Raw genomic sequence first — 144,179 nt, forward strand, 5'->3', positions numbered from 1 at the left:
CAAGACCACAAACAATATTTCACCTTTCCCAACATGGTTTTGTTAACAAGAGACAAGTAAAAATTTTAATGAAATTTTATAACTCAAAGCCACTGACTGTCATTTGTGGAATTTTGAATCCATTGCAAACTACAAGATGAATCTCAAGTAGGAAAGAAGCCAGCGTCATGTGTTAGGTTATCATCTTTTTATAAACCTCTTCTTAATCCGATTGAATCACAGCGGATATACTGTTGACATTCTGATTTTTTCTTAATTAAATGCTAGATAATCAATCTGAGTATATCTTAAGCTGAATTTTGAGGTGAAAAATTAGATACTGTCTAAAAACTACAAATAACAATCAGTGGCTTTAATTAAAAAAAAAAAAATAACAGGCCTCGACTAGGGACCTTTAAACACTTATAAGCACAAAGTTAAATGGCTTTCTACAGAATCCCAGAACTACAAATAAAAGAAATTTATCTAGCACTGATTCGACACAGGAATGTTTCTTTCTATCTACAATCTAATAAAATTATATATATTTTTTCACAAACTAAAAGGCATTTTAAATAAGTCAAAGTTTGGCAAGCTTACCTTTTATTGTCTTTTTTTGGAATAATGGGCCTTTAACATTTTGACAAATTTACTTAAATTTAAGAAATTTACAAACCACATCTACGACATCAAGAGGTAGAGTGATATAAGCAATGAATAACATTATTAAAATCTAACAAAGAACACTTATTTTAAGAAAAAAATTAAAAAATTAATTATTTTTTATTTACTGCCTAGCTACCGTTACAAAAATAATTATTTGAATTTTCAATATCAGACATTTTGTTTTGTGCATTTTTAATTCCAGGAAAAGTCACAGATTTTCATAGAGTAAGCCTACATATTGATAAAAATGCGTTCATTCTACAAACTGTGTTGATATATAGTCTCTTTACTTTGTCTGAAATTTCAAATCAGAATATTGAATCATTTGGAATTGATGGTTGGGTTCTTTTAACTGTGGGCAAATATGCCCTTAATACAATTGTCGATAATTCTCAGTTGGAAATAAAGCTTTTGAAAACTCTTGGATATTCAAGACATCAAGCAGACTTCGCATTAATATCATAGCCATACTCATATAACGAAAATGCAAGTGGTAACTAATAATGTGTATATATATTTGTATATCATGGTGATAACAGTTATACAGTGAATTACTAATGTTATCTATATTCATCACTTTCAAGATATAAAAAAAACAATGGTTGGACCTCTTTGATTTTAGTAAAAAGAAAGAACCTTGTCGATTAAATTAAATCTGATTTGTTTTATGAAATGGGTGTCTAGTTATTTTTCATATTTAACTGTATCAATCTTGCCCCCAATCTGATTAAAATACAGATCTATATTTCGTTTTTTATACTTTCAATGGCTGACACTACATGAAGATCTGACCAGTTTTACTGAATGGTCGCGTCAGGGATCATACAAGTGGCTTTTGACCCTATGACGTTAGGCATTGATTAATCAATCAGCGTTGACGTTTCTAGTGGTTTACCCACAGTTCCGTGCATGGCACGCCAAGAAGTCGCTGTAACAGATAGTTTCATTGGCTAATACCGCACGCCATCCAGAACGCATGTTATATAACAACTCTTCCAGATCCTAGTGTAGTACAGACAAATAAAACGAAACTTTGAACTATAAAAAAACGAAATGAAATAGGATCTGTGTCTTGCCCCATCACTAATGAAAATAACATTTCAATACTTTATTTTTACATAAATCAAAGAGTTTTAATTTGATACTATATTTGAACCCAAATCAAAGATCTTTAATTCTTATAAATAATATTAGTCTAAAGTGAACAATATAAGCCTTAAAAGAACAATATAAACCTTCAGAGAACAATATAAGTCTTCAGGGAACAATATAGGCCTTTAAAGAACAATATTAGCCTTAAGAGCTAATATAAGTCTTACATAACATACTAATAATAATCTACTAAAAAGTAACTTTATATAGCTCCCTAATTTCTCCCTGAATCAACATCGATTTATGTCATCAGTCCTTTTTCCCCTTGCAGAAGTGAAATAACAGGTTTTCTAAATCAAAATTTTTACAAACAATTTAACAATTATATAAATTTTAAAATTTTCACATTCATTTACTTTAGATTTTTTTCTTATTAAAATGTAAATTTTCTAAATGAATCAACATCAATTAACAACGTGTTTAATAGTTTTTAAAACAAATCTAAGGGTGTGTTTGATTGGTCAGTATCCAGATCTAAGGTTGCATTTGATTTGTCAGTATCTGAATGTATGGTTTTAATGGATGAGTTAGCATCTGGATACAAGGTTGCATTTGATTGGTCAGTATTCAAATGTGGATTAGTTTATTTATATTCAATAATATGTGCTTTACAGTTTTAGTATATCTCGCCTTTGAGTTCAGCTTCATAGAATATATATTCTTACAAACCTCTATACTATATCTACCATAGCAACTATTGATGTAGGTGGCTATTCCCTGTATCAACTTTCTGTAAAGTCATTAGGGTTTGATAATATTGAGGTAATCTTAACCTCCAATAACCACATGCTTCGAATTTCATGTGCACAAGGTATGCAGTGGTTGATACTTGCCGATAAGGCACCCAAATTAAGAAATGGATTTCCAATATAACCAGAAATAAAATTACCAGTAAAGAATGAATCCGGATTCACCACAATCAAACACACCCCTAATCAATTTAAACTTTTTGTCAACTAATTTTTTAACATATTAAAACAATTTGAAACAACAAGAGTTCTATTTTATTGATAACAAATTTGGATTTATTAATCGTGTAAATATAATTTTTTTAATTAAAAACAAAAAGTTAAAAACTACAAGACGAAAACAAAACAGAAAAAAAAAAATTTCCACAGAACTACAAAAATAAAATTCTTAAATATTTTAAAATTCTAATAATATGTATGTCTCACTTGAATATAAATTTTCCATTACTTTTAGTTATTATGTTAAAATGAACGATTGAAAATAACTAATTATAAAGATGAATTAAAATAATATATATATTTTTACATAGCACAAATATGCATGAGACAATGTAACAGAGTTTCTGATTGGTTTCTTCGTGTTATATATCCCACCGACACATTAGATTTTTTTTTTTTTTTTAAAACTATTATTTGAAATTCAATAAAAATAATGTTCAATTTTATATTTTATTTTTCTCTAATTATATAAAATTTTTAAACTTTTTACAACATTTAAAAATCAACTAATCAGAATACAGCATAAATCGAAGTAAGCAACCAATCAGAGCTCTGTGATTATGTGACTGACAGGGAAAATGCAATATATTAAAAAAAACAATCTGATATATTCAGAATAATATGTTATGTGAAAAAACACAATTAAAGATGGTGACCACATGTAAACCTCTCCCTGATTGGCTGGTTATTATAACCTCTGACCTGAATATATAATTTTATGTAGCCTCCATTTAGATTTAATAGGAATAGACCAATCCTATCTTGTGTAATAATGTTGTTATATGGTTGTAGTCTAACAGAAAGACTTTATTGTTAACCCAGTTTGGGATGTCGGAAATAGAGTTTAACTGGGCATTTTTTAGTACAGAGTTAATGATAGATGAATTTTCCATATGCAAATGACCTCCCCATACAGGTTAACAATAAACTCTCCTAATATTCTAGTCATATTCAGAAAATAAATTTTTTATGGAGCGATTTCTTCTATATTTCTAATCTTTTTGCAAGTAGAATGACTGAAAACATTAAATTATGAGATAAATTCTGGAAAGCGGACATATTGCAGCATTTCCCCCCCCATTTAACATCACACTCAACATATACAATATGAAATACAACGCACATCCGCAATCAAATTAATCCCTATATAAGGCACAGAAACGCAAATCTGATACTGGTGAGGTTAATATATAGAGATAGACAGAGAGATGAAGGGATAACATGAAAGATAGAAAGAACAAATAAAAGGATGAATAACATGATTGTAAATATGGTAGAAACGACCTTGACCCGCTTTGTAATATGAGATCATATCTCCAAATTTACAACAACATAACTTTATGTCAAATATTTTCTTCCAATTCCTTGGTGATAACAATACCCAAAACGAAATATAACAGCCTATTTCTCATTTCGAAATTTGAATTGTTTAAAAGTTTCTGATCTTATTTGTGAGATTTTGAATACCGGTACCTCGAAAACTTTACAAAGATATGAAAATTTCTTAACATTTTGCATCCACTTCAGGCAAAATATAGAATATAGTTCACACAAGTCAGTGTCGCCTATGAATTTTGCTGAAATTTTTTAATGAGCCTCTTTTTCATCTGAATGAATTCAAGCTTGGAGATTATGTACCGTTGACATTTTCAATTGAATGATAAATAATCCTTTAGCCCACGGGTAGATCCAGATTGGAGGTTTTGGTAGCTCCGAGCTACATAAAAAATTGTAAAACAACACTTTTTACGGTCGTGTGCTTTATCATTTATCATCGTATTAATTCATAATATAAATTGATATCTAACTGGGTGTTGGATTCCTCTCTTTAAAAAGCTCAGTGTGTATATGTATAAACACCAAAATGATGATAGAGACCATACATTGTCTCAGCTACCAAACCTGCAAAATTTCCTGGATCCGCCCTTTTAGCCGCATAAAATTTGATACTTTCTGAAAGAATAATCATGTTCAATTCAATGCAGACATTTGATGCATTTTCTCATCTCTAACAAATTTTCCATTATCAAAGCATTGGCTTTGAGCAAGAAATGATCAAAAATGCAGACATGTTATATAAATAGATTCTGTTACTAAGGTTACCGGTACATAAGAAGATAATATTTGACATAAAGTTTCATAATAAAAGTAAAAGTGGAAAATTTTACTCAAGCCTTCATAGAACAAATACATTTGAACAAATTCCTAAAATATCAAAAGCAAAAAGGAATAGTTAAGCAATTTATTTGACCCAAATTTGATTTTTTTATTGGGTTTCTCTGAAGCTACTTTCTTATTGATTTTTGAAAATAGTCCAATTTTTTCTTTCAAGTTCATGGAAAATTTATTAAATTTAGTCTTGAGTAACTTGATCCATCTTTTGGGCAAAACTCAATTACACATTGACTGGTTCAACTTGGTTAGATGTCAAGATTATTTTAAAACAGAGTTACCTCCCTTCAGCCATAGCAACCATGTTTCATAACACATTCTTATTACAGATTGAAAATGCAACAGTTTCAATTCAAATACATTCAAAACAAGTTTAGATTCTCCAAGGCAACATGTTCAGATTCTCAGTGGCAACTGACAAGGCAACCAATCAATGTGCAGTTGACTAAATGCTGAGGTAACCATAGTGTGTAATATCCAATCGTTGATTGTTTAACAAACAATTGAATTATTAAATATTTACATCTTTTAAAACAAACAAAAATATACCATACTATATATATATATGTTTACAGCAAACAAACACAAAATTTAAAGGGAAACTGTAATCATTTGAAAGCTTTTCATTTCAATTATCCATTTCATAATAAAGATTTTCTTTTGAGCCAATCTATGGGAAGCTATCTATATACGTTGTTAAAAAGTTTTAGCTATCAAAAACAAAATTATTTAAACATTTAAAATAAAAATCAATTTCAAGAAATATCGGTTATAATAACAATATTAATAATATTTGAGTGATAGTGGACTCTGGAGTGAATCAAAACAAGCAACCACATTAACATGTCATTAGCTTATATACATACATACACAATATAACTGTGGGTAAAAAGTGTCCGTCAACGTTACTAATAAAACTATATATATATAATATACTCTAAAAAAACAACGTAACCAATCAACGCATCTCCTTTTTCATATATTATCACCAAGACGACCATATGCATATTTCTTATGTTGACCCGATTTAACATGACTAAAAAATACAGAAACACATAAAATCACTTAACAATTAACAAGAGCTACACTCTAGAGCAACACAAGTTACACCCTAAAGCATCACCAGCTATACTCTAGAGCAATACAAGTTACACCCTAAAGCAACACCAGCTATAATCTAGAGCAACACCGGTTACACTCTAGAGCAACACAAGCAGCATAAGTTACACTGTACAGTAGCATAATTACACTCTAGAGCAACCTAAGTTATACTCTATAGCAACAAAAGCGATACTCCAAAGAAACAACAGTTGAATTCTAGAGTTATAAATTAGAACAAGAGTCACACACTATAGTCTAAAATTTTAACATTGTAGCAACTCAGTTTTCACTAGCGCATGATAAATACTGTTCTGCAGATATTATTTGTTGCTCTAGAATCACTCAGTGTCACTCTTGAACCACATAGCCCCACAATTGAGTCACTCAGTGTTGGTCCTTTGTATAACCAGGTTTTAATAGCCTTTGCTTATATGCTACCATCATACATGCACATACACCATGACAGTCTAAGTGTAAGTGTGTACATGTTGTTCTAGAATCACTCTGTGCTGCTCTAGAGTCACCAAGTATTGGTCTTGAGTCACCCAGCGTTGGTCTAGTGTATCTGTAAATAATCCCATGACAATCTAAGTGTGGGTGTAAAGTGCATACAGTAAAAGTAATCATAGATTTATATTATTCAAAGATACCCGGATTCTCATTTAAACACTTTTACTTAAAGACATCAAAAATACCTGATTCTTCTGATTGTTAAAGGGCATAAGTCCTGAATAGATGGCAAGACATACAAAGGAAATTAAGCTTTATTTCACAAAAATCACATCTTGTGATAAATTGACAATGTGACTTTGTAAATTTGGTTTATTAGATAATACACTGCATCCTCCTTGCAGGTGTCACCATCTATCACAGGGTTACCTCCCTTCTAACAATAAAGATTAAGAGAACAACGACAGTTACAACCATACCAGTAAAAATATCTGATTCGTTACTTTAAATGTTCAGCTAGATGAAGAGAGAAATACATTCGGTCTTGGCAATCTTCTCCACACTGAGGACACATGAACGGGTGAGCAGCGTCCTTAGCGTGTAACTTCTGATGGATACGATACATCGCATACTCTGCAAAGAAACTACAGCAATGACTACAGCGGAACATCTTGCCGGAGGACAAAAGACTGGATAACGTTTCATTCATCAAAGTCTCTGTTCCGGACGACAGCGACGGACTAGTAGCCACCGAGCCACTACTCTCGAAGCTTGATGGACTCAGCATCCTTAGATCATACGAGGCATCAAGCAGACCTTTAGCATCGGCCTGACAGCAAGACTTGACCTGAACTCCCATATTGCGACAACCTGGTTTCACGTCTGAAGGACTGTCCGATTTACGACTGATTTCGTCCGATTCAGCATCAGCTTTTTGAATATTGTTATCTTCCATCTGATTGGCCAATAGTTTGATTTTTGAGGTAAGATGAGGGCTGTGTACAGTTAGATTCAGGGCGTCCGACTGTACGAGTGGTGTGGTCGTATTGTAGCCGGCGTACTGCAGTAGCGAGGTAGTTGAGTAGGGCGGGTATAAACCATGAGGTAGAGAGCCATAACTTGCGTAGAGAGCGTTAGCAGCATTAGAGGCAGCAGCCATAGAGGCTAGGTCATAGTTATGGGAACTGTCAGGTAGCATGATAGAGGATTCTGATCCACCAGGTCGCGTGCTGGAGACGTCCGGAGATGCCCCACCAACTTTTGGTCGGCCTGCTGATGGTGATTGGTCTAAAGATCCAGCTGATTTTCCTTGTTTCTGGGTGAAAAAATCCCAAACACTGTCGGTAACAATACCATGTCTTCTCGCATGTCGGCGTAGAGTTGAACCTCGAGTAAATTTAGCTCCGCAGATGTGACATTGGTATGGTTTTATTCCAGCATGGAGCTTCATATGTGACTTCATATTGTTTTTGTAGCCAAACCGTTTCTTGCACAGAGGGCATTCAAATGGTTTCTGATCAGCGTGCATGCGCTCATGGTATCGAAGGAAAGATTTTGGGATGTCCTTTTCACATAAACGACACCATTCTTTATCTTTGGACTTTGAGGTAGCTTCTGCTTCGAGAATTGGGGCATCTGTGACTCCATTTGTTTCTTCGTCATTGTTGTCTGAGGACATGGAGCCTTCGTTGGAGTCGAGGTCGTCATCGTTTTTCTCTCCAGGATTTGTGTTGAGGTAGTTAAGAGAATCTTTTTCTGCTTTCGGTAGATCGTGACTAAGTAGATGGTCTTTCAAACTCTGTAGATCGAACAAGGTTTTACCGCAATAGCGACATAAACATGCTCCGTCCACATGTTTACGTCTCATGTGAATACGTACGCTGTACTTCCTAGTGAAGGTCAGTCCACAGATAGCACAGACATAGGGCTTCTCTCCAATATGAACTCGCTCATGGGTGATTCTCATGGAGACCTTTGCGAAGCGCTCCCCACAGAATCGACAAGCATAAGGTTTATAATTAGTATGGAGCTGTTCATGAGCTTCTAATTCTTCAATGTTGTCAAATAGTTGACCACACAATCCACACTGTTTGTCTGATATATTTTTCTTGGGAGTTATCTCCCCTAATTCATTGTCTTCTTTATAACCCTGAGTTATCCCTGAGAACTCGTCATCATCCCCATTTCCCACAACTGACTCTCTCATTTCCGTTTTCCTCTTGCGCTCTCCTAGCTCTCGATTGGTTGGAAATTGGTCCTGACCCGTGTCTGTTAATATGCCGTCATGTGGAGAGCCATCTTTTTCTGTGCCGGCAGCATATATCGTCCCTGAGTGACTGTATGAGGCAGAACGTACGGCCTGTAATCCCGACATCTGTTCATACTTTGCGTGAAACACGTCTTTTGAGGTATTTATTATATGGTCCGCGGAGGTTTTCAACGTTTCCCCGTCAACCTGAGAATCACCTTCATCGCCTACTGGTGATGGTGAACTTCGACCCCTAGAGGCCAACGATTCTGGTGAAGGGATGTTGGCCGGGGAGAACATTGGTCTCGCGACATTCTCCATGTCTGACATCAAGCGACTCGAGGGTCGATCCAAATTGTGGTCCCGTATATCCCTGCCGTCTGTTCTGTCCTTACGTTCCTGAGGTTCTATCTTCATGCCAGTTAAAGCATGATTACGATTTTGGTCCAAGCCAGCTGAGGTAGAGTAGAGAGACGAAGGAAAAGCCCCATAATAGGAGGTCTGTGGGGCCACCGACACCACTGGAAATGAGGTATTTGATGAAAAAGTTTTGACTTCGTTTTTGCGTTGGTCTTCAGTAGTAGCAGTATTATTTAACAGACTGCCTGCAGCGCGTAATAGAGGGCAGCGTTTCTCATGATAACGTCGTGTTGTAGATCTAGTGAATACTTTACCGCAGTAACTACACATACGGGATTTACGTGGAAACCCGTTTGATACATAATTATATAGTTCACTATTATAGTTATATGAGGGCATGGGAACCCCACTTATGCCGTACGGAAATTCCTGCATTCTAGAATATGCCAACTCTGCGACTGTCTTTGGACTTTCCTGAATCCTGGAATACGGCGATGATAGTGCGGGGGAGGTAGCTTTTGAACTCTCAGCGAGATCGTAATTATATTCACTTGTTTTTCCGTCATCACTCTTTGGAGAGACTGTAGTGAAACTGGGCATCATGCGCTGTGAGGGGAGGTAACTCTTGTTTGGTCCACTCATGTTGAAATAGATTTAAAAGGTGTCTTGTTTCCTGAGATAGATGGCGTTGTGCCGTCGAACTGGCCAGTTTTTACTGTATGTACCAGCCTGAAAAATACAAAATAAAACAATTATAAGAAAGTGCTCAGATATTGGTAAAGACAAAAATTGAAAAAAATAAAACAAAACGACAATAAAAGCCATACATAGAACACAAAGTATGAGGTCATCACAGCCATCTTGGAACAATGATGCATCAAAGCCTGTTAATAGATGAACAATTGTTCAAGGAACAAGCATGACAATTTTCATGACGATTGTACTTGAATTGGTGGAGCACTTGTTACCCAGCTCCTGGTCCAAAAACCAGTAAAGCCTCATTGAAAAGGGGGGATTGGAAGACCGAATGGTTAGCACGTGCGCGCTGTATCATAAAGCCTGTCATTGAGTCAACTGGCGTGGTTTCGAATCCCCGGTTGTATGTGACAAGGAGTAGGGTCGCCTGTCCAACCTCGTGGGTTTTCTTTGGGTCCTCCGGTTTCCTCCCACTGCTATAGACCCCTACGCGCAAGCGAATTATTGAAATAAAATTAAACCATATGTTAGTCCTGAAATGACCTAGTTTGTGTCGAGTGGACGTTAAACCCCATCTCTCTCTCTCTCTCTCTCTCATTGAAAAGTCACTCATTAATAAGCAGAAATTGTATTCCTTAAACTTGTTCCCTGCTTCTAGTCCAATTACTAGAATTTGAAGCAATTTGCACGTATGTTTCCTTAGGTGATATTCTACTGGTTTTTTTCAACGTTTCTCCTCACTTCTAAAGCGAACTATTGACAGAAGAAGAAAATATACCATGTTTTAATCCTCAAAAACAAATGGTTATTTCATGTGGACATTAAACCTTAGTTTTTCTCTCTCCTCAGCCCAGTCTTTCATCCATTCATGCATTCATTCATTATTGTTTGGATTGGATGGAGCCACAGTGCGTATATGAAAATGAGTAAGACCCTGGCTCGCTAGCCTGGAGGTCGTGGATTCGCTCCCGGTGGTGACCAAAAAAGTACAGGCGTGGCTTCCCCTTGTCAATGGTATAGGTCAGCTGCTAGTCGTGTGGATGGGAGAAAAAATGTGCATATAAAAGATCCCTTGGAAGTTGGAATTTGATACATGTACGAGAGTAGGCATGTATGACTATCAAGGCATTTGATTGGATATCGCCAATGGTATTATTTTGATGTCTACTTGAACAATTATCAAAAAATATATAAATATTAGAAAAAAATTATTAGCATGAAAGTTCTAATTACATCTAGGCCTATTTGTTTCCACTTACTTATTTTTTGAAAATTTAATTTATTCATTTTAAAAATTAAATGATAGAATTGTATTGGTGGATGGGCCCCCTTTGTCTCCTGGCAAGCAATATTTTCAGACTCAGTCCGCCATTGTGTAGGATTCTCATTTCATTTCAGTGGACATTAAAGCATCTAGATTTCTCTCTTTACATTGATGTATTAATGCATCAATCCAAACAAACAGGACCAAAATCACTATAGACAATAACAAGACATTCATCGGTGAAGTGTCAAAAGGGTGTATCTAAGAATTTCTAAAGAATTAAGAAATAGAACCTTTTGCATTTCAAAATTTCCACAAATCAAGATACAACATTTGGACACATGATACCCAGAACCGTTCTGATAGACGTAGAGATACACAGCTTAAAGTAGCTAAGTCTCTAACTCAATATCATTCAAAATCTTTAACATTGAAAACACGATTTATTTGTCAAATTAAATCAACATTCATATTGTGATCTTACCGGAAAAAGATGGGCTTTTGATATCCAATATTTAAGACAAAATAAACATTTTACCATTGGTACACGAATCGTGTACCATAATGCGCTTCAGCCCCAGTTGTATAAAGAGACTCGAAGGACGAGGCTAGACACATTGCACCAAATCAAACGGCGTATGTAGACTGGAATAACCAGACGCTAGAAATTTGCACTCGCTTGAGACTGCTGGCTTATTTCGCCGAACATAACTGATTTGAAATTGGAGTAAAAATGGAAACCATTGAACGTAAATCAGTTTATATACATTCATATTACAGTATTTTATGCGTTGCGACCCACTTTTGTCAATTTCTAGGTCCTAAATGTTAGCGATTTAGCGCCTTTAAGTGGGGGACAGACGAGCGTATTTTTCGCCCGATCGCGGCGATTTTTAAAATCGCTCCAAAAATACGCCCATGTGCCCCTTTAGGGCGACGACGATTCTGCTCGGCGAATCAATCGCTCGTATCTAGCATGTTAGATATTTTCGGCCGAATATTTTTCGCTGGCGATTAAATTCGCTTGTGTGCCCGTGTCCAGCGTATATTGTCGGGCGATTCATTTTTATAAGCCAATCATCGAGATCGTTGATATCACATGATCTCAAAATGGCTGCCATTTTGTACAAGTCACGTGATCGACAAGTCATGTGATCGACATAATTACTCACAGAGTGGCGTACGCTCTTGAGACGATCGCTGGCTGTGCCAGTTCGTTATCGGCCGTAAAAAAATCGCTGGCGAATTTCAATAGCCTCGATTGGGCGGAAAAATACGCTCGTCTGTCCATAGCATTAGACAGAAATTGGGAGGTTTTAAAAATGCAAAAAAAGTGTATTTGACTAATTTCCGGAGATACACCCTTTTGACACTTCACCAAGGAATTGTTTTGGGGGAGACAATCTGTTCCATTAATCATTTTTAATTATATTATGCCTTTTGTCAGTGCATAATAATATTGATATAATCTTATAAATAAATATTCCATCACATGAAAATAGTATTCTTTCATATTATGACAGAAAGAAAATGCCCAATATCCAAATAAAATTTTAACAGTTTACAGTTTATTGGCCTCATTCTGAGAAACTGGCTCAATATGCTTTGACCCCTTGATTGAAAATGAGCTATACCATGACCTATAAAGCCCTGCATTCCATTACAGTGCAGGCTTGTGTGCCGAAAATAGCCAGGAGTTTTATGTTGTAGGGTGGTGTACAACTCATGTTGTACATTATTATATCTACCACTCTACCTCTTGTATACTGACCAGGCAATATAAGATATACCAACTAGATATACTCTGACCTATTTAATATATCACAAAACAAATAGATCTTCAACAGTTTATTATACAAATTGCACATATTCTTCTTCTATTGATTGAAAATATATTATTACTTTTTGTTAAAATTTGTACTGGTACTTTCAGTATAAAGAACCTCTTATGTATGTAGGCCTATATTATTTTCATTTTGTGTGATGGCCTATTCGTCTATACACCTGCACAAACATATTGATTAAAATTATATTTATTAACTTTTGTTAAAACTCTTACTGGTAAATGTTTTTTCTCAGGTTAAATAATTTATTAGTTTCGTAACAGTGCATGTAGGCAAATATTATTTATATGTTTTGCGCTGGCCTATTTGTATATAAAAGCTGCACAAAATTATTGATTTGAAATTGTATTGATCATTTACTTTGGTTAAAAATCTCTTAGTTTTGTAGGCCTATATTATTCATATTTTTTATGTTGGCCTATTTGATTACACAAATTGCAAAAAAATACTGATTATAAATTAAATATCAATTAATTTTTACTAAAATCATAAAAAGTGGTACTCCGGGTAAAAAAGGCGGGTTTTTTTTTTGTAACAGTGCATTTTAGTGACTTTTAGGTCATTTATATTCTTTGAAGCGTGAAATTTAAAAAATCACTTACTGATCTACATGTGAAAGAAGAAGGAGCCACACTGGCTCAGTGAGTAAAGCACCGGCTCGCTAACCAGTAAGTCTGGGGTTCGCTCCCTGTGTTGGCAGAGAAAGTTCCTCAGAATTTCCTGCATGGTTTCCCCTTGTAAATGGTGCAGGAGGGAGGGTTGACAAGTACAGTGTCTAGTCATTCGGATAGAATGATAACCGGGGACTCTGCGGGGACGTAAAAGAAACCATTATAGTTAGAATTCATAATAAGAATAGGCTGTGTGCCATTTCCCTCATAGCACCTTGTATGATGTATGCCCATTTTCATTAGCTCGGTATATTTCATTTCATTGAAAGAAGAAAAATTTGCATATTTGATTGCTAACTGAACCTAACATTTTACCAGTTATGGCTACTTCCCAGAAGAATGAATGAAAACATTTGTTTGTTACACTGACCTATTTGTGTGCCAAAAATGTTAAAATATACACAGAAACTTGTAATATATTTTGAACAGAAGTTTACATGAATCACCACTTTCTAATTCACATTTCAATTTTACACTGGCCTAAATTTTATGTACCAGATATTGGCCACTACAAATAGTACACCCCTAGTAACTATAAATATTTTATTGATTTACACAACATTGATAACATTTTTAAACTGTTATGTGTGAAATAAAATGAAATGGGGTTTACAATTCACATCCTTATTTTTTGCACCAACTGGAATAATGAATACTGACATATACAGTATGCTATACGTATGAGGGAAATTTAGCTGCTTTTCCGCTTCAAATTCAAGGGGGGAGCAACAGTGAATAGGTGGGTAAGACGCTGGCTCAGTAGCCTGGAGGTTGGGTGTTCAATCCCTGCATTGGCAGAGAAAGTTCATCAAGTTTTTCCGATGTGGTTTTCCCTTGTCAGCGGTGCAGAACGGAGGGGCTGACAAGAACGAAAAACCAAGGTCCCGTGTATATACTGGCATGCACGTAAAAGATCCCTTGGCAGTTGGAATTTGATATAAGAGTAGGCCATAGTCCCGCTGCCCGGGAAGAATTTCCTTCACAGTACATTGTATGGCACACTCTCAATTTTCATTCCATCTGAATGACTAGCGACTGTTCCTTTTCAGGCCCGCTGACAAGGGGAAAGCTTATTGAAAAAAACATCAAAAAATTTATGTCCAGTTTAATTGATTGGAATTCAGAATTGCCTAACAATGTAAATACTATGAACCCTACCACCCACCCACACAAGAAACCCTGACCTAATTTTTGTACTTGTATCAATTCACTGTTTAAATCATGTCCACTAGAGGAAATGTTGTCAGTATTTTAAATGTGTATTTCCTACAGAGAGTCTTACATCAGTGTGTGTCCTTGTTATCCTCCGTGTCGTGGAGCATGTACTGTTAGACTGGGTGGAGTTGTAACATCAAACACTCGGATCTAATTAGTACAGTTGTTAGGTCATTTAATATATACACCTATATATACATGTATATATATATAATATATATACAGGAGACAGAGACTTATAGCCCGTTCAGATGCTTAAACATACATTATGCAAGAGCTAAATCTACCTATTGCAGGTCTTTCTTTAGGCCTGAAATGTTATCTAAATTATAAATTAGACATTAATTATCTTATCCAGACCAGGTTCTGATTTCCTGTTCGACTTCAATTCATAATTTAATCATTAAATGGATAATCGAGACTATGTTTTTTATCGTCCAGACTTTAGTAATGATGATCAAGGCTAGTCCAAAAATGTGATCGCTAAAATCTCAGTTCAAGGTTGATCAATTTGACAGCAAATTCTCTTGACATTATCTAGTTTTTAACTAATATAGTGAGAACTGCCAGCTCTTTATCTAATCTCCCATAATGTATCTTTAAGTTGAACTGGTTTTAAAAAAAACGGGGATCGTTAAACCAGTCTAATTTTGTCGTCTGAACATAAATGTGGGGCAATTAAACCAGTTTAAAAACCCCAGCTCACAGCCTGTCTTCGAGAAGGCTTTTCATTTTAAACTAGTTCATTTTGGCCGCCTGAACAGGTTGGCTTAAAAACTCCGACTCCAGCTCGCTTTTGACATGCGCAGTACCAGTACGCAGTAAGTTACATTCCTAAGAATTCTGTGGCACCATGCAGTGCCAGTGTTATCGAAAGCTTGCAAGAACCGAATAAATAGTATGAAGTTATCCATGCATAGTTAACTCTAACCTCCGACCGAAGAGGTCAGAATAGTTAAACTGGTTTGGCTTATAGTAGGTGTGAACGCAACACATGCTGTCTTAAAAACCCTGACGATTTTGAACCGGTTTAAAAGAAAGAGACTGATGAAATGAATGATAAAATTCATGCATTGAATGAATAATTTATTGCATAAATAATTGCATAAATGAGTTATTTGATGAATGAATAAATTTTTATATAAATGAATGAATGAACAAAAAAAGACTTTTGTATAAATGAATAAATAATTTTTGTATGAATGAAGGAATGAATGAATAATTGTATGAATGAAGTATATTTTGTGTGAATGAATGTTTTGTATGAATAGAGGGGTAAATATTGGATGAATATAGTATTGTGTTAAACTATGATTCTTTCCTCTGAGAAACGGGGTTGGATGGCCAAATGATTAGCATGTGCGCGCTGTATCATAAGGTCTGTCTTTGAGTTAACTGGCATGGTTTCGAATCCCCATTTGTACATGACAAGGGTCTAGGGTTGCCTGACCAACTTCATGGGTTTTCTCCAGGTTCTCCGGTTTCCTCCCACTACTAAAGACCCCTACGCGCAAGCGAATTGTTGAAATAAAATTGAACCATGTGTTAGTCCCGAAATATGCTAAACCCCATTTCTCTCTCCCTCTCGCTCTCTGTGTCTGTCTCTCTCTCTCTGTCTCTTTCTCTCTCAGAATAAGTTAAAATGTTTTGGCCTTAGTCATATAGTACATATATACTGATTGTGAAACTAATTAAACAGAAATACTTGAGGCATTGAATTTAACAATATTATATTACACTTTATTAGTAATGTATTTTAAATGAAATGACTGAACTTTGAAATATAATTTGTCCAAATACTGTTAGGCCTACACTTTATTAGTAATGTATGTTAACTGAAATTGCTTGAGACACTAAATTTAAAAATATAATTTGATCCAAATACTAATACACTTTATTGGTAATGTATACTTTAACTGAATTGACTTGAAACACTGAATTTAAAAATAAAATATCAACAAAATATGAGTACATACATGTTATCTTATAATTGAAGAGTCCAGGGGAAGAACAATCTAAGTCACATTTTTGTCTTTTCCCATAAACAGACTTTTGGAAGAGAATGTTTGACATGAACATAACAATGAGTGGGTTTAATTACAACTTCAACATGATCTTTAATACGAATCATAATTAGCAGTACAACAAGTGACTTCCACTTTTCAGCCAAATTAAGGTCAAATAAAGGGTACAATGGACGTATTTGTCCGGGAGGCCATTTCAGAAGGGCCTTGGTTCGATGTGACTCGTTTTTACCTGAAATTGATTGTTCCACAGAAAGCTTATACAATTTGCTACCAGATGGCGCCATAAAATGGGATTCGTTAAAAAAGTGACTTAGATCGTTCTTCCTCGGGGCTCTTCAATTGTATGATCGACTTTTGTTTAAACCACAAACTCTGTTATGTTGTCCAGGGTGGATGTAATGATACAAGAAACATTATCTTCTATAGTAATGTGTTCTAATAACAATATCATCAGGATTTTCTGGCATGGTTTCCCCATGTCACTGGTGCAGGATGGAGGGCCTGACAAGGACAGATGTCTCGTCATTCGGATGGGACAGAAATATGTTATGTCCTGTGTACACATTGGCGTGCTCATAAAAAGTTGGAATTCGGGCAAATTTTCTCTCATAGTACACTGTATGGCGTATGCCCGTCTTCTTTAGCCCAGTCAGAACAGAACAGTAAGATATTAAACCCCATTTCATTTCATTTTCTAATAACAATAAATATGCTCTCCTCCCTAAATGACAACCCTTGGTAATATACTCCAATCATAATGACCTCATCCCAACCAAAGAAATGCCAACCCTTCGTATTGTACTCCATTCACAATGACCAAAAAAGATCACAAAAATGACTACCCATAGCAATGTACTCTTTCTTGAATGTTGAATGACACAAACTACACCCCCCCCCCCCCACCAAATGACCCTGCTTTATTAGTAATGTACACTAATCAAAATGACAATATGACCACCCTTAGTATTGCTCCTCCCCCCAACACCTTTCTCATTACCACTACCTTTGATAAAATATTGTAATCACAATGACCCCCACCCCCACCAATACCCCTTCAAACAATACGTGACTACTTGTACTCTTAACAAAATGACCACCAAAGAAACCCAATCAAACGATTCTCTTTTTAATGTGGTCTAATCGCAGAGACCAAAATAAATATTACTATTGTTAGTAATACACAATGAACCAAAAATAAATACATATTTTTAAATATTACACTTTTATTATGTTTCATCTGAGATCATTAGGGATCCTTAAAAATCTGTCTGTTTGAAAATGAGCTTTCCTTAATGAGAAAAAGAAAACACTTATGTCATAGCACTGTCGCTGTTTTTGTGGAACGACCCCGGAATGTAACATTAAGGAAATATATATATATATATACATATATACATTAGAAGAAGTGTTTCTGCTAGACATCTCCAAATTCTAATAATTCCATCACCGTGGAAACGCAGTAGACAGACGGTTGTCAATTTTTTTTTATAGGAGAAAGAAAATAAAAAATAGGAAAATATCACCTTAATGCTGTCTGCCTGTGTTCTGATTAAAATGTCGCCTGTTTTAACTCATTGCCACCTTTTATTGATGTCTCTAGACGGAAAAATTGGCAAAAAATTTCCACAAATAAAATTAAATGAAATAAAATGTCCATTTGACGTCTCGACAACACCAAACAGATTCCGCGTACTTCAGATTAAACTGCCAAGCTCTCAAAATGAGTGTTTTTTATTTACGTCCTATTATCAAACAGAGCTCATTTTAAAACAAAATCACATAAAATCAAAAATAATATTCAAGCGTCTGAATAAACTAATTTTGAATTCTGAAAACAATAACTTAAAGGAACTAGAGAGAGAAGCAGAGATAGAGAAGGAGAGAGAGAGAGAAGCAGAGAGAGAGAGAGATGGATGTCCACTCAACACAAACTAAATTATTTTGGGACTAACATAGGGGTCTTTATCAGTGAGTGGGAACCAGAGAAAACCACACCACTTGACTCAATGACACACCTTATGGTCTACAGTGTACACATTACATCATTCATCCACTCAACCCCACTTAAAGGAACTAAAATGGTTGATTTCTGAGCATTCTCTCCATCTGCAGGCCACAAATTTATATAAAAACAGATATCTGCTTCTTAAAACATTTCGTTCATTCTTTCAGTTGTTACTTTTTTCATTTATTCATTTGTCTATTTTGTTTCAGTTTCCTTAAATTATGTTCATTCATTTATTGATATTAACTTTGTTCCTATTTAATTCATCCATATAACATCTCCAATCTATCCATTCATTCATACATATGAGAATCTTCTGTCTATCATATATCAATTTATTATAGGCTACTGTCTTATTTTCACCCTTGGGCCATTAATAATGATAGAAGCTTATTAGACAAATGATGACCTCTTGACCTGTCTGAACCTTGACCCCTGACCTATACTACTGACCCATATATATCAATATATTATACTAAAACCCAATAAAACAGCAATAATTATCCATTCTTTCATATAGATTTTTTTGTAGCCCTTAAATCAAGGTATTTAAAGGATCTGATCGCATTGCTTACATACGATTTTGTCCAGGCAGAATGGTGCCTTTTACTCATTGTATACACCCATTTCCACTAAATAGGAAATATCTTTTATCTACATATACTTCAAATACCTTTATTTATTTTTTAATACTACAAAAAATGTTCTAGAATATAATTTGCAGAAGAAAAAAAAAGTTAATACTGCAAGCTTATTAAGCCACACCGATGTCATCTCTCTCAGTGATATTAGCGGTCTGGCAAATATTTACTGCTGATCAGTATAAGCTGCTCTACTTACGGTAATTTGAAAAATAAAAGTTTATGTCATCTGTTTTATATATTTACAATATCTGAATGGAACAGAACTATTTTTGGACTAATTTTAAACATACATTTAGCAAGAGCTCAATCTGCCTATTGCAGGTCTGTCTTTAGGCCTTAAATGTTACCTAAATTATTAATTAGACATTAATTAACTTATCCAGACCATAATCAACTCTCGATGCCATTGTTAGTCTGCGATATTTAGTGAATTTGAATACATTTTGTGATGGATAATTTAATGTAAAAATGGATAATCAAGATTTTGTTTATTATCGTACCAACCTTAGTAATGACGATCGAGGCTAGCCTAAAGTTGAATCGCTAATATTTCGGCTCAGAGTGAAGCAATTTGACTGAAATTTTTAGCATATTCTGTTTTTAGTATCTATATTTTAACTATTTTAGCGAGATCTGTGGGCTCTTATATCTAATCTTACTTAATGGCCCTTTAATTGTTTTTAGAGATTCAACATTCACAATGTTTAGTTTGCTAGTTTGCAGTGAAAATTCCCATGAACTAGGTCAAGGAAGAGAAAATAATTTTAAGTAAATAAACTTTGACATGACCCATGTACAGAATATAGTTTTAATCAACATCAATTTTAAGTAGATTTTTGTAACATTTATTAATTCCTCGTCTAGCCGACAGGATTATCCCCCTTTGGGTTTTACTCATCTCCCGATCCATTATTCCAACTAATCCAGACATTATCTTAAAATCACGGACAGAGTCTCGAGACAAAACTTTCAAAAACAAATATTCTCAGTTTGTTTTATAGTTTAATATATCAGAATTAAAAATTTGGTTCCGATGTCATGATGGCTTCAAGTCACTAGCCGATTAATAGACTTATTAATCCAGTCGTAAACCGTCTATAGTTTGCTGTAATTGGGCGAGGTTTCTTATTTATAATGTGATTTATTTTACAATAGATAGTTATTATACTAATGAAATGAAAAGACACACAATCAACAAGACACACAGAACTTGATTCATTTTGGAAATACAATATGGTAAATTTTATTTCAATAATTGTGCGCAGGTTTCTTTTATAGTAGAGGGGGGAGGGGATGGCCGAATGGTTAGCATGTGCACGCTGTTTCATAAAGTCTGTCATTTAGTCAACTGGCAGGGTTTCGATTCCCCAGTTGTACGTGACAAGGAGTAGGGTCACCTGTCCAACCTCATGGATTTTCTCCAGTTCCTCGGTTTCCTCCCACTGCTAAAGACCTCTACGCGCAAGCAAATTATTTAAATAAAATGTGTTAGTCCCGAAATGACCTAGTATCATTTGAGTGGATGATCATTCCCATTACTTTCTTTCTTTTATAGCAGTTGGGGAAAACAGAGGACCCAAAGAAATGGTTTCATGCAAGTGCTTTAGATCCCAGTCAAGTGGCCTGGTTTCGATTTCCTGCTGGTACACGACAAGGAGTAGGGTTGACTGTTCAACATTGCAGGTTTTGTCAGGATCCTCAGGACAACTTCCACAGCTCAACGCTCCTTTGTGCAAGCAAATTATTGAAATAAAATTGAACCAGATGACCAAGTTTGTGTCCAGTGGACATTAAACCCCTTTTCTCTCTCCTCCATTCCATTTCTTCAGTTTTTCTACATCAACTGACAGTGATCCCTTTAACATGCCATCATTGATTTTTCCACCTTTTACAAACATTTTTTGATTGTGAAAATATTATTGCCAATACGTCCATTACATTTACGTGCACCACATGCTTGCTGCCAAGTTAACATTTGGTTGCAGAAGTCGTCCCGACCATCTGTCACGGACCAATCAATTACCAGCGTACAACTGTTGCAATACATTGACATATAGGCTATATACACAATAATGGCCGCATATTGAAATATCGATTGTTTAATATTTTACAACTTTGAAATGCAATGAAATGAAACCAGGTCATACTAAAAGGGTGAATGCAGTAGTGCTGGCACGATATGTCACTGAATCGATGAATCACGATTTATCTTCTCACGGTTCGCGTATTGAATCATGGGACACTGAAACGATGTTTGGCAATTCTTTTTTTTTTTTTGTCACTTCAGTAAGTAACCTGTTACTCGTAATTATTCTCGCCACACATTATCCATAGGTCCTTATTTTGATGCACATCAATATTGTGATATAAAACAGTTTTATTTCTTTTCGACATTGGCAGGACTTAAATATCAATTATTCATTTATTCTGTTGTTTTCTTGGTACATAATGACCTGATTATGAATCATGGTGCGAATTGTATCGTATCGCGACTGCAGTGGCAATATCCAGCACCACCATGCAGTACATGTTCAATGACAGCGGCCTACTCTTCATCAAAATTCCAACAGTCAAGGTCCTTTTACATGGATATCAATGTGAACACAGGACCTTGGTTTTCCGTCCCATCTGAACAACTAGACACTGTTCTCTCATCGCACACTGCATGGCGTATGCCCATCTTTATTAGCCCAGTTAGCGTAGAACAGTAGGACATTAAACCCCATTTAATTTAATTTCCTAATCTTTCCTTCACCTTTATTGTGTCTGTTCACAAATGAACAAATGAAATGAAATGGGGTTTAACATCCTACTTTTCTGCATTAATTTTTTTTTTGCATCAACCGAGCTAAAATCACATTCTAAGAGAAATTTTTCTTGGATAGCAAATGAATTCCAACTGCTAAGTGTCCACGAGAGCTCAGCTTTTCGTACCACATTGTATCCTATTTTTTGTACACTATCTTCAAAATACTGTTTAAAAAACTATTATTAAATGCCACTAAAACAATAAATTTCCATATTTGGATAAAGTCTAGATTTGTGACCTATAATAGCATTTGAAATAGAAATAATTTATTTTGTATATAGTATTTAAAGTATTAATTATTCTGTAACAAAATTTGTGCAATATATGATTATATTTTCTTGAGTGCAAAATCTTTTTGAAATGGTGCCTATTTGCAATTTAATTCAATTGATTCCTGTTACATGGAAAAATAAATTCCAATCAAGCTGAAGTCACTGATATTTCTCAAAACAATTATTTTTAATTCAAACCGGCATCAAATTCCAGTCACCATACTGTAATCCAATCAATTTGACTGCTTGACATTAAAACCCAATATGTACATATACATGTATAGCAATAGCAGAAACACTGACCTTATATGGGCATTGAGTAACACAACTATGTCTTCCACAGACAAAATAATTATAACTTAAATATAATCAAAACAAAAAGATTTTCATAAAAGTTCCACAGACAAAATAATTATAACTTAAATGTAATCAAAACAAAAAGATTTTCATAAAAGTTACAGTACTGGCATATATTCTTCTTGCAGAAATTAAATGAAATGGAGATTAAAATCCTACTTTTCTGCACCAACTGGGCTAATGAAGACAGTGTGCTATGATTGCAATTTTGCCTGGGACAGCCTACTTTTTCATCAAATTTCAACTGTTATGTCAAGTCAAAAGGTACACTTGGCGTCGGTTTTTCTTGCCATCCAAATTGCAAGACACTGTTCCTTGCAAAGCCCTCCATCCGGCACCACTGCCAAAGGGAAACCATGTTGGAATTTTCTTAGCCAACATCAAGATGGAAAGTGGGATCTCCCGGTTAGTGAATTTCTTGGCTCCCCTTATTTCTACTAAACATTTTACACACTATTTGTATTTTTTATTCCAAATAAACATGTGAGATACTATTTGCAATTTTTATTCCTAATAAACATATTAATACTATTTGCAATTTTTATTCCTAATAAACATATTAATACTATTTGTAGATTTTATTCCAAATAAACATATTAATACTATTTGTAGATTTTATTCAAAATAAAAATATTACATAATATTTGTAGCTTTTATTTCAAATAAAAATATTACATACTATTTGTAGTTTTTATTCCAGTGCATTGGACACACATTTAATAAACATTCTAAATACTCTTTGTAGTTTTAGGGCACACATTTTTGATGATATTTTTAATTTGAAGGATTTTGAAAAGAAATGAAAAGGGGTTTAACATCCTACTTTTTTATACTGACTGGGCTAATAAAGACAGTGAATGATTTTGAGTTGATTGTAAACTGCAGTGATGTAAAAGTTGAAGCAGCCAAAATTTCTTTTGATTGATATGTATGTAAATATATCATTGTATTAAATAATTAGTTGCTTTCGAATTTAGTTTTTTTAATGGTTGTTTCTAATTTTTCTTTTAGCGACAAAATTTTTGGGTCATATAATCGTATTGGATGCATGCCAGGAGATTATTAAACATTGCTAGTTACATTTTGTTTATCGTAAGTAAATGTTAAATAATCAATCTAAGTTTCTTATTAACGTGGATTAAGTTGTGAACAATAAGGATCACGTTCTGAATAATGAAAATGCTGATCAGTGGCTTACCTTTGTGAATTGCTCTTAAATGAAAACTTAATTATAATAGTTTTTAATTTTGTAAATTCCTTAAATGAAAATTTATAATTTCTGTTTAACTTTGTGAATTCCTTTTAAATGAAAATTTGAATTAAAAAATTTTGTTTTAACTTTTTGAATTTGAATTAAACAAATTTTTTTAACTTTTTGAATTTCTCTTAGATGAAAATTTGAATTTCTCTAAAATAAAATCTAGAACTAGATATAATATATTTTTTTTATTTACTTATGTGAGTGTTTCAAATAAACAAATCAAATTGTATTCCATAACTAATTTCTCATAAAAACAAATTGTTTTTAAAAAAAAAGACTTCTAAAAAAAACCAAAAAAAAAATCACATCCAGTATTTACAAAGATATGATTAAATGAAAATTTCACAGACCGCATAATCCAAGCAAGCACCAGAAATAATCTTTTATAATCTGATTGAATCCAAGCTTACAGATTTCTACCGTTAATATTTTGATTTCATTTTCTCAATCAAAAGTTAAAGATACATTAGGGGAGATTAGATAACGAGTTGGCAGTTCTCACTATAATAGTTAAAAACTAGATAATGTAAAGGCAATTTGCTGAAAATTTCAGTCAAATTGATCCACTATGAACCGAAATGAGAAATAAGCGATCTAAAGTTTCGCATAGCCTCGGCCATCATTACTAAAGTCAGTACGACAGAAATCATTGTCTCGATTATCCATTTAATCTTTAAATCAAGAAGAAAAGTTATGCAGCAAATCGGATCATAATCCAACAATTATCGCAGGCTAGCGTTGACATCGAAAGTTGATTATGGTCTGGATACATTAATTAATGTGTAATTAATAGTTTATATAACATTTCAGGCCTAAAGAAAGACCTACAATAGGCAGATTTAGCTCTTGCATAATGTATGTTTAAATAATCAATCTGAGTACATTTTAGTATATACACATGTATTAAAGTGTGAAAAAAAAGATATTGTCCGAATTGTCCAAAATATGCCTAATTCCCATCTACGACTTTAATGTCCGACAAAGAAGGTGCAAATTTTAAACGTTAAATGGGTGTTAACAGTTGATAAGAAAATTAGTCAAAAATTTGTATAATGGCAAGTATTCAGTCAAAATATTTCCCCTTTTGAAGTCACATCGAGGATATATTTATGACCCAGACTTGTTAAGTTGTAAAGCAAGACACTTAGAATTATTTGCTTAACATTGAAAACTTTTAAATTTTATTTGTATGAATGTTTATATTAAATTTGAAAATATGTCTGATATATTTGTGGCAGCTTTGAGAGTCAAAATTATTTCTGAACTATTCAAAAGATTTATATTCTATTTGCAATGTTGTCTGATATTTTTTGATTAATTAATTTTTAAAATTTAAAACCTTTAAAAAGTTCAAATTTAAATACTACGGTATTCATTTGAAATAATCTTGACAATGCACGCACAGTGTGACAGGTTTCACAGTGGCAAACCTGTGTCACATATATATAGTGGAACATAATACAAATCTGTGGCACATCGCAAACATGAAGTTACTTTCAAAATGCATGGAACAAAGCATATTCTATACTAGAATACTATTTACTTTTTAGCTATGTTTGGAAAATTTATGACCCAATGTAGACAAAAGTGAAGTTCCTTTAACGAAGCTTGAAGCATACTTTATTTTAAAATATTATCCAATCCTAAAGAAGTCGCAAAATAAAACCAAAACTAATAGTTTGCTGTGAGGAATCTGGGATGGTTACTCGCATGACTATGTAGATTTAAAATTTTATTTACATTTTGGCTATGTTCAGAAAAAATATTTTTGTCAACAGAAGAAATGCAATGATATCCATTAATTGAGTAGCAGACGTGTAGAGATATGTAGACACAATATCGTAGGCTAACTATGAGCCTAGCATCCACAAAAGGCCATTTCAACAAAATAATTTTTCGAAATTTCCTATACATATGGTTAATTTTTGTTTTTTGAACATCACAGGAATTAAATTAAAGTATAACAGTCTCCATTTTTTTTACGCTTGTATAAAAAAAAGGTCTTTTTAACAAAATAATTTCAGAAATTCCCAAATATGGTTAATTTGTATTTTCAAATCATAGGAATTTAATCAATTTTTAGTTAGAAGTAACAGTCTCCATTTTTTGCCGCCATTGTAAACAAAAGGCCGTAGTTTAACAAAATAATTTTCAAAACTATCAAATATGACTATTTTTTTTTAAAATCATATAAATTTGAGCAATTTTTGCATAGAAATGTAAGTCTCCATATGTTTGCCGTCACTGTAAACGACTCCGCAAATAATCAGAAATGCACTCACCTTATAAGGGCATGTCCAACTAGACAATATTGTCACTAAATAAAGTAAGTACCGAATACAAGTGTATGTGAACTCTTCGAGGAGACAGACAGATAATATTGTCTATAGACCCTTTTACTGCCATAAAAAACTGTTATATATATTTTCACATATTCATACACATGCTTAAAAATAATCCCGCTAGCAGACGACATATTTTCTACATAAATTTATCAAAATCTTGACGGCTATTCTGAGAAACACTTCATAATGCGACGACGGAATTGTCCAGTCGCCTTCAAATCATTTTATATACTAGTAATTTTGTCCGTCTGAATCAGAAGGTCGCAGGCTCATTTTTTTTTCTACTATAAATTAAAGCATTGATTTTTACTTTGCAGACGAGGAACTGTATGCAGTTATAAAATATCTATTTTGTCTACTGGAGATAAGATTCGGATCTAGACGGCTCAACCTTCAGCTATGCCGTCTGCCAAACATGTAGGTTCTTTTTCAAACGTATTAATCATTCTGTTTGCCTTTAAATTAATTGAAAGACAAATATAAAGGACATCTTTTTTAGAACATATAATACCACTTTCATGCAGTTCAAACATATTAAAAAAAAAACATTGTGAAATTTTTTTTTCTCGTGTCTCCTTCTGTTGGTCATATCTCATTCTTTTGGAGACCAGAATTCATTTAAAAACAGATACGAAGGAAATTTAAAACTTGATACCACTTTTAAGTTTGATGACGTTCTAAAATATATTTTCACTATTCAAAATAAAAATTGTGCCATGTTTTGTCGAGAATTAATTGAACAATAATGTTTTTGAGAACAGTGGATACCAAGTATTCCAGAAGTTTGAGGAAGTTTCGAGACATATTTTCTCTGTCTAAACTAAAAATTGTGAAATGTTTTGTTCCATCATTTTTCAGATGTATTATAATCATGTGTTTTGTTTAAAAATTTGAACAAGAAAAAAATAGTAAGGAACATCAAATTTTTCTAGAACACCAGATACCACTTATTGGAGTTTTAAAATATATCCTCCATTTAAAATAAAAATGAGAGGTTTCGTCCCATGTCTTTCTCTGAGATCAAGACCAAGATGAATCCCCGGGTGGACTGGTTATTTTCTGACACATTAATCACAAACTAATTGAAAATATAATTTGTATTCTCTATTCTATACCATTTCCTCAGCACCAAAAAGGACGGATGATGTATAATGTCATTTATGACTATAGAAAGAAGGAAGATGGAGTATGAGTTAAGTTATATTTATGTAAAGTCTCTGAAAATCATCTGAGGGATTTGTAATCCCTTGTTAACTACAATATTGTGACAGATGAATCTCTATAGCAGGGGCGGATCCAGAAATTTTTGCAGGAGCTGGTTTGCCAGGTTCCTGTTAACGTTCACCCCCCAACCCACACCTCCCCTCCCATCCTTGCTATAGGAAATATCAGTCCAAAGATGGTTCAAATCTATTCAGTATTCAATTTACACAAATATTAAGAAATAAAGATTTGTCAACAATCGGCATCAATTTTATTGCAGATGGTACATGTTATAGCCTGTGCCACCTATCAATATTGCTAAAATCTTTGGATGGGCTACCTTGTAGTCTGATTGAATCCTAGTCCAGAGTTTATATACTGTTGATATTTTACTTTTGTTTTCTAAATTAAATACATGTTAAATACTCAATCTGACAACCTAAATACATTTTAACATGGGTTTTAACTTTGTCATGATAAATTTGAGGTTGTCAAAAACAATGTATTTGATGATAAGTGATTTTAATCATGAAATTTGATTCAGTTTTAAGTATGTACATGTATTGTCTATTCTAGATCAAAATTTTGAAAGCTTTCCTCAGATGAAAATTATAACTTTTTTTTGTTTTTTTTTGTTTTTCAAAGAAGCTATATTGCTATTTGGGACCTACAAATTGACACAAATGGATCGCAACGTATATAATAATATAATATAAATGTAAATAAACTGATTTACAGTCAATCGTTTCCGTATTTACTCTAATTTCAAAGCAGTTATGTTCGGCGAAATACACCAGAAGTCTAAATCCAATGGCAATCTCTAGCTTCTGGTTATTCCAGTCTACACCGATAGTATTTATTGCGCATGTTCTCCAGATAAGATTAAGAATATGGGGTCACTGTTTGACATGAATTGTTGAATATGTTTAACCTTGTTCTTCGAGTCGCTTGTTACAATTTGCGCTAAGACACATTTTGGTACACGATTCGTGTACCAATCGTAAAATGTTTATTTTGTCTTAAATATTGGATATCAAAAGCCCATCTTTTTCCGGTAAGATCACAACACCAATGTTGATTAAAATTAACAAATAATTTGTGTTTTCAATGTCGAATGTTTTGGATGATATTGAGTTAGAGACTTAGCTACTTTTATATATTAATTATTTCTTTTGTCTGGAATAAAAGACGCTCACTTATTAACCATGAAGTCCCATGTTTGATCACAGTGTATGCCAGGAAAGTTCCTTAAGATTTTTCAGCATGGTTTCTGATTAACTGTTGTGCGGGCTGGTGGCCCTGGGAAGGAACAGTATCTGGTTGTTATAGGATTTGACATGTAGAAAAACTATTGACAGTTGAAATTCGATGAAAAAAGTATATGGAAATTTTTTTGGTGTATGGCTGTCTTCAGGACTAGGATGTTAATCTCCATTTCAATTGAATTAAGTGAAAAAAAATTGTTTAGGATTACATCTTGCTGGAGGGAACCAGATTATAAAACTTAATCAATTAATTAATTTGATGTAAGAATTAGTTGGCCAGCCATTACAGATTAGCCTAAAGCCTAATCAATATCAACTCTAAAATAATATTTGAGTCATTGTTTAATCTTTTACTCCATGTAAGGTATGGCTCAAGTTTTTTAGACAAATATTTTAACCAATATCTCCACATGTGGAGGGAGGAAGAAATGATGTTTAATATCCACAAACTAGAGGTCATTTCGGGACTAACATAGAATTATTGAGAAATAAACAATAGGAATTATTCAGAAATATTAGAAGTACTGAAGCTAAAAATGTTAATATTTCTAAATTAAAGATGCATGGGATGGGCTTGTCAAGGTAATAAATGTTTAAATAATAAATTTATATAACATTTGAAGCCGGAAAACAAAGACCCACATTGTCTGGCAGATTTAGCTCTTACATAATGCATCTTTAATATCCATATTCATCAATTAGGTTGAAGCATTAATTTCAACGGTTTTTATGGTTGACAGTTTAATGCATTTACCAATACTTAACTTTAATCTGCAGACAATGTGATTATTTAGCATTAGTATTTTTTATTTTATTTTTTAAATTAAATGTGAAATAATGCAAATCATTATCAGATACTGAAATATGATGCAATTTTCAATATGTATTATCATATCAAGATCAAAATTCTGAAAGCTTTCCTCATGAAAAATGTAGATTATATTTTTAATATATTAATCATTGTTTTTGTCCTGTGTTCGATCCTGGTATTAATTTTGAACCGTTTTATGGTATACAGTTTAATTAATACCTTCAATCTAGACACAATCTGATTATTTATAATTATTACTCCAAAAATATAAATCTTTAATTCTATAGACTTTAAAATGATTTATCTAATGCAAAGTACTTTTTTAATGCAAAGTCCATTTTATGATTTCATTTTCAAACGACAACTTTGTACCAATGAAAAAATCTTCGATTTCATAGACTTAAAAATGATTTATCTAATGCAACCTATTTTTTTCTACAGCCATTTTACAATTTCAATTTGCAGATGATAACATAATTACGAAAAAAAAAAATCTTCAATTTATGAGGTTAAAAAAGTAGTGACTTTATTCTGTTGCTTGAGCAGACGGCTTGAAAATAAATGATGAATATAGAGGGATGAGAATTGCTGGGATTAGCAGCGTAAACACGAATTACACTGTCTGCTCCTATTGACAGCAGATCTATTTCTTCTTCGCTGCACGCAGTAACAGTCTCGCAGAAAATAGTCTCGCAGCAGAAAAGCTTATTGATTTTTTTAGATTGCACAGACGTATTGATCAAGCCAGTATAGCGTTCATTGATCCAATTTCCACTCGACCATCAACTCCAAGACTCGAAAGCTCGACTTGTTTTTTTTTTTTTCTCCCGGAATTGAAGTGAAAATAGCTATGTCTGGTCACTGTGCTCTGAGCGCGAAACATAATCAAAATGGCATTAGATTTTTTCTTGTTCGTCTGCTATTTTGCGACATTAATCAGCGCTTCATGCAGCCATTATAATACCGTCTGCGACTCCACTCAACGGTCGTATCTCAGTAAATACCTTGCTAAATTAGATATTTTTGTTTCTTCTCGGATAGCCAACGAGACCACGTTAAAGAAGTCTAATACTTTCGTTAACACAAGTCTAACAGGCTAATAAAAACGATATTTATTCAGAAAAAAAATCTTTCGCGAGTGCCTGTGAATTGAATTTTTTGCCTAATTTCATGCGTCTGGACCGATGTAGACTAGATCAAATTGGAAGTTAACATCTTTTAGAGCTTCATGCGTCTGGGTGTTTTATTGAAAAATGGCCGATGGCCCGATGCGGAACATTTTGTAATTTTTTTTCTAAAGATCGGTCTAGAGAGGACAGACGCATTAATTCCTGTTTTGATGACATCAATTTACGATTCCCCAGACAGACGGATAAAATACCACACGTCACTTGATCAGACATCGTTTGGTACTTTATGTTAAAACACTTAACGTGACATTACTTACACAATGTAGGTCATTTCAAGCTGATATTTGAATATAAATGTATAAACAATAAAAAAAAATTAAATGGCAGACTGATCGAAGGAAAAAAATATAATACTTTCGCCACTATGAGAGAGAGTGTGAGAATTTGAAAGAGAGATGTCGCAAAAGTGAGAGAGATACCGCAAAAGAGATAGAGAACAAGAAAGAGAGAGAGCAAGAAAGAGAGACTCTATAGCTAGTTTTTGAATGGCAAAAATCAGGCACTCTTGGTGTGTCATGTTAATGGTCATGAACATCTTGCTGTTCGGAAAAAATTTCCCCTCATTGTTCTGTTGTGACTCTTCTCAAATAAAGTACAGTTTGGGGGGATTTATTAAAAAAAAAACTGTGAACGAAATGTGAAATTTACAATCAATGAATCCTGCAGTCGAGTGTCTGAGTTAGGTCGAAATTATTTGAACAGAGATAAAAATTGAAATATAATCATGTCACATGACCAAAATAAAACACAACAAACATGGTCTCATGACACACCATAGTCAATAAATCATTAACCATTTATGACACAACACAACCTCTCTCCTAATATAGTAATCAAAAAACACTCTCTGATCATAACAAAAATCACACTCTCCTAACAGTAATATAAAAAACTTTTCAAATCATAAGAAAATAAAATCCCACTCTCCTAATATACTGATAAAAAACTCTCTGGTCATAACAAAATAAACTCCCACTTTCATAATATAGGGATACAAAAAAATATTTCTGATCATAACAAAACAAAATCCCACTCCCTGATCATAACAGAATAAAACCCCACTCTAATAGACCTGTCACAGACAATGTCAGGCACAGATTCAAGCTTTGTCAGGCACAACATCTCTGGTGCCTGTCATTTTGTCCGGCACTGATTTGTCTTTTTTATTGATATAATTAATACATATCCGGCACGAAGTTGAAAATGTCAGGTACTATTTCATTAGTGCCTGACATTTCGTCAGGTACATCTAAAACCGTCATTTCCAGGCCTGTATTTAGTAATGAAAAAATTAAACATTTATCAAAAACAGATATTCTACATTAAAGAAACAAACAACTCCAACAGTTATACCAAAAAAAAAATAAAACCCTCTCTGGTCGAATACTTGAGGCTTAGATTATAAAGTCTGTTATTTCATAAAGTTGGCATATTGGAATATCCATTATTTAATATTTTAGAAATTTGAAATGAATTAGGTTTTAATGTCCTACTCTTCTACACCAACCAGCTAATGAGAGAGAGAGAGAGAGAGAGATGGGGTTTAACTTCCACTCGACACAAACTAGATCATTTCGGGACTAACATGGTTTAATTTTGGTTTAAATTTATTTCAATAATTTGCTTGCACGGAGGGGTCTTCAGCAGTGGGAGGAAACTGGAGAAAACCCACGAGGTTGGACAGGCAACCATACTCCTTGTCCCGTTTTCAAATGGGGAATGGAAACCAGGCCAGCTGACTCAGTGACAGGCCTTATGATACAACGCGCATGCGCTAACCATTTGTCCATCCAACCCCACCAACCAGGCTATAATGAAGATGGTCATGCGGTTTGTTATGTTTCCTGTTTCTGCCTATCGAATTCTAATTTCCGAGTGTTCTTTTATATGCTCTATAATGTGTAGGCTACACAGGGTCTCTGTTCTGAACCAAGGGGAGAACAGGTTGGAAAATCCTGTCCAAAACTGGAACTGCTCCAGGGTCAGTGAGCCAGCACCAGCATGACTCCCTATTTTTGAAAAGGAAAATAGAGATGATAGGGGGTGGTAAGACACAACAGATCTCCAATCGTTGATCATTACCAGTGGCAATCTAATTACATCTAATTACTGTCAGGAGCTATGCTTCATTTATTATTTAATATTTGGCATTTCAAACCAACTATTTTGTGCTTGTGCTTGTTAAGATTGTCTTCCAGGGCAGAGAGCACAAAAATAGATTTTGTTTTGTTTTGTAATACTTTGGATAGCCTCCCCTACATGAAGATCTGACTAGTTGAAGTGGGAGGTCATGTTTGGAGTTCAATGAGTAAATAAAATGAAATGGGGTTTAACATCCTACTGTTCTGCTCCGACTGGGCTAATGAAGAGGGACGTATGCCATAAAGTGTGCTATGAGGGAAATTTTGCCAAGACAGTGGCGCTAAGGCCTATTTTTATATCAAATTCAAACTGCCTAGGGATCTTTCATGTGTACACCAAACACAGGACCTCATTTTTCCGTCCCATCCACCTGTCCTTGTCAAGCCCTCGATCCGTCCTGCAGCTCAACGAATAAGACACTGGCTTGCTAACCAGGTGGTCTGAGGATCTTTCCCGGTGTTGGCCATATATGCTGACAAGAAACAGTGTATAGTCATTTGGAAGGGATAAGAAATCAAGGTCCTGTGTATACATTGGCATCCACATAAAAGAAACATTGCCAGCTCGAATTCGAAATAATGTATCTTTAATGTCTCGCACTCGACTATTAAACTACACACATGTACCAGTAGATATAGATCACTTGCAAACTTATAACCCATTAAGATAAACAGAGTTAATTATATGCAGAGGTAAAAGTGCTTTAATGTACGGATATTGCTAATCAATACCAGAAGTGAACACGTGCAATACATACATACATAGATCAATAGATCACTTGCAAGTTTTACTTATTAAAAATCACAATAATATATGGCTTAGCAGATTTGTCTCAAAATGAAATGGGGTTTAACGTCCTACTGTTCTTCTCCGACTGGGCTAATGAAGACGGGCATAAGCCATACAGTGTGCTATGAGGGAAATTTGCCTGGACTCTTATATCGAATTCCAACTGTTAAGGGATCTTTTACATGCACGCCAATGTGTACACAAGACCTTGGTTTTTCGTACCACCCTAACGACTAGACAGCTGTCCTTGTCAGGACCTCCAACCTGCACAAGTGACCAGTGAACAACACGCTAGAAAAGATTTGTCTCAAGTTTAAACAAAGATCCCAACAGTGGCATATAAATTAAAAGAGTTGTATTTATCACATTGTTGTATACAAGTATACTATATAAGTATAATGTATGGAATATATTAATATGTAGGATTGAAGTGTGGTATATTATAGAGAGAGAGAGAGAGAGAGAGAGAGAGAGAAATGGGGTTTAACGTCCACTCGACACAAACTAGGTCATTTCGGGACTAACATATGGTTTAATTTTATTTCCATAATTCGCTGGCGCGTAGGGGTCTTTAGCAGTGAGAGGAAACCGGAGGACCCGTAGAAAACCCACGAGAGAGAGAGAGAGAGAGAGAGAGAGAGAGAGAGAGAGAGGGAGGGAGGAAGGAAACCAGAGGACCCTGTAGAAAACCCACAAGGTTGGACAGGCAACCCTACTCCTTGCAGAGGCCTGGCAAGGGACAACGGATAGGATGAAAAATCAAGGTCCCATGTACTCATTGGTATACACGTAAAAGATCCCTTGGCAGTTCAAGTTGCCACTGTCCGGGCAAAATTTCCCTCATAGCACACTGTATGACGTATGCCTGACTCCGTCAGCCAAATCGGATCAGAACAGTAGGACGTTAAACCCTATTTCATTTCATTTCTCTGTGCTAGGGAGAAAAATATCTTCATTATGAATTCTAACAATTTATTTCTTTATTTGGTCAGTTAATTTTAGCCCCAGTTTCATATTTGACATTGAGATAAAGAAAGATAAAGACTGGTTTGCCACGTTTACATCTTGGTCAGAGGAATGACACGATAAGTTAAAGTGGTAGACCCAGATTTGACAGAATCCTGTAAATAAATTATATTTTTCAATTGTATGAGTAACTTGATAATCATGACAACCAGTATAAAGACATGGTTATCCAGCCTGAAATACGGGAACTAAATGAAAGTTTACTTTAAATAGTTGCACTGCAAGAATCTTTTATACACGTTGAGGTGCACGTAAAAGAACCCTTGGCAGTTAGAAACTGATGTAAGAGTAGGTCGTATGGCCAGTGTCGGGGCAAAATTTCCCTCCTAAAACACTGCATGGCTTATGCCTGTCTTCATTAGCCGAGTTGGAGCAGAACAGTAGGATGTTAAACCCCATTTTATTTTATTTCTGTCTCTGACATTCGGTCACTTAAATATAACTGGGACCGCTCCTTTAAGGTGTACGACATGTACTTAATAACTGATCATACAGATCTGTCATTTATTTGTCGTCTGGTGGTCAAAAATATCTGATCCGCTTGATAGACTGACCTATATGTCACATGACTACATGACATCGGCTATTGTCACAAATCTTCCTGTCATTTTTATCTCAAATCATTTACTTTTACTTTATGTAAAATGAACAACACTTAGTCCTTTGGATGGAACAAAAAACAAAGTCCTGTCTACACCTTGTCATGCATGTAAAAGAATGTAAATGCTGCCTGGGCAAAATTTCCCACATAGCACATTGCCTGGTTGGGGCACAGAAGTAGGATGCTGTTTTAACAAATCTGTTGAACTTTTGTGTTCAATATCTGAAATGAAACGGGGGTTGAATGTCCTACTGTTCTGCTTCTACTGGGCTAATGAAGACAGGCAAATGCCATGCAAATTTATTTAGAATTTCAGCTGTCAAGGGTTCTTTTACGTGCACTCCAATCTGTATATGAGACCTCGGTTTTTCGTCCCATCCAAATGACTATCCTTGCCAGACTCTCCATCCTACATCACTGACAAGACGGAACCACACTGGAAAATCCGGATTAAATTTCTCTGTCAGGGATCGAACTTGGAACCTCCAGGTTAGAAAGCCAATGTCCAAAGTGACTCTTGTTCAGTAACAATCTGATTAAAATACAGATCTATATTTTGTTTCGTATTATTATACTTTCGATGGCCTACACTACATAGTAGGAGTTCACGTCAAGGGTCAAGTGGGCGGCTTTTGACCCTATGACATTTCTAGGGGTTTATCCACAGTTCTGTGTAGAGCACGCCAAGAACTCGCCATGTAGCAGACCGTTTCATTTCTAAATTCCTCACATCAACTAGAACATGTGTTATATAACAACTCTTCCAGATCCTAGTGTACTTAGGACAAGTAAAACAAAATTTTGAACTATAAAACACGAAATGAAATATGATCTGTGTTTTAATGAGATTGGTTCAGTATATCAATATTTTATTTTAACATGTTAATTTTCATAATCAACTTTTCAAACTATTTCCAATCTTATGGAGAGAGAGAGAGAGAGAGAGAGAGAGAGAGAGAGAGAGGGGGTTTAATGTCTTGGTCATTTCAGGACTAACACATGGTTCAATTTTATTTCCATAATTCGCTTGTGTGTAGGGGTCTTTAGCAGTGGGAGGAAACCGGAGGACCCAGAGAAAACCCACAAGGTTGGACAGGCGAACCTACTCCTTGTCACGTACAACCGGGGAATCAAAACCACACCAGTTGACTCAATGACAGACCTTATGGTACAGTGCGCACATGCTAACCATTCGGCCATTCAACCCCCCTCCAATCTTATGGGAACATATGACACAACATACTGTCATGTGTTGTCAAGTACATAATTATTATCTGCATCGATGGTATATTTTATCTTAATCTTTGAAAACTTGTCCAAGCAAGACATGACACTGAACAAGTTTTAAAATTAGGTCGAAGGTGATAAAATATACCATGTGTAGGTTACACATGTCAATTAACATATCCTTGTGGGTGTAAAGGGTATCTCATTGCTGCTTCTATTATATAAGTGGATATATATCGTAGGGTTAACAGATCATCATAGAAGAAACCAGGACATTTGTTATTACGATCAGGCAAAAGTAAAGTTGGCCCAAGGTGTGAATTTACTAGGGAGGTAAATGACCTGAACCATCCCTACACCCACCCATGAACATGCCCATTGAGCCCATTTTCCTTCCACTCAATTTTCCAGGTGAGCATGTACTTACCTTCCCCCTACCCACTTTTCTAGAATTTAGGAGGGGGTAAATGACCCTCACCAGCCCCACCCATTTTTCTAGATAAACAAGGCTATTGACCTCACCTTCCTCCCACCCAATCGTCCAGGTGTACTACCTTTCCTCTGCCCACTTTTCTAGAATTTATCAGGGGGTAAATGACCCTCCCCCCACCCATTTTTTTTTAGATGAACCTGACAATTGACCCCACCTTCCTCCCACCCAATTTTCCTGGTGAGCATGTACCTACCTTCCCTGCACTACTTTTCTAGAATTTACTAGCGAGGGGTTAAATGACCCTCACCCCACCCCCATGACAACTGACCCCATGACAATTGACCCCACCTTCCTCCCAACCCAATTTTCCTGGTGAGCATGTACCTACCTTCCCTGCACTACTTTTCTAGAATTTACTAGCAAGGGGTTAAATGACCCTCACCCCACCCCCATGACAATTGACCCCACCTTCCTCCCAACCCAATTTTCCAGGAGAGAATGTACCTACCTTTCTTCCACACACTTTTCTAGAAGAACATGCACTTCTATCCTTCAAATCCACATTTCAGAATGATGTGCAGTGTATAATTAGATTTCTTATATAGGATGTGCATTATGTTAATGTAAGATTTATATAAGATATTTTGACCTACATATTGTTAAACATCACCTAGATATTGGACGCACGTGTCAAAATAATTCATTTTACTCTAGGAAACTTATTTCTTTTGACATTTTTATATCTAATATTTGACATCTTGCAAATATAAATTTAATGGGGATCGTTAAACCAGTTTAACTTTGTTGTCTGAATGCAAATGTTGGGCAAATAAACCAGTTTAAAAACCTCAGCTCACAGGCTGTCTTTGAGAAGGCTTTTTATTTTAAACTAATTCATCTTGGCCATCTGAACAGATTGGCTTAAAAACCCTGGTTCCAGCTTGCTTTGGACATGCACAGTACACAGTAAGATATATTCCTGGGAATATGGCAGCTTCATGCCATGCCAGTGTTATCGAAAGCATGCGAGATCAGAATAAAATATATGAAGCTACCCATGCATGATTAACTCTAACCTCCGACCGAAGAGGTTATGATAGTTAAACTGATTTGGCTTATAGTAGGCGTGAATGCAACACGACCCTGACTTAAAGTAGCTTAGTCTCTAACTCAGTATCAATGTATCATCCAAAATTTTCGACATTGAAAACACGAATTATTTGTCAATTTAAATCAACATTGATGTTGTGATCTTACCGGTAAAAGATGGGCTTCTGATATCCAATATTTAAGACAAAATAAACATTTTGCCATTGGTACACGAATCGTGTACCATAATACGTTTCAGCGCCATTTGTAACAATGGATTCGATAAACGAGGCTAGACATATTCCACGAGTCATGTCAAACGGTGACGCTATATTCTTATCTGGAGAGCATGCGCAATAAATACTATCGGTGTAGACTGTGATAACCAGACCCTAGAGATTGCCATTCGATTGAGACTTCTGACTATTTCGCGGAACATAACTTATTTGAAATTATAAACGGAAACAATTGAATGTAAATCAGTTTAAATACATTCATATTACATTATTTTATGCGTTGCGACCCATTTGTGTCAATTTCTAGGTTTAAAATATTAGCGATTTAGCTCCTTTAAAAACCCTGGCAATTTTGAATTGGTTTCAAAATAAGTGTCTGAACTGTATTTGTCATTTTGACATGTTATATTTCACATATTCAAAATCCTTTCACACCTTGTAATTATTAATGCACATGCAATATATTTAATTAATTATAGTCTTTTCTAAAACTTATCATTTTAATTGCAATATTTGACACATTTAAAATCTTTTCACACCTTGTAAAAATAAATAAATGCAAATATTAGTTATATTTTCCTCATTTTCTCACTTTTTGTCATTTTGATTGCAATTTTGACACATTTTAAATCTTTTCACACCTTGTAAAAATAATAAATGCTAATATTAGTTATATTTTCCTTATTTTCTCACTTTTTTGTCATTTTGATTGCAATTTTGACACATTTAAAATCTTTTCACACCTCTCAAAAATAAAAATAATAAATGCTAATATTAGTTATATTTTCCTTATTTTCTCACTTTTTTGTCATTTTGATTGCAATTTTGACACATTTAAAATCTTTTCACACCTCTCAAAAATAAATTAATGAACATATATACACTTATGTGGCATTTTGATATTTGACACACCTTTCAAAAATAAATTAATGCAAAACATTTTTTTAGATATTCTATATGTCTTCTCTAAATCTAATTTGTCATATTTAAATGTAATTTCTGAACATAGAAATATGCAAATGATAAAAATTTGGCATTTTTACAAGCTATATGTCTCTATGCCACGGATGGTTGCTAAGCGAGTAAGACACTCACTCACTAGCCTCGAGGTCGCAGGTTCGCTCCTGGTGTTGGCTGAGAAAGTTCATCAGAATTTTCCAGCGTGGTTCCCCCTTGTCAATGGCAGTTGGCAGTTGATATAAGTGTAGACTGTAATGCCGCTGCCTGGGCAAAATTTCCTTCATAGCACACTGTATGGCGTATGCCCATCTTCATTAGCCCAGTCGGAGCAGAACAGTAGGACGTTAAACTCCATTTCATTTCTATGCAGAACCGCATATAACATCGCCCTAACAGCTCACTGCATGGCGTATGCACGTCTTCATAATTCTAGGTGCTCATTAAAGAACCCTTGACAGTTGGAATTTGATATGGACGTCTTCATTAGTCTGGTTGGTGCAGAAAAGTAGGACGTTACACTCACCCCACCCATTTCATTTCATTTTATATTCCTGGTTGGAGCAGAAAAGTAAGACATTAAATCCCTCAAAGTTTCAAATTGACAAATAGAAATATCAACATGCTTACTCTTTGCAGAACAACTGATGTCACTTTTAATGGGTTTGGGAATTTCACATGGTTACTAAGTTTTTTATTTGTAAAATTAATAGAGTCATTATCTATTGAAACTGTCACTTGTGATAAATATCTACCCTATTTATATCTATTGGGTTACGTTTCACTGCAGGGTAAATTATTTTAAAATTTCACTTATTTTCAGTCAAGGTTGGCTGGATTCTGCTTTAGAAGAGGACTTTGTAAAATATTTAGTTTGGAATTTACCTAGCATTGGGGGTCAAACAAAATGGAATACATAGGTTTTCTGTGAATGACCAATATTATTAGCAGATATTTTTAAGTTCACTGAAATAATTTTTTTTAAAAATAAATTATTTATAGAATAGAATTAGTTAATATCAGTGGAATTATTGTCAGTTTCGAATCAGTGAAAAAGAAACAGAGAAATAAAATATGGTTTAGTGTCGACTCGACACAAACTGTGGCATTTTGTGACTAACATATTGTTCAGTTTTATTTCAATAATTCACTTCCTCAGTTAGATCCCAGAGAAAACTCATAAGATTAGACAGGCATCCCTACTTGTCAAGTACAAGCAGGTAATCAAAACCAGGCCACTTGACTTGATGACAGACCTTATGATCTAAAGCATATGCTTTAAACTATTGAGGGGATCACGTGGCTAAGTGGCTAAGACACTGGCTCGCTAGCCTGGAGGCCGGGTGTTCGATCCCTGCATTGGCCGAGAAAGTTCATTCAGATTTTCCGGCGTGGTTTCGCCTTGTCAGTGATGCAGGATGGAGGGCCTGACAAGGACAGCTGTCTAGTCGTTCGGATGGACGAAATACCGAGGTCCTGTGTACACAATGGTGTGCACGTAAAAGATCCCTTGGCAGTTGGAATTCGATATAAGAGTAGGCCGTAGCACCGCTGCCCGGGCAAAATTTCCCTCATAGCACACTGTATGGCGTATGGCCATCTTCATTAGCCCAGATTAGGAGCAGAACAGTAGGACGTTAAACACCATTTCATTTCATTTCATTTTAAACTATTGAGCCCATCCTAATTCGCTGAAAGACAGTTTCATTTTAAACAAAATTATTGACAGAACAGAATTGGTCAAATGGAATGAAATTGTTGTCGTGAGTTAAATTAGTGAAATGTCTTGTTGTTGTTGATTGGATGGGTGTTTATTGTATTGTATTGTTTTATTGGCCGCGTCACAATAACGTGTTGTTGTATTTAAACCACGATTGTCATTAATTGTTGCACCAGGAAATAACCCAATCTAAAAACAACAGCTTCAGATCTCCGCTAAAGACCAGGAATGTGTGAAATTAACGCTGCCGTCTGATGTATTTCAACAAAATACTTGTAACGTAAACACTGGTCAAGGGAGAGGTGTTGGTTGCTCAAACATCGGGGTCCATTCTACACCCCGGTTCTCACACTTAGCTGGCCACTGTCCACTCTCAGTCAGACCTAAACAAACACTGTCCAGGGTGGGGGTCCTAAAAGACTCCTCTCCCATGTCAACACACCCTGGCGTGTAAAACAATAACAAGACCCCGGTCAGCAATATAAACAACCTGTGAAACCTAGCTGACAAATTTACAAATGTTTGTGAAATAAATACTAGCATTTTATTCTTGGCGAAACATAACACCATCTTTTAAGTCATTTTAGTTGGGACTTCTGGTCTTTTGTGATCAAGTGCGGGGGTTGGATGGCCGAATGGTTAGTGTGTGCACGCTATATCATAAGGTCTGTCATTGAGTCAACTGGCGTGGTTTTGATTCCCCAGTTGTACGTGACAAGGAGTAGGGTCGCCTGTCCAACCTCGTGGTTTTTCTCCGGGTCCTCCGGTTTCCTCCAGCTACCAAAGACCCTTACGTGCAAGTGAATTATTGAAATAAAATTAAACCATATGTTAGTCCCAAAAAATGACCTAGTTAAACCCCATTTCTCTCTCTCACTTGTGACAGAAAAAATAAACTCATTGCAACAGATAAATTTTTCACGCAACTCATTGACAATAAATTTGCAAATCTTTTGCAGCTTTCGAACACAAACACATTGAATCACTGGTACTTTTTTGACTATTCAGGAACTAACCTAATATTTAGTTTTAATTCGACCCAGGGTTGCAGTGGACGAGCAGCAGAAGTTTTCATTCCAGGTTCCAACTTGTCTAGGACATTGTATGTAGGGCTGAGAAGATTTGAGAGAGAGAGAGAGAGAGAGAGAGAGAGAGAGAGATCCACTGGACACATTTCGGGAGTAACATATGGTTCTTTAGCTGTCCAAGGAAACCGAGGACCCGGAGAAAGCACACATGGTTGGACAGGCGACCCTATGAATACATGTATCTAAATATTAATCATAGGCCTTCGCTTCCCCTAAGCATGTGAAAACCAGTTTATATTTCAGCAAATAGCCAGGGTAGAATTAGGATTTTTCCCAGATATATTTGAGGTTTTTCGTTCAAATGGAGAGTTAAAAGGGGAAATAAACATAAAAACTTGACATAAACATATAAGTTGATTTAATAAATAGTTATTTAGAGGAACGAGGCTAGACATATTGCAGCAAACCAGACGGCGTATGTAGACTGGAATAACCAGATGCTAGGAATTTGCACTCGTTTGAGACTGCTGGCTTATTTCACGGAACATAACTGATTTGAAATTAGAGTAAAAACGGAAACGATTGAATGTAAATCAGTTTATATACATTCATATTACAGTATTATATAAGTTGCGACCCACTTGTGTCAATTTCTAGGTCCCAAATATTAGCGATTTAGCTCCTTTAAAAGTACATAAATTGTATTTTAAAATTTCTTTAACTATAAATAATCAACTCAGCTCAAGCACTTAACAAAGCTGTTACAGTATTCAAGAATGGGGGGGGGGGGGGTCACTGATACTTTTGTCCTGGGGCACCACATAGGCTTGTGAGGGAAGGGTATTTTAGTCTTCAAATTATATAAGCATTGTGTCGACTTTTAGCCCTATTATTTAAGTTGCTCTATGTCACTTTAAACATGTTAATTAGCAATAAAAAAGATCAAATCGTTGAAGCATAAAGTTTGACTAACTGTGGGTGTATTGAAGCGTGAATGTGTATAGTGTGACTCACATCATAAAAGATAAATAAAAATAATCTATTTATATTGTATGGTCCATTTAACAAAACAAAAAACCTAATGATTATATCATTCAATAATATATAGTACTGTAGTAATGGCTTCTTCTATTAGACAATTGAAAGAGGGAGAGTGACAGAGAGGAGAAAATGTGAGTGGCCAGGGGACAGGAGGGCAGGGAGAGGTGTCCAGACAGAGGAAGGAGGGGGGTAGAGGGGAGAAAGTGGGAAGACAGGGTGTGGGAGGACAGGGAGAGAGAGATAGAGAAAGTGGGTTTAGAGAGGGAGACCCAGATGATCCCACTCATTGTTTCCCAATAGTCAGGTAGAGATGGACCTCAGCAGTCCTGCAACATAGAAGCCTCATCTCTACCAACAGGTAAGAATGTACATTCTCCCCACCCACCCCTCCAGCTCACCCTTTTACAATGTAGCAAAATCCTGAGGAGTGTTCTTAATCAATACTGGGATCAAACCCAGTAGCTCCAATTCATACATTTATAAATGATATCATATGTTGGGCTGAGAAGATAAGTGTGTCTAGTGACTAGTCATTCGGATGAGGCAACAAAACTTGCGAAATATTAGGGGACACATCAAAGAATTCTTGGTAATTGAAGAGAAAAATAGGTTAAAATGCAACTGCTCCCATAGCATTGTACACGTTATTTCTAGTATTGAATTGAAAAAATCGTATGTTAGTCTTCAAATGATCTAAGGTGTCGATCTTCAACCACATCATTTCAAACTATATTGTGGCAACAGCCTGAAATTATGTCAAGATTGACTAACATGTGATCTGACTGATAATACAAGTCAATTCTTAAAAAAACGCTTCAACAATTTCAATTAAATTATAAAATGAGGTATGTAAGGAATTTTATGGTATTGTAGTTGTTGATGTGTACAAGTTAAAACTTGTTTATTGTAAAAGTACATGCAGGTAAACCACAACCAAAACAACAGGTAAAGTTTGATCTAGATAGGGGGTTACACCTATGCAACTTGTTATCCGAATGTCTACTTTTTAGTGAGATTTAACACCGTCAGGTCTAAATATTAAAGCCAACTGCAGATTTCATCAAGGTTGCGAGATGTAAATAGAGTTGGGCACGTGATCGTTGACAAGATTGTGGGTTAGGATTAATATTAGGGCTAAGTCTAGGGTAAGGCTGTTAGGGTTAGCACTAGCCCTGTTTACATCCTGTGACTTTTGACCAAAGCTGCAGTTGGCCTTAATATTTAGACCTAACTGGTATTAACACCTTACTTTTGTGCACCAACCAGGCTGTTATCCGCACGTGTTAAAAATAAAAACTTCACGAAAAAATAAATGATTTACTGAAAACCTGTCAGTTAAGACAAATGACCCTTATTTAGTGATCTTTTGACAGCCAGGGGACAAACTGGAGAACTCATAGAAAATCCACAAATAGGCATCCAAGGATCAAAAACACAACAATTTCACCAATCCACACCTCTGCCTAAATGAAATTAGCCATTCTAACTACATGGTATATTGCTGTTATTTTGAGGAAAAAAGACCCAATTAAACAGAGCTAGTTTTATTTGGTTTCAAAATTCACTTTAACTGTAACCAAAATAAACATGATATTGTATAAAGAATCATAACAAAGAGATCAATGTATGTACATGTCGTCCTTTTACAATTGTTAATTGATGCGCAACCAGAGAACTAACAAACAACTAGAATCAATGATCCATGACTACATGTGGGTTGTACTAATTTAAGTATTGAGTTAAGCTAATTAAGCTAGAAACAAGACTGGTCTTCTATTAAAGATAAGTCAGAGCAGACCAGTAGGACGTTAAACCCCATTTCATTTCATGTCGTTTCTATTAATATAAAGATGCCTATGTATGATTAAGAAAAAGAGCCGACTGTTCCTGCCGTAAATAGGCCTACATGTAGTTTAACAACGCTTGCCATTGGGCCATACCTCTCACCCCTCCTTCTGCAATTCAACTTCTTTATTACGAGAGACAGCTTACTCTTAGGCATAGCCTGTTCCCCTATCTAAATTTAGATTTACTGAATAAAAATATTGTTTACAAAAAAAAAATCTTTTATTTAAATATTTGACCAACCATGTGTCTATCAATTAATATAATCAACTTAATGCAAGGTGTTCCAATAAGAATATATAGCCTAGTTTTCTCAAATTTTTAAAGAATATACTGTACTTTATCAAATTTACTGATATTTAGGCTTATACGGTAATTATAATATTAACAAGTGATTAAGGGGCATAACTCTGATAGCATTTACCGGAAATCGTTGAAAATCAATAGGCCACTTCATCTTGTGAAAAGCAACGATAGTGTGTATAAAATTCAATCAATCTTATAACAACTTTAGCATTTAGAGTGTCTGCAATCGATTGTGTTTGATGGATGAATCAATGGATGGACAGATGACAGTGGTGACGACAATATACAACCACAATGTAGGTTTTTGTCTCATATCCTGAATAGACCATCAAACAAAATAGCTTTGAAACATTTTACATCAAAACAGCTGTCAGACGTGTGAATTCAAGATGGCCGCCAGTGTCGTCTGCTGGGTGGTTTATTTGTTGTCTGGTCAAGTGGTCAACATTTTGGCAAAGTTTGAACCAGACGCGGAAAGGTGATCGGAAAACAAACAGGACCATGTCAACGTTATTATACCCACGATGCACAGAGTCAACATGCGGCCTTTTCACAAGATGACAGGTAGTGGACCATCGCTTTTAACTCTTTGACATACCTCCGTTAAAAACAAACATGGCTACAACCAGATAAAAGAGAGGACGAAATATTTGAATGACCAGTTTTGATGTTTATGTAAATAATTTGGGTTGCTAACCAAACGACCTGACTGATGTTGTTTTAAGGCAATTAAAATGGCTGAACATTCCTCAAAGTCAAAAGTACAAGTCACTGCAAGTTCTGTACTGCATAAAACATGTTGTTTAAAGTAGCGATATGGTTTTTAATTTATCATAAAAACCAACTATGTAAAGTCTTTGCATTGAGTTACAACACCCTGTACATGTATATATTATGTTTATCTACATAACAAACTTAATAAATCTTACTAACCGCCACATGTTTCAAAACTACTTTTTAAGTCACAACAAGTTCTGTAGTCCTACTACAGTTGTTTAAAGTACATACATATAGCACTATCGTTATCAATTTTAAAAAAAAACCAAAAAAAACATGTCATGTCTTTGTATAAGCTTATAAAAATGTTATCAATTTATGAAAACCTCTGAATGGAGTTCAAACATACTATACTGTGGTCATCCAACAACTTATTGAATGTTAAAAGCCTCCACATTTCTCAAATACAATCTTTGGAAACTCTTATTTCTTAAATTAGTTGGCAACTTAAATAACATTTATATATTGAGATTACACAATGGACATTAGTAAAGAGATCTGCAATTACCGGACTGTTAGATTTTCGTCATTTATATACAAAGTTTCAAATAAAGTCCTACAACATTCAATAAGTACATTTCCCCATCTAACCAAGCCTAATTAGACCCAGGAAATCCTACAATACCCTCTCTCATCTAATCAGACCCAATTAGACCCAGGAAAACAGAATTAATGGATTCTATTCACACCCTGTAATAATATCCCTTAAAATCCTTTTGTTAATAAAACTTTAAAACCCTTAAAATCCTTTTGTTACCAACCCTTTAAATCCTTAAAATCTCTTCCCTTCAATTTTTCCAATCCCCTCCAAAAATTATCCCTTAAATTGTCCTTAAACAACACATTCAAATTCCACTTCCTCCCCAGAACTGTTACTCTCTCTACCCAGCATCTGTCTGGCTACACTCACTTCCCCCTTATCCTTAAATAACCCCATTCATATAATAACACCTTTCTGCTCAATACATCACTTGGAAGTCACTGGACCTTAACCCCTTATCAACGACCCCTGACCCCTAAAATGGCAGTTTGATACCCTATACATCATTAAACACAGAACCTGGCTTTTACCAGCCTAATGTTAATCTATCTGCTCATTATTATCTCACTTTCAATCTAACCCCTAAATCTGACCCCAATTGACCCCTAATATTGATGTGTTTGCCAGAGAAGAGGATAATTGATGGACCATTAATTTAAACAGAAAAATCTTCTGGGGGTGGGCTTGAGAGTCGGAGGGGTAGGGATTTTTTTTAACTAAATAGTCGACACCACTTTAATGATTTCACTAAATCTTAAACTACTCTACGAAAAATACAAAAGCACTTAATATGAGTTCAGTAGTTATAAATTGCTAATTTGAAGTTGAGAACTCTTGCAAATTTTCACCTGCAGGATAAAATCTGGGACTTTACCTTTAACCCAAAAAATATTTTCATCAACTTAAGCTTCTAGCTAAATTGATAATCATATATATAGTTGCCCATATAAATGATTAATTCAAGGTCAATGGCGCATGCAAATTTTCACCCCTAACAAAATCTCAGACTTTAACTTTAAAAATAATTTAATTCCTTCAACTTAAGCTTCCAGCTAACAACATTGACTTTAGAAGCCTGTATATGGTAAATAGAAATTAAAACAATATATTATTAATGAATAGAAAAGGAATTTAAGCAAGCTTGTGTGGGGTCGTTAATTGTTCTATCTACTAGCTGTTCTAGAACATAATGACATTCTATAGAAAGAGATTTGAATGTTCCAAGCGTTCTGGCTTTGATCTGCTGTTTTGTTTTACTGAAACCAATATAAATAAATTAACCAGAGTTCAACTAGCCCAAGGCTGTCAAATATTCTGAAAGAAACTCTTGAAATTAAATCAATACTTCTCGAGTTCTGTGTATCTCTATTACAATAGCGTAGATCTAGGCTCTGCAAAGCGCGAGAGGGAATGTGGGGAGTAAAAGGAAAGTAAGGGGAGGGGGAGGCGGGAGGGGGAGAAGCATGTTATTGTCCTCGCATCAATAATTCTTGAATTCCATGATTCACTGGGGAAGGGGTTGGGTGACGGTTAAGGGGAAGGGGGAGGGGGAGGAGGGGTTTATTGTCCTTGCTAATTCTTGAATTCCATAACTCGCTGATAAAAGTACATGTATACTAGCTGTAGGCATGTGTTCTCCAGAGATTGAGAGGTAGAGATATTAGGAAAAGGACAGAGGGGAAGATAAAGGTGGCAGAGGAGGAGGGGTATCATGCACTCATCTAACTACAGAATTTCGAGGCATATTGTTATCACATTTTTCATTTCAATACTTTGGGTACAAACTTAGCACTGGAAGGAAACGGTGGTATCCATAGAAACCCTAAAAAATTGGACTGGGATTGAACCCTCACATAGAACATGTTGAACCTAACGCTACATTTTTTTTTTCAATATCAAACCGTGGCCATTGATTGTCAAGAAGTCTGTTCAAGAAATTTCTATTAATTGACCAGAAGACATTCTTTACAGGGCGTAGGTGCAGCAATAAATAACCTCTAAATAGAAATGACCATCTTCTTTTCTCCATTCATAAATAAATGGCTGTTTGTACTGGTGTGTGCTAAACATGGGGCTGAGCATGCTTAGAAAATCTAATAACACTTTTCAGTTATTGTTGTAATAACAATTCTGTGTTTGACTTAGAAGATCTGTAACATGGCTAGGAATTCATTAACTTCTATCCACAGAATTCTCCAAGGAAGGAGAGAAAATAGTCTTCAAGGGGGAAAAGTTTCTAGTCCTTCTGATGGGATGATAAATCAAAACCCCATAAAAGACCTCAAATGGTTGTTGAAATTCAAAAAAAGAGGCGGGAGATGTCATTTTCCTCAGACAACTCTTCTTCCTGGCATTTGAATAATGAATCTGGGTTTTATAATTGCGTTTCAGCTTCAAGTAAAGTGCACCGGAAATGCCTTTGGATATATTCTTCTGTTTATTATTCTTTATGACATTTTAGAGACACAGAAGACAAAATAGCCTTCAAGCCAAATTGATTTGCTTACGAAAAAAAAATCCTTGGCAGTTGGAATTTAACAAAGAATAAGTGGAAAAGCTGCTATCCAGGCAAAATTTTCCTCATACCTCACTGCATAGCAAATAGTGGTCTTCATTAGTCTGGTTGGTGTAGAACAGAAGGGCGTTAACTCTATTTCATTTCATTGCATTGCACCTCTATTGTTTACATGATCTGACATTTTGGAGACCAAAAAGCCTTTAAGCAAAATGCCCTTGGAAACAAAAAAGCTTTTTATTTTTTTTTTGCTTCCATCCTCCCCACCAATTATATATGATAAATGACCACTGGCCAGTCAGTTAGTTATGTGTAGATTATTTATTTATAACGTAAAGCCGATAGCAGAATGCACCAAGCAGTTGCTGGTCTAAAAAACATTTTTCTTCCTGAAGCTGCACCCTGGAGACCAGTCTCGTTCTTACATTTCATAAATCAGATCAAGTCTATGACCTTGTTATCATTATGCCAGGTTCTGTGTTCAATCCTGGTGTTGACCGAGAAAACACATCTGGATTTTTTGGTGTGGTTCACCCTGGACAGAGTGTCGGTGTGGTTCACCCTGGACAGAGTGCTTAGCAGGGAACAACGTACACATTGGCGTGAATGTAAAAGAACCCTTTCAGACAGTTTTATCTCTATCGCTACACGTGTAATGCAATGTAGACAAATTTTTCCCAGACAGCGGCATCATACGCATGTCAATGTGTTCATGGATGAACCTTTGTTTTTTGAATGAATAGGCACATATACAACTTTATAATATATACTTAACTTTGTTAGTTTTCTTTCTTATTGTAGCTGTTTACTATAAAAGTATTGTAAGGAAAAATAAATAAAAAGAAACAAGGTTGCGCCCTGCGCCCTCCCCCCACCCGGCTTTCAAAATTCTTTTATCCTCTCCTGGGGTGCCGGTGTCTCTGATCCTGAGCACCCTTTGTTACACCATTGCCACCCTCTACTGTCACTGATGTGACTAAGCTAATCATCATTAAGACAGACGTTGATATTTTATTTCTATTGGCCTATAGAGACAATGAGTAATAGAAATGCCTGTAGCATACTGCACTATTTAGTATAGAGTGGTATACAGTGACTATATAGTAACTGACTATATCAACTACTAGCCTTCTTCTATATAGTCAATAGGCGAAGACCTGCATGCCACGCCTACAATACTTAGGCTAATCCTAATAATTATTTGGTTTCATCGTGGTCTTAAAAGTGCATGCATTCCCATATGCAAGTCTGGTAATCCAGCAGTCACATCTGCAGCCACTGCATTTACTTTATCTGCCGTGGTCCTCGGGGGTCATAGATCACATGATTTTAAAAGGCAACCCTTGAAAACAAACACAAAATCAGGAGATATTCGAAATATGTCACTGTTTTCAATTCAGAGTACTTGAAGTACATTACAGCAAGTAATATCTTCCAGGATATAAGTAATACATGTATTTCCTTGATAAACTATAAACATGCCCAGTTACGTGAACTAAATGCCACTTAAAGAATATAATATTTCCATGTAGTCAATAATATAATATTTGTGTATTTTTGTAAAAGGCTGCCATGAAAATGTCTAATTTCTATAAAATTTACATCAGCTGACAAAAACAAAAAAAATCTCATACTTTCATAAATGACCCACAGTGTAAGCCATTTAACCATATTCCTCTCTCTCTCTCTCTCTCTCTCTCTCTCTCCCCCCCCACCCCCCCGTAATGTTAAAGCCTTTTACTCATTTTAAGCATTCGCATACTATTTACACAAAATAGGAAATAATTTTTATCCAAACATACTTCCAACATCTTTATTTTTTTCTAAATAATTTAATTTACAGAGGAAAAAAAGTTAATATTGCGAGCTAATTAACTTGAACTAATGTCATCCCTTTCAGTGATAGTTGCCGCCAAGTGAATATTTACTGCTGATCAGTTCGCATAATCTTATCTTATTTTCCCATCCTTAATTTTGACCCTGTCCAAAATATAGTGCTGGTTAATGTCCTGACCTATAATTCAGAAACAAATTATTACTAACTGTGGCCTTACAGAACCAACTTGTACACTACACAGAAACATGTTTTATAAGTGTACATAACATAGATGTAGTTCACCAAGCGTGACCAGCTATAAAACCATGCTTGAAGTGATGTGCAACCAAGCATGTCCGTGTTACAACTACAGGGATAAGTTGTGTTGTAAGGAGGGGAGGGGGGATTATCTCGTCAAATAAAACAGGTGTTAGAATCACCTCAGGCTCCTCCTAGCTTTAAACTCCTGGAAACATTGGATGGTAATTTCACACTTATATACACACAAAACATTTTAAATCTTTTTGATATTGTTTTATTTTTCAATTTCCATTTATGTCCACCATGGTTCTTTCACACTTAAACACACTCTCTCCGCTTCCCTTTCTCTCTCTATCAAATATCAAATACAACAATCCTAAAAACTTATTTATATTGCCGTTAAATACACTTTTCTTTCTCATTATAAATTTTCTTTAAGTCCTCTTCCTACAGCTATAAGCAAAGACCCTTACCCACAAACAACAAAATATCGAAATTAAATTGTACCATATGTTAGTCCTGAAATGACCTACTGCTAAAGACCACTACATGTATATGCAAGCGAATTATTGAAATAAATTTGAACCATATGTTAGTCTCGAAATGAGTGGATGTTAAAGCTCATCTCTCTCTCTATCTAGTCATTCGGATGAGACCAAAAAACGAGGTCCCGTGTACACATTGGCGTGCATGTAAAAGATCCCTTGACAGTTGGAATTCGATATAAGAGTAGGTCGTAGGGACGTTGTCCGGGCAAAATTTCCCTCACACACTGTATGGCATATGCCCATCTTCATTAGCCAAGTTGGGAGCAGAACAGTAGGACGTTAAACACCATTTCATTTCATTTCATTTTAAACTATTGAGCCCATCCTAATTCACTGAAAGACAGTTTCATTTTAAACAAAATTATTGACAGAACAGAATTGGTCATTTCATCTCTCTCTCTCTCTCTCTCTCTCTCTCTCTCAGTAAATTCACAACATGAAAAAAATACAACTACTTGTAATAGATTTGTTTGTTAACTTGTTTCGTCATCAATCATGTTATAAAAAAGGAGCCTCTTGTTATTTAGTTGTCATCTAATTCCCTTGAGAGTGAAGTTCATTCTACATAAAAACCATGTTCAATAATCAGCCATTAAAACACAATTTTCCCTCAAAAAAACACAAAAAACTTGAGTAATTTGTTATAAAATCAAAGTATTTGGATAATTACTCTTCTGTAAAGCCAGTGATAGTTATTTGAGAGATTTTAACGATATAAAGCTGCTTGAACACAACATATTATCGTTGAATAAACCAAAGAAAAAAATTTACACTATTCTACAACCTAAAATAATTACTGTTCCTGAAAACTTCAAATGACTTTAACCTCCTAGCATTAGCACAGATTAAAACCACGGAAAAAATTTACATTTTTCTGCAAACAAAAAGAATCCATGTTTCTGAAAAATGCAAATGACTCTAAAGTACATGCTTTAGCGTGGATTAAAACTGCAGAAAAATTTACACTTTTCTGCAAACAAAACTAATCACGGTTTCTGAAAAATGCAAATGACTTTTATCCTCTTTGCTTAAACTGGCATTATGCAAGAGCTATATCTGCCTATTGCAGGTCTTTCTTTGGGCATGAAATGTTATCTAAATGATTAATTAGACATTAATTAACTTATCCACTTAACTTAATCAACTCTCAATGCCATCCTTATATGCGATATTTAGTGGATTTGAATCCATTTTGTGATGGATAATAAAATGTAATAATGGATAATCGAGACTTTGTTTATTATCATATAAATGTTAGTATATTCTGTTTTCATTATCTATTTTTTAACTATTATAACGAGAACTGTCAGCTTTTTATCTAATCTTACCTAATGCCCCTTCAAGTATGGTGCAGAAAAGTAGTCATTAAACCCATTTCATTTCATCTAACAAACAAACAAACCCAAAACTAGCAATGTAAATAGCAGAATTTACACTTTTCTGCAACCAAAAATAATCGCTGTTTATTCATTTATTTGTGAGGATTACACAGAGTGTGATATAACCCCATCGGCCTAGTTTTTATATCCCTTTTAAAATTAACACCTTATTGATACACTGCATTTATAAGGTGTTATAGGTCTTGTACATACATCTATATATACACTAGGGGTCAACACATACCCTAGGGGTCAACTCCTTAACATCCCTATTACTACTCACAATACACTCGTTAAAGGGTATTTACAACAAGACAATTAAAGGGTACTTTACACCTTTTGTGAGATTGTAAAGACCCAATTCAGATGTTACGCAATAGCCGATTGGTGGTTGCAGTGTTAAAGCAACTGCTGTAATTAAATAGCAAGTGAAAGATTTAACATTTTTACAATTCCATAATGGTTCGATTGAAGAGTAGTTAAACATGTTTTAATAGATTTATTTGACTCATTCTAGCACTTTCTAGGATTCTGTTGGACCAGGGATAAGGAAATCATTTTCGTGTTATAGCTTAACGAAACATTAGAATTTTTGACATGAAGGGTGAGAGAAAGAATAAATAGAGTTTAACATTCACTCAACACAAACTAGGTAGCCTAATTTTGGGACTAACATATGGTTCAATTTTGTTTCAATAATTCACTTGAGGGTAGAGGCCTTTGGCAGTGGGAACAAACCGGAGGAACCACATAAAATCCACAAATTTGGACAGACGACCCTACTCCTTGTTACGTTCAAGCAGGGAATTGAAACCACACGACTTGACTCAATGACAGACCTCGAGATCCAACCCGCATCCCTTTACCATTCTGCCACTCACCCACCCCCTCTAAAATCATTCAATACCATTCAGTATTTACAAAGGATATAGTTAACACAATCAGTCTTTTGATGAGCCTCATATGTCTAGTTAAGTGCAAATATTTTTCTCATAGATTAGACAATGACCTTTTAATTTTAGTTCTGCAATCTTTATTGTCTCATCAAAAGACTATCGATATAAGCATTTGATAAACACAACTTTCTTATCTGAGTTCATAAAAAACATACATTAATAACAAAATAACAATTCTTATACTTTTTATACATTATGTAATCAAGGTATGTTGGGGTTTTTTTCACAAGAAAAATATCTGTGAATTGACAATAAAATCAAGGACAGTTTGTTTTATAAAAAAAATAGTTCCTTATAAATTGAAACAGATAAACTGTGAGACTTGACATTTCAGGACTAATATGAGTGAACATTAATTAATCCGTGTTTTTCTCAAATCTAATCATATGTCAATATTCATATCAGAAAGTTTGAGTAAATATATGCTTTAGTGAGGCTTTAGTTTTCTAACAATTGTGAGTATAGAGAGAGAGGGAGAGAAATTGGGTATAACATCCACTCAACTAGGCCACTTTGGGACTAACATATGGTTCAATTTTATTTTAATAATTTGCATGCGCGTAGGGGTCTTTAGCAGTGGGAGGAAACCAGAGGACCCAGAGAAAACCCACGAGGCTGGACAGGCGACCTTACTCCTTGGCAAGTACAATCAGGGAATCGAAACCACGCCAGTTGACTCAATGACAGACCTTATGATACAGCGTGTACTTGTTAACCATTTGGCCATCCAACCCCCCCAATTGCGAGTATAATCAATAATCAAAATATAAATAAATAAATGAATGAATGAATGAATGAATGAATGAATGAATGAATGAATGAATGAATGAAATGGTGTTTAATGGCAGTTCAGCCCCAACTGGTCTATTTTGTTATATTTCGTATCAAAATCTAATTGCATATATGCAATAATTATTTATAATTTGCATATATATGACAATATGCATAATTAGTGATAAAAATCCATTAATTATCATAAATGAAACTTGAATAATAAAGGAGATTTTGCTAATTATTTAAATTATTCAAACCTATGATTTTCTTTAATTAATAAATATTATAATATGTAGTGATTTTTTGCATACTTTATCCTAACTACAAGAACGTAGCTAAAAACATTGAGATAGAGGGTTGAGAGATGAGGTTTCATACCTAACTTTATCCAAACTGGAATATTTTAAGGGACTGTGATACTTTATTGTATTTGCAATATTAAAATTTAATATCAAATAACTGAAAACAGATTAACGTGAAAGAATATAACATTCGCTAAAAAGGATGTGCTCAAAATAATAAAATTGTTAAAAATAATGAGTGTCTTCTGCCTTACTTTATTATTATGCGCCATTTCTTATTTTTCATATTTAATTATTGTATACGATTGAATAACTTAATATGGTGAATATCAATTTCCTGCTGTAATCAAACCCCAAATTAACATTTTTTTTAAGGATTTGAGGACTGCAATATATGCAGGTTTTTATAATATTAGAAAAAAAATTTCAAAATATTTTCATATTCAACTATGAAATATATGAATTGAAGAAATTAAAGAATATGATGAATATCAAATTTCAGATGAGAAAACCCCTGAAATAACATTATTTTGAGGATTTTGGGATAGGAAAATATCCAAGTTCTGGTAATATGACAACATTATGCAAAATATTTTTATATTTGGTTATAATATATTCATGCATTTAATGAATATATTATAACCAAATATCATGAACACCAATTTCTAGCTGTTCAAATTACAAGGAGCTGTGAAGATTTTAAGGGATTTCCAGATCAGGATATATTCCAGTTCTTGTAACATTAAGAAAGAATTTAAAACATTTTCATAATTGGCTATACCTACATGTACTATCCATTTAATAAAAAAACAATAGAAGAAATATGAATTTAAAGCCGTTAAATTCCGTAAAATAACGTGAGTTCAAGATTTTAAGGGATATGGAGACCAGGAATTAGGCAGGTTCTTGGAATATTGAAAAAAATATTTTTTAAAAATATTTGCATATTTGGCTATACGTGTACCTACTATCCATTTCATAAAAAAACAATATGATAAATATATAATTCTAGCCATCAAAGTCCCTAAAATAACGTGATTTCAAGAAGTTGTGAAGATTTGGATGTAATATTAAATAACACTACTACCTGCTGAAAGACGAACATGTCGCTTGAAAGACCACGAAATACAATCCACATGTTTTTATGCTAAGTTTCCGTCTATCGTTTAAAAATAAGGGGCTGATCCCTGATGGCCCTGGATTATTAACCCCACGACCCCTGTTCACCTTAGTGAAGGGATTATTTCATGGTTGAGCGGCGGTGAGTTGTATTGAGGACGCTGTATATATGCAACATGATCTATGCCCGGTATTGTTGGCTACATAATAACATGATTTCCATCGCGCAGGTTGTATTGTCATCCTCGAGCATGTGGTCAATTTTTTATTGAATTCTCCGGCCCCGAGCTCCCCATATTTCACGCTCTATATCCTCCCCCCTACACTCCACTAGCAGACGCACATAAATAAAGCCTCCCTGAATGACAGAAGACGCTTGTTTGTGTCAGTCATCATCACCACCTATTATCTTTAAGCATCAGCTTGTATCAACATTTTCATGACATTTTTATCTAATATTATTCATGGGTTTTTTCTTAATGTGTGACCATCTCCCGCTCATTGTTGTAGGCCATTTTTCAAAACTTTCTTGATATTTTTAAATGTATAAGCAGCGCTGGCTCCATGTTGCAGGCCTCTTTTTAAAATCTCATATCAATTTTTTCTTGATATTTTTAATGTGTGAACAGCTCTGACTCAATATTGCAGGGCTCTTTTCGGAGTAAATTTTATATCCAAATTTTCATGACAATTTTTTTTCTAATATACATTAAAATAGTATATATTTCTTAACTTTACATTTAAATAGAGTATATTTCTTAACTTTACATTTAAATAGAATATATTTTGTAACTTTACATTTAAATAGAATATATTTTGTAACTTTACATTTAAATAGAATATATTTTGTAACTTTACATTCAAATAGAGTATATTTCAAAAGTTTTGAAACACATAGATACATGTATGTAAAAATCTATCTGTAAAACATAGCAAAAAATAAGGAAAATAATACTATATTATATTTTGGATGTCTAATTAATAAAACTCACAAAATTAGGTCCATTCCATTTCAAATTTCAAATTCTCATCATGAATTCCAAAATCGAGGAGTGACTTCAAAAAATGGTCCGTTTTCAACAAATGCAAGAGAAACATTCTGTTAAAAAAACATGTAAGAAAAGCAAAAGCCGAGGGTTTCTTTTAACTAAATATTTTAATTGGATATAAATCAATCTAGTCTGGACTGCTGTACCTCAAAAACACTTCTCGAATATCAATCGGCCACGCTTTTCTGCAGGTTCAGAGATTCTGTAGAATTAACTGACCGCAGAAAATGGCAGACAGGAATATTGATGTGCCAAAACCTCATCTTCTGGTTTCCCAGACTTTATGGTTAAGTACATACCAAGCATAAAACAGACATTTTTCACAGATTATAGAATTTTTTTTACATATTTTGCTTGCAAAAAGGTACTAAAGCATCTTGAAGTCTGAACATTTATCATTTAACTCCCATTTTGAACATTTTCTGCACATTTGGCTCGACAGAGGTGTCAGAGACATCTTAAATGTCTCAATGAAATTTGACACCTAATGCATGCAGTGTTAAGTTTTTATACTTCAATTAATTATTATTTCGGAAATATGAGAATTTATTTTTATTGGTTACGAAAAAAAAAAAAGATGTTTAAAAATATGAAAGGAGAATATGATAACTTCCTGTAATACTGATTTTCATGATGTCCAAATATATATATATTGATACTCTTAAGGCCACAGAAATATATATTTCTGTTCTTCAAGAATACCTTTTGCTTCTGTTATTTTACTTTCAGGGGGTGGGGGGGGGCGATCTAAAAATAAAAAAGAATATTAAGTCACTCATCTGGAAAGGTTTAGGTTCAAAATTTCAACATTTGAAGTGACTATCCATTTATCTAGATTGGATTAGATATGATGAAATACTGAGGCCAACTATACATGTAAAAGAACCACTGTCCTGGCAAAACAAAGGGCATGCCTGTCTTCATTAGCCCAGTTGATGCAGGAAAGCAGGATGTTAAAAATTAAATTGCTTTAGCCTAAATGCCATTCCACTGGTCATCTTAATGGAACTGGTTAAAAAAATATATTAGAATAGTTTGAAGTCTTCACCTTCTGGTAACCAAATCTTGACCTGTATCCATTTCAACATTTGGACATTTTAGCTACAAAATTCTACTCAAGAGAAAATATCTAGAATTGTTTGTTCCAGTTGAAAAAAGACAGGAAGTTGATTATTTAAAAGTGTTGTTGCCAGATTTAAACAAATAGATCAATCCTTATATTCAAGTATTTAGTCTATTTAAACATGCATTAAGCCAGATCTAAATCTTTCTTTAAGCTTTAATTAACTGATCCGGGCCATAATCAACTCCTGATACCATCGTTAGCTTGCGATCATTAGTAGATTTGAATACATTTTGTGATGGATAATGTAACGCAAAAATGGATAATCAAGGCTTTGTTAATTACAGGACCAATGTTAGTGATGATGATTGAGGCTAGCCGAAAATTGAATCATTAATATCTTGGTTCAGAGTGAAGCAATTTGACTGAAATTTTCAGCATTTTCTGTTTTCATTATCTGTTTTTTAACTATTAAATAGCTAGAACTGTCAGCTCTTTATCTAATATTAATTTGTCATTAAACTGTTTGTAGTTTGACAAGATTGTTTATTGTTTTTTGACCACGGTACTGGTATATATGAGTCTTAGCCTCACTTTTCCATTTTTAAATTAAATCATTAAATGATTGAACCTTTCTAATCTAGTTAAAATCTCAAGAGTTGGCTATAGTTTTGACATGTTAATAAATGTCTAAATAATAATGTATATAACATTCAAGGCCTACAATAGGCAAATTTAGCTCTTGAATAATGTAGGCCCTATCCTTAAGAAATTGTAAGAGATTGCGCTCCTGTACTTGTGTACTGTCTATTGTTTCCCTCTACTGTAAAACAAACATCATTTTGGAAGCCAACCAATATAAGAATAAGAGTTTTAAACCTTGTATTTGAAAAATGTGGAGGTTTCAAAAATTCAATAGGAATATAGATGGTTACAATAATATTATTTACAAATATTGGACCTGGACCGGGTTGGTTTTCAAAAGGGAGTATTCAGTGTCTCTTTTGCTTATATTCTGATCCAAGATGTGTTAACATCCATTGGTTAACTTATATACACTGTAGGGAAAAAATGTTTTACTGCAGACATGATATATTTCTCACTAAAGACCCGAAGAGATATGATAAAGAGAAGGCGTGAATGATGCAGTCCGTGGATAATTTCCTTATAGCAAACATTGTCACACTGATCCGCAGTGAATATTCGCTAGGCCGCAACAATCACTGATAAGGATGACATCGATGCGACTTAATGAGCCACAAATATTATCTTTTTTCCTCCGACAAATTAAATTCTAAAACACTTTTTTTTATGTATTAGAAAAATAAATAAAGACCTTTGAAGTATTTGTACATGTAGGTAAAAATTATTTCCTATTTTAGTGTAAATGGGTATTAAAATGAGTAAAAGGCGCCATTCTGCTTGAATCTGTAACATCTTATGTAAACAATGCACATGCCATTGAGCCAATGATTGACGCGGTGTGATATGATGTCATTTGTTAAAGGCAGTCATCTTTTACAGAGATATTAGAAGATTTTCGTAATACTCTGTAAAACATTGGCCACGTTGATGCAGGTAAGTAGTACATGTACATGTAAGATATTAAATCATTAGACAACTATTGTTTAAGGTGCAAACTGCCTTGAGGAATTTTTTTTTTATGAATTAAAAGGGAAATCAGAGCACTGACTTCAAACCTATTTCTAATTGTTCAGGTTATTTGATAAATAAAAATGTTTTGTTTAAAATTTTAACGATTTAAACTATAAAACAGCTAAGTATTTTTTATTATTTCTAATTACTTCCTCTTCTCTCATTTAAAGCGGCATTAGGTAAGATTAGATAAAGTGCTGACAGTTCTCACTATAACAGTTAAAACACAGATAATGAAAGGAGAATATGCTGAAAATTTCAGCCAAATTACTTGACTCTGAGCCTAGATATCGGCTATACAATTATAGCCTAGCCTCGATTGTCATTACTACCATTGGTTCGATAATAAAGTAAGTCTCGGTTATCCATTTTTAAGGGAACCGCATAGACCACAAAACGTATTTGAATCTACTTATAACGCAGCCATCTGTTGACATCGGGAAGTTGATTATGATCTTGGTAAGTTAATTAATGTCTAATTAATAATCTATATAACATTTCAGGCCTAAAGAAAGAAATGCAATAGATAGATTTAGCTCTTGCTCAATGCTTGTTTCAGACAAAGAATTTTAATAGGTGTATCTGAATAACAAAAATTCAATTTGACATGGCCTTAACATTGTCATTGTGGCTGATTTTATTTTTAATACAATGTGTTATGCTTCTTAATCTATTTCTCCAGACAAAAAAAAACATCTTAAAAATATTGAACAGAACTAGCCAATGGCAAATCATTTCCTCCCATTACAGTTTATATACAACTTCACACTCCCCTGGAAATAAACACATGAAATTAACGCACCAATTTTCACGATTTTTTTTTTTAATAAAACAGAAAGAATAGAAAACACTGATGACATTAAATCTGTGATTCAGCGACTAATCATAGGGCATTTTATTTAAAAAACACTTTTATACTTTTATACATTGTCTGGACATATTTGTTCAGCTCAAAGAAGAAGACTTTTTTCATAATGAAAACAGGATAATAGTCCTCTGGGCTTTGTACAACTTTTTGTTGTCTTCATTAGTGATTTAACATCGACAGTAGTCTCTCGAGCAATTTTTTAAAAATTCTCTGTGCAGACTTAGATACTATACTATTAGTTTTTTTTTTTAAAAAAAAAAGAACCACATTACAACTTCTACTAATTGGGGGGTTTATCCACGTTTGACTATTATGAAATCGTAAACATTAAATCCATTTTTGTTACAAGATTCCATCAGTGATTTAAGTATCTGCTGCTGTTGGGTTTTTTTAATTCTCCATTTAAATATTTTCAAACATAATTTATTTAAATGTGATAATATTTTTAAACATGATTTATTTAAATGTGTTAATATTTTTTAGCAGAACATATTTAATTGTGATCATATTTTTAAATATATTTTTTTTAAATGTGATAATATTTTTGTGTATTCAAATGTGATAATATTTCTAAACGTAACATCAAATGTGATAATATTTTTAAATATAATTAATCTATTCAAACGTGATAATGTTTTTCAAACATAATTTATTCAAATGTGATAATAATAAACAACTTATAATATGGCAGGTTAACTTTAATAATGGTCCTATCTTGTGAGGCGATCTTTCCTGTAAGTGTATGCAATAATTTATATAGGATTATCAGCCACATCTTAAAGGGGTCTAATTTCAGAGGTTTTGTCCGAAAGCTGAGTGGAAGTCAAGCATGCGGTGTTTAAAATACTTGATGATTTTCCCATGGGTCAGTTGTATTAAAAGATGTTTTTGTAAATCATGATGGACAGCTTGACGCACTGTAGCCAGGCATGTAAATGAAGGTTATTTTAAAAGCAGGTGTTTTTTTTATTTTATTTTAGGTTATTTTAATGTATAAGGCTGATGTTTTACAAAAGATGACTAGGTATTGTGTTGTATATACTTGTACATACATGTATATATAAATATATATAATAGATTAATATACATGTATATATATATATGAGAGAGAGAGAGAGAGAGAGAGAGAGAGAGAGAGAGAGAGAGAGATCATATTTCAATTATTCACTGGATTTGATATACATTTGTCATTTTTTGTTTGAAATGTCAATATGTATTGTGTGTCTTGTCCCTTGGTTTGTCTTGTGTATTTGTTTGTGTGGTGTGGTCCTCCTTCACTTAAACTATTAGGTGACATTTCAGAGTATTCTCTCAATCTTAACAAGCTGTCAGAATACCATTCCAAACATGGCTTAAATATATCATGTGTTATAATTTCACTCTAACCAGTTAATAAATGCCACTAAAAAATTACACATTAAATATAATGGAAAAATATAATGAATGCAACTCTAAATAAATGTTTCTGTAACTACATTTAATATCAAATATGATCTTATATCTGCCCTTTTTTATTTAACATGGAGATTTAGAAAATTTATAATATGCATAAAGGTGCATACATTAACCATTTTATTAATAACTGAGAAACTATAAGAAAACACATTATAAAAATGCTGAGGTGCTTAATAGTTACTGTTGACATGTACACCAAATAAATGTGCTTTAGAATTTGTTTTAATGTGCATAAAATTGAAATTATACAGAAAAAGACATGAATCTATTTTTTTCATTGAATCATCAAGAAAATACTTTTTAGGCTGAGCAGAGGTGCATTTCTTTTTTAAAATAGAACAAACATTAGTGTTAATACAGACACCAAATAAAATTAATTAGGTTAAATATGCATACATTAATTTTTTTATTATTAACTGGAATGTCAAAGAAATACTTTATTAAAGCAGACATGTTTTTCATTGAAAACAGACCAACTATTAACGTTATATTAAAAAAATTTCTTAATATATATAAAGTTGCAATTAGTCAAGATCATCAAAAATATATACATGAATCATTTCTTTTTAAAAGAAATACTTTATCGGAAAGCAGAGATGCTTTTCTTACTTAAACACTACAACCGTTACCGTTAACACGGACACTGAATAACGCCTATAGAATAAATTATCAGACGCTGAATAAAAATGCGACTTGGACAGGTCACTATTGTTCAACTGGACGCCATGAATAATATAAAAAGAACTACCTGCATATTTTTATAATATTATAGTATATCTTGTTACGGGCCAGCGATTTTCTTCTCTATCACATGTTTCTGGTTGAATGAGTATGTTAGATGAATGGTTGAGGGAAAATTACATATAATTTACATAAAATTATTTATAACTTCCCTCCTTTACATCTTTCAACAGATCACTCATATAATTTTTATAGTTTTATTTCAGGCCTCTTGTATAACTTTTTGAATCCCAAGAAGAATCTGAGGAATTTTCCGGTCCAGTCTCCAACTTGTCATGGGTCGTGCCTAGTAAAATGTTGCCTATAGTTGTTTAGAAAATTCAGGTACACCAGTATAGTACTAAGCCTGCACATGAGAGAGAGAGAGAGAGATATGGTTTAAGCTCATGTCATGTTAGTCCTGTTAGTCTCTCTCTCCCTCTGGGTTCCTCCAGCCATTGCCAGTAATAATTTGCCTAGTTGTTCGGATGGGATGAAAAACTGAGGTACACTAGTATGGTAATAAGCATGCACATGAGAGAGAGAGAGAGAGAGAGAGAGAGAGAGGGGGGATTAACCTTCACTTAACACAAACTAGGACATTCCAAGTCCCCCCTTCTCCCGCTCTCTCCCTCCCTCTCTCTCTCTCCCTCCAGATATTACAAGTTATAGTTAGAATGAAATCTATTCATCCAAGATAAACAAATTGGTAGTAGAAGTCGGCCTTACAATATCATTACATTATAAAAGTATTATTCTGTTACAGACAAAACTTCGTTTATGTCGCTATATAAAAAAATATCCATAATAATGAATTCTAATTGCCGGTTATTGTCAGACATAATGTTTGATTGGTCAGGAATATGAGACAAATATGAATCCCTTGACGAGTCAGAAATTGAATTTTGTTGTCGTAATGTGAAACGTGACATGTTGAACAGTGACAACCACTAGATGAAAAAAGCCACCATTTTTCATAGTTTTTATGAATAAAGGTAGAAAAAGTCGTAAAGAATGACAGTTGTGTACAGATGTAACAGATTTCAAGATGTATGACTGAGCAGGCGCCACAGAGTACTTTTCTGTTATTGTGTCTCACAAAAATAAAATAATTTAATCATATTTCTGTGTTTTTATGGATAATAGGAGAAAAGGATGTACAGGATGACAAGTTGCTTACAGAGGTACCTGACTTCAAGATGGCTGACTTAACAGACACCAGGCCCCAAGTTCATAAAGCGTTCTCAGACTTAAGTTAAGAATTTACTTAACTTTCAATCACTGTTTATGAGAAATATTTTTAATCCAAAAACACAAAACTTTGCACATAGTTTCTTATTGATGTATTTCATACATTAAAACAACCAACGTTTTATAAAGGGCTATATTTTAGTTAAAATAAGGCAAATTATTTTGAGTAAATTCTCAACTTAAGTCTGAGAATTCTTTGTGAACTTCGGGCCAGAGTACATTTATATCATGTATTTTTAATAGGCCTCAGAAAAAACACATTTCTGGCTGTTTGTTATGTCATATACGTTTATTGTACTTAGCAAAAGATAAATTTGTCTGCGCAATGCATGAAGGCCGCCATGATTTATAGTTTCCTCCCACTGCTAAAAGAAGCCTACGCGCAAGTGAATAAAATTGAACCATATGTTAGTCCCGAAATTACCTAGTTTGTGTCGAGTGGACGTTAAACCCCATTTCTCCCAGTCAATTTTTACATGTACCAAGTCATGAAAGGTTAATATGTTTTACGATTGAATAAATCTATGTACACCGCCAGAACTTAGCAAATTTACCCCCTGTAAAGGTGAAAATTATCCTCTAGGTGTAAATTATCTTAAGTTGGGAACATTGGCTGGGTGAAATTATTTTGACTCCTGGGTGTAAATTTCCCGTAAGATGGGAACCCTTGCTATAGGAAATGAAATGGGTTAAATGTCTCCCTGTTCTACACCAACTTGGGTAATGAAGACGGCCCTTGCTCGACTTCACCATTGACCATTGGCTTTATATAGCTGTTAGTATGGAGTACAGTTGTATTGAAATGTACACCCTATATATGCTGCTCTAGCAGTTATTGATGTATATACAAACTGTTTTCTCACATGCTGTAAACAGGTCAAGTGGGCGGGGCTTATTAAAAGCAGGTGCCAGTATTTAGGTCAGGTCAAAGGTTAGTAGCAGATGTAAAAAATGTTTCTAGGACACTTGTGTTGTTTTCTTATCTTTTCACATAAAAAAACACCCAAGAATTTCACACCAAGTGGGCAGCGGGCAGTAGATTTTCATGAAGCGGCCATCTTTAGAAAAACATATGGTGCTTGGACAGTTTCCCACGGCGACACAGCTTTACTGGTGATAATTATGGTGGTTCTCATGAAGAAGATTTTCTACATATTATTATTTAAGACTTGGTCAGGAGCAGATGTATAGTTAGCCCCGAGGACTGGACATGTATTTTTTTTTTAAATATTTTCTCATGTGGGTTGCTTTATTATTACCTGTCTGATCAGGGTGAATACTCTGTGAACAGGTGGTGTTGTCAATGGTGATATAATTACATGTAGATATAAAATAATTAAACAATGGAACAATACATTTAATATGTAAGAAATAAAGATTTTAATTATAAAATAGTTCTTAAAGACGACGTAAGATCAAAAATCTAAATTACATGTATGTATAGCCCATGGTTACTATATCAACTTTACAGCAACTTCTCACCAATCTGATTAAAATTAAGTCGGCTGTTAACGTTTAAGTGTCCGACACGCCAAAACGCTTTTGAATTTTTCAATTACGACCTTAATCCGGTTGATTGGCTTTTGACGTCACTGGCACTACACATAGGATATACATTATCTATACAATATCTCACCGTCTGTACAATATAGCACTATCAATACACACGGCAAGTTGACAAGCGTTTGTTGACGGTCCAATTACCACGTGACTGGCCTAATCATAATCACCGAATTATCGTCTTTCATTTGTGATTGGAATATTTTAGAGTGAATTTCAAATGCCGTATCATGCCGTAGATCCATTTAAGCTGCCTTTGTTTAAATAGGCCACGTGTCAAATAAAGATGACTCAAGAAATTAGCACATTTACCGGTAATTTAGATAACCCTGTAGTACTTGATATACCAAACGTACAGAAATACAAATGGCGCCAGTCATTTGTCGATATATTCATTATTAGCTATATATAATAATAATAACAACCATTTCTATACATAAACAACAACTTTTATCGTAACTCAATTTGAAATTTACAGTGAATATGGAATTTTCCGATGGCTATGCATAACATGTACAATAGATTGCCCTCATTTCTCAGCCAATCAACGCTGGGAATCTTATTACCATTTACGGTTACATGTACTACGGGTGTAAATTGCACGGGATCATACGTGGAGTTCCTGGTTCCTGGTGAGTGATTAAACTGTCAATGCAATTGTAAAATACTTTTATTAAAAAGAAGATAAACGATTGTTGTTTAAACGCCAATCAACAAATAATACGAGGCTACTTGATTACAAAAACACTGGTAAGCTATAATTATTGGGTAAATAATAATTATAAACAACTGATGAGTAAAACTTAATGGTTTTATACAATTAATGTGTGGGTGTACGATTCTACCATTAGTTCGTTCATGAGGTATTATGCACACCTTCCACTTAGAGTGATGTCTTTGATCTGGTCGGCGTAAAAAAAGATAATTACCTAATCAACATTTCGTAATCCAACTAACACTCACTGCTAACACCGACGTGTAAATTAATTTATAACCCATGCCTGTATAACTTTTATAGTCGGATTGATTAATTAATGACAAATATTAACGACACTACACTTTATGTGGAAAAGCGAAGTGCTCGCAGTAAAAAACACATAGTGTTCGTGTTCGTCCAATAAGTTCCATATTGTAAAAAATTATTTAAGAGTTCAAGACTTCAAAGTTTAAAAGTTGTAGGCAATCTAAATTGGATCTTAAATTAAAATGAATTACAAAACGAATTATTCCGTAGTCAATTGTTTTATTTAATTAAGAACTAAGGGAGATTAAGGAATCAGTCAGGCGTTAATGAGTACACACGCCGGCTGTATATAGGTAATTAAGGAATAAACATTCCGAATATGCATTCGGTCACTGTGACGTCACTGGCGTCTGAGGGGATTAAGAGTGTTTTCGATAATTGGCAAAGTCGTTTTCACGGGAGGTCCATTTTTACGACTTTGAGTGAAGATAACTGAATTAATTTCAATCAGATTGGTGTGAACTTGCCGTAAAGTTGATATAGTAACCATTGGCTACACATATCCAAAAGTTCCCAAACCCATCTTATGTGCACTTTTAAGATATGCTGGTTAGAGATAAATGTCGCCAAATGTCGAGAGAAAGAGAGAGAGAGAGAGAGATGGGGTTTAACGTCCAACCACACAAACTAGGTAATTTCGGGACTAAAATATGGTTCAATTTTATTTCCATAATTTGCTTGCGCGTAGGGGTCTTTAGCAATGGGAGGAAATCGGAGGACCCGGAGTAAACCCACGAGGTAGGACAGGCGACCCTACTCCTTGTCACGTACAACCGGAAAATCAAAACCACGCCAGTTGACTCAATGACAGACTTTACGATACAGCGCGCACATGCTAACCATTCAGTCATCCAACCCCCCTTACGGACATTAACATCATTATCTGATTTGTAGCAGCTTATGCCATGCTAATTAAGATATACATGTACTCAAATTGATTATTTAACATTTGGTTATGAAAGCAAAATAAATATACCAATGGTTGATAATCTCTCGGCTTGGATTCAATCAGAATGAAAAGAGGCCCATTAAAAAAAGATCGTGAGTCATTAATCGGCTTTTCATTAAACAAATCCTTCAATTTATAAATTCTAACAATTTAAAGGGTGTATGGCTCTATTTTTTAGAACCTTGAAAAGCCGAACAGGTAAAAGACTGTGAGTCATTAATCAGCTTTTCATTAAACAAATCCTTCAATTTAAAAATTCTAACAATTTAAAGTGTGTATAGCTTTATTTTTTTTAACCTTGAAATAGACGAAAATGGTTCTAAAAGCACATATTAATGAATGTATGAATGTAAGTAAAGTGATTTACATGTATATTCAATTTTTGAAAAAATATATTTTAACATCTAATCAATTATGTTCGGTCAAATACATGAACAGTTCAAATTGAACGGCAGTCGTTTATGCCTGCTTAGTCCATTCTACACATATTTTAATTTATTATTTTCTCGTTTGTGAATCAGCCTTTACTAATTACTTCTACACTGTGTTTTGTTTGTTCATTACAAAATGGCACCCAAAATCATAGGGTACACGGCATGTGTACTGATTACAAAATGTTAATTGTGTCTTAAAAATTGGATATTAGGATCCTACAGTTTCACAGAAAGATAACAACATCAATATTCATTGAAATTGATCAATATTGAATTCTTATTGGTGTTTTTAATTTTGAATATTATAGAAAATATCGAGTTAGAGCCTTAGCTCCTTTAAGCACAAGTGCATTCAATATTCATGAATAATTCCTCTTGTTTGTCTCTATGACATCACTTATTAGCAATCGGGCAAATAAGTGCTGGGTTATTGAGGAAGGAATTTGATTTAAATGCATCTGAATAGCACGAGTTTAACCCTATAACAGTAAGGATTTAATTAGTGCATGCCAAGCCTTCTGCACTTTCAACACACACCGTTTGCACTTCAAACAAACACATAACACGCACATCAATAAATCAATACATTAATGTAGATCAAAATTCCATTAAAAAGGGAATTTGTCATTAGAGCATAGCTTTGAAACTAATTTCATCCAAATAATATAAATAATATTGATATGAAATGAAATGAGGCTTAATGTCCTACTGTTTTGCTCCGACTGGGTTACATAACTAATACAGAGAGAGAATAAACCTTAATCTTTAAGTGGCATTTAGCGATCGGGAAACACATTAACAGAATACAATTTCTATGAGAAAACAATCACTGGTTTTATTCTAAAAGCATGGCGTTTAGACAAGTATCCTCTTGGCGTTATCAAGCACAATGAAAAAAAGAAATGGGGTTTAACGTTCACTAGGTCATTTCAGGACTAACTGATGTAACAATTTTATTTCAATAATTTGCTTGTGCGTAGGGGTCTTTCTTTAGCCGTGGAAGGAAACCCGAGACAGCCAGAGAAAACCAATGAGGTTATTCAGGTGACCCTACACAAACTCAATACAGGAAGTCTGTGAATGTCCATAAAAGTACATGTAAACTGGTCAAGTTAGGTGTTGGAATAAAGCTCAAATTTTTATGTTCAGATATACATGTAGTCGGTTATAGCTACACTTTTTTAGTTAGACCCTTGGAAATGATATGAAATTTAAGAAAATAAATTTTGAAATTTTACGCAACTTTGTTTTATCAATGCTTACAATGACTTCTAGTACAGAATACAAAAACAATTTTTTAAAAATATTTTTTTTTACCTGTTCAGTCATTGAATACTGTACATATATACACATGTTGCTCTTGCAAAAAATCTATTCCAACATTGTGTGTGACGTGTATCATGTTTCATATTGTTGTTGTATCATAAAGTCTGTCATTGAGTCAACTGGCGTGGTTTCGAATCCCCGGTTGTACATGACAAGGAGTAGGGTCGCCTGTCCAACCTCGTGGGTTTTCTCCAGGTCCTCCGGTTTCCTCCCACTGTTAAAGACCCCTACACGCAAGTGAATTATTGAAATAAAATCAAAAACCATGTTAGTCCCGAAATGACCTAGTTTGTGTCGAGTGGACGTTAAACCCCATTTCTCTCTCTCTCTCCCCCCCTAGATCACATGAACAAATGAAAATTACATGTATTTAACAAAATAATTTATCTTACTTTGTATTCCTAGATGAAGCTAAAAATTATTTAACAAATATAACTGTGTTAATTCCTTTTTGATGAAGATCTGATATCAATATACATTGTATTTGAAGAATCTATGTAAATAAATTCTGAAATAATATGTACTATCTTTTTGTATACAAGGATGGTTGTTTTTCTTTCTGACCTAATAAACAATGCAGGAGCCCAGCCTCTTTAATCTTGTTTAAAGCAGTTGCACTCTGCCTTCACCTTAAAACACAAACAGGTTTTATATGATTACTGCGTACTTTTTATTCTATTAAATATTTCAAGAATTCTTACATAACATAATAAATTGGGTTTAAAGTCCATTCAACAATACTGTTAGCTCATACCTGGTTTTATATGCTTTTAGATAAACTGTATTTAGGTGTGGGGAGAAGGGGCTTGGGGGTTGAGAGAGAGAGAAAGAGAGAGAGAGAGAGAGAGAGATTTTGATTTGTTATGGTTGATGCATATTCTGTATATTCATGTAATTTTGTCTGAGAGAGAGGGATAGAGAGAGAGAGTTTAACTTCCACTCGACACAAACTAGACACAAACTAGGTCATTTCGGGAGAAAGAGAGAGTTTAAGTTCACTCCAAAAATCCCTGCTGTCCTCTGTCCTTGCAACACGAACTTGTTATTTCGTTCCATCTGTCTGTATCAGTATTGTGCTTGAAAACGACAAGAGAATCATTGTTAAAACATAGCTTTAATTAAATATAGTAATTGTTATCCATAAAACTGTTGTGTTTATTTTATATAATTTGCTTTATGTAAGGAGAGAGAAAGATAGAGATGTGGGAGTAGAGGGGTGAGGTGGAGGGAGGGAAGAGCGAGAAATCGTAAACTCATGAGAAGTGGTATCAGGTGTTATTATTTAATTTTGTATCTTTGATTAGAGTCTCAAAGGGATTGATATTGTTTAATTTTAACAGAATGTTTCATTTTATTTGTTTTTATCGCTTAATTTAAGTTTTATAAAAACCTGTGCGCACATGTAAAAACATCCAACTAGCAGACGCCAAAATAAATCACAAACAATTAAATCACATCTGCACCTGATGTCATCATTTTATTGATCTGGGCGGGAAATAATGAGTAACAGACGACAACCTGCTGCTGAAATTCTTGCAACTCGTCAATTTTCATTAATTATTGAAAAGTCGTTTTCACTGACATAAGAAATGGCATTTCCAGGACAAGTTTCATGACACAGATTTATGCTTTAATGTCAGGATAAATGAAAAGTGCTTTTACCAAGTAAAAATATAATTTGGTGTCAGACACATTTATTCCCCTATGAAGTGACAAATTAGCATCGTTTCCATTAAAGGATGTCAATTCCAAACTGTGTTTCAAACTGGAATTTTTAAAATGGGTCAGCAGAAGGGTGGGGAGGGGGGATAGTGATATAAGTGGGGGATAGCACATCAGACTGTTCCCCCAAATTCTCTCACCTTACATATCAATTCGAGAACATGATTTCATTTTCATACCACATGAAAGACAAGAATTAAGGGAGGATGGGTGGGGGGGATACATCCTCAGTATCCCCAGTGGTAGCTTCTGTTCTACTCCATTAGGGGGGTTGGATGGCTGAATAGTTAGCATGTGTGTGCTGTATCATAAAGTCTGTCATTGAGTCGACTGGCGTGGTTTCAAATCCCTGGTTGTACGTGACAAAGGAGTAGGGTCGCCTGTCCAACCTCGTGGGTTTTCTCCGGGTCCTCCCGTTTCCTCCCACTGATAAAGACCTCTATGCGCAAGCGAATTATTGAAATAAAATTAAAAACCATATGTTAGTCCCGAAATGACCTATTTTGTGTCGAGTGGACATTAAACCTCATTTCTCTCTCTCTCTCTACTCCACTAACCCCTAGGTTTATTCACACAGGAAAAACCCATGGAACTATCTTGTTCAACACTGAAACCACCTGGTTACTGAGTCAGTGCCTTAATCACTGAGCCACCATGGTCTCACTTTAAAAAAAAGCAAAGTGTACCTGTACTTGAAGCCCTATGGAGGTCGACAGGGAGAAGATGTAAGAATTGATTAACGAAGAAGAACAAGCAAGTATTTTATACATCGTAAATTAATTAACAGTAACTCGTTAACCATCTCAACTCTTCTGGTGCACATTTATTGATTACATCGTCCAGTCTTCTATCTTCGAATCTATCTCTTTATTGTCTGTGTAGATAAGCTTATCCAGATGATTAAGAACAATAAAATTTATAATTAGTCACTAAATGGGAGTGTGCATTCATTGTTTCAGTCCATCATTTTATTTATTAAATTGTCCAGTCTTTTATCTTTAAATATATTTCTCTGATATTAATCAAGATAAGATTATCCAGGTGATTCAAAACAATAAAATTTATAATTAGTAGATAAAAGAAGGGCGCTTAAATCCTTTAGTTCATTTTATTTCTTCAATTGTCCAGTCTTTTGTTACCTTCAAATATATTTCTCTAATAGTAATCAAGTTTATCCAGTGAAATATTGATTAAAAGGATGTGCATGATAATACATGTATATTTGGTTAGGCGGATTGTGGTTTACTCCTCCAAATTTTGTTGAAAAATCTGTGTTGCAATTGTGGTGCATATCTGGACCCAAATATAACTTCCATTATTTATTGTGTGTTGACTGATCCCCTAGGGCCCCCCCAACTGTATCATCCCACTGAAGGGATGTGCATTCTTTAGATGTTTTTGAGCTATATTGTAATTAAATTAAATGCATGTGGTCATTCATCCAAATCCTTCCATCTAATTGATTGCAACCTACATCTACACTGGTTAATCTTTTATATTTAGACCGGGTTGTCCAGGTTACTGAGAATGAACAAATTTAGTTGTGGAAATAAACGGAATATAATGTCTTGTCAACCCCAAACTTCTGTCATTTTGCGACTAGCATCCATTTATAGTAATCTTTTTTTGGTCATGTGTGCAATTTTGCCTGGATAGCAGCATTTCTACCCATTCCTTATCAAATTCCAATAGCCAAGTTTCGGTCACACCTGAACGATTAGCCAAGACTTTCCTTACCAACAGGATATGAAATATCCAGATTAAAACCTGGACCATTCTGATTGAGACAACTGCCACCCCCCCTTCCCAACCTTCCTCTAATTAGATGTAGCTGGTATATATTTAACGTGAACTCACAGACTAAGAGGTCCCAGATTTGATCCCAATGGAAGTTCTTCAGGAATTTATACTCTTGTCGGAAATGTTGCTGTCCAGACAAAATTGGGGGGTTGGATGGCCGAATGGTTAGCATGCGCGTGCTGTATCATACGGTCTGTCATTGAGTCAGCTGGCGGGGTTTCGATTCCCCGGTTGTACGTGACAAGGAGTAGGGTCGTCTGTCCAACCTCATGGGTTTTCTCCGGGTCCTCTGGTTTCCTCCCACTGCTAAAGACGCGCAAGTAGATGATTGAAATAAAATTGAACCATGTGTTAGTCCTGAAATGACCTAGTTTGTGTCGAGTGGACGTTAATTTTGATTTCATTTGCTACTAAAGCCTTTGATAGCAGCGCCCAAATGCATATAGTAGTTGTTTTTACTCTCATAGGGAAGCAAGTCAGAACGGCTAACTGACCGTTTAACCCTATTTCATTTTCATTTTAATTTCATTTGCTGGTCAAGTCTTCAAGAGCAGCGTCCACATCTTTTTATAACCAGCTCATGTATTTTACTCTCACCAATCAATTAAAACACGGGGGAAGAAGCAAGTCAGAACGGCCAACTGACCGTCTGCTCACTGTACATACAATATTGATTTTACTTCCAGTGTCGAGCCTGCACTCCTCTTAATTCATCACAACCCAGACAAAAAAATTATCTTTTATCTCAAAAAAATCAATATGAAAGCGGTCTCGCAGCAAAAATATTCAACAGGCAGAAGTCATTGCACGGACAGTTATAATCTGCATGCGTGTCCAGCCTATATTGAGAGGTTTTGTTCTGTCCATTACAATAATAGTGTATCCAGTCTTTCATGATTTTTGTTTTAACCAGATTGAACTAAATAAGACAATATTATTATTATTATTAAGAGTTACAGAGTGCATCTTCCTCCATATGCCCACATGTACTTTATATTGAAAATTAGCTCACAAAATATTTTTTTATTAGCTCACAAAATAAATAAATGAGACTCGAAAATTACAGTTATATTGAAAATTAGCTCACAAAATAAATAAATGAAACTTGAAAATTACAGTTATATACTGAAAATGAGAATTTACTCACAAAATATTTCAATTAGCTCACCAAATAAATAAATGAGACTCGAAAATGACAGTTATATTGACAAGTAGCTCACAAAATAAATAAATGAAACACAAATATTAGTGGTCTTTTGAAAATTAGCTCACAAAATAAATTAGCTAAACATTAAAATATGTACACATACGTGTACATGTACTAAATTAAAATACATAAATGAACATATAACAAAATTAGGTAAACAGGAATGTACGTTGTACGTCATAGTATTAGTTACATGTAGAAACGGCATGAAACATATCTTTTGAGTTTCTAAATATTTATTTTCAATGGAATCACAATTTCTCTTTCTAAATCATAATTTAGTTCCCAAATTTTTGACTTTCTATCCAAAAAATGACCGTATTATTTTTTCTCCAACGCTCAAAGGTAGGGTTGTGCCACACAGAACAAAAAATCTCTGAACATTTTGATATTTATATCCCCATAATATTCATTTATCTAACAATCCTTTCTATAGTTTCACCCATTTATCAGGATAAAATAAACGGTCATGTAATTAATAAGTTATAGACTTTTAAAATGCAATAAAAGTACACTAAAATCAAGTATGCAGTTGCAGCTACCAACAAGTCCATATTTTAATGCTAAATGTGGCAACTTATCAAAAATTTATGAAATTTGCTGTTTTTAGTTGCTATGTTTACATCAGTAATATTCGATCACTTTTTTTTCAGAAAATCTAAATATTTCGACCATTTTTTATGATTTAAATGTCATAATTTTCACATACTAATTCAAAGGTATTTGAATACAGAATTTAAATTTATAAATAAACGTTTTTTGAACTGAAACATGAATGTACATGTCCGATCAGAGAAATGAAATTAAATGGGGTCTGAGCCCTAGACCCTGGCCCACTAACTTGTTTGTGGTGCAGGACAGAAATGAAATGAAATAGGGTTTAACATCCTACTTTTCTGATCATAAATTCTGTCATTGAGTCAACTGGCGTGGTTTCGATTCCCGGTTGTATGTGACAAGGAGTAGGGTCGCATGTCGAACCCTGTGGGTTTTCTTAAGGTCCTCCGGTTTCCTCCCACTGCTAAAGACCCCTACGCGCAAGCGAATTATGGAAATAAAATTGAACCATGTGTTGGTCCCAAAATTACCTAGTTTGTGTCGAGTGGACGTTAAACCCTATTTCTCTCTCTCCCTACTTTTTTGCTCTGACTGGGCTAATGAGAGCAATTTTGCCCAGACAGCAACGCTACGACCTACTCTTATTTCAAATTCCATCAAGGGTTCTTTTATAGGCACACCAATATGTACACAGGACCTCGGTTTTTCGTCACAACCAAACGACTATACGTTGTCGCTTGACAGGTCCCTCCTTCCTACACAAAGGACAAGAGGAAACCATGCCAGAAAGTCCTCATAAACTTTCTCAACCAGCACATCAATTAAAAACAATGTTTCAGAACCTATTCAAGTTAATAATACCTATATGTATAAGTATTAAACATTCACCCTTTCACATCAAACACTCACCCTGACAGATAAAATATATCATTGAAACATCCATTGATATACATGTATATTCATACATTAATCCCCGGTTGTACGTGACAAGGAGTAGGGTCGCCTGTCCAACCCCGTGGGTTTTCTCCGGGTCCTCCGGTTTCCTCCCACTGCTAAAGACCCCTATGTGTAAGCTTATTATTGAAATAAAATTAAACCATATGTTAGTCCCAAAATGACCTAGTTTGTGTCGAGTGGACGTTAAACCCTATTTCTCTCTCTATACATGTATATATTCATACTTGATGTTAAGAGAACATGTACATGTATATGAAGCCTTATATTAAAACATTTTGGCCTTTTTAATATATTTTATAATATTGTGAATAATAAGGCATGGGCTTGTTTGTATATTGACTTGGGGTAATGTGGAATACAGTTAACCCATGTATATACATGTAGACTGTGGGTTATGGGTTATATTACACATTAGACCCATGTATATTGATCATCAAATGTTGCCTTTACTGTGATCTATTGTATTTATTACATGGTAGAATATTGATGTATAATATATATAGCACAGGGTAATATTGATGTATATTGTACATATTGCACAGGAGAATATTGATGTATGTTGTACATACACTGTATTTGCACAAGAGAAAACTGATGTATATCAGATGTTTGTATTCTAACCTCTATGATTATTATTCAGTGATGTAAGAAATAAACTGAAAGTATAATTATGCTTTTCTGTTTCTCTGAAAGGTCTGAATGTCTTGTGATTTTCTTTCATACTGACTCAGTGATACAACACCGGTTAAAAACCCAAAATTTCTGTCTTTTTGAAATGAAGAGTGCAGGGGAAGAACGATCTAAGTCACATTTTTGTCTTTTCGCATAAAAGGCAAAACAGACTTTTGGACGAGAATGTTTGATGCGATCAGAACAAAGAGTAGGTTGAATTGCAACTTCAAAATGATATTTAATTACCAGTACAACTGACTTCATCTTTTCGGGCAAATTAAGGTTAAATAAAGGGTACGACGAACTTGTATTTGTCTGGGAGGCCATTTCAGAAGGGCCTTGGTTGATGTGACTCCGATCGTTTTTACCTAAAATAGATTGTTCCACAGAAAGCTTATACAATTTGCTACCAGATGGTGCCATTAACTGGGGTTCGTTGAAAAAGTGACTTAGATCGTTCTTCCACGGGGCTCTTCAAATAGTTTATTTTTGGTATGACTTATGTCAGCATCCCTGATGTCAGTACTTGTATTTGTAGTCATGCACAATGATTTTCATTAGCTGAAAGGATGTGCTATCAATTAAAGTAATTAAAGTCGCCGATTCCAATATATTTTTTACTCTCTACACAGAGATCCATCTACGTCATTCCTCGAGAATAGATCTCTGCCCTAAATGGCCGCCATATCCAAAAATTAGTTTACTGATTTATAATGCTCTGCTTCTCCGTTTCACAAATACTAAATAAACTTTTTCAGTTTTATTAAATGGAAGCATAATAAATATTCAACCAAATTCTTGAAGTACACTTAGTTTTTTTGACTAAAATTGTCAATTGAGGACTTAACATGTCTGTCAACTAGCTTAGTGTCTGTTCTCAAGCGGAGCTAACTGTAGACAGACAGCCTAAGTTTAGTATGTATACATTGTAGGTGGTTATGGCTTGTTTACCTCATCTTCTGATACTGATCAATTTTCAATTCACTATATATTTGTAAATAATGCTCAGCAATTTTTATAGATTTAGCTTTCACAATATTGTAGTTTTCAAGGAATTAACAATCACTCAAACGACTATCCGAGGCTTTAAATTGTGTCATATGAAAGGTACATGTATACCTTTACTGTGGGGAAATGGTGTAATATTTGGCAATAAAAAGTTTGTAAGCCTTCATTTCAGCAACAATGAAGTTAAAGGGAGAAGAATGAACAGATCGTCTCAAGGCGACCATTTTGTATGTTTTGATCATGTGATATGTCAGTAGCCATGGTAACAATTAGTGTTAAACTTACCTGAGTATATTACATGTCTTGAGGTATGATGCGGTTTACTGTTGTTATGGCGACAGGCCATGGTCAGCCCCACAGCCGCGTCGACCTCCGGAACGATGTCGCTCCGGTTATTGAAACAGTAAAAACTTGTAAATATGATAAAGATTAAACTTGGTAGACGAAACTCCATAATTCTACCTGAAAATAATGCAAATAAATTATACATATAGTGTGAATAAACACCATGTACCATCAAACCTCCATACAAGCATCCCAGCTCCCAGCTCCCCCCTCCCCCCCACATACTGCTAGAGAGTCATGGTGGCTCAGTGAGTAAGACCCTGGCTCACTAACCTGGAGGTCTCTGGTTTAATCCCGGTAGTGGCCGAGAAAGTTGTTTGTGGTGCAGGACAGAAATGAAATGAAATGATGTTTAACGTCCTGCTGTTCTGCTCCGACTGGGCTAATGAAGACGGGCATACATCATACAGTGTGCTTTGAGGGACATTTTGCGATGCTACTGCCTAGTCTTATATTAAATTCCAACTGCCAAGGGATCTTTTATGTGCAGGCCAATGTGTACACAGGACCTCAGTTTTACGTCAAATCCAATCGATTAGACAGCTGTTCTTGTCAGGCCCTCTGTCCAGCACCAATGACAGGGGAAACCATGTCGGAAAGTTGCAGGACAGAGAGCCTAGACATTCACAAGGGCTGTAAATAGAACCCTTAACAGTTAGTATTTCAAAACAGCTACATGTAGTATAATACCAGGAAAATTTAAATCTTTATAAGTTTATTGAAATACTCTATAATTATGTCGTATAAAACCTACCCCACATACATAAAAGAATTGCATACCGGTAATAATAAGACCGGTGCACAGATGGTTCAAACAATATTTCTACTCTGACCCACATTCCTGTATACTTTGTTTCGTTTTTTTATACTTTCGATGGTCTCTACTACATGAAGATCTGACCGGTTGTAATGGAAGGCTGATTCCGTGGTTATACAAGCGGCAATTGACCCTATGACAACAGACATTTGATTAACCAATCAGCGTTGATGTTTCTAGTGGGTTACCCACTGTTCTGTGCAAAACACGCCTAAAGCTCGCCGTAACAAATCGTTTCATTGGCTAATCCCTCGCATCATCCAGAACACTGGTTATAAAGCTACTCTTCCAGATCCTAGTGTAGTAAAAACAAGTAAAACGAAATTTTGAACTAAAAAAAAAAAAACGAAACAAAATAGGATCTGTGTTTTAATCAGATTGCATGTACATAATGATTTAAAGCCAGAAAAACGTGAATATACAGAATATACATCAACCATAACGATCAAAATGTCTACATGTATTAACACCTTTGATTGGTGGTCATTTACAACTAAACCTATTTGAGAGTATCCATAAAACTGTACCTTGTGTTAATATATTTGTTGTAAACATTTCCTAGATAAGATACTTTGTCTTTCTATGGGGTTGACAATACCTGTAGCCCGGGGGTGAACTACAAAATCTTAATCTAGCCCTAGTGAGAGTAATAATACCTCATTAAGGATTAACAAGGTACAGTTTATTGTCACCTGTTTTAGAGATTCAATTTTCACAAGATTATTATACCTGTACAATCATGCAGTAGTTTGCCAGTGATTTAAAATCTCTCAAATTATGAGCAATGTCTTTAATATATAAATTAGGTCAATTTGGGACTAACATATGGTTCAACTTTATTTCAATAATTCACTTGTGTGTATGGGTGTTTAGCAATGGAAGGAAACCTGAGAATTAAGACAAAACTCACAACGTCCACTTGACCCCAACTAGATCATTTTGCGACTAATAACTGATGAGTTTAATGCAAATTGGGAATCGACACCACACCGTTTGACTCAATGACAGACCTAGTGATCTAATCTCAAAGGAGCATGCATTAGACCTTTCAGCCACCTAAAACCCTCTAATCTCAAAGGAGCATACATGTACGTTAGACTGTTCAACCACCCAAAACCCTCTAATCTCAAAAGAGCATACAAATGTACGTTAGACCGTTCAGCCACCCAACCCCTCTAACCTCAAAGGAGCATGCGCTAGGCCGTTCAGCCACCCAACCCCTCTAGTCTCAAAGGAGCATACATTAGACCGTTCAGCCACCCAACCCCTCTAACCTCAAAGGAGCATGCATTAAACCGTTCAGCCACCCAACCCCTCTAATCTCAAAGGAGCATACATTAGTCCGTTCAGCCACCCAACCCCTCTAACCTCAAAGGAGCATGTATTAGACCGTCCAGCCACCCAACCCCTCTAAGCTCAAAGGAGCATGTGTTAGACCGTTCAGCCACCCAACCCCTCTGACTTTAAAGGAGCATGTATTAGACCGTTCAGCCACGCAACCCTTCTAACCTCAAAAAGTAGAGTGAATTATATAGCCTATACCTGTACATACATATACTATTACAGGTGTATCTTCCCTCAATACAAATTTACCTTAAACTAAAAATAAGTATTTACCACACAAGGTACAATTACTGAGTTTAATACTAAGCGACCTTTCGATGAGGATACTCTCATCTTTATCAAGCAAATGATACAGATATGTGAATAGTAGACAAATATATACAGAATATGCAACAAAAATAACAATCAAATACAATTAAAACTTAAAACGTAACTTAGTATTATACTCAGTAATTGTGTATCTATAAACTTGTACCTTGTGTTAATATGTTCAATCAATAAATGCCAATCAAAGAAGTCTTTGCAAATCAGAATAATTTGTCATCAATACTGTTGATCATAATAATTGTTGTATATGCATAATAATTTAGGGGGGGTGGATGGTCGAATGGTTAGCATTATGCGTGCTGTATCATAAGGTATTCCATTGAGTCAACTGGCATGGTTTCGAATCCCCGGTTGTACGTGGCAATGAGTAGGGTCGCCTGTCCAACCTCGTGAGTTTTCTCTGGGTACTCCGGTTTCCCCCCACTGCTAAAAGATCCCTACGTGCAAGCGAATTATTGAAATAAAATTGAACCATGTGTTAGTCCCGAAATGACCTAGTTTGTGTTGAGTGGACGTTAAACCCCATTTCTCTCTCTATGTATTAATTTAGATATTCTCACAGTTTAAGTTCTGGTAATGGAGTATTGTCCATTGTTTATCTGTCAATAACATCACTTCAGGGCTGCAACTAGATCAGGGCAACGAGGGGGGTGGGAAGTGTTCTCAGGGGTGCTGTAAAATTGACGGATAATGTATATCTATTGTTTTTATGGTCGACAATTTTCTCACAAGTGGTGGGGGGCGAAATTTTTTGCGGGGTGAGGGGGTGGTCTTTGCCCCCCCCACCCCCCCCCCCACACACACACACTGTGACCCCCCTAATTACGAGCCTACATTACTTACTGTTTACAAACATTGGGTAGCCAACTAATTTATGAATAAAGAGTTTTAAACTTTTGTTTTTGAGAAATGTGGGGGTTTGTAAAAATCCATCAATTTGTATATGACCATAATATAGACTGTTTGAAATCCAAACAAGACTGGATGCGGTTTGTTTTTATATAAATTAAAACCAATATTTCTACAATAACATGTTTTTATGTCCGAATAATATAAAGCTAAAAATAGCTTCCTTTTAAGTTCTAATTATAACATTTTGCTTATCTAATCTAAATATGGTTATTAAAGTATATTGATTCAGTTTTATCTATTTAAATAAAAAGTGTCTGATATTTGATCCAAATAACAATTAACACTATATGAATATATTTAAAGCTTTGTTTTTAAAATTCCTTTACCAATATTCAAATTAAATAGAGAGCAATATTCAAATTAAATAGAGAGAGAGAGAGAGATGGGGTTTAACATCCATTTGACACAGACTACATGTAGGTCATTTCAGGACTAACATATGGTTTGATTCTATTTCAATAATTCGCTTGTGCGTAGGTGTCTTTAGCAGTGGGAGGAAACCGGAGGACCCAAAGAAAACCCACGAGGTTGGACATGCAACCCTACTCCTTGTCACAAACAACCGGGGATTCGAAACCACACCAGTTGACTCAATGACAGACTTTATGATACAGCGCGCGCATGCTAACCGTTCAGCCATCCAACCCCCCCATGTGATCTAGGAATATAGAAGTCTGTGTGTTATTGAGTTAAATAATTTTCATTTGTTCATGTGATCTAGGAATATATAGAAGTCTTTAGCAGTGGGAGGAAACCGGAGGACCCAAAGAAAACCCACGAGGTTGGACATGCAACCCTACTCCTTGTCACAAACAACCGGGGATTCGAAACCACACCAGTTGACTCAATGACAGACTTTATGATACAGCGCGCGCATGCTAACCGTTCAGCCATCCAACCCCCCCATGTGATCTAGGAATATAGAAGTCTGTGTGTTATTGAGTTAAATAATTTTCATTTGTTCATGTGATCTAGGAATATATAGAAGTCTGTGTGTTATTGAGTTAAATAATTTTCATTTGTTCATGTGATCTAGGAATATATAGAAGTCTAACCATTCGGCCACCCCCCCCCCCCAAATTAAATAGAGCTACCGGTATATAATTATATAAATTTAATTTTATTTTAAAATTGTATGATAAAGGACATATGGATATTAATTTTAAACATGTATTGTAATTTCTAATCAGTTATGTTAGGTAAAATATGTGAACTGTCCAAATTAAACGACAATTGTTTTCAGCTATCATTCTATGCGGTTTTTTTTTAATTTCATTTTATCGTTTTTGAATCAGCCATTAATAATTGCTTCTGAATTGTCCTGTAGAATATTTTTAAATTTAATTTTATTTCATAAAGTGATTTATATTCAATTTTTAACATATATTGTAATTTTTAATCAGTTATGTTCGGTAAAATATGTAAACTGTCCAAATTAAAAGGCAGTCGTTTACGGCTGCTTAGTCCATTCTATTAAATTCTATACATTTTTTTTATTATCATTTTGTCGTTTGTGAATCAGCCATTAATAATTACTTCCGCATTGTCTTGTAGGATATATCTAAATTTAATTTTATTTTAAAATTGTATGATATTGCATATGCACTTAAAGGACGTATGGCTCTATTATTTGGAACTTAAAAAAGAGAGGAAAATGGGTCTAAAAGCATTTATTAATGTAATATTAACGGAAATAAAGCGATTTGTATTCAGTTTTTAAACATGTATTGTAATTTCTAATTAGTTATGGTCAGTGAAATACGTGAACCGTCCAAATTAAACGACATGTATATAACTGTATTAACTGAATTTCATTTTAAAATAGTATCATATTGTAGATATGCATTTTTACATGTTCTTATGTGACATGTCCATTAACTATGACTGAATATAGTTTTCTTCTGAAAATCTCATTAAAATTTCTATTTATCAAATTTAAGTAGAGCTAAAAGTATAAATATAGCAATTACAGACTTTTATGCCCATGCATTATTCCTGCATATAGCTTTCTTTTTAAGATCTAATTAAAAATTCAACAACCATATTCAAATACACCTAGAGCCATATGTGCATAACAATTTAATGTTGTTAAAAAATTGTACGATTTACATATTCTTATGTCCTTGCACTATGACTGAATATGGCTTTCTTTTAAGATCTCATCAAAAATTCAATAATCATACATGTATTCAAATAGAACTATGGCAATTTAATTTCATTTAAAAATTGTATAATATTGATCATGGATTTATGCATGTATATGTTCTTTACAGACTTGGATGCCAATGAACCATAACTAAACATAGCTTAGTTTTTAAAATTGTATGAAATTGTGTATGTATGTACTTTATATATTCTATGTCCATAAACCATGTCTGCACGTAGGTGTCTTTTCAGATCAATATTCACAGTTAAATAAAGTTTATATAAGCATGATATTGCATTTGCACTTTACATTATACATGTATTAATATTCTTTTGTCCTTTATATGCATGTATAAGCATGATATTGCATTTGAACTTTACATACATGTATTAATATTGTCCATTATATAAGCATGATATTGCATTTGTACTTTACATACATGTATTAGTATTCTTATTTGTCCATCAACTATATATGACTGAATATGGCAATTAAAAATTTAAATTGAGTTATATTTTAAGCTTATTAACTTAATTTTATTCAAAAACTGTATGATATTTATAATAGATATACTTTACATATTCTTATGACTATTTACTACAACTAGTTATAGCTTGTTTTAATATCTAATAAATCCTCATATTCAAATAGGGCTATAAAGGACTATTAATTTAAAAAAAAACTGCTGTATAATACAATTAATATATCATGGCCATGGATAAAAAAATAGAACTTTTATTATAATATCATTCATTTAAAAAAAAAATAAGAATCAAATTAAATATTAAGAGAGCTATTATATATCAAAATATTTTATGATTCTGAATTAGATAAATAATACATAGAAAATGTATTTGGTAAATAATAAACATGTGCTCGCATATACACCATGGTTAAACTGTGCGTTATTTTGTATAGTACATTTATCTTCTTGTGAATACCACGTTCAATTGCAGAGTATGTATACTGCGTACTATCAACTGATACACATACTTGCATAGTGTTTAATAGGTCAACCACATCAAATACATTTTTAACGCAAAATTAACACAATTTATCAATAGGATTCACAACACCGATTCAATACTCATAAAGTATGTGAAAAAATCCGGCGAAAAAACGTGGAATTCGGACCAAAAAAACCGGACAAATTGTTCGTACCGTTACAATGCATAACGTTGCATGGCCGATGTTCTAGGTCATACACACCCCTTCATTCACTGAGTGTTTTACCTTCACAAAATTCATTTTTACAATAGCCGTTTTACTTATCAAATATATATAGCATTGTTCTTAATTCACATTATACAAATATCATAAAAAAAATAACAACAATTGCTTACCGTTAAGAAATCCATGTTGCTGAATGTTGTTTCAATGTTATTTAAGATTTCGTGTACATTGCCTGAACCGGGCAGTAATTTTACATTGCACATTGGCTCGAAGTAAAATGTACATATGGTTTAGTCCATTGTGTAGGGGTGATAGGCTTGACTGCACTACACTGCAATATTGTAGGCCACTTACAGAAATTGTTTGATTTATTGTTATCATTTGTTGAGTTGGAAGATTTTTTTTTTTTTTTTTTTTATTGTTACAAATGGTATAATTAGGAACAGTAATAGTAAAGAAGATGGATTTTTTGGATAATATATTAGGCTTGTAATAAAATAATATAAAAAAAAATATTTGTTAATTGGCAAAGGATATAAATCAAATCAGATAGAAGAATAGATTTTTAAATGTTTTATTGTAACTTGTGAAGTATCGAATAGAGAGAGGTAGTGTCAGGTTGAACCTCCACAGGACACAAACCTATAGCCATCTCATGTCATTTAGGGACTAACATATGGGGGGGGAGGGGGAGTGTGTGGGGGGGGGAGGGGACAGGGGGGAGGGGGGACAGGTGGGGATCAAAGGAGAGTGAGAAAGAATAGAGAAATTGAGAGAGAGATACAAAAAGATAGTCAAAATATGATGGGGAGCGAAAACAGCAGAGAGAGAGTTTAACCAATTAGATAGAAGAATATATTTTTAAATGTTTTATTATAACTTGTGAAGTATCTAATAGAGAAAGGTAGTGACAGTTTGAACCTCCACAGGACACAAACCTAGCCATTTCATGACATTTCGGGACTAACATATGGGGGGGAGGTGGAAAGCATGTGTGTGTGGGTGTGTCTGGGTAAGGGGTGGGGGGACCAGGGGGGACACAAATGGAGAGTGAGAAAGAATAGGGGAAATTGAGAGGGAGATACAAAAGAGATAGTCAAAAAATGAGGGGGGGGGGGCGAAAGCGGCAGAGAGAGTTTAACAAATTAGATATTTGTGACATTTTAAGACTAACATATGGGGGAAGGTGGAGAGCATGTGTGTGGAGGGGGGGGGGACAAAGGGGAGAGTGAGAAAGAGGAGGGAAATTATTGAGAGGGAGATACAAAGAGATAGGGGGGAGCAAATGCCGCGGAGAGAGTTTAACATTTGCTCAACACTAACCAGGTCATTTTGGGTCTGATACACCTTTCAGTAATTCATTTGATCATACCAATGACTTGCATAATCGACAGAACTTGCGATAATTTTTTGCTGTGGTTCCCTTCTTGTCAGTGGTGCAGCCCCTTGTCAGTAGTGCAGGACGGAGGGTATGGTAAGGGATAATGTATAGTCGTAAGGATGGGACAAAAAACTAAGGTCCTGTGTACATATTGACCTGCACGTAAATGAACCCATGATATTTGGAATTTAAATTAAGAATAAGCCGCAGTGTCGCTGTACAGGCAAAATTCCCCTTATAGCACACTGTATGATGTATGCATGTCTTCATTAGCCCAGTGGGAGCTAAACAGTAGGAAGAGAATTTTGCCTGGGCAGTAGAGTTTCTACTTACCCTTCATCAAGTTCCAACATTGCACGACAATGTGTACACAGGTGGGCCTTGAATTTTCATCCAAACATCTTGACACATTTGCCTTGTCATGGTGGCTCAGTGAGTAAGACGTTGGCTCGCTAACCTGCCGGTTCCGTGTTCGATCCCTGCGTTGGCCGAGAAAATTCATCAGAATTTTCCGGTGAGGTTCCCCCATGTCAGTGATGCAGGACAGAGGGCCTGGCAAGGAACAATGCGTAGTTGTTTGGATGGGACACATTGGTGTTAGAATCCGATGTAAGAGTAGGCCGTATTGTCAGTGTCTGGGCAAAATTTCCCTCCTAATACACTGTATGGCTTAAGCCTGTCTTCATTAGCCGAGTCGGGGCAGAACAGTAGGACGTTAAACCCCATTTCATTTCATTTCATTTGCTTTGTCAGTTTCACAATTAGCACCAGATTCTGCACACAGAGATCAGTCTACTTCATACTTCGAGAATAGATCCCTGCCCTGAATGACCGCCATATCCAAAGAGTAGTGTACTATTTTGTAATGCTGTTCTACTCCATTTCACATTTTTCATACACACAAAGAACAAATAAACCTTTTCAATTTTATTGAATGGATGCAGAATAAATACTTCTCAAAATTCTTGCAGTATACATAGTGTTTTCAACTAATATCATCAATTTAAGACTTAAACTGTCAGTCAACTAGCTTAGTGTCTGTCCTCAAGCAGAGGTAACTGTAGATAGGCAGTCTAAGCTTAGTATGTCACCACCACTGACAAATGAGAACTGAGGATGTTAAAGTTTCATCTTCACCCTCACCGAGATACGATTTCGGGACAATCCCACCCAGATCATCATGTTTTTTTTTTTATTATCTCTAAATAGCTTTTTGCCACCGCTATAAGAGTGACAGGTTAAAAATATGTTCCCTCACTTTTTATTTTAATGAGAGAGAGAAAAATGGGGTTTAACATCCATCCGACACAAACTAGGTAATTTTGGGACTAACATGTGGTTCAATTTCAATAATTCACTTGCACATAGGGGTCTTCAGAAGTAGGTTATCACTAAATAGCTTTTTGCCACCACTATAAGAGCAACACTTTACAAATATGTTACCTCACTTTTATTTTTAGAGAGATAGAGTGAAATGGGGTTTAACATCCATCCGACACAAACTAGGTCATTTCGGGACTAACATATGGTTCAATTTTATTTCAATATTTCACTTCAGAGTAGGGGTCTTTAGCTGTCTTGGGGGGGGGGGGGAACTGGAGCAAACCCACACGGTTGGACAGGCGACCCCACGCTGTCGCATACAAGCGGGGAATTATTAGGATTTTGGATGGTTGAGTGGTCCAACACATTAGATCATAAGATCTGTCATTGAGTAAAGTGGCATGGTTTTGATTCCCCGCTTGTACATGAGAAAGATTAGCGTCGGCTGCCAAGCCTTATGGTTTTTTGTCCGGGGCCTACGGTTTCCTACACACAAGTGAAATAAAAGTGTACAACATGTTGGTTTTAGCCCACATCTGTCAGTCTCTCTGTCTGTCTGTCTCTCTCTCATACCATGAGGAAAGGTACCTCTAGCTAACAGGGGTTTTTTGGTAGTACTGATCTATATATCTGATTAGCTTTAAGTAATTTCATGTGTCATCCATGAGGCAGGGTATGCCAGATTGTTCTCCCACTCTTTGTAGTAGTTGTATAATAATCTAATTATCTATAAGTAAGGAGACACGGTGCTAAGTGAGCAAGACGCTGGCTCGCTAGCCCGGAGGTCGCTGGTTCGCCCCTCGGTGTTAGCCGCTAAAGTTCATCGGAATTTTCAGGCGTAGTTTTCCCTTGTCAGTGGTGCAAGACCGAGGGACTGACAAGGAGAGCTGTCTGGTCATACGGATTGGATTAAAAACTGAGGTCCTGTGTTCATGTAAAAGATCCCTTGGCAGTTGGAATTTGATATAAGAGTAGGCTGTACCGCTGCGGTTCAGGCAAAATTTCCTTCATAGCACACTGTATGAATACCATCTCCCATTTTAGGATTTCGAAACAAAATTTGTATTTGAATCCCAAACATTTCTTTTAGTTGTTTTTCTGTAAATTACCTGTAGTACAAATAGTTAAAAAATGCCAAGTATTTCATAATTTATAAAACATTTACACATTAAGACACTCTACTTGTCAACACAAAAGTAAGGAAAGGTGAATAGACCATATTTCCTCTATTTTATTCTATAGCATATGAGACTATTGTGTATTTTAATCTATAGGTATGAGAATGATTTCACAGATAAATTGTGTATTTTAATCTATAGGTATGAGAATGATTTCACAGATAAATTGTGTATTTTAATCTATAGGTATGAGAATGATTTCACAGAAAAATGGTGTATTTTCCTCTATAGGTATGAGAATGATTTCACAGATAAATTGTGTATTTTACTCTTTTGGTATGAGAATGATTTCACAGATAAATTGTGTACTTTAATCTATAGGTATGAGAATGATTCCACCGTGTATTCTAATCTATAGGTATGAGAATGATTTCACAGATTAATTGTGTATTTTAATCTATAGGTATGAGAATGATTTCATAAAATAGTATTTTGCATGGGATTTTAAAGAATTCAGCCATATATTTTTATTTTTTTGAGATGTATATGAACAATATGTCTTCTTGTGCCTTTAGTTACAAAACAACAACAGTTTATACATTATTAAAACAGTCCAGTTTGTTTACTGTTGAGCAAAATAAAAACAGTTTCTACATTAAAACAGTCCATTTTGTTTACTGTTGAGCTTAATAACAACAGTTTCTATATTAAAACAGCCCATTTTGTTTACTGTTGAACATAATAACAACCGTTTTTACATTAAAACGGCTCATTTTGTTTACTGTTGAGCTTAATAGCGAGTTGTGTAAGATTAAGAATTGTGATCAGACGCCGGATCCACTTGGCATGAGAAGGAATCGAAAATAGCTTGACTCACCTTTCCCACACCCCGCTATATAGATCATTTTTTCCTCGGATTTGGTCATTATATTTTTCTTTAGATGCGAATATGAATTTTGTTTATTTTGATTAAAGACAAAAAAGTTATTTTTTTCCCAATCAGTGCTGATAGGCCACTGATTCCCCTAGGCCCTCGGATCGTGTCCCGTGGTGCGGTGCCCAGTCAGTCCCTGTTTGTGGTTGTTTCACTTTATTATGTGTGCTATCTAGCTGGTGGTACGAGATTAATATTTGTGATTGACTGTGTGTTTTTGTGTCTGTGTAGAACGACAGCGTGACATATAAAATATAAGAGTCCAGTAAAGATGGCCGCTATATAAATATAATTACTGACTGGAACTTGATGCAACGATGGCGATCAACATTCTCAGACATTTTTATTCTGGTATTAAAGTGACGATTGCAATTAAAATTTTGATATAAAACTGGATTTCATTAAACAAATCATGAAAAACCTTATTTCTCGTTGTAAATCTTTTGCCTCACATCTGTACGTCATAGGGGAAGGATTTGTTTAAAAGAGAGGCGTGATATTGCCACCATTAAAGCGGCGTTTACACGATACAACCAATCCATACAACCGTCGGATGCAACATATTGGACGACCGTTTACACGATACAATGGTTCTATTCGTTGTATGGCAACATTTATTCCTTCTTAGTAACTGAATAAAATGGCAGTAAGACGACACTTCTTATCCCCGTCTTGATGCCGCGGGTTCCACAAAGACTTTGTTTCCAATACAGAGTTATTATATATGCCAATTCAGTCCGGGATAGGTTTACATCCATTTTAGAGGAGATCAAAGACCCCGAAGCGACAGAAGAAGACATCTTTAATCAGGAATTCTGGTTGCCAAGTCAGATATGACGTCATACGGCGTATGACGTTGTCTGATATAACGCACTTTGATTGGCTATTGCATGAGTTGGTCGGGTGAGAAAAGAACTGATCCTATCCATGCAATAGGCCGTCCATCCGACCATTTGTCTGATCAGTTGGTCGGATGCGACGGTTGCATCTGACGGTTGTATGGATTGATTGTATTGTGTAAACGCCGCTTAAAACTCTATATTATTTAAATTAGGCTGTAGTGCCACTTTTCGGACAAAATTTCTTTGGTAGCGTATGCCAGTTTTCATTATCCCAATCGGTGCAAAACTGTAGGAAGTTAAACCCCATTACACATTTCTAAATCTGTATCTACAACATAACATAGCGATTCATCCATTCATCAATTTTTTTTTTAAATTCCTTTCCCAATGTATTCCCTAAAAGTAGCCACGCTGGCTCAGTCTAGGCGTTGGCAAAGAAACATACCTGCAGCATAGAAAATTTTGAAATATTAATGCCATTTGGTGGATTCTCACGTATGTCTGGGGTAAAAAAAATATCATGTTTGCTATCTTGAAATAATTTAAGTTCTCTTCTTAGTGGTAGGCTCCCCGTACACTGCATTGCAGTGCGAGATCAAATCTTACTGATTTTTTGTCAAAAAACTGCGTTGAAAACACATATCAACGACCGCACAAGGTTGATAAAGTCCATTCTATCCGCGATGATAAAAAAAAGACCTCACCTCTCAAAGATGAGGGAACATGGTGAAGCATTTTTACATTAAATTATAAATGACATGAAACATACCGAGCCTACCCGGGCCTACCCGCGGGAGAAAAATAAATACATACCCGGGCCAACCCTTCAAGATACCCCTGGGTTGGACAGGCGATCCTACTCATTGTCACGTACAAGCTGGGAATCGAAACCACGCCAGCTGTCTCAATGACAGACCTTATGATTTAAAGCGCACGCGTTAAACAATTCGGCCATCCACCATTTGGATGACATACCGACGGCGGGGGTAACGACAATATACGATCATATAAAGGTATATGCCGGTAATTCACCAAAATGCATTCACTTGAAGAACAAGAATTATAGCGTTGACTGGATCAACGAATCAGATTTTAACATGCTAATTAAATATGCCCAGAGGGCATCGTTACTATCGCACGTGACTATGATAATGAAAGTATATATACTCCAAGTTCGATCAAAATCTACTCAATGGATATATAGCAACTGTAGGCCTAGTTTAAAACTGTGACTAAAGTACGGAAAAGTCCAAGTTAATTACTAAGGGACAATAGTGTAAAACAGTGAGACGAAAGTACGGAGAGGCCCAAATTAATTATTAGGGGGGCTAGGTTACATAATAATTTATTTATTAAAGTGTCACAAATCATTCTATAGACAGCTAAAAACATATAATATTATGTTAAAAAAAAAAAATAATGAAATGAAATGGTCTTTTAACTTTTCTGGTCCACCCGGGCTAGGTTACATAATAATTTATTTATTAAAGTGTCACAAATCATTCTATAGACAGCTAAAAAAAATATAATATTATGTTAAAAAAAAATAATAATGAAATGAAATGGTCTTTTAACTTTTCTGGTCCACCCGGGCTAGGTTACATAATAATTTATTTATTAAAGTGTCACAAATCATTCTATAGACAGCTAAAAACATATAATATTATGTTAAAAAAAATGATAATGAAATGAAATGGTCTTTTAACTTTTCTGATCCACCCGGGCTAGGTTTCAAAATAATTTATTTATTAAAGTGTTACAAATCATTCTATACAGCTAAAAACATATAATATTATGTTAAAAAAAATAACAAACATGTTAATGATTGTCATGTCATGGAAGGCCCAAGTTAACTACACGAGTACATCAAAATGAAAGAGTGTTATGAAAGGACGTGAGGGCCTTATTTAGATACAAAATGAAATGGGGTTTAACATCCTGTTGTTCTGTTCCGACTTGGCTAATGAAGACAGGCATACGCCATACATTATGCTGTGAGGGACGTTTGCACGACGACCGTGACGCCAACGCCTACTCTTATATCGAATTCCAACTGTCAGGGGAATTTTTACGTGTACGCCATTGTGTACACGGGACCTCGGCTTTTCGTTCCATTCGAGCGACTAGACGGCTGTTCTTGTCAGGCCCCCCGTCCTGCACCACCGACAAGGGGAAATCACATCGGAAAATCCCGATACACTTTCTCTCCCCACCCCCTCTCCCCACTTTAGATACACAAATAGCAATCAGTGTTATGGAAGGACGGAAAGGCCCAATTCATTACCGGAGTACAACAATATGAAAGCCCAAAGGTACACAAACATAATAACCCTTAGAGGTATATAGTAAATAGAAAGAGAAATAAACCATAACACTTATCTATAGAAGAACAAATTACAAATTTATTTTGGCGACGTTTTCAAGCAAGATGATAACGTTGAGAGAATGCTCCTTTTAAACAAAATGTCGCCAAAATAAATTAGTAATTATTTTCTATAAGTATGCGTTTTAGTTGTGTAAACACACACATCAAAGTCACATGCACTTACCACCACGTAACGTCCTCTAATAGATGAGCCCATAGTGACCAGTGTTATCAGATGTTCTTGAAGTGGGAGTATGAGTACACACCCTGCCTCAGACACTAGCTGAACACTATCAGAGACCACAGTGGATTTCAAACAAAATCTGTCCCATATATTACAATGGTCCGAGCTTTTAAAGAATCAGTTACTTTATTTTTTTTCTACGAACAATAATGTTACGTCGTCTGTCTAGCACATATCGATTTTTGGAGAGTTTTTTGTTATTTAGAAGGAATTTGATAAATTTAGCTATCTGGTCTCGCGTAGAGCTATGTAATGACATTGTCTACCGTCTGCAACCAGAAATTGTTTTTTTTACTCGATTAATCAGCCGGTGCAAAGGAGTTGCGTATATTTCAGGCAGGGGTTGGGTGTGGTGGTAGTAAGGGTGTGTGTGTGGGGGGGGGGGGGGCAGGCCTGTTGAGTAGGCGATATGGGATACCAATTCCATATGGAAAATTCATGTACATGTATTTGGAATTGTGGTTTAGGGTAAGAGATAGGGGGAGTAGATGAGGAGTGCTTGCTCTAGACTTAACCGCGTCAAAATCGTTCTACGTGGATTTACTACCACACTGAACGCCCTGGAAATAAACTCTCCCGCCTTTGTCAGGTATACACCCTAAGGACCACCAACACTAGACTTTGAAATATTAAAAATGATATCAAAGAACAAAACTGAAAATTAAATCGAAAAATAAATTGTAGATATTATTGAATGTTTTTAACAATCAGTGAGCATGAAGCAGAATAATTTGTCTGAGATGCGATATTAAGATTAATGCCACCCATTGCTCTAAGGGTTGTGGCTTACATCCCACGCGTGTGACGTGACAAGGGGGTTTACGATTTCTGCTAATGATATATACCTCTGAGCTCAAGATAATTCTTGAAATAAGTCTATGCCTGTGCCCCTGAGCTCATATGTTCAAATACTGAATCAAAAAATATCATACCATAACCAAGTAATGAATGAATGAAATAGGGTTTATCATTCTACTTATTTTTTTTTTAATTTGCTAAAACAGGGAAATAAAACAGTACTCGAACAGCGGCGTTTCCGCCAACTCAATCATCGATTTCAAACAGCGAAGGTTTCTTTAACATTACTAACCCCAATGTGTATACACGCATCTTCGGGTTTTTGTCCCATCCGAACGACAAGACACCCGTTAGGCCAATCGCCCTACACCACTTATATAACGGAAAACCAGACCGCACACATGTACCTGAATGTCACTCGTACGATGCAGTGATCTGGTGTGTTATTTTGATCCAATAAAAGTTTTGTTTTTAAAAGATTAGCGGCAGACGGATTGCTTATTACTTATTTTATTTTTCGATTTCAGTTTAATAATACTTCGACCGTTGAACACAAAATCCGGCATATTGTATCGATCCCGTACAATGTCGAGATTGACAGAGTCCACTATATATTTACATATTGGCTCAATCTACAGACATAACATTTCAAAATTAATTTGATCGACAGTTTGTGATTACCCAAAACAAAATGGTCCAGTCATTTAAAAGTTGATTGAAATAGTAAACCCCGAATGATTGCAATTAGATAATGTTTAACATGACTGTACAATTCGATAATATTTAACATGACTTTACAATTCGATAATATTTAACATAATATTTAACATGACTTTACAATTCGATAATATTTAACATGACTTTACAATTCTATTTAACATGATTAGTTAATATTTAACATGACTGTACAATTCGATAATTTTTAACATGACTGTACAATTCGATAATATTTAACATGACTTTACAATTCTATAAAATTTAACATGATTAGTTAATATTTAACATGACTATACAATTCGATAATTTTTAACATGGCCGTACAATTCGATAATATTTAACATGATTGTACGATAAATTAATATTTAACATGACTGTACAATTAGATAAAATCTAACATGCATGTAGAATGACCGTACAAAAAGACAATATTTAAAAATGCTAAATATTATCTAATTATACAGTATCATAAAAATAAAACAAACAGTATACACAAATACTGTACAGAAAATCTACGAATGCAGCACATACGGGCTATAAGAGATACACTATGGAAGATTAGATAAAGAGCTGGCAGTTCTCACTATAATAGTTAAAAACTAGATTATGTAAAGCGAATAATATGCTGAAAATATCAGTCAAATTGCTTCACTCTAAGCCGAGAAACCCTTAGTATAAAAATACCGTAGCCTCGATTGTCGTTGTTACCGCTATCGAGATAATTAAAAAATCTCGACTATCCATTTTTGCGGTTAATCATCAATGGGCGTTTAACAGCTGATCGGATCAAATCCGATGAAAATCGGACACATAAGATGACATCGAGAGTTGATTATGGATTTTTCATGTAAATAAATGTCAAAGTAATAGTTTATATAACATTTCAGGCCTGATGAAATACCTGCAATAGGAATATTTACCTCTTGCATAAAGCACGTTTAATTAGGTGGATAAATAATATTAATTTGTAGGCTTACACCAAAAATGCAATATCTGTACATTCTGATACGTATTAGTTTTAATAGAAATGAATTTATGAGGGCAGTAAAAATAAAAACTATCTCAAACAGTATCATCTATAATTATACATGTAACGACAGGACTGGGGTTTTTTTATAAATAAATAACAATAGTGCTACATTACTATACGCGTATTAGAATGGATTTCTGGGGGCAGTAAAATAAAAGTAAATCAAATCAAATCTATTTTCAAACTGGTCAGTAAAACAACCAACTAGTGTATATAACATTATATCTACTACTCGATGTACACCAAGTGTGGTATATCATATATACCACGTTTATTTATAGTAACATCTCTGGTCTACAGGGCAGTTTTTATCAGTATGGACACAGTTGTGTGCGTTTCAGATGCAACACAGTTAAAACAGAATAAAATGCGGTTTAACGTCCTACTTTTCTGCCTCAACAAGGCTAATGATGACGTGCATACGTTATGCAGTGTGTTATGAGGGAACTTGAGCCCGGATAGCAATTTAATTCTTTTACGTGCAGGCCAAGGTGTACACGTGACCTCAGTTAAAACAGAACTGTACATTAGTATGCAGAGATGTCCGAAACAAATCAGGTTTACAGGTCACTGACCTCTTTATGTCATTCATAATTATATAGCATACGCAAATAGAATCGCAGAGGAAACCAGAACTCGAAAACAGATATCTTTTTGAAAAATTCACTGAAAATAAAAGGTGATGAGTTATTATTGATAGTGATACTTTTGCCAGAATAGAGCGGATGAATTTAAAGTGTTTTGATGACATATATAATTTAACTGGAAATGGAATGCGGTGCGGGGGTGTACAAGTGAACTTTAGATCATCGAGTCAAGTGGCGTAGTTTCGATTCCAAGGTTGTACGTGACAAGCACTAAGGTCGCCCGCCAAACTTCGTGGGTTTTCTACAGGTCCTCCAGTTTCTCCCCACTGAAAAGCGAATTATTGAAATGAAAGTGTATATCGAATGGCGCTTAACTATAACTAAACTTTTTCAATTTTTAATACGGCATTATCACTCTATAACCGGCTTTTCAAATGTCATAATCGACTTGTCAAACCTAATTTTTTAAAACATTTTTAGATATAATTCTAATAACACACGTTTCATTTTATAAGAGCATTTTATAAGAACTTTATAAGAATTTTATAAGAAAATTTTATAAGAAAAATAACATTTAAAATTAACTTTATAAAAACATTTTATAAGAACATTATATGAACTATATAAAAAGAGAGAGAGAGATAGAGAGAGCGAGAGAGAGAGAGAGAGAGAGAGAGGGGGGGGGGGGTTAACGTCCACTCTGCACAAACAAGGTCATTTCGGGACTAACATAAAATGGTTCAACTTTATTTCAATAATTCGCTTGCGCGTAGGGGTCTTTAGCAGTGGGAGGAAACCGGAGGACCCGGAGAAAACCCACGAGGTTGGACAGGCGATCAAACTACTTGCCACGTACAACCGGGGAATTGAAACCTTGCCAGTTGACTCAATGACAGACCTTATGATACAGCGCGCACGTACTAACCATTCGCCCCCCCCCCCCCATATAAAAACATTTTATAAGAACTTTATATGAACTATATAAAACATTTTATAAGAACTTTATAGGAACTTCATAAGAACATCTTATAAGGAACTCTCTGATTTTACAAGAACATTGTATAAGAACATCTTATAAGGAACTCTCTAGCTTTACAAGAACTTTTTATAAGAGCATTTTATAAGAACTTTCTATAAGAACACTGTATATAAGAACTTTATAAGAACATTTCATAAGAACTGTATAAGAACATTTTATAAGAACTTTATAAGAACATTTATAAGAACATTTTGTAAGAACATTTAATAACAAATTTTAAAAGAACATTCTAAGAACATTTTATAATTATTGAACATATAGGTTACCTATACGTATTTTAACTTCATGTAACCTACCACTGTATGTTGTTCTGTTATGAACATACACGTGTGACCTTTGAATAATATGCACACTGTTTCACATACGCACAGATATACATGTTAAATCTCAGTGACGGGCCGTACTATCACCGACAACAACCGACAAGAATAAACAAAATTGGTGGTGTCAATATCACCCAAAGTATTGCCAAAATGACATTAAAGGAAAGATATGTGGTAGATATACATATATTATACACGGAAAAAAATCTAAATGATTTCATAAAAATTGACGGAAATTAGCAAGATAGACGTTATCGAGAGAGAAACAATGGTCTTTATTCACAAATTTAAATACCAACCCTTAAACTGTTAAAATTTTAAAATTGATATGCATATTCATGAATTAATAGGATAAAAAGATGATCAATGTCGACATTTTTGGGAGCTTGTCGGTGTATATGAAAAGGGCCCTTGACAGTTGAAATTCCAAATGAAAGTAGGCGGTAGTGCCGTTGCTTGGGCAAAATATTCATCATAGCACACTACGTGGTGTACTCCCGTCTTCATTAGCCCGGTTGGTGCAGGGAAAGTAGGACGATAAACCCCATTTCATTCTATTTTCGGGGGGGGGGGCGAATGGTTAACACGTGCACGCTGCATCATAAAGTCTGTCATTGAGTCAACTGGCGTGGTTTCGATTCCCCGGTTGTACGTGACAAGGGGTAGGGTCGTGGGTTTTCTCCGGGTCCTCCCACGCGCAAGCGAATTATTGAAATAAAAATTTAAAAACCATAATATTAGCTCCAAAATGACTAGTTTGTGTCGAGTGGACGTTAAACTCTCTCTCTCTCTCTCTCTCTCTCTCTCATTAAGGTCTCGTGTACGCATTGGAGTGCACGTAAAAGATCCCTTGGCAGTTGGAATTCGATATAAGTGTAGGCCGTAGTGCCGCTGCCCGGGCAAAATTTCCCTCATAGCACACTGTATGGCGTATGCCCGTCAGAGATACAACCTGCTGGGCCGACAAGGAACGTGTTGCTTAGTCGCTCGGATCGAACGACAAGTTGCGGTTCACATATGTACATTGTCATACACGTCAAGAGTATGCGAAAACACCACTGGTTAGGTCAAATGTTACTATCTACCATTTCAATCGGGATCAAAAGGACCATATATTATAGTCTGTAAATAATTGTTAGGCCAAAAGTTACAAAATATCATTGCAGTTGAGATAAAAAAAGACCAAGTGTTAGTCTCTAACGCCCACATTTTTTCATGTAACATCCGTGAAAGACAGATGAATTCGTTGAAGCATGAATATTTACAGTTGTCAAATGTCGCCTCCACTGTAAAATATTTCTGTTTTAAATAAAACACAGAAATAGGACAACAACCCTGACACGTCGGTATGCATAGTGGATCTAGTTGAACGCACACAGTAACTAGGCAACCATTTTACCCACATACATATTATATACCATTTACTTATACTGGTCAAACTAACGTAACGAGAGCAATGGAGTATTTCAAATCAAAATGAAATGGGGGTTAAAACCCCACGTTTCTTCTGAACCAGTCGGGTTTTTGACGACGGATATATGCCATGCAGTGCATATATATGAGGAAAATTTTGTCAGGTGACACCCCCCCCCCCCCGCCCGGTCTGACCACACTAAAGACAAGATACCCTCCGTCCTCCACACTTGCAAATGGGACAACGCGCTAGAAAATCCGAACGGCTAGAAGCTGTTCATTGCCTATCCTCGGCATTTTCTTTGCCAGGTTCTAAGCCCTGCACCATTGACAAGAGAAACTATAATTCTTGAATTGGTGGGCTACAAAAATAACATATTATTGAGAGATAAACAATGGGAAATTAATCAAGAATATTGTTCGAACTTCTAAATTTACATAAATTAATAATTAGACATTTATTAACACGACACGGATGGTTCCGATTTTAAGTAGATTAGAACGGCGATTAAATTAAAATTGGAAAATAACCAGAACCGTGGTTACAGTAATAAACAATCAATGCACACATCTTGTCAAAACCATAAACAGTGATAATTTCGCTCAGAATAAAGTAATTTAAATGAAATTTTCAACATATTCATTTTGCATTATCTATTTTTGAACTATCATATAGCAAGAATGTTCTGTTAAGAATGACCAACTCTTTATTTAAATCGTACCTAATGTATTTTAAATACATATTGACAATAACACCCCTCAAAAATATCAAACGGTCCATGTTCTGCCATCCAATCACTATTCAGACCTCTGGGGGTGTTTCAGGCCCGGTTGACACTTGTGCCTGATAGAGTCTGTGGGATTGACAAGGAAAATAAGCCTAAATTTTTGGATGGGACGATAAATTGACACCCACCCTTATACACACTGGGATGCACGTAAAAGAACCCCTGAAGATGGAATTCGATAAAGAGTAGGCGGAAACGCCGCTGTCCGGTCAATATTATATCCTAGCAATAGAAATAGCTATGTTAGTCTCATAATGACTGACGTATTATGTTGGAGAGCCGCTAAACTGTATTCATAGTTAATGTCCGTTTAAAACAGCACGGTATCCAGGTCGAAAGACTGCAGCTGTTCGAGCACAATTCCCCTTATAGCACACTGTATGGCGTATGCCCATCTTCATTAGCCCAGTAGGGGCAGAACAGTAGGACGTTAAACACTATTTCATTTGATTTCATTTCGGCTCGGTGGGTATGGCGCTGAATTATCATCTCTCTTAGCCGAGTAAGTTCCTTGTGGTTTTCTAGCCTGGTTCTCTTAAAGCCCCCCCCCCCCATTCCCCACCCCTACCTCCCCGGACCTGTTGAAATCGAAAGAAGAAGGCCTTAATGTCGCTGTCCGGGCAAATCTCTCTCCCTTATAGCACACTGGATGGCGTAGTCTGGTTGGTGTAGTAAAAGGAGGACGTTACTTCATTTTACTTCATATTTACTGTCTCCGTAGTCAATGGGAAAATGGGAACAAATGTGGTGATTCATTCGCAACTGGTGATTAGGATAAGTAGAGATGGGTATGTAAAGGGAGACAACTGTCTATACAATTTTATGGGTTGGGACCACAGTTATTCTATTCATTGACTAAAATGGGAAATAATATGGTGGCCTGATCAGTAATGGCACCGGTGTGATATACATGGGCTGGCAATTGTTACTGGCAAGAGCCCTTCGCAGTTGACGGATGTATTGTGTGGTATTGACGAGTCATTAAACCCAATTCCATTCAAATCTAAAACGTTACACGATTTACCATTGTTTTCCCCGAAAAAGAGTCTAATCGTGCGGATGGGTCAAAAAAACAAAACAAAAAAACCTGAGGTCCGGTGCACATGTTGGTGTGCACGTAAAATAACCCTCTGCAATTGAAATTTGAGTAGACTGTAGCACCGGTGTAGAAACAAAGAGGAATGCTAAACCCCATATTATTTCAAAACAAAGATAAAGGCAGTAGCAGAAGACATACGATGTTGGATGACACTAGTGCACTTCGATGGAAATTAGTTTTTAAAGACTTAGTTAAACGTACGGTACAATACTTCAATGTTTAGTGTTGGGATTGTGGAAAATTGTATTGACAAAACCCATATTCTCATTTAATTTGGTCACTATTATGAGACTCCAAATTCACCAAAGACGTCTTTTGTCAATAAGAACATTATAAAAGTTTTGGTGCAATATGCAATTTTAATAAACGCATTCAGGTCCCCCGTCTCTCAACTGGCCCCGCCACTGTATCCAAACCCGGTGGTATTCTTTTCTTTCGATCGCTTGCTTTCTATTTCCTTATGTTCTGGTCTGAATTAAGACCGGTACGTAATTGCGCCCCCTGATATAGTTCGCCTATTTATAGCAATAATCTGTTTTACCCCCGCCCCACCCTCATATCACCACCCCCTTTCACAATTCAATTATTGGTCTAGAATTCGAGAAGAGGTTTGAATTTACATTTTCTGTTATTTTTGTGAACATTCATGATTTTGTGACGGAAAGATCAGAAAAAAAGGCGTAGCAAAAAAACCCAAGATAGTCAACGCCCTTCAATATTTTTATCAGATTAAAGTATAATGTTAGTCTCTTTGTGGTTATAGAGATTAAAATCATCGGAATGTTAAAAACAATGTTATAGGCTACCAAGGAATGGTATGAACTTAGCATAGACGTCACCTTCGAGAGATAGATAGAATTACTGGTCTGACCCCGCATGAGCCCAATCAGAGTTAGCCCCCTTGAACTATCTTCTGTCAACTAATATCAAAGAGAGGGATGTCATCGATGTGAGTTAATAAGCTCGCAATGTAACCTTTTTTTTCTGAAAATTAAATTACGGAACATTTTTTTGAAGTAATAGATTTATAAATAAAGGAGTTTGAAGTATATCGGGGAAGAAATATTTTCTATTTAGGGTATATGAGTATATAAAATGAGTAAAAGGCACCATTCTGATAGGACCAGTTCACGTGACGTTATGTAACCACTGCACACATTATCGACCCAATGATCGATGCCATGTGATGTGACGTCACGCGTAATATTATGAACTTTATAAATGAAATGTGGATTTTAACGTCTTACGAAGACGTGCATACGCCATGCAGTGTGCTATGAGGGAAAGTTGGTCAGGACAGCGGCACTATAGTCTAGGCCTACTCTTAACTGTCAAGGGTTCTTTTACGTGCACGCCAATGTGTACTAGGGGCCTCGGTTTTTCGTCCCACTCGAACGACTATACGTAGTACCTTGCCAGGTTCCCCGACCTACACCTCTGACAAGGTGGGACCACGGCTGAAAATCCCGATGAACTTTTTGGGCCAACGCAGGGATCGAACACGGGACTTCCAGGTTAGGGAGCCAACACCCTACTCACAGAGCCACGAACTTTATAAAAGTTAGTCATCATACACAGAAGTATCAGAAGAAGGCCCTCGCAATACCTCTGTGAAACAGATGGCCACGTTAGTTTAGTTGCAATATTGTGCTCGACAGTTTTACGTACACGGGTGGCCATGGCGTTACTCACGTAAAATGTCAAGTAGTTTTTTTGTGTTTTTTTTTAAGGTTGAAGTTCCTAGTTTTCAACACCAACCGGACTACTTAAGACAGCCGCGCACCTTTATCGTGTTCTACGAGCGACATTTTGGCCTAAAAGGGGACCTTTATGGTGTTGCCAATGGTAATCACAGGGCCTCATTTTGGGACAAAAAGCCGTGGCTCTTCGTACCCATTTGGCGTGCACGTAAAATAACCATTGGCAGTTTGAAATCGATGTAAGAGTAGGGCGTGGGCGCCGCTATCCGGGCAAAATTTCCCTAATAGCATACTGTATGGCGTATACCCGTCTTCATTAGCCCAGTCGGAGCAGAACAGGAAAAACTGGAATAAAACCATCTTCCTTTTAACATTTTATTTCATATGATTAGTGAAATCTTGAGATAATAAACATTTAGACCATTGAAATGGAATGTTAATAAAACTGTTATTGGGTGAGAGGTGACATGGTTTAACATTAAAGTCAATGTGTAGAGAATTACTAGTCTGAATCCAACTAATAATACATTATTATATTGTTTATATTGAACTAGTCAGTATGAAGAGCTAACAACCTAGCCATGAGTCGATCAGCCATTGGTGCTGTTTGTTTTACTTTCTGTTTCTCTTGTAACATTATCCTGAAATACAATATAAACATTCAGATGCAGAGATGGAAAGAATGACACAGTAATGGGGGGGGGGGGTTACAATCTATGACGTTAAAATCTTAAACCCCATAAAACTCAGCAGCTTTCAAAATCTAAAACATGCATAAGTCAAGGTGACGTCAAAATATTAAAACATGCACACGTCGGGATGACGCTAGAATCTTAAACATGCATAAGTCGGAATGAAGTCAGAATCTTAAAATATAATATACAAATCTTAATACATGCACAAGTCGAAATGAAGTCAGAATCTGAAAACATACATAAGTCGTGATGAAGTCTTAAAACATGCACAATTCGGGATGAAGTTGGAATCGTAAAACATATACAGGTTGGAATGACACCAAAATCTTAAATGATGACATCTATAAGCAATTATTAAGTTTATGATCGAGTGACCTACCCAGGCTTATAGCGCGAATATCTAAAGTTAAAAAAAACGGTAATAATGGCACATAACAATGCTATTTCAGTTATTTTCTTCTTAACTTTGAATTACAAATGAAGTAAAGTATGTGCAAATCCGTAATCTGCAAATTTACTCCAATCCCCCAACCCCTGGGGAGGCGAATTACACTTTGAGTAGACTATTTACAACCGGTTGGGAACCTTTGAGGCAAAGTCCAAGGCCCGACCCCACAAAGCAGCAAGCGACAGGTAAGTGGGTTTTATTTACTTACTTAGCCAGAGCATGATGTTCTTTCTTGGATGATTTCAGAGCTGCTTGTATGAGAAACAAATTAAATACATCTCTCTGGGAGTAAAAAATATAAACTTCGACTTAAATTATCATTAACACTGCTATCAGATAAATAATTGAGTGGCGATCAGACAAGTAATAGGGTTGAGGTCACATAAGTAACTGAGCAACACTTGGATAAGTAACCGAGTTGCAGTCAAATACGTAATTAATTGAGTTGCGTCCAGATAAATAATTGAGTTGCGGTCAAATAAGTAACTGAGTTGAGGTCCGATAAATAAGAAGAGTTGCCGTAAGACAGGTTAGTGAGTTGCGGCCAGATAAATTATTGAGTTGCGGTCAAATAAGTAACTGAGTTGCGGTCTGATAAGTACCTGAGTGGCGACCAGACAAGTAATTGTGTTGGGGTATGATAAATAATAAGAGTTGCTGTAAGATAGGTTATTGTGTTGCGGCCAGATAAATTATAAGTAACTGAGTTGCGGTCTGATAAGTATGTGGGTGGCGACCAGACAAGTAACCGAGCTGTGTTGCAATTAAATAAGTAACCGAGTTGCGGCGAAACAAGTAAATCGGTTGAAATCTGATAAGTACTTGAGTTGCAGTCTGATAAGTAACCCAGTTGCAGTCTGATAAGTAACTGAGTTACAGTTTATATGAGGATTATTTCTGCCTGTTTTTGGACACGTTACTTTCCCAACATTGACCATTTTGACCGCTCTCTGTACCTCCGGTTTGTATGATAATGTTCATTTTTGTGGATCTGCAGGCCTGACATTGATTTTCGACGTTTTAAATTTATATCCGAAAGTTACGAGGTAACTATCAATATATTCCTGTAATTTCCGCCGTGTATGAATTTATATGCTGGGTATTGTACAATATGTGCTGTTTGATTGGTTATCGTTTAATGACGTACCTGTGCGTTACTGCCACCTATGTATTGTATTTGATGACGTAATGGTTGTAATATATCCACAGCTTCCTCAACCCTGCCTTCATCATACAATATCATAGCTTGACAGATAGGTTCCCCATACAATTTACTGATGGTCTGGTTCTTACTACTCTCACCCCTATAAACAATTAAGAAAACAGTACACTTGGCAGACAGGTTTATAGTTTACTGATGAACTGATTTTTACTTCCTTCATTTCTACAAAACTGCATACAGTTTACTGATGGTCTGGTTCTTACAACCCATACCCCTATAAGCAGACATGTTGCCCATATAGTTTACTGATGATCTGGTTCTTACAACCCCCACCCTTATAAACAATTAAGAAAACATGTATTGGCTGTACACTTGACAAGTTCCCCATACAGTTTACTGATCATCTGGTTCTTACATCTCCCACCCTTATAAACAATTAAGAAAACATGTATTGGCTGTACACTTGACCAGTTTCCCGTATAGTTTACTGATGAACTGGTTCTTACAACCACCACTCCTATAAACAATTAGGAACATGTGTTGCCAGTACACTTGACAGAGAGGTTCTCCATACTGTTTACTGATGAACTGGTTTTTACAACCACCACTCCTATAAACAATTAAGAAAACATGTATTGGCTGTATACTTGACAAGTTTCCCATACAGTTTACTGATGAACTGGTTCTTACAACCACCACTCCTATAAACAATTAGGAACATGTGTTGCCAGTACACTTGACAGAGAGGTTCTCCATACAGTTTACTGATGAACTGGTTTTTACAACCACCATTCCTATAAACAATTAAGAAAACATGTGTTGCCAGTACACTTGACAGAGAGGTTTTTCATACAGTTTACTGGCGACCTGGTTCTTGGTTCTATCATCCTAACAAACAATTAATAAAACAGTACATTGACAGATTGGTTTTCCATACAGTTTACTGATGATTTGGTTCTTGCTTTCCTCGCCCTTACATACATTTAACAAAACATTAGCTGCCAGTACACTTAATTTAGAAAATTTAGATAAAGAAAACTTTACTTGCAATAGTCGCGTAATGATGACATCAGCTGATCCGTGGCTTGTTTTTGGTTGGCCCCCAGACATGCCATTAAAATATGTATATCATTAAATGCCAGAATGTGATCTTCACAGTGAGGTCGACATAATTCATATACGTCATTCCACCTATCTCCGATATCTACACCTATAAAATATAATTGAATACTGTTGTGAAGTTTGGGATAACTGTAGTAGTTATAATTCGGATAAATTAGAAATTTTTCGGATGAAAGCAGCTCGGGTTGTTACAGGAAATACAATTTACGCCTCCAGACAATCTTTATATTTTGAAACTGCATGGTCAAAATTAAGTGAAAGAAGAAAGCTTAGACGTTTGTATCAGTTACATAAAATAATCCACGGAATCTGTCCCGTGTATTTTCGTATACTATACATTTTGTAAACGAATCCCAAACACTTTACAATTTACGAAACTCCAACATTCGGGAACCCCGTTGTCGTGTTAGTATCAGACGAAAATCATTCTTTCCGAAAACTATTCGCGAATACAATAATTTATCAAAAGATTTAAAAGACATTGCAAACGTTAAAGAATTTAAAAAATCTCTAAAACCTAAAATAAAGCCACCAAAATTCAGAAGCATTGGTTCTAGGCCATTCCCTATATACCACAATCGTATTCGACATGGATGTAGTAGTTTAAATTTCGATCCATTTCGTTCACATATAATTGAAAATCGATACTGTAGTTGTAACGCTATATCTGTCGAAAATTCGTATCATTATTTTTTTGATTGCCCGAAGTATAGTACTCAACGCTGTGCCCTTTTCAATAAACTGACATGGCTTGGAAGTAGTCCTTTCACTGAATTACACGAAATATTTCTCCATGGTTCATCGCTACTATCAAAAAAATTAAATAAAATGTTAGTTTTACTTATTCAAAGGTATATCAAAGATTCGAAACATTTTACATATGATTGAAAACAAATACTATAATAATGTACCAATAAGTAAACTTAAAGTTTCACTATTAATATGCATTAACTAATATAATCTACAAGGAAGTTTTGTAAATAGATGTACATATGTTTATGTTAGTTAAATTAAAAATCAATTCGCCATACTATTTTGTATAAAAGTTTGACTGATATTTGGGAGAAGATTCATAATTTGTTATAAATTGTTCTAATCCCTTTGTAAAGAATATTTTTTTTGCAATAAAATATGTTTTAGAAAAAATAAAATATAAACAAGGACGACAACCCCCTTCGATGATTACATAATATCGCCACATATCACTTTTTCTATTCGATATCTAGAATCTGCATCTATAAACAGGTACGATAACTCTTTTACTAATTACATAATATCGGTACATTTCACTTTGTCTACTCTATATCTATTATAATAAACACGGGTCGATAAATAATTTAATATGTACACACTATCAGTATTTTATACCTTCCTTCTTTATCAACTGCCAATATGTATGTCATAATATAAACATGGTCGAATATCTACATAATGCCAACGGATTTCAATGATCCTATTTATTCTAATATGCTAATATAAACAGGGGCGATGACTCTTTACCTTCTAGTTTTAATCTGTACAGCAGCGAAGCTGCGTCAACAATATCCAACATGGCACCAGATTTTTGAGCTCGACGATTGATCTGTAAAAACACGTTGGAATATATATTACTCACATACTATTAAAGCAGTTTTGTGACCTAATTCCTAGAACCCTCGTAGACTGTTTATAGAAATAACCATTATTATATAATACTGTAGTATTTTCTCCTTTTGATAGACTGAACAAAGGGAGCAGAAATTAAAGAAATTAAATTTCTTGGGTGACATTTTCTCCATTGATAGACGCACTATACTTATTAACCTGAACTAGGCATTCAAGTCAGCCAACGAATATTCGAAATAACTAACCATTCTTGTTATACCTTCGTTCAGTACACGTATTACATTTTATTTCAGTTAACGTCTTACCTCGTTATCAAATATGGTCAACGCCTCTTCATAATCTCCCTGATAAATACAATAGTAAGATAAAAATTATTTCAACTAAGAACTGAGTTATCTAAGGAGAAAAAACAGTCTCTACGAATTAGTGTCTTAAAACCTGATACATAATAATGTTAAAGCGACTATCCCGATTTGAACAGAGTCTCAAAAATAAAAGTATGAGTATGTATGAAATTTAAACACCAAAATATAGAGGAATGGAGTATTTATACCTTGTCTCAAAATTTCAGCTGAAAATATTGAGTCGTTTGGACGTGAAGGTCAAAACTGCTTATCCGGACACGTAACCCTTTTAAGATTTCGGGTCAATTTTTTCGTTGGATGACCTGATAATCGATTCCCGTTCCTTTAAAGGTATATACAATGAATGCCCCATGTGCTGTACTTGATGACTATAGGTAAATTTCACCTACAAATTATTTTTATAAACTTAAAGTCTGGTTTTGTCCAGAAACCGCATAATACATCTTGGGACATCGGTCTCCATTTCTAGATGAAGACTGACGGGTTTAAGTTGTTTGAAACGTATCACATATATGGAGTTAGTTGCACGGCTCTAAGGTAAAGGGTTTTAATGGATTTTAACACAAAATTAAGCAGTTTTATTCTCCAAAATATTATCGGGATTGGCCCTTTAACCAGCGGCTGCCAGGCCGGATACGCCCACATTTTGCAAGAGATGGATAGAGAACAAGTTAAAAACAAACGTGATTTTTTGTACAATCACGGGCAATAATCCAGAAAGTTATGGCCTGAAATGTGCAAATATCAACAGGGACTGAGATCTTTGGGATATAAAGATATGTTTTAAGTTTCATCAAAATCGGATAAAAATTGTGGCTTCTAGAGGATCCACAACCTTCGTATTACACACCTTTACACAATTTGCGTACAAAGTGCGGGCATTTTGTCGGGCAGTTTCATTTCGATTTTCACGAAATTCGAACTCAACAAACATTACGGTGTAACGGTGATATATTCGAACTTTTTTATTAAATCGGATAATAATTGTGATCTCTAGTGGGACCACAAGCTAAAATTAGTTTGCTGCGATTGGTTAAAATATACTAATATTAGCTGTAAATGACCGATTGAAATTTGATGTGTGAAAGCAAAATTAAAATTTAATATAGCCATCGACTGATATATAATTGGATTCAATTTTCATCATGTAGAGCCGACCCAATCACCAATGATACAAGACATTAGAACAATCCGATTCAATACAATAAATCTCCTTTAAGTGTCATTTAGTAATTGAACAGTAACACACTAACACTATTTATGAAATAACAATTACTGGTTTATTAACATGTAACGTTTCGACAATGATACTCTTGTCTTTATCAAGCAAATGATAACATATACGTAAACATCAAATATTTATATACAGTAAAAAGAAGACATAAATATAGACATTTTACATAACAAGCACTAATCAAAGCGATGATGACAAAACCCTTAGTAGTTACAGTGAGCCGAAGCCATAATTAATTACATGTCTAAAGAACTGGGAGTAAGATCTAGTGCTTCGTACACTCATCCAACAACCTGTTATTTTACACTCAATGTAAATGTTATCTAAATAATAGTTAAGGCTTGTTATTGCACACTTAATTGATTGTTTAACACCATTTTTAAATCATGATCAGTGAGTAACACTTATTATTAATTAACGCTTACTCCCAGTTCTTTAGACATGTAATTAATTATGGCTTCGTCTCACTGTAACTACAATTGTAACGTTGCATGTTAATAAACCAGTAATTGTTATTCCATAAATAGTAACAATAAATAGTGTTAGTGTGATAATAAATCTCAATAAATTAGTGAACAAAAAGAAGATAAATATATCACGACTTATCAAGCAAATTCAGTGCTTTATTTTGGACCCCCATAAAGTAGTTTTAGCTCATTTAAAGCTACATTAGCTAAGATTAAATAAAGAGCTGACAGTTCTCGCTTTAAGAGTTAAAAATAAAATAATGAAAATGGAATGAATATATATATTGAAAATTTCAGCCCAATTACTTCACTCTGTGCCTAGCTATCGGCTATACAATTGTCATTGCTACCGTTGTTACGATAATAAACGAAGTCTCAATTATATATTTTTACGGCAACCATAAAACGTATTTAAATCTACTCAATATCGGAATCATCCGATTGCATCGAACGTTAATTATGGTCTAATTAATAAATTACATAACATTTAAAGGATAAAGAAAGACCTACAATAGGCAGATTTAGCTCTTGCATAATGGTTGTTTGAATCTCACTAAAGTATTGAAATTAGTGAAAATTAAAATTTAAAACACCTATATCTAAAAGATAAAACGTAAAAAAAGGCCTATTATTACCTTTTCTATGTAGTAGAGACACCAGTGCCAGAAATTATGACAGGCCAACATGTTACATATCTAAATTATAAAAATATATGACAGATCAATATGTTACATATCTAAATCATAAAAAATATATGACAGACCAGCATGTTACATATTATCTAAATCATAATACAGAAACATTAACGGTTAATAATTCAGACCTTGTGCGCCTTGATCAAATGGGGGATTCACGGTGGGTAAGACGCGGATACGCTCCCGGTGTTGGCCTGACGGAAGGGCAGCTGTCTAGTCGTTCGGATGGGAAGAAAAACCGAGCCCCGGGTACACATTGGCGAGTCCGTAAAAAATCCCTTGACAGTTGAAATGTGATATATGAGTAGGCCCCAGCGCCGGTCCCCGGGCAAAATTTCCCCTATAGCACACTGTATGGCATATTGTCGTCTCCATTAGCAGAACAGCAGGACATTAAATCCAATTTCATTTTTGATCAAATATTTAGGATTAAGACTAGTAATTATTTCCATTGAATTCGTGGTTCTAATCTCGGCCTTCGGGAGTTATTAACTCTGGTTTGCACTTGTCAGGGATGGCGCCTAAGGGGGCTAACAGGGAATATGTGCCAGTAGTTCGGATTGCAGCCTGGTCGTTCGAATGGTACGGAAAACTGTGGTTCATCCGAGTGTACGTACGCACGGTAAGTGTTTACGGATGTTTATCGTTCGGATGGGTTGAAAAACTGAAGTTCACCAGTGTACATATTTCTTTCGTATCTTTAATTTTTTTGTCGTCATGGAGATTTTATCTATAAATTGTAGCATAGTCGATCGAATAGTGCGAAAACCCCGAGGTAGACATTGAGTTCCCGTAGTTATTTTTATGTGACAGAGCTAGCCTCTGACATCAGCAGCCCCTTATGTTGCTATGGATTCCGGAGTTTAACATTAGCAGTAGTAGCCTACCTACCGTCCAATCATTAACTGTTTTGTCTAGAAATTGTATCCCATCATCCTGTCTTCCTGTCATCTCCATCACGTGACACATCGTGTGAGTTGCCCATGCGTCATGCTTGTTCATAAATAAACTCTATAAAAAAACCCACAAAAAAACCCACAATATAAATATGTTTCCATGGCAACTTCTCAAACTATTTCATTTCATTGATAATATTTATTACACCCATGTTCAAGAACATTAGAAATGATCCAGTAGACAGATTCATTATATAAATAAAATCTTTGTTTTAAAAACATATTCTTATGCGTCATTTCTGACCTTTTTTGCTGTCTTTTCAGCCTCATCAAATAAATCTGTTTCTTCCAAACCAAACGAATGCATTCCAAGCAAATATCTATAGAATAGATAAAAAAAAGTAGACTTATACAAACACAAAGTAACAAATTTGAATGTCCAGATTAGCAGAAATCTTTCAGTCCCAAAGGAACTAAGTGAAGTAAATGCATATTCTGCACACACAGATCCACCTACTTTATACTTCGAGAATAGATCTCTACCCTAAATGACCGACATATCCAAAAAATAGTATACTGTTTTGTAATGCGGTCTAGTCCGTTTTACATGTGATCATCTTCAATTGAAGGCTTGATCTCGCTTTAATTGAATGTCCAGATTAGCAGAAATCTTTCAGTCCCAAAGGAACTAAGTGAAGTAAATGCATATTCTGCACACACAGATCCACCTACTTTATACTTCGAGAATAGATCTCTACCCTAAATGACCGACATATCCAAAAAATAGTATACTGTTTTGTAATGCGGTCTAGTCCGTTTTACATGTGATCATCTTCAATTGAAGGCTTGATCTCGCTTTAACTCCATACATCTTATCAAGCCCTTCGTGTAATACCCTGATATTTGAGAGCCTATAAGATTCCCCGATCATTGCGAATACCAAGTTATGCGCCCTCTAGCTAAAATGTCTACTTAAGATAATCGAGTTGCAATGTTCAAGATTCGTTCAACGTCAAGGTTTATGTGGAGGTCACCATGTTTGATTTGAGCGTGTTTGTGTCAAAACGTTGGATTAGACGCTACTGTGCACATTTCTGTGGTAGCTACAAGTTCAGGAAATGTAAAGCAGTATGGCAACGTCTAAATGTTGTAAAACTCGCGGTCGTTGCTCCAGGAACATTACATATCATAGACAGAGAGACTAAATAAACATTTTCAATAAATACTTAACAAATGCTCGAACTATACTTAAATATCGGTCAACTTGCCTAGTGTCTATTCTGATGGGTGTGCAGTTTTTGCGCCCCATCTCAAATCTAAATAATCACATGGTTTTAATGCGGTTACTCTAACGACACACTTGCCATATCTGTTTAAACATTACTAACCATTTGAAGCGCCGCTGTACCTGTACAGATTTCCCCCATTGCATACTGCATGACGTATGCCCCTTTTCAGTAGTCTGATCGGTCCGAGGAACTTTCTCCTTCCACACAACGGCAGCGAACCCGAGACTTCATGGTTATGGACCTTAGAGTGACTTTCCTTGTACGCGTTTGTTAATTTGTATTTCTATGTGTACAAAAAAAATCGCTGAAATCACGCGCCAAATACGTCATAAGTGAAGATTTCTCTTTAAAACACGGGGTCCTCCTTTTCATAATAATACCAATTCAACCATGTCTAAAAAATCTGCCATTTACAAGTTGAATTTGCGGTAAATCAACTTAGTGGAAGAGAATCCGTATTTGTACACAAAAAAAAACAGCCGCTTGAACACAAATGCGCACACTTCATACGAGAAAAAAACGACGCGGAAGAGCTGACACTGATTAAAAACACAGTAACGTACCCATATAGTGGTATATTGTCGTTCCATTTTTTGATCACCCTCCCTGTACTGTCTCTCATATCAGTCTTTAAACCCAGGTAAAAATATGTATCATGGGCAAACTTTAACGCCAACATATCGTGGGGATGTTCACTGATTATACTTTCCCACGCATTATAGGCGTTATCTGTACGGCTGAAATGCAACGAATAATAATGAATAAAATGGTGTTTTATGGCATGCCAACTCCAACTGGGCTATATTGGTGTTTGTTTCATGAGACACACTAGAAATAAATAATCACAATAATAAATTAAGAAACAAGAAATCAGATATCTTAAAAAATCTAACACTTTTACAATAAAGACCTAGATTGGGCAATTAATCACTGACGTTGTGACTGGCAACGGTAGTATTTTGATCGTACATCCTTCAGATAGTTTAAACAATATTCTATTCAATAAACTGAAATAGATTGAACAACAGGCAAAGGCCTATATAAGTTCTCTCCTTCAGATGGTAGTACTCTGCAACGAATAATATTTGTTTTTAATACAAATAGCTGTCTTGTAATTCAGACAACAACCAGGTTATGCATACATCACCAAATCTTTTAATATCACTGTTATTGGTGACAGCCAAGGACTAGGTGATCGAATATACCTTCTTGTCCATCCAAGTTATTTTTAAAAAAATGGCGGGTGATAAGGGACACGACGAATTCCTACATCGGATGTAGTGCAAAATAGTCTTTCTCTTCCTTTCCATTCTCCCTTTTGCATGGCGATTTTTCGTGTAGAATCGAAGAAAAGGGTTTGGATGTACATTTTCTGCCAGGTTTTGGTGAATATTCGTGATTTTGAGGTGGAAGGATAACAGAGTTAAAATGTTGGTTACGTTGACATGAAGGGCGGACAACTGCGTATTTACTAGTATGCTACTTTCAGTTCGTGTATTTCAAGATTTTCACGTGACCCTCATACATGTTTTTGAGCAAGAGGTTGCCACATGTTGTCCCATCTATGGTGGAAAGTATGCAACTCAATGAAAATTTGGGAAAGAGTTAGAATCTGTCAAAGAGACAGGAATTAACTTTATAGTCAATGGTGTAGTGTGGCCATATACATTCTACATAAACTTCCGGTCCAAAGGGGTAAAAAAAATGGCGAGTGATATATTGTCTACATTATTGCTGAATTTAATCATCCGTGGTTTTAATCCCTCCATGTACATATAAACGCGTCGACCTGGACTTTCTTAAATATCTTACCCATTAGCAAATTGCTTGATAGCTTCCACATGTTGCTTTTCTCTGTTAGTAATGTTTCTAGCTTCACACAATTTGTTCAATTTCTCTATATCTAATTTGAACTCAGGGTCAAGGTTCACGGTCTTACCAGTACCAAGCAGGTCAAGCCCATTCTTCACTACATTGCCCATTACTTTAAAAACAAAATCACTCGATGTTACCCAAATTTCAAATTTCTCTACCTACTAGCATCATATCGCAAACTCTTTTTTTGCTTTCGCTCACTAATCATCCTGCCCCTTTTGTTGGCCTTCTGTGTTGATTCGAATAAAGTGGTTTGGATATACATTTTACATCAGGTTTTCGTGAGTATTCATGACTTTGAGGTGGAAGATAATACAGTTAACAGGTTGGCCACGTTGGCACCGAGGACTCGCAACTTTGTTTTTTTTATCAGCAATGTTTTTATTCAGATTTGTATCTGAAAAGGGATTGGGGAACAGGCATAGCCTATATTAAACCCTTCTCGCAACTTTACATGTACATTTAGACTGACAATGTCATCAGTGCAGGTCATAAAATGTGACAGACGGACAGCAGCCTGTATAACTGAAAGTGCAAAACACTTAGCTAAACCTGGTTTCATTTCTATGATTCAGTTCATAATTGTTCTTTGAATCGCGGGTATCACGAACTAAATCAACAGAGAGACGCGGAGGTTGGTATCACAGCTTATTCTTATTTCGAAGAAAGGGTTATTTTACGTGTAACCCAATGTGTATCCAGGACCTCGGCTATTCGTGCCAACAGGACCCCCGACTACACCACTGACAAAGGGAAACTATGCCCCCCCAAAAAACCCGACGAACTTTCTCGGCCAACACCCGAGACCCCCAGGCTAGCGAGCAAGCGTTTTACTCACTGAGCCATCACGAATCTTCAAAGCTAGCTTAAGGATGCAGCCATTATAATCCTTGGACACATTTTCGCTTTTGACCAATGGAAGAGCTGAATTCTTAAAACATTTTAATTCACGAATTGTTTTAAATAAAGACCCAGCATCTCTTCCTAAAATGGCAACACGGAGACTACCCATGACTGTCAGGTACTCCAAATGAAAGATTCCATATAAGTGTTTTTTATTACCAAATTGTGGATCAGCTGTAATCATTTTATTGACGGCTTCATCTATTCCACCAACACTGACATCGTCGTACCAACCTACGTACTGAAATACATGACAATTGCCCACATAACAATTGGACGTTATAGTAACGTTACATTAACGTTGTCTAACCATGGACCTAAAGTAGATTCACATGTGTTGTTGAATTGTGTGGTAATGTCCATGCGTTCTAACTATTGAACACACGAAAGGCGTGGGGGCTATTTTCTAGTTTCCGTTTGCATTAGCCCAGTCGTTGCAGAAAAGTAGGGCGTAAATCAACATTCCATTTTATTTCTCTTCTGGCTACGTATGTCGCAGCACATAATAATACAGATTTAGGAGTGTCGATCATGCCACTCTAAACTCCGTACACGGTTTAACCCGGTTTACAGATAACTGAATGGATCCAATCGGGACTACATCGAAATGTTTTGATAGTTATTTTTAATTATACATTCACCTCATTCAACAGAAGCTGTCGTTACGTAAGGAACCATGACCACGAAGCTGGAATCTCCCATATGCGCGACAATCATTCTAGTAAACCATCAACATGAAGTTGGAATCTCTCATGTGCGCGACAATCCTTCTAGTAAACCATCAACACGGAGCTAGAATCTCTCATGTGCGCGATGCAGGACAATATCCCATTGAAAAAGAAACCCCTAATCTTTATATTCCTGGGAAGGCGGGAGGGGCTATTCCCGGCGCCGAGTACTTTTGTGCTCCATGGACCATGCAATAGTTGATTCACAATTAAGTGCATATTTAACAACGCATGCGTTTTTCCAATGGCGTGGAGGTGAAACAACTTTAAACCAACGACGAAGAGCGTACAATTATACCCTAGAGTTCGTCATATAGTCAGTGCCATGGATCCCAGCTATTAGTCGACATTGTTTCGGTGTATTAAATAATCAGCTTTATGCCATAGGTTACGTTTGACAATAAAATATTGTGACATGGGACTGACTGAAATGAAATTACTGACTGACCTGTGTAACAACAGCATCAAACATTTTAGCTGCTTCATCACTTGTTGTTGTCAATGGCAACTTCTCATCTCTCCATTGCTACAACAAACCAACACCGAAGCATATTTCCCCCGTCTTAATCCCAAAATATATAGCTGACACTGAATGATTACTTGTACATTTAGCATTGTTTAAAGCATCGAGCATTGACTATCACTCTGCTTATATTAACCGACGCTTAATCTGTTCATTAGTCAGGATGTTAATTTAGAAGCAAGTTTATTAAAGTCTCGGTTAATGGAACTGCTTATCTATGTTTAGCCTCAACATACAATGACCAGCATCGCATTCCGTCAAAATACCAAAAGTCTTCCAAAATCGGATTTGCGGGTCTAGGCAAAAATTGATAAATCAATCCAAGATGGCGGATGTCGGCATGAAATAGCTTAAAATACCAAATATCTCCGAAAGAAAGATGTACCACGAATCATATAATAGTGATATCACTGTACCAGATGATGGAATCAAATGTTTGCTATGACGTCAAAGAAGCGTCATAACGCAATATCGAGTCAGAAAACGGACAAATTAAATAGAAACTTACGTCATAACGCAAGGTTAAGTCAGAAAATAAACAAATCAGATAGAAATGCCCTTTTTAACTGAATAATATTATGCAAATGTGCACCGTGTGACATTTGAATAAACACCTTTTTCTGTGGGGCAAGTTTTGCACGGACTGACCAAGTGAGATAAACACATATTGAATTACAATCTAAACTTTCACCCAGGCAAATCTTTTTATCTATCACAAGTCAAGGCCCGTGAACATTTTATGAGGCCCTGGGGGATTCTCTGCCCCCGGATGAAGGGAGTCTGAACAATGAACATAGGGACAAGACAGGAGCCCACGACAGTCTAGCCATTATCAATATTGTTAATACGGTAGTTCTAGGCGGTTAGACATCTTGTTAGAACAGATGATATTATGCTATTGCAAACTGTAGTGTTGTTACAGTATTGAAATCAAATTAGCATTTAGCATGTTTTGACATTGCCATGCCATGTCACTGTTGACTGTAAGTATGTAACTTTGTGAAGTCATAAAAATGTTTAACTGTTGTTGAACCATAAACTTTATTAGCATTTGTAGTTGAAAGGTCTGCGGGTGTGTGTAACATTAGATTTATCGTTATGTTATTATCATCGGGGTGAAAATGCTTTGCGTTTTTATGATCGAATTTTCTCTTGATAGTGGAATGTTGTTTACTTACCTGACAATCTCTCCAGTTACAATGCATCTTATACTCCACAGTTAGTTCATATATATATAGTTGTAATTGATGCAAATACAGGTAACTTAATTGTATACTTCACAGGCTAGTTCTTTTAAGGCTGTAATATTGTAAATAGAGATAACATCTATACATCACACAGGGTTCATTTTGTAACTAATGCTAACTGAGGTATCTGCTATACTTCATATACAATAAATATACCACAGTTAGGTTAGTTCTTACACTGAATATGTAACCTATAAATGTTTCAAATACAATACTCCATGGTTAGGTTAGTAAAGATAGAGAGAGAGATAGAGAGTTGAACTTCCACGCGACAGAAATTTGGTCATTTCGAGACTAACACATGGTTCTATTTTATTTCAATAATTAACTTGCGCGTAGGGGTCTTTGGTCATGGGAGGAAACCGGAGGACCCAGAGAAAACCCACGAGGTTGGACAGGTCATCCTACTCCTTGTCACGTACAACCGTGGAATCGAAACAATGTCAGTTGACTCAATCACAGACCTTATCGCACACGCTAACCATTCGGCCATCCAACCATAATCATAGAATACTCCAAAGTTGATATAGTTGTAACTAACGTAAATACAATTGTATTATTAACTCCAAGGGCCTACATATCGATTTTGTTTGAGGGGTGTTCAGCAAAAATGAGGCCGACTGATGCACAGGCATCTAATACGAGTAACGCAGCCACGACCCGAGCACTGCAGGTGCGAGCTTTCTAGGGGAGAGGGGGGGTCAGGTGGCATGCTGCCCCGGTAAAAAATTTTGAATCTAGAGTCCCTGAAATGCCATTTCCTGGACTTTGGGGGAAGATGTTGAAGCATTCTGAGGGTCAGAAAAAAACTTATAACATGAGTAAAATTGAGTACTTATTTATTAAGAATTTTGCAAGAACGTACAAAGTACTGTGAATCTGTGACATTTTCTGAAAGTTGTAATAATTACATAATTTACATGGACCTATTTCTTCGATATATTAAATTGTTGTGGTAAATTAGCAAAGATATGACTATGTCCTCATGTTTTCATCAAGTTTGACCACCGATAGGCGATTTTGTCAAGATCAATCGTGTTCGTCAGGTCATGTTCACACGCAAGAGTCATACGTATACACAGATATATTCATATATATATTAAAGGGACAATAACACTCTTGCTGGCTTGAAAGCTCCAGAAAATAAATAATATCTCTATCTAAGTACTAGATGACCTGGCGCCTGGTACGTTCGGGCATTTTTATGCGCGAACTCTTAGTTTTTTTTTTACTGGCATGCGCACAGGTACTATTTCTTTTTCTTTTAACAAGTACCCAAATCGGGGATTTCGTGCGGAGGTAGTTCGGAGGTAAACAGTCTGTGAAGTACAATACTTGCCACTCTACCTGTGTATCGCTAATTATAAACCGAATGTGTGAAGACAGTTCATACATATCACTCAAAAATTTTTCAGTACAAACTCAGTTGATTCACGCTCGATTTGCTACTAAACAAACCCATCGGTTTATTTTCTCAACAGTGTGACCGCGGATTTATTGACCTTGTATGAACTTATCCATAGCTATAGCCTTACACCGAGAGAAATTATCTAGTCTCGGTGAAAAGAACCATGGTCATCTGGTAGAAAATTACTTTTGTATTTTTTGGAACGGAAAACAGTGTTTTTAGAAGCAAACTAACCTGCCGCACATGAGGAAGTCATTATACTAATAATAAAAGGCGAGACCTCTTTTTGCGGCGCAGGCTTATCACTGAGTAGTAAACCGTCCACAAACAATAATATAGGAAGCCTAGTGACGAGTGTAGTACGTAGGCTATAGACTATAGGTTTGAGCCGAGATTACTCGCTTTCAGTTTACTCTGTTTTTGCGATAACCAATTATGTGAGAAATACCATACTGACATTCGGTTTTTAAAAGTTGTACGCGAACTAAATGCGTTTGTTAGATACTGACAGAGCAGCCCCGAGTCGAACAATCGCCGACCGAGCTGTCTTCGTCAGCTAGTTTCACAATATCGTGCAATAGGTGTATTAATGTGATTTTTAGGTTTAACCCCGCAAACAATGCCAAAATAGTGCTTTCACTGCTTACACACTCCCTATCGAGCTGCCGCTCGGTCTGCGCAGCCTCATGCCTGGCACATACTGTCAACATTGTATATTTTTCCGTTTCCGCCCTTCCCCCCCCCCCCACAATATATATTTCACGGCTACGTTGCGACGGTACCGGCATACCCAGTTGTTGACACCCATGACATCACTCCTGTCTAACAAATCATAAAGCTGTGGTGTTACGATGGCGGCATAGTATTTCACCGTAACACCACAGCCACTCTAACCATTCATAATACATCTAACTATCCCTTTACAGCACTTCACTCCCTACACATTTCCCCTCGTCCTACTTTCCCAAACGTCAACAACACATCTCATACATCCAGTTCGCTGATTAACCCTTGTACCACGTCTACTGGATGTTTAAGTGTCCTACCTGTTGTGTAAATTATCCATTACATCCTATTTTACTTGTCCAGAGGGTTCGAAAATATTTTTAAATCGAAGTTTCATCTGAAAAGGTTTACGTTAGACGTTTCAAACCATTATGTTGAATTTTTCAAAATTTTTAAATAAGGTGTGTTAAGATGAAATTTGTATCATCAATTAATTGAAATATTCTAAAATAGTACAATTTGTTGACCAGAATAAAGATTGGGACATATTATTCAGTAACAACAAGAGTGGTATTGAGCCTTTAAGTATATGGGATTTTTCCCTTCTATTTTGGCATTGTTTGTTTACCACATTCATTCATTTAGTCGTCGATTCATAATTTTGAGACCGACTGCAGTGACCGCAGTTAGTTCATATATAGTCGGGGGGGGGGGGGCACTGAGTCAAGTAGTGTGGATTCGATTCCTCGCTTGAACGTGACAAGGAGTGAGATCGCCTGTCCAACCTCGTAGGTTTTCTCCGGGTCCTCCGGTTCCCCCCCCCCCACTACTAAAGACCCCTACGAGCAAACGAATAATTAATATATAATTCAACCATAATATAATGTTAGTCCTGAAATGATCTAGTTCGTGTCGAGTGGACGTTAAACCCCATTTCATTTCATTTCAAACCCCATTTCTCTCTCATATATAGTCATTGAGTTAATATACATGTAACAAATATAGTCACGTAGTTCATATATACTCTTCAAAAAAAGTAGGGGATATTCAGAAACAATACAAAACTGCGGAAATGCACTGCTGTTTTTATTAGAGGTAACCAGTGTATGTTAATAACAGGCCAATTGCCTACACATGAACAGTTCATATGGACGGCTTATCTGACGGCCTCCATTTCAATCGCAAAGAGAGAGAGAGAGAGAGAGAGAAATGGGGTTTAACGTCCACTCGACACAAACTAGGTCATTTCGGGACTAACATATGGTTTAATTTTATTTCAATAATTCGCTTGCGCGTAGGGGTCTTTAGCAGTGGGAGGAAACCGGAGGGCCCGGAGAAAACCCACGAGGTTGAACAGGCGACCCTACTCCTTGTCACGTACAATCGGGGATTCGAAACCACGCGCAAAGAGATACACCGTCAAAAGTGAAATGAGTAATGAGTAATTGCTCCACCAATCCTCAGACATTCACGATTTGGGGCAATCTGACCCACTTCACTTGCAGTGCCACGGCCAATTCTTGCAGTGTTGTCGGTTGACGTTGAAGAACACGCCTCTAGATCAAATTAAATGAAATGAAATGAAATGAAATGGAGTTTAACGTCCTACTGTTCTGCTCCTAACCTGGGCTAATGAAGACGGGCATACGCCATACAGTGTGCTATGAGGGAAATTTTGCCCGGACAGCGGCACTACGGCCTACTCTTATATCGAATTCCAACTGCCAAGGGATCTTTTACGTGCACGCCAATGTGTACACGGGACCTCGGTTTTTCGTCCCATCCGAACGACTAGACAGCTTTCCTTGTCAGGCCCTCCGTCCTGCATCACTGACAAGGGGAAACCACGCCGGAAAATCTGGATGAACTTTCTCGGCCAATGCAGGGATCGAACACTCGACCTCCAGGCTAGCGAGCTAGCGTCTTACCCACTTAGCCACGTGATCCCCTCGATCAAATTAAACGTAACACACTAAAGCAAAGATACGCTAAACAGTAAATCTTATGCAAGAACCGATAGGAAAGCAAACATGGATAGAAAAACCAGCAAGCGGCAGTTTTCATCAACCCTCCCTTGAAGTGTCAAATTTGACAATGAACCCCTGTCACGTGTATGGCGCTATTGCTTGTTGCATGTGCAGCTCAGTGGTTCTGTTGGGGCGATAAGTTCATCATCTGTGAACATATTCTCAAAGCATGTCAAGTGTCCATGACTATTTATCATATCACAACCTGCATAGGTATTTGCATTTCAATATCCCCTACTTTTTTTGAAGAGTATATATACATGTAACATATATATATATATATATATATATATATATATATATATATATATATATATATAGTCACGTGGTTCATATATAGTCTTTGAGTTAATATGTAACAATGTTATCTAATAAAGATAATTTCCCTTGACTATTTTTCCTGCCAAGTTTACAACCCCGTATTGGATGCACACAGTAGAAAGGCACCATATATGCATGGAACTCAAGTGAAAAGGCACCAATGTCATGCATGGAACTCGAGAGTAAAAAGGCACCAATGTCATGCTGGAACTCGAGAGTGAAAAGGCACCAGTGTCTAATTGTTCACAGTGGACATTAAAACCTTTTTTCCTCTCTTCCACAGTTAAAGACCCCTAAACAATTTCATATTCGCTTGTGCGATATTTCCGTTAGGCTGACAAGCTTAAATTACTATATGTAAAAAATTTTATAGCTCAATACACAGCGAACATGTCAAATAAAACAAACAATATTCATGAGTACAACACCATTCAAAATGTCAGTCAAGCTGTTACAATGTACATACATGTAGAAAGCTGAATGAAATTTCGTTTATCTGTTTGTACACATTCTATTAGAAGCTCTAAAAGTTAGTGTCATCATATAACAAGATATCCTGATAAACATTTTAAAGTGACACTACCTTAAAGTGGAATTATCATTTCCTCAAGAAGATAACTTAAGGTATTTTGATAAACTGATGCTATTCAGTTCACTTTTCCGTTTATCGCTTGCATTATACTGGATCACATTTATGTACTGTTCAGACGAACACACGACAGTCCATATCCAACAGTCATTACGGTAGTCAGCCGTATTATCTCTACATAAATGTGTTCTATTTACAACGATTAACCCGTTAACGCAATTAACCAAAGAGTAACGCTATATAATGTACGGTACATCCATCATAACATTATAACTATTGCATAACATTGATGTTGTTTACACTAACAATAACATGCTAATGACACTAACATACCTACACTCTTGCACTAATGTCTGTATGGCCTGTTCATAGACAGCTAACGTCAATATAATTCATGTCATCTATAATAAACATCAACTTACCAGCTCTCCGACGCAATGTCAATATGACTTGTTTAAGTTTCCTCTTACCGTCTCAAAAATAGAGTTAACTCCCTTGATAATAATTTAAATGCGTTTTTATAGATTAGACAAAGTGATTTGCATTTAACCAGGTATTCATCTATGTCCATCTGATCCAAATTGATTACCCTAACAAGCGAATTTATCGATTTACCCCAATTTGTTGATTTGATCCGATGATCATGTGGGGTTTTTTTTCCACCATGTACAGTCACAGAAAATTGTTGCAGGTGATTGGCGCATTTAACGAACTCGCCAAAGTGTTTTGAATATACAGTCGACTGATATCTCCACTAGCAAGTCAATAAAAAAAAGCCTTATATAACTTTTGTAGCCAATAATGAATAAAATGTTGTTTAATGGCACGTCAGCACGAACCGGGCTATATTGCGCCAAACATATTATAGTGATTTATTCGAAACAGGCTAAATTCTATCACAGAAATACAATCTTTTTACTAAATAAATGAAATATCAATAATTGAAGCCAGGAAAAAGTCCGACATCAGGCAAGTTGAACGTCACCTACTTCACCCTTATCACCAAAAATAAGATGCCAGGTGTGTCTGAACGTCCGAGATGCAGGGCTTATGATTCGGACCGGTTGGATTCTTGTTCTATCTCCTGGTTTGAGGGGGATATAGGGTCCTCTCCCGAGATAATTTTTGAAATTCCGGTGCAAAAACGTCTTGTGATATTTTACCATTTCTGAATGCAACTCAGCTCAACTCTCCTGGTTCGAGGGGGACATGATGTCCTCTCCCTAGATAATTTTTGAAATTCCGGTGCAGAAACGTCTTGTGATCTGTTACCATTTAAACCCTATCAGATCAGAATGCAACTCAGCCCACTAGACTTACTTCGAAATCCAACGGTCAACGCGCCACTGTATACACGGAACCGGCACCTGTGGCATATGGAAGGGTATCGCTGCTAAAAGGTCTTTTCCATTGATTATATGTAAATAGTACAACGTACAGAGTCCTAATACCGGTATTAAGATTTTGTACATTGTACTTTTTACACGTAATCAATAGAAAATACATTTTAGAAGAGCATTTAATATTGGCAGCGATATCCTTCCATAGTGGCAACCCAGTTCATACATGTAAGGTATCGATTTCAACGTCGTGTTGTGGGGACATTGAGTATGTTTTTTGGGGGGTACTCCAGTTTCCTACCGTTGCTATAAAGACCCCTACGCACAAACTCATTATTGAAACAAAAATATACCATGTTAAAATGACCTAGTGTATATTGAGTCGACAGTAAAAGCCATGTGTCTAAATATAACAACACACAATGTTTTTAAAAACACTTTACTCCTAATACAACAACCCCAATACACCGACACCCCTAAATAAATAAATACGTTACTCTAAAACAAAGACAAAACTAAAATCCTTTACTCCAAAAACCCCCGAACAGAAATCACGTATTAACAAGTCACTCTAAACGACACAACCCTATACATAACCACGATTGTTTAAATTATTTAACAAGTCATTCTAAAAACACAACACCGAACAGAAATCGAATAAGGAATTGACAATTCACGTTTTAAAAAAAAGCCCCCACCTCTCAGCCAGTAACTCTGAAACACACAATTCCTTAATGAATTATGCCTGTGATGGATTTTCAGTGTTGTTTAATGTTTGAATACGTTACTCTAAAACACACAACCACCCCTTAATAAATTCAGTTCGCACAATAACAATAAGACCCGTCGATTTTCAAAAGGGTTGCAGAAACATGATGGATTTCTTCAACACCTCGCCAGATAGAGAATCCAGCCAGAAGTTATCTACCCCTGACCCATCCATTGTACCGGTTAAAAAGCTCTTGGTACAGTTAGGAGTATTATCAAACCACCAGCCACCCCCGAACCTCTGACCGCATTGGTTACTTCCGGTATAATCGACATCGTACGTCGAAAACTGATTATCTTGCTCATCCATAGCCGGGTCAAGAAAGCCGCAATGGGCGTTTCCCGCATAACTAACATGAAAGAAATAATTTTCCGACTGTTCTCCCAATCGGAAATAGTAGTACTCAGTCACACATGCGCTCCCATCAGATTTGTGGAGATGGAATTCTAGACGCAAATAAGGCCGATTCTTGCTAAAGGTCAAAATGTTTTTCAATCCGATCCAATGGTTAAGGCGAACGTTACCAAAGCCGTGTTGATATTCAGCCCACGTTCTGTTGAAATTTTCAAATTGCCATTCACTGTTACGTACCAACATGGCGGTCTTTCCGCCTCCGGAGTATATCCTGCATATGACTTCAAATGGTTCCGGTGACGTAGTCGGTTGAATGGTCATTGATGCTTGCTCACCATAAATCGTTAATCCACTTTCGTATGCTTCTTGACAATCTGACGAGAAAAAAAGATTATTTTGAATAGAGATGCATTTCTAAAGCATAATACGTTTTCTGGGTTTGGCGATCAGATAACGCAGCAAACGACTGACCTGCCAATGGAGATGGATCCATTCTTCTTTATGTCCAATGCCAATTTTTATGACATGGAATGAAATGGGGTTAAGCATCTTACTTTTCTACAGCGACAGGGCCAATGAAGATTGACATACGCCATACAGTGTGCTTTGAGGGAAATTTTCCCCGGACTACGACACTACGGCCTATTTTCGTTTCGAATTCAAACTTTCAAGGGTTCCTTTACGGCACACCAATGTGTTCCGAACGAGTACGACTAGACACCGTTCCTCGTCAGTCTCTCCGTCATGAATGCATCATTAAAAAGGAAAACCACTTAGGAAAATCCCAATTAACTTTATCGGCCAAGACTCTTTATATAAATATGAATTCTGCTTTCAGGAATATAAGTGATAAACTATTCATAAAGTAGATAAATTTTAATTTACACCTTCCGATACATCGATGACATAACAAAATGGAATGGGAAGGGGTTTAACGTCCTACTTTTCTGTACAAACCGGACCAGGCCGTGTCCTATGGGGAAAATTGTACCCGGTCAGTGGCACTACAGCCTACTGTTACCGCGAATTCAAACTGTTGTGGGTTCTTTAAAATTTCAAAATGTGTCAGATATTAAGTAAAATAATCAGCTTACTCTTCCGGACACCTGTTACCACAGTTTGTCGTATATTTTGTACACGGTGAACATCCCATTTGCTGATTACACCATTTTGCCTATACCGATTTTTTAGGACCTCAAATTTTGTCTAATGGTTTGGATTGTTCGTACTTGGTTTTATTTTATTTATTATTAGATCTCCAAAAAGGTATTGTGTAAAAAAAGAAAGAAAAGAAATTACCTGCAAATATATTTTGACAAGTGTCGCCATAGTAACCTAAGGGGCACGTGACTGTACCGGTTTTATATCCAATAGTCTGTCATAGATAAAAATACAACATTATATTATTACGATGTTTAAAAAAAACATAGGCCACAAAAAACTTCAGTTTTGAAATTTAAAAAAGGTAACCATTGACCTTCCCCAAATTCGAATCTTTCTTTCTTGACAATGCTAAATCAAAAGCGGAGTTTAAGGACCATCTAATACAAAATCTTTAGTGTCAGAATATACCCAGTATAACGCACGAGGACCACATAATACACAATCTTTACTAAAGCCAGAGAAGCGTACAAGGAGGACCCCATACATAATATTTATTGCCAGTACGAAAAGTATCAAAATCCAGAATAGCGACCGAGGACCACCATATATACAGCACCTTCTTTATACTAAGCCCAGAATAGCGTACGAGTCAGTACTAGACCTAGTGCAGCGACCGAGTCAATACTAGTAGGAATCAGTACTAAACACAGAGTAGCGTACCGGCACATAAAATCTGTAGTGTCAATACTAGAACCAAAGTAACGTATGCGAACCATCCCATACACAATCTTTAGTACCAGTTACTAAACCCAGTGTAACGTATATGCCAACCATCTTTTAAGGAGGATACTGACAAACTCAAACTGCGTGTTATGGGGCTTCTCCTAGTATACATATAATAAATTACATGGCGCATGTATGCAGTAACGGTCGGCGGTAATTTTGAACCAAGTTGAGTCCAACAGGGCCGCTGCATATTAATGAGTCTACTATTACGCATTTTAAAAGAAATTTCAAAACTTCCATTTCTTCAACATACCAAGTTTGACACTTCTTATAAGAATATAACCGACTACATGATAACGATCCAAGTCAAATTTTATCTTTTTTTTTCTGTAGTTACCGAACCCTGTCTGAGTTATCCCCCTTATTGTTATGCTTTTATAAATACACATACAAACATAGTACGATTTCTTCAGCATACCTGTTTTGCATTTCTTGTGTGGGATATTAATTTAATATATTATAAATTGTACAATTACATAACTTAATAATTCCGATTGGTCGCTAAAACTTACAGTTTATTAAGCTTTTAACGTTATTTTATCTGGATTATCGCCCTTTTTATTGTGATTTTTTATAACCTAAGTTATGACGTCGTTCCCAGAATAACGTCACTCAGTCAGCTGTCTTTCGGGACAGTCTACATTTCCTATTCGCTTCTTTGTTTTCAGTTTTGTTTTTGTGACGGATGGAACATGTACCCTACATCATGTATTCAATAAACCTCGATTCCATTGAATACTGAAAAGTTTCTTGGCTGATTTATATTTAGACTATTTTGTACATTTCACCGATGTGGTTACATGTATTGTTGAATTTTACTACATATGCTTGCATTCGTATTTCTTGTGGCATATAGCAGATCATCACTCATGCTGGCATTACACAATGGTTTCTTTGGGTTGCATTCCTTATTGTTTTCAAATTTGAGTGAAGTCTGTGTCACTACAGACCCGGGACTGTACAGCGCAGTTGACGCTTACGGCTAGCCCCCGGATGCATTCCCTTTTTTTGAATTGTTTGTGTTTTTCTGAGTATGATGTCTTGTCCGTGTATTTGTTTTTGTGTAAATTTTGTGTGTTGCAGTCCCCCTGCACTTACTATTAGCGAATACCCCCCCCCCCCCCCGTCCCCGTCAATCCCGTGAACAAATAGAATTGTTAGAATTGTATAAACGTCGTCAGCCACGAGGACACGGCTCACATTTCATACCTCCCGCTTATGTAATAGATAAATGCTGACCTTTTTATAACAGTAACATCCTGTAGAATCGCCTTTCCTAATACAATCAGTACCATCCCGATACAGCGTACATCTGGCACTGTTAGAACAGTATAGAAATCGCCGACAGTCAGCGTCTAGGCCACATGCTGCGCTACAATCATGTTTACCTCGACCAATAGTAGTACATAAATCTCTATCATCATCTGTAGGATTTTGTAATACGTTAGATTGCTTGAACATACTGTATGTGTCTGTAGAACTAGTTGATTTAGTGACGTGAATTCCAGTTAACAACAACTGGATCAGTGTTGACATCATCTTGATTCCTTACACCTAAAATTACAAGCAATTGCCATGCATAATAGGCCCACATTTTGCAAGAGATGGACAGAGAACAATTTACAAAAGCAACCGAGTGTTCGTACAATCGGAAATGAAATAAGGTTTAACGTCCTACTTTTTTTTCCGACTGGACTAATTTCGCCCGGAAAGCGGCGCTACGGCCTACACTTATATTGAATTCCAACTGCCAACGTGTACACGGGACCTCGGTTTTTCGTCCCATCCGAACGACTATACACTGTCCCTTACTAGGCTCTCGGTCCTGCACTGCGGACAAGGGTGAACCCCACCGGAAAATTCCGATGCAGGGATCGAACACGGGACCTCCAGGTTAGCAAGCTTTGGGATGTTAACATATATTTTAAGTTTCATAAAAATCGGATAAAAATTGTGATCTCTGGAGGGTCAACAATATTTTATATTAATACATTGACAATACTTGAGTTCGAGGAGCGGCCATTTCGTTGGGCAGTTTTGGTCCGATTTTCACGAACAATAATTGTGGTTTAACGGTGATATATTTGCACGGTTTTGTAAAATCGGATACAAATTGTGAGCTATCAATGGTCCACAAACTAAAAACACGATTTTTCGTACAGTCAGCGGCCATATATATTAAGTTTTTGAATGAGCCTGTTCAGCCTTTGTTGTTCCTCAATCTAACATATAACATACACTGAGGTTGTTTTATTCATTTCTACCGTGTCGGCAAGTTGTAAAGCGAATGTTTTCTTTAATTATTTGGGTGAGCCGTGTTCAACCTTGTTTTCCCGCGATATAACATGGAACATACCCTAAGGTTGTCCATTTTGAGTATATAAGAGGACTTACCTGTGTGGAAGCAATGTTAGGAGGATTACCTGTGTGGATACAAAGTTAGGGGACTTAGCTCTGTGCAAGATAATTAAGGGGTTTAATCTAGGGCATCTGTTATCAAGGACGGAGTGGCTCTCGTCCTTCCAGATTTTGTGCAGGGCCCCAGAAGGGCAAGGGCCCCAAAGGCACCAATCTTCGTTTCCACTGAAATTTATAATGGCCTCAAATCGAGGACAAAAATGATCTATGAGTGAAGTGCAGAAATAGTGAATCAAACTAGTTTCGTTTTCTTTCATTTCATGCATATTTCACCGCGATGGGGCCCCAACAAAACCAGTTATTCCGAGTACCCAGAGCTACCCAGTCCGCCACCGACAATTTTAATAAGGGGCTAAATGCGGAACAGTGATTTTAAATTGGATACCAGCCACAATCAGTCGATCACCAGTAAAACTAACAGCTGGTTTCCTGTCACCCTGAGTCTGAGAGCAAAAACGCCAGGAATATTGGTCGATGGTGCATATAGGTACATTGAGCGCGACCAGTTTTCAGTATCTCTGAATTTGGTTCGAACAAGGGAAAGACAGTCGGGAAAGAGGGCACAATATTGTTATTAGGGGAATTGGAAAATGATCATATTGACGTGGGCATTTCCATGAGTATTTGAGGTAACTCTTTCGAAATTCGAGGGCACCGTTTCAAAAGAGAGAGGGCACATGGCCACATACACCCCTATACCCTGGTAGGAAATGTCATCGGATTCAAACATTTTGAACAATTTCCAGTTTCTTTTCCATTTGCATTATGAGGGAAGGCGGATGCCTACCCGCCCAGCACGCCTCTGAATGAAAAGGAACCCAGATCTTTTAGTTATCAACGTATGTCAAGTTTCATCAAAATCAGATAAAAAATTGTGACCCCAAGAGTGTCAACAATCCGTTTTAATATTACTCATACTTTCTCAACAAAAACACAGCATATTCCGCCATCTTGATTTTCACATTGCGCATGAGTAAAGGTAACGAAAATTATAGTCAAGGTTATCCACTAGACAGATGCGTTATAATGTAGGGAAATTAACCAAACGACCTGTATATCCGCGTCACAAATATGACATCACGGTTTCACACACCAGTTGTCGTTTATTACATGGGGCGTTAACCATTGTATTCCTGGCGTTACATGTGATGCTATTTACGGAATATAATAAATAACTTTAATATCATCTTGTTTTGTTATGATTACAAATTATATGTAGTAGTATCAATTATTATTTCAATTGCCTTCACGTTCACCACAGGAAGTAAAATATATCCCTGCATTTCGAGACTAACAAACTGTCATAATGTATGTACTGATGTAGGGAAGAGAATTTTGCCCAGACAGTGGTGTTTCCCCCTACTTCTACTTTCCACCAACAACACGAAGTTATGGCCCGATACATGCTAATATCGAAAGAAACCGAGATCTTTGGGTGATAGACCTATATTTCAAGTTCCGTTAAAACCGGATAAAAATTGTGATCTGTAGAGTGTCCACCAATTGTGGAAAGACGGACAGGGCCGACGATAATATACGTCCATATGAAAATGTGGGCGTATACAAACCTAATATCATAAATGAATGAAATCGAGTTTTTATGACCGGGCTACATCGTGCCAAGCATGGTCAAATATGAGACAGGCTAACTTATATCACAAATAATAAAATCTAACATCACAAATGACATAATAAAACAAAAAATCATAAATATCTGTTTTTATATTATTCTCCATTTTCTGGAAATTGATTTTAAAATGCATACTACATATTATATAGTTATATTTGGTTACATTTTATATACATCATTTTGTTTCAGCTATGTGCCTATTTGTTTCCTTATTTTTATATTTAGCCTAAGTTTTAACAACCATTGACCGAAAGAGTCATAGCATGTGTTCGCTAATTGTAGGCCGGTTAGGGAGGTGCGGGAATTTCACAATGGCCGCTTTATATAAATGAGTATTTTGGGGAAGACTAACCGTAACTCGTTTTAGAAGACGTTCCTTTTACCCCTCTTAAACGGGATAGTATTCCATAAAATACTCATTTATATAAAGCGTTCATTGTGGAATTCGGAAATTCCCCAACCTCCCCAACTGGCCTACAATTGGCATCTTCCCCGTGCGTGTTCCCTAAACGGGGGTTTATCCTCGTTTTGGACGATAAATTTCCTCGAGATTTTCCAATTTTATTTCCGGAATTCGAAAGTAGAAAACATGTCACTATATTTACCTGACTAATTAGCATCCGACTGAATTCTCAGCGTATGCTGTGTTATAGTCCCAACTTGAATATACCAGGTTGAACTAAAAAGCGTGTCAGATGCCGTATGCTATCCAAGTTGAACTATCTGGAAAGCGTATCAAATGCCGTATGCTGTTTGACACACGATAGATGATTGTCGATATTGATCGATGTGCTGTACTGTTGGTGTCCTGTGATGCTTGGGAGGTAATTAAACTGTGTTTTCAAACTAAAAGATATATTAGTTTTTTATAAATCTATCTTAAAGCAGGTGTATCGTCACAAAATCTCAGTAGAACCAATCACTATACTCTATAAGAGACTAACGTGCACCTAAACCATTAGGTCGACGTATACAGCAACCTTAACCCCCATTTGCCCAGGTGGTGGAGAACGATTACCCTCCGCCCCAATTCAGCCTGGTAGTGCATACTAAACTTAGGCTGTATGTCTACAGTTAGCTCCGCTTGAGAACAGACACTAAGCTAGTTGACCGACATTTTAAGTCCTAAATCGACGAATTAATCAAAAACACAATTTATTCTGCTTCCATTTAATAAAATTGAAAAAGTTTATTTGTTCTTTGTGTGTATGACAAATATGAAACGGAGTAGAACCGTATTACAAAACAGTATACTGAGTTGTGGATATGTCTGTCATTTAGGGCAGAGGTCTATTGTCGAAGTATGGAGTAAATGGATCACTGTGTGCAGAATGTCTGGTGGTGGTGGTAGGACGTTTATCCTCATTTCACATCCAGACAAAAGCGATGTTAATCGAATTTGTGTAAATTAATCATTGTTTTAATAATCTGTTTTTTTTTAACGTAGAATTTTCAATTTTAACACACTTAGATTCAGCAGTGAAACCCATGGCGTTGGTCTACAAGAAAACAACCCATCGAAGTTAAGAAAACAATAAATATCTGAAAATATGTTTGTTTTATATTTATTGTGTTTAGTTAGTTAAAAGTTATATCCAAGAATAAGTTCGAAAATAGAATGGTCAATGTCTGCTATAATGACTTTTTATTAAGAAAAATATCTTCGCCACTTCTTGTTAATATAAGTTATGTTTGTTAGACTTCAGTGTTTGTAGATAGATACTTAACATCGATTAAAAATTGTACCTGGACAGCGGCACTATGGGCCACACTTATATCGAATTCGAGGGATCTTTTACGTGCACGAGAATTTGTACACGGGACCTCTGTTTTTTTCGTGCCACCCGAACGACTAGACAGCTGTCCTTGTAAGACCCTCCGTTCTGCACCACTGACAAGGGGAAACCAAGTTGGAAAATCCCGATGAACTTTCTCGGCCAATGCAGGGATCGAACACGCGACCTCCATGCTAGCGAGCCAGCGTTTGCCTACTTTAGTCCTGTCAATATATGGAAAATACCCCCTCAACACGCAAACATTTGCTACAAAAGGTTTCTCAACTGATTCCGGTAGGGTTTAGTGTACTTTATAACATATTAAAAGATACCAAAGTAAGACCCCGGAAAAATGTTTTCTCAAGATGGCGTCAACGAAACGTCTTAAAATAATCATAACTTAGCAACTATCAACTCAAATTTGATGATCTTCGTGTCTTTCCCTGTGTTTGTGGGGGCAAAAAAACACATTAAGATCATTAAAAATGATGTTGGCCTTTATGTCAAAAATGGCCACCGACACCTCCAAATGACCTCAAGTCCATAACTATTGACTCAAATTTAATGATATTGATGTCTATCCCCGAGGTTTTGGGGTACAAGGAACGCATTAAGAGAACTTTGGATATCACTGAGCTGTTAAATCATTATTAAATTGTATTCATGACCTTCATCAGCTGTCCACTACCATAGAATAAGCTTCAGTGCGTTCAGTTTTGAGTGCCATACTCCTCCTCAGTATCGACCTCTTGAGTGTTGTTTGAATTGTCACAGATTTGCTGATCGTGCTCCTGCCTTACTCCAGAATGACAATCAGATCATCTACTTCCGTTTAAACAAGCAGTCAAAAGAACACAAAGTGTATAACATTTAACCCGTTGAAAGAAACGTTAGGGGACGATGCGTGCAACGAGTTCTCTTTGTACATGTCTACTCAGGCCGTGATTCAATTTCAAGGATTTTAGGCATCGGAAAAAGTCCACCTTCCGGAAATTAGCGAAACTGATCCTGTCATGAAGTCCCGTGCTAGTGCATTCACCCTTCAAAACAAATCTCAAGAGGACATATCAGATCTTGGCGAAGACCTGATGGTTGATCTCTTTGGTGGCAAATCGAATTATACGCTATCATCACTGTGCCATATCATTATTACCAAGAAAGTGGCAACTGCTGAAGCATTTGTCATTCCTTAACGGTTTCCCCTAACATCACCTGCAACAAGATTTCATAGCCAACGTGTGCACTTTCAAATTATGATATGGACGGGGATGGCAAATGAAATGAACCCAACTGAATAGGGATGGAAGCAGGAAAATTATGACCCACAACAATGCTGGGCCTGGCGAACTCTGGAAAATTATCCATTGCAACTGTTCGGGGGGATGCAAGTCCTCTCGATGCAGCTGCAGACGCTATGGACTCCCCTACACTGCTGTATGTGGGCCCTTGTCAAACTGAAAACTGTGATAATTCAAACAACACTCAATAGGTCGATACTGAAGAGGAGGATGACATTCAAAACTGAACGCTCTGAACACAGGGGTGTTTGTGCATTAGGTGATAGTGGACAGCTGAAGGTCATGAACTCAATTTCGTAAGGATTGAATAGCTCAATGACATCCAGAGTTGTCTTACTATGTTCCTTGCCCCCAAAAACCTGGGGATAGACAATTTGAGTCAATAGTTATGGACTTGCGGTCATTTGGAGGTGTTGGCCATTTTTGACATAATAGGCCAACATCATTTTTAATGATCTTAATGTGTTCTTTGCCCCCTTAAACCTAGGAATAGAACCCAAGATCATCAAATTTGAGTTATTAGTCACATCATTATGATCATTAAGACGTTTCGGTGGCCATCTTTGACACCATTTTGAAACGAAAAACACTTTCCCGTCAGCCCTACTTTGGTGAACTTTTAGTATGTTATAATGTACACTAAACGGTTGAGAAACCTTTTGTAGCAATTTTTGTGGGGTTAAACTTTATTTTGACCTGACTACTTAGCTACAATGGCTCCCAAATGTTCCTTTAGTGTATATATCTATAAATGAAACACAATTTAACGCTCTAAAGTCCCTCGCCGACTGGGCTAATGAAGACAGACATACACCATACAGTGTGCTATGGGGGGAAATTGTGCCCAAACAGTGGCACAGGGGGCTACTCAAATTATGTATCCCAATTGTCAAGGGTCATTTCACGTGCAAGAAAATGTGTACGTGGTTTTTCGTACCATCCGAACGACTATACGCTGTTCTTTACCAGGTTCTCCGTCCTGAACAACTGACAAGGAGGAACCACGACGGAAAATCCTGATGAGCTTGAAACGAACAGAAAACCTCTTGTTCAGCGAGCCTAAATCATGGTCACTGAACCAACTTAAGCAATAACGGCCTGTTGTACGTCCAGTACATTTTAATATATTATGGACAGGTTGTATAGTTTAAGTTAATAGAGACTTTTGGCAAGCTGAATTTTTCCCATCCCTTATCACGTATCCGTATCGCATACGTGACACGTTGCGTCAATGTAGTTTTAGAGTTTTGGCAGATTTTCGCGTCGCGTGCGTATCACCATCAGCAATTTTTGGTTTCACTAATGTATCATTTCAGAAGATTATACCCCTTTAACATAGAATAAAATCATTTGCGGATTTGCCAGGCCCCACCTCCCTAAATTTAGCACGTAGATCAACCAGCATGCAGACAGACCGAACAGTATAAAAATTCCGAGAAAATCCATCAAATATAATGATTAAATTACGGTCTTAATCATGATTAAAATCACATTAAATATACACCTTCGTGTTCTAGGATACACATAGATTCATAAAAACGCAACGGCATAACATTTCATGAGCTAAAAGTAGCAAAAAAGACGGTAAAAAGACAACAATGTTATACGGACCTTTTCCGTATGAAAGCTGGTCGATACGTACTGCCGTATCCGCGTGTCGTATCACGTATGAGAAATACACAAACATTGATGACGTCACACGCAAAATCCATACGGATACGGACTAGGAATTTACGCTTGCCAAAAGTCTCTATTTACATATCAAGGCGTATTATAATGAATTAAATGAGTAAAACCATAAAAACAAATCGTGCATATTAGAATGTCACTTTAAAAGACGGTGTTAAAATCCCCACGTTTGAAGAAAGGGCGGATCATATTCTCCCTCTGTGTTGATAAAAACAAGTTAAAACAGGAGGTCAAGCTGATTGCTGTTTGGTGTCATCAGTGCAGATAAAAAATAAACCTTAGGGATAACAATCCGCTGAGTACGAAGAAGGTTAAAAAGAATCCACTTAACTAGTTTGTTATAGTTCAGACCCAAAGCTAATAACACGAACAAGAATGCATTATATATGTTTTAATGTAATCATATGATGGATGAACGACAGCACATACAAATCGTTGGCTTGGAGCAAGAATGTCGAAAGTGACATTTTGAGAAAATGGAGAAAATTGCATTTAAAGATTTAAATAAAAATGACGATTCCTTGTCATTATTTATTTACTAATGAGATTCATATCTCTGTTTTATAATTAATTTCGAGTGATTGAGTGTTGTCTGGGCCTTGTATAAATTTTTGGCTCATAGCCAAAATTCACTTACGACATTTTTGCTCCAACAAATTTCGGCCTAGATGTTTGCTGCAAAATTGTCGTAAGTGCAGGAAGTAACCAAAAAACGCACATTGACTCAATAAATAAAAGATAAATAGACTCGACCAAATATATTTTATTATTAAGAATTGATATAACTATTATAAAATCACATTTTGGGGAAATATGAAAAAGATAAAATCTATTAACACATTTTGGCGTAGATGTTTGGTGCAAAAGTGTCTTAAGTGCAGGAAGTAACAAAAAACGCACATTGACCCGATAAATAAAAGATAAATAGACTCAACTAAATACATTTTATTATTAAGAATTTTTGGGAAATATGAACAAGCTAAAATGAATTAACATTGACCATACTGTTAATTTATACTTCTCACTTGGATGCTTAATCTACAGGTAATTGTCTATAGAAATTCTGACAATCTTTTGGAAGATACTCAGACAACTTCAATAAATCGTCTCGTTTCTGAACATCGATGTTTAGCTGAGAAGTGTATGCCTGTGATAGTACACAAGAATTTAAATTAACCGGTTGACCTCGTTTTCTGTAGGCCTTTTCACAATGCTTGCCACCAATTTCATCAGCAAATGTCACTTTAACATCCTTATGGTCTATTGAGTAAACAATATGATGTGTTGATATAATTCCAGCGAATGCATTCTGTTTAAAAACCTTGGAATTTAACTCATCAAAATCATAAAAACAATCAAAACTAAGTTCTGAAATATTGTAGGGTTTGCGTTTATTGGCATTTTTCATGTGTTGCTGAAATCCTGATGGGAGAAATACATTCGACTTACTGAATTGTCTTTCAATACATGAGTGCATTGAGTCACATTCGTTTTGACTATGACCTGTTTCAAAAAACTTTCGTTCAACGACTTTGATGTTTTTAGCATTGTATAAAAAATGAATTAGGGCTGTACACATCAATCTGTTGCGGTTCTGACCCCCACAAGAATCACTATATAAAATTACATGCGCATACCCCTCCCGACCCTTTTCTAAAAGCCAACACGTCAAGGCCGAAGCTATTTCATTAATAACCCTTTTACCCTCTGATTCATTCCATGTGTAACAGAATCCCTGGTGTGTTTGTAATTCTAATATTGTACAATTATACACATTAAGTTTTCGTAAATAATATTCCGAGCCCACATTTAATTGTGGAGCTGTCAAAACTTGCTGGAGGTCGAAAACTGCAGTAATAGGTGATCCATCAGTTACTATCTTATCAGTCTCTTTGGTAGTTCTGGCTTGTTGCTTCCTCTTTAGGTGTTGTATCTGTTGTAGTTCATCGCTTTCACTTAACCCTCCTTTTTCAGCTGATACTTGCTACATGTGTCACAAACATCTTTACTTGGATTATGGAATCCTAAATTGAATTCGTATTAAATATGTATCGGTACATCGACTCTTTTACAGGGTTCCATTTTTCCTCCAAACATTTAGTTAGGTACAACTTGTAAAGAGCATTTACAGACAGTGTTGGGTCAAGATATTGCCTTTTGGTGGTAGCTCTACAATAATGGCTGTCAATTTTAGGAAACGAATTAATGTGATTCATAACAGTCTGTTTATCGGCGTCTGGTAGTTTATTTACAGGTTTTCTTGGTGTTGCAACAACAGCAAATCCATGACTAAAATGTTCCAAATTGTGACTTATTGTCGAATCTGAAATGTCAAGTGTTTTCAAGAATTTTTTTTTGCAAACACGGACGTTTTCAGACTTAACAGGCAAAAAATAATGAATTGTGTTTGCTCGTCTACTTGGGGCTCCATTCGTCAAGGATCTCTTTTTTGCAAATTTTCTGGCATGATTTACAATAAAATCTCTTCTTCGATCATGACTATTGGTATTCCAATACGCATCGAATATGGTTTGTCTGTCGTCAGCTTTGAATTTTGAAGAACATGATAATTTGCAGGTTTCAGCACATGTTTCGCCAACTTTTCTTGGTGTGGAATGGCCATTATACGATTTTCTTAGCCCAGTATTATAAATTTTGCTTTTGATATTTCTTTGCCACGATGGTGGCTCTGCCTTTCGTTTCCTAGAAGTTTTATTAGGTATTTCATTTTCATCTACTTCAAAATTAATATCTGCATCTTCAGCAGCGTCAACAACGTAATCTGGATCTCCTACTTCGTCGTCATGGCTTTCATCTGAGTCATTCTCTGAATCCTCATCATTGGAATCTGGAAATTAATTCAAAAATTTAATTACAAAATAAATAAAAAAATAGTTACTACTACAACGTCAAGTCAGCATAAGATTCTCAAACTCAAGCCTGTTGGTCATTTAGAGCTTACTAATTACTAATAATCCCACAATCTGGTTAAACTAAAGGGACAGTCCCATCCCAGTTTTCTCAGAATTTCAAAAATAAAAGTCCGCTTACATAACCAATTTATTAAGTGCCAAAGTATAGTCTGAAAATTTCAGCTCAATATTCAGTCATACATGAACGCCAAAATCCCCCACCCCCCCCCCCCACAAAATTATCTGGGACTGTCCCTTAAAAGATGCAACAAAAATCATGTTAATTGTACTTACCGATAACTGTGGCAAGCACTGTTTGGAGAGACAGCCTTTTGGCACATCTGGAATTCGCACCTGAAGCCATCTTGATTAGTGTGATAATACTAGATTATGGTGTGATTAAGAATGACATCATAATGATTATGACATCATACTGTTTATGACCTCATAGTGATGACATCATAGCCTATGTGACATTGGCGCTCTATCATTAAATCAAATTCAGCTTATAACAATCTGGCAATGAAAAATGTCACTTACGACATTTTTGCTCCAAGAATTTTGTCAACTTTTCACTTACGACAATTTTGCACAGACAAGATTTCCGGTTTCCATGACAACATAACGGGCAAAACAATGCTTATCTGAAAAGTTGGTCATCAACTATCAATAATATATTGTAACATGGAAATCGCAAATTTTGTCACTTCCGACATTCTTTCTCTAACCCAACGAAATTACAATTCTGATTCACCAATCAAGACTAATTACCGTAACGATCATAGATCTTAATCGTATATATTACAAAACAGTATACTGAGTTGTGGATATAAGGGTCATTTAGGGCAGAGGTCTATTCTCGAAGTATGAAGTAGATGGACCACTTTGTGGAGAATGTTTGATGGTGGTGAAAGGTACGACGTTTAGCTCCATTTCACATCTAGACAAAAGGAATATTAATCGAATTTGTGTAAATCACTTATTATTTTAACAATTTTAAAAAGAACCTTAGGATTTTCAATTTTAACAAACTTAGATTCAGTTGTGAAACCTGGGACCGTTTCTTAAAATCCATGACCTTGGTCTACAAGAAAACAACCCATCGAAGGTAAAAGAAACCCAATTAACATCTAAAAATTCGTTAATATCCAAGAATATGTTCAAAAATAGAATAGTCAATGTCTGCAATAATGAGTTTTAATTAAGGAAAAAAAATCTTTGTCGCTTATCAATATATTATGATATGTTTGTTAGACTAATTGTTTGTAGAAAGATACTTGACATCGATTAAAAAAAATGCTTCTCCGAAATGAAATGGGGTTTAACGCCCTACTGTTCCGCTTCGGCTAGGCTAATGAAGACGGACACGCACCATACAGTGTGCTGTGAGGGAAATGTTGCCCGGGCAGCGGCACTATGACCCACTCTCATACCAAATTCCAATTGTCAAGGAATATTTTACGTGCACGCCAAAGTGTACACGGGACCTAGGTTTTTCATCCACCCGAACGACTAGACAGCTGTCCTTGTCAGATCTTCCGTCTTGCACCACTGACAAGGGAGAAACCACCTCGGAAAATCCCGATAAACTTTCTCGGCCAATGCAGGGTTCGAACACGCGACCTCCATGCTAGCGAGCCAGTGTCTTGCCCACTTAGTCACAGTGGCTCCTAAATGTTTCTCTAGTGTATATATCTTTAAATGAAACACAATTTAACGCTCTACTGTCCCTCACCGACTGGGCTAATGAAAACGGGCATACGCCATACAGTGTGCTATGGGGGAAATTGTGTCCAAACAACGGCACTGGGGCCTACTCTAATTATGAATCCCAATTGTCAAGGGTCCATTCACGTGCACGCAAATGTGTACGCTGGTTTTCTTACCATCCGATCAACTATACGCTGTCCCTTACCAGACTCTCCGTCCTGCACAACTGACAAGAGGGAACCACGACAGAAAATCCTGATGAACTTGGAACGAACAAATGGACCTCTTGTTCAGCGAGCCTAAATCATGCTCACTGAACCAACTTAAGCAATAACGGCCTGTTGTTGTGCATTACAAATTTAACGTCCAGTACATTTTAATATATTATGAACAGGTTGTATAGTTTAATTAAGTTATTTACATATCAAGTCGTATTATAATGAATTAAATGAGTAAAAACATAAAAACAAATCTTGTATATTAGAATGTCACTTTAAAACACGGTATTAAAATCCCCACGGTTTAATAAAGGGCGGATCATATTCTCCTTCTGTGTTGATAAAAACAGGAGGTCCAGCTCATTGATGTTTGGTGTCATCAGTGCAGATACAAAAAAGAATCCACTTAACTATATAGTTTATTGTAGTTCAGACCCAAAGCTAATAACACGAACAACAATGCATTATATATATATAATATGTGTTTTAATGTAATCATATGAAGGATGCCTGACAACACATACAAATTACAATTCTGATTCAACAATCAAGACTAATTACCGTAACGATCTTGGAACTTAATCAATTAACAACCATTAGTGTAATGATTAACGAACATTTAAACAATGTGCTGGGTAAAAATGTTAAAAAACAGTATAAGCTAATCAAATTATGATAACGAGAGAGAGAGTTTCACGTCCAGTCGACACAAACTAGTTCATTTCGGGACTAACATGGTTCAATTTTGTTTCAATAAGCCGCAATCGCTCGCTGTATTGTCAATAGTAAGCTACAATAGTTGGTTGTCGTACTGGCAATAATAAAGTAATCCCTCGTTGTCGTAATGTCAGTAGTCGACCAATCGCCCGTTGTCGTCTGTCAATAGTCAACTGTAACCATTCGTTGTCATACTGTCAATAGTAAGCTGTAATCGCTCGTTTTCGTAATGTCAATATTCAGCTGGAATCGTTCGTCGTTCTGTCAACAGTAAGCTGCTATCGCTCGCCGTCGAAGTGTCAATAGAAAAGTGTAACCACTCGTCCCGTCACTATCAGCAGTAAATTGTAATCACTCGAATTCTAACAGCCAAAGGTTGTTTTATGTACATGCCAACGTGTAGACGGGACCTCGTTGTTTTGTTCCACCCGCATGATTAAATGCTGTACTTGTGGGTAGCCATGCTAAAAAAATCCGCGGAACTTTGACTAAATCCAGAATCCCCACCCAGAAACACACTGGATAGTATATGGAAGACCAAACAGTTCTTTATTCAGTGTTTATAACTCTTCGTTCTCAATTCATAGTCCTGAATTCGTACTTTTTGATTTGTTGTCGTGTTTCGAGATTTGTATCTTAACGTTAATTGTGATTTCACTACAGTCGCGGTTATCGAGCAATTGTTCTTATTATACTTATTATATGCTTCCTCGATTCCCAATTATTGTATTGATATTTATTGCATGTCGGGTTGATTTTGGCTCACCACCAGCGTTCTCTGTCATTATAATATTCAGGGTAAATAGCTGTTTGGCCGTCCATAGTTAGCAAGTCAGCGCTTTTCTCACTGAGCCTGCCTGGTTTCAACTTGGGCACTAATACTATAACTGGTTAAATAATTATCTATGATGAACCATTGTCCACGAAACAATGCATATTTAAATGAAATGGTGCTTTATGACCCCAACCGATGTTTCCGGATTTTACTTGTATATACATGTAGTAATAATAAAACACTTATTAATATCTATTACTATGTATTATCTTTGTTTGTTGCCATTATCGTATAATGATTTTTCAGATCAGATAAAAACAAAAATTATCTCCACTGATGAAATACTTTTCAGTATCTTCCATACCATGAAAACAAACTCACAACACGTGAGACAATCTACAACCATTGTCCACGAAACAATGCACATTTAAATGAAATGGTGCTTTATGACCCCAACCGATGTTTCCGGATTTTACTTGTATATACATGTAGTAATAATAAAACACTTATTAATATCTATTACTATGTATTATCTTTGTTTGTTGCCATTATCGTATAATGATTTTTCAGATCAGATAAAAACAAAAATTATCTCCACTGATGAAATACTTTTCAGTATCTTCCATACCATGAAAACAAACTCACAACACGTGAGACAATCTACAACATAAGTGGAATATTTCCCACATGTTGTATTGTTCTAAGTTATGCATTTACAAGAAATCTTACATTTAAGAATTGTAGGGGGCGAATGGCTTAACGCGTGCTCTTTAGAGCATAAGGTCTGTTATTGGGTCAAGTGGCGTAGTTTTGATTAGCCGTTGTGCGTCACCGTGAGTAGGGTCGGGGGTCACAGGTCCAATCTCGTGCTTTTTCCGAGAAATAACAGTTTGTGGTGAGTGAACGTTAAACCCCATTTCTTTCCAGCGTGATGTCTCTGCACACTGATGAAAACAGTTTACTATTCAGGCTAGATAAAAAAGTCAATTTAAAAAAAAATCACCAGTTTTAGACTGTAATGGGGTTCAAAACATTATAAGCGTTAGATAAACATTTAGACTGCTGCTTGATTTACTTATTTATTACCTTCGATTTATTAATTTAATCAGTGTAACAACAAAGTAAAACTAGAACTGCGATGCAGTAATGACGGGTTTCACCGGTGCCACGTTACCCTAAACATATGTCACTTCCGGTACCAATGAAACCATTAAACAGGTTTCCACCTCATCATTGCACACATCAAATAAAATGTACGCCGAATCAACCAAATCCAGCAATATCAATTCATTTTATATATTTGTTACATGTAAGTGTACAGTACTTCCGGTGATAATGAAAATATTCAATTAGTTTTATGAAATCAGAAATGGCATAAGGCATCACATGGTGAAAATTTTATGTAAATCGAATAATAATTGCCACTTTTATTGACCAAAAACCTTAAAAAGTGACTTGTAGAAAACCGTCAATTCCTCTGCAACCATACAAGTTAGAAACCATTTTCTGGAATCTGTATGATCGTATGGGTTTATTCTATTTGTTGATTGGAATCAAATATCATAATTTTAAAAACATAACAACTCAGACTCATTTGAATAAAATATCTGTTTTGAAAGCTAAAAATACAGTTTTTGCCGAAATGACGTTACTTCCGGTGATAATGAAAATCTTAAATTACTTGTATGAAATCGTAAATGGCATTAGGTATCACATAGTGAAAATTTCATGAAAATCGAATAATAATTGACACTTTTATGGACAAAAAACCTTGAAAAGTGACCTGTTGAAAATTACCTATTTCTCTACAACTGAACAAGTTAGAAACCATTTTGTGATACCTAAATGATCGTATGGGTTCATTCTATTAGTTGATTAGAATCAAATATCAAAATATTAAACAAACAACAAA

At 35.7% G+C, this 144,179-nt stretch overlaps 2 protein-coding genes across 7 annotated transcripts; both read right to left on the reverse strand.

Annotated features, from left to right (window-relative positions):
• Positions 1-2,973: 2,973 nt before the first annotated feature.
• Positions 2,974-85,014, reverse strand: LOC126810776 (uncharacterized). The gene is made up of 3 exons (XM_050536036.2): positions 84,917-85,014; positions 77,968-78,144; positions 2,974-9,825 (listed from the first exon to the last, which is right to left on the reverse strand). The coding sequence occupies exon 3, from the start codon at positions 9,736-9,738 to the stop codon at positions 6,988-6,990; it is 2,751 nt and encodes a 916-aa protein (XP_050391993.1). The 5' UTR covers positions 9,739-9,825; positions 77,968-78,144; positions 84,917-85,014; the 3' UTR covers positions 2,974-6,987.
• Positions 85,015-102,808: 17,794 nt separating this feature from the next.
• Positions 102,809-123,242, reverse strand: LOC126810986 (tetratricopeptide repeat protein 38). 6 transcript variants are annotated; one of them, XM_050536451.1, is made up of 15 exons: positions 123,195-123,242; positions 117,633-117,753; positions 116,380-116,457; positions 115,363-115,444; positions 114,238-114,409; positions 112,989-113,162; positions 111,441-111,516; positions 111,132-111,251; positions 110,181-110,240; positions 107,785-107,823; positions 107,375-107,456; positions 105,797-105,962; positions 104,738-104,894; positions 103,799-103,872; positions 102,809-103,088 (listed from the first exon to the last, which is right to left on the reverse strand). In XM_050536451.1, the coding sequence occupies exons 2-15, from the start codon at positions 117,657-117,659 to the stop codon at positions 102,998-103,000; spliced, it is 1,398 nt and encodes a 465-aa protein (XP_050392408.1). In that variant the 5' UTR covers positions 117,660-117,753; positions 123,195-123,242; the 3' UTR covers positions 102,809-102,997. The 6 variants fall into 6 exon arrangements, with proteins under 6 accessions (XP_050392408.1, XP_050392428.1, XP_050392418.1 ...); XM_050536471.2 differs by lacking the exon at positions 123,195-123,242 and adding an exon at positions 123,106-123,187; XM_050536461.2 differs by lacking the exon at positions 123,195-123,242 and adding an exon at positions 122,767-122,922.
• Positions 123,243-144,179: the final 20,937 nt, after the last annotated feature.

Source organism: Patella vulgata, chromosome 1, assembly GCF_932274485.2.
Source record: "Patella vulgata chromosome 1, xgPatVulg1.2, whole genome shotgun sequence".
NCBI classification, from domain to species: domain Eukaryota; kingdom Metazoa; phylum Mollusca; class Gastropoda; family Patellidae; genus Patella; species Patella vulgata.

What these genes read in the sequence shown, in the direction of transcription:
- LOC126810776 (XM_050536036.2), bottom strand. Translation starts at nt 9,738, where the DNA reads ATGAGTGGACCAAACAAGAGTTACCTCCCCTCACAGCGCATGATGCCC.
- LOC126810986 (XM_050536451.1), bottom strand. Translation starts at nt 117,659, where the DNA reads ATGCATTGTAACTGGAGAGATTGTCAG. An exon ending in GTCTCTACTACATAGAAAAG is followed by an intron (nt 107,824 to 110,180) that starts GTAATAATAGGC and finishes TGTATTTATCAG; the next exon opens with GGAGATTATGAAGAGGCGTT. An exon ending in GAACATCATGCTCTGGCTAA is followed by an intron (nt 103,089 to 103,798) that starts GTAAGTAAATAA and finishes ATTGTATTTCAG; the next exon opens with GATAATGTTACAAGAGAAAC.